A 107,787-nucleotide genomic window follows, 5' to 3' on the forward strand; every position below is an offset into this window, starting at 1 on the left:
AATTTCAGGAACCATCCAATCCCCGACCAACTTACTGACCAAACATTTAGTTATCAGGACAATTTCAACTCATCTGTTCATAAGGACATTTGGCCTACGGCATCTATAGTGGTCATCGATATACAAATTTAGTTTAACATTTCTAAGCATACAGTGCTCAAGATACTGCAGTAAATTCTTCTTCTTCTTCTTCTTCTTCTTCTTCTTCTTCTTCTTCTTCTTTCTTCTTCTTCTTCTTCTTCTTCTTCTTCTTCTTCTTCTTCTTCTTCTTCTTCTTCTTCTTCTTCTTCTTCTTCTTCTTCTTCTTCTTTAGTTTCTTACCCAATGTGTGATGGACATGGCACATGGAGGGGGGTGTTGGGTTTGAATAAAAATTAAACCAACATTTTGACAGTCCCTGGCAGAAACAATGGGCCAGGCCTTAGCTAATCAAAAGCGGCTCCGGAAACACCCCCCCACACCCGAGTTTTGTATGCTGCAATTAATGTGTTACTCTTTGCAGTGTGGTTTCTCTTCCAACTTCACCAGGGGGTCTTTCTCCTTCTTGGTTAATTAGAATCAACATAGTCAATATGGAAATGGATTTAATTTGAGATACAAACAGGCATTCTCATTCACCCAACCCCAGAGGCAGGAGTCCAATTAACACCTCTCCTCTCTCCTGCAGAAAACTTAGAGGAAAAACAGAGTTTGGAACAAATGCCAGTTTAATGGGACATCTTGATCATTTGCTGAGCAATTCAATTGGGGGGGGGGGAGATAGATTTGTTTACCCTGGAGAAGGGAAGGGAAACTGCCCGTTTCTAATCTTTCAGGAATCCACAGATTCGGGAAGTGTTGAGAGGGCTGGCTTATTTTCTCTCCAAGAAAATAAGGCTAGAGGTCCTTTGAGTGACACAGTAGAAAATTAAAGTGTCTGTCTTACTTTTTGTCCTTCAAAATCCACAGATGCAAAATTCAAAGACCCCCGGTGAAACGTAATTTGCACAAATTTTTTTTTGTTTTGCTTTTTAAAGAAACCCCCTCAAATACTCTATAAACTCTTCAAAAAAAGTCTAAAATCTGAAACAGAATTTCTTCAGGCCTAAAAACATATATGGAACCGTCCTTGAACTGAGCCAGTTGATCACTCAGAACCGTTTTCCTGTTTGATATGTATTTTTTTAAATCATGATCTTTAAAAAAAAATGGAGAACTTTGGATAAAATTTGAAAACCCCTGAAATTGGAAACATATGCAACCGCGGAATTATTCTCTCTTCACAAAACTTGTGGAAGATTGCATGCATCTGTGTCTTAAACTAAAAACCCAGTTTTTCACATAGGTGCCACTGTGCCAGTGAATCGCAGTTCAAATTTTCTTACCCGGAACCATACATTTTACTGAACAAGCAACCATTGATGGTTTATGATGGTTGCCCTGTCCCATGGTCGTGTGATCAACTCTGTGGATCTCCTGAAAAGCCAAGCCAGGCGGGAAGCCAGATTCCCTTAACAACGGTGATAAGAAAGATCATAAAACGGGGCCAAACTGTATCGCTTAGCAACCTAAATTTTGGGCTCCCTTGTGGTCATAAGTCGAGGACTACATGTAAAGCAATCTGCCTGGTGTGAGTGGCCTCTTTATTGTTACAGCAACTGAAGTTTTTTTTTTCCCCCAAAGTGATTGGCCAACCTATCATTTATGGCTTAGGGCAGGGTTCTGCAACCTTGACAACTTTAAGACTTGTGGACTTCAGTTCCCAGAATTCCTCAGCAGGCTTAGCTGAAGCTTTTTCAAAAAGCCTGGCTCCATCTAATTCCCTGATCAGAGTTTGGTTGGAGAACAAAACAATCACATTGCGCTCACCGAATTTCACAACGAAATGGCTAATCTGGAAGCACTTTTGCAAGGCCAGCCGAGTCTTCTCAATTCCCCTCCAAAAGATGTCTTATCTTTTGGAGACTGATCGAATAATTAAGATACTAATTTGGCTCCCTCTTCAAAACTCTTCTGTCAAGTTTTGTCCCTAAACCTTCATGATAGCCCCAGCCTTATCCTGTTCCCATTTCTGAGAGATAGCTGGGGAATTCTGGGAGTTGAAATTTGCATATCTTCGCAGCGCCAAGGTTGAGATATATACCCTCAGGACCCTGGAAGGACAAAGAAATAAAAATAGGGGAAAAGGCATTGCTTTCATTCAATCATCATATCTTTCTTTAAATTTCTTTCTTTAAATTCTCCCATGAATTTTAGAGACTGGCGCTTTTACATATTCGCATTTGGGCCCCAACAAATCTGCACGTGGCGAAACAATTTTGCATGCAAAAAATGAACACATTTGCATGCGGGAGTTGTGCATTTGATAAGAGGGGGAAAACTGTGAAGGAAGAATCACATTGCCTTGATGTATTCCTCCCCCCTCCTCAAATTATACAGGTGACTCTTTATGTTGGGAGGGAAAGAAAGAAAACCTGTCCTAAGATAGCATGTAAAGCTTAAGGCTCATTCGAAAAGTATTTGCGTTGGGACAAATTATCTTTCTTCCTAACTACCTAACTTCCTGCCAATGAGATTGTTTTGCTCCGTTTTCATTGCAAAAGTTTGCTTATTAAAGTTTTGGTCCTGCTGGTTATTTACATAAGCGACCTAAACATACATACATACATACATACATACATACATACATACATACACACACATATATATAGTAACCTTTTTTGTATTTGCAAAAGTTGACAATAATCCATAACATTTCTATATTTTGTTAAGAGAGAAAAATGCCGAGGCTTGATAGTTCTTATGAATGACCTGTTTATTCTCTCCAGATTTAGGGGTCTGGGCGTTGTTGTTTCCTTCATAAGATTACAATCATCAATTGCTAAACCATCATTCTTTGAGATATGAAGAAATACGAGGCACACCAACAAATCTCAGGTTTGCCGTTCTTCCTTTGTTCATTGTATCCCTTAATCTGAGACTGTCATTTAGAAAAACTGGTTCAGGGCAAACCAACCCAATTCATAACTGTAATTGCCAAGGCTGAGAATTAAACTCACTGTTCTTAACTTTAACCACTGTTTTGAGTTACCGTGAACTATTCTAGAGGGCAAAACAAGTGGCTGGTTAATCATAATTTGCAAGGTTGAGGCTTTTTATGATTTGCAGAAGTTAGGGTTTTTAAAGCAGGGCTGCCTGGGACGCTACACCACCTCCTCATGACCTGTTTTTCTTGTTACCTTCCGGGAGGGGGCTTCGTGGTATCCAAAGAAGAAGAACATCTAGATTCAATCACGGTTTTGTTCCATATAGAATCAACCTTGTGAACTCTCAAGCTTCCTCTTTCTGCTTTGTATTCAGATTAGAAAGTGGTTAAAATTTATATGCTTATATGATGATGATGATGATGATGATAATAATAATAATAATAATAATAATAATAATAATAATAATAATAATAATAATAATAGTTGGAAGGGACCTTGGAGGTCATCTAGTCCAACCCCTACTCAGGCAGGAAACCGTATACCCCTTCAGACAAATGGCTGTCCAGTCTCTTCTTAAAAACTTCCAGTGTTGGAGCATTCATAGCTTCTGGAGGCAGGTTGTTCCACTGGTTAATCAATCAATCAATCAATCAGTCTGTCTACCTACCTACCTATGGATGTGTGTATGTGTGTGCACATATATACATATATACATATATATATACACACACACACATATGTATATGTGTGTTATATAGCATATGTATATGTGTGTTATATATGTGTATGGGTAGATATATACTTTCTTTTGAGAGCAAACAACAGAATTTCATTCTTAATGTGGACTAGTGTGCTTACAGTAAAAAATGACAATAAAAATTATTTTGTCTGAATAAGCTAAAAGATCTAACTCACACACCAGTGTTTCTCAACCCTGGTGACCTTAAGATATGTGGACTTCAAGTCCCAGAATTCCCCAGCCAGCCACCTGAACTACACCTGTGAGGCCACCTTTGGAGGATTGTGTTCAGTTTCAGCTGCCATGATACAAAAAAGACGCCGAGATCCTAGAAAGAGTGCAGAGAAGAGCAAGAAAGATGATAAAGGGTCTGGGGGCTAAACCTTAGGATAAATGATTGGTGGAACCAGGTGTGTTAGCCTCTTGAAGAGAAGGCTTAGGGGAGACATGATGGCATCTTCCAATACTCGAGGGGTTGCCACATAGTAGAGGGGGGCAACCTATTCTCCAAATCACCTCAGTACAGGACAAGAAGTAATGGCTGGAAGCCTATCAAAGAGAGATCTGAAACGAAGGAGAAATTTCCTGAGCGGGAGAACAATTAACCAGGGGAACAATTTGCCTCCAGAGGTTGCGGCTGCTCCATCACTGGAGGCTTTTGAACATAGACTGGACAGCCACTTGATCAGAATGGTTATAAGGTCTTCCTGCCTTGAGCAGGGGTTGGACTAGAAGACCTTTGAGGTCCCTTCCAGCTCTAGGATTCTAGGAGTGCATAGTTGACCCCTTCAGTAAGGCCACTGTCCAACCCCCCCCAGCCCCAAGGCTCAAGGGTGGGGGGAAATCACAGCCAGAACAAAACTACCCGTGTGTGCAAATCCCTCCGGGAATTCCAAGCTCTTGTTAATGCCTTGAGAAATGTGCCAGGGAGGGGGACAAAGGCTGCCAGCAGTTCCAGGGCAGAATTGTCAGGATGGTGGTGGGGTGGTGGAGGAAACAGGAACAGGCTGGAGTCACATGTACAGGTAGTCTTCGACATACGACTACAATTGTGGCCAAAATTTCCGTTGCTAAGAACGATCTTTGTTGAGTTTTGTCCCGTTCTATAACCCTTTTGCCACAGTTGTTAAGCGAGTCACTTAAGTTGTTAAGCAAATCTGCCTTCTCCCACTGACTTTGCTTTGCAGAAGCCGGCTGGGAAGGTTGCCAATGGCGATTCCTTGATCCCAGGACACTGCAACTGTCATAAATGCTACTGGGGGGGGGGAGGTGCCAAGTGCCCAAATTTTGACCACGTGAAGCGGTAAAAGTCGCTAAGTGTGAAAATCGATTCTCACTTTTTTCAGTGAGGATGCAATTTCCAATGGTCACTAAACGGATGGTGGGAAGTTGAGGATTACCTATACACCAGGAGTCCCCAACCTTGGCAATTTTAAGACTTGTGGACTTCAACTCCCAGAATTCCTCAGACAGCTGAATCCCTGATCTCCTGGTTCATTTAAGCCTTCCTTGCCTCCTGTGGATATCCCGAGCTCTCTTGATGAACACCTTTCTCCCCTCCCACAACCAGGTCTGATTTATAAATAAATAATATTTTTAAGCGTATAAATAACAGCGTAAGGGAGATTCTACGAAACTCTTGAGCGATTTAAGAACAAAATCAAGAATGGGGGAAAAAATGCTCACATATCCTGTCCTGTCCACTACGTCTAGCTAAGCGAAAATCAAACAAACCACGTTTGAGCCAAATCTGCCATGTAAACCACAGGCTTGCCATGTATGGCTTGAGTTTATTGCATTTTTTGTGTCTGCATGCATTTTTCCCTTGGTAGTTTTTGAATGACTCTACTGCCCCCTGCTGACCAGAAGGCGTTTTACAGGAAGTTCAACCTTTGCCAATTTTATCTCGATACTGAACTGCTCTGAAACTCATCAAACTTCTTATAATAGAATAGAGCTGGAAGGGACCTCGGAGGTCTTCTAGTCCAGCCCCCTGCTCAAGCAGGAGAACCTGTACCATTTCAGACAAGTGACTGTCCAGTCTCTTCTTAAAAACCTCCAGTGATGGAGTGCCCACGTTTTCTGGAGGCCAGCTGTTCCACTGGTTGATTGTCCTCACCTTTAGGAACTTTCTCCTTAATTCCAGGTTGCGTCTCTCTTTGGTCAGTTTCCAACCATTGTTTCTCATCCTGCCCTCTGGTGCTTTGGAGAATAGTTTGATCCCTTCTTCATGGTGGCAGCCCCTCAAATACTGGAATGCTGCTATCTTGTCACCTGTTTCTTTATACCAGCCAAACCCAAGTCCTGCAGCTGTTCTTCGTATGTTTTAGTCTCCAGGCCTTGCATCATCCTAGTTTGCTCTTAATTTTTTTCCCAAGGTCTCAGCATCTTTTTTGTAGTATGGTGACCAAAATTGGTTGCAGTTTTCCAGGTGTGGTCTCACTAGGGATTTATACAGCGGTACTAATACTTAGTATTCGATGCATTTTGCCGCAAACATTTTGTCCCGGTACTTGTTTGGTACTCAACGCACAAGTTAGAACCTGTGTCGGTTGCCTTGTGATACACAATCTTGTTCCTTATGGGAAACAATTGCTTCTTTCATCGCATCTCCCAGAACTAATTAACCACGAGTACTGAGGTTCCACTGTATAAGGTAAAGGTTCCCCCGCACATGCGTGCTAGTCGTTTCCGACTCTAGGGGCCGGTGCTCATCTCCGTTTCGAAGCCGAAGAGCCAGCGCTTGTCCGAGGACGTCTCCGTGGTCATGTGGCCGGCATGACTAGACGCCAAAGGCGCATGGAACGCTGTTACCTTCCCACCGGAGTGGTCCCTATTTTTCTACTTGCATTTTTACCTGCTTTCGAACTGCTAGGTTGGCAGAAGATGGGACAAGTAACAGGCGCTCACTCTGCTACGCGGCACTCGGGATTCAACCCGCCAAACTGCCGACCATCTGATCGACAAGCTCAGCGTCCTAACCCACTGAGCCACCACGTCCCTTTCCCACTGTACACACACACACACACACACACACACACACACATATAAACTATTTTTCTGCTTAGGGATAAGGATAATACAGAGATGTGCAGGAGTGCCGAACAAACTGCCAAAGTTTCTATTCAAGAGTGCTTTATGAATCCCATGTATATCATTTGTTTCCCATTCTGGCGTATCTGTTTGAAGAGCTTCACAAACACAAGAGCTTTTGGTCTGTCCATCGAAGAAAAAGTATTCGCTCCCTTGAAGCCAAAAGGAAAGAAGCCTGATTGTTTTCATTTAACATTTATTTGTTTCCTTACTGCCTCAAGGTGGTTCCCTATTGATACAAAGGTTAGAGTCACAGACACAAGACAAATGGAAAATAGGAAATTAAAGAAAGCACTCCTTGCCTAAATACAAAGAAAAGGGGAAAAAAACACCCCCGCACAGTAAACAGAAGTGCGCAGTGTTTGTGCAAACACTTTACAAACTCAAGACCAAAAACTCTATTGCTGAAATGTCTACAACTATATTTAAGTTCTGTATATAAAACCGGATTATTTCAAAAATGTCCTTGCGTTGGGTTTGGATTTTTTTTATTTTTTTTGCGATTCTGGGGGGAAAAAAAGTTTTCCAAAAAAACATTATCCAGAAGTCTTGCAGATTTCAAAGGTTTCGTTCTAATTTTTTTTTGTTTTGCTTGTACATGATGAATAGCAATCAGGTCTCTTGATCTGGGAGAGCTACTATGATAGATTACCTAAGGTTTCCTCACATGTCCTAGCGACTACAAACAGGAGGAGTAGGAGTAGGAGAGAAAGAAAGAAGGAAAACCTGGAGTGTATTTTAATACACGAACAGGGTGGGGCTGCCAAGAAAGGGGTTTTTTTAAGTGTGGGAAAGGGAGTGGAACTTAAGCTCGTTCACCACGGATGCGACGGGCCAGCTGTATGTCTTTTGGCATGATAGTGACCCGCTTGGCATGGATGGCACACAAGTTGGTATCCTCGAACAGACCCACGAGGTACGCCTCGCTGGCTTCCTAAAAGGCAGAGAAAAGCACAATGAGAAAAGGGACGGATAACAACGCACAATTGGATGGGCCGAATAAACGTACACAGGCGCAATCCTCCACCTGCAGCCAGAGTTTCCATTGCTAAGCAAGGCAGTTGTTAAACGGGTTGTGCCCGACTTTGTGACCTGGTTTGCCACAGCTGTTAAGCGAATCACCACCAGTGTTAGGCGAATCACATGGTGGATAAGGGAATCTGGCTTCCCCCATTAAAACTGGCTTAGCTGGGAAGGTCACAGACGGCAATTGTTGTGAATACGTGAATACGGCACAGTTGCCAAGTGCCCAAATTTCAATCACGTGATCGTGCGGCTGCTGTGATAGTTTTAGGTCTGAAGAGAGCTTGCAAGTCACTTTTTTCGGTGCCGCTGTAACTTTGAACAGTCACTAAACAAATGGCCGTAAGTCGAGGACTACACACAGACACACACGAGGGAACTGTTAATACATCGTATTTCAAACTCAGCCTAGTTGGCGGTATATAAATTCAATAAACTTAAACTTGTACTTATCAAATTCTTTCCTTTTGAGATAAACAACCTAATGCAAAATGCAGATCAAGGGTAAAAATAATAAAAAGCCACAGGAACACAAAATAGCAATTCCGAGAAATTAAAGACTTAACTTAGGAAAAAGACCATATAACCAATGTTGATTTTTTTGGGGGGGGGGCATCAGAGTGGCCTAAAAAGACTGTCAGTTTACACCAGGGGTCCCCAATCCCCACCTGGGCTGCAGAAACAGCAGGCTGGTGCGTAGGTGCGCATCTCAACTAATTGAGCTGTGTGTGCATGTGTGTCAAGCACACACATAGGCCCGGTTACCCTCTCCCCCACAAAAGCTGGGCCAACATGCAAAGTTTGGGGACCGCTGATTTACTCCATCTTTACCATAACTGTCCGATCTTTCCTTGCTCCCATCACATCCATAGTGTCTATTCTATTTTGGAAACTGTTACTTTCTTGAGACTGCCAACGTCAAAAAAAAAGAAAGAAAAACAAAAGGGGAAAAAAGAAGGAAAGAAGAGGATATTTCAGTTCTTTCCCGCCCCCCCCCAAGCCTTATTAGTTTATCCAATAGAGAGCTTTCCAGCCTCTGGACTTCCCCAGTCTTAGCAGGGCAGAGAACTCTGCGACCTCTCATTCCAGAAGAAAGGGCACTACATAACAGAAACTTATAGTACTGGCAGTTTTAGGGGACAGAGTTTTACAGGCCTTTGGAACAACCCTTTTGAGATACATTTGGCTGTCAGCGGAAGAGTTGTCTAACTGCACCTTAAAACCGGGAAAGAGAGATTTTGAGGAAACATCGACCTGCAAAGCCCCGATGGCAGCACTCTGGAACCGCAGGTCTGTCTTGAAATCCTGAGCAATTTCGCGGACCAGGCGCTGGAACGGCAGCTTGCGGATCAGCAACTCTGTGGATTTTTGATACCGCCGGATTTCTCGCAGGGCCACAGTGCCAGGCCTAGATGGGATGATGTGAAAAATAGGTTTACGCGGCTCGCCTCCCGGAAGCAATCCCCAGGATTCCATAAGGATCAGAAAGGTTCTTTTCCACGGAGAAGTTGTTAATAGTGGCAATCAAACACAATGGACACGCACGCTTCCCTAGTGGACAGATAATTCTGGAGGCGAGAAGGGGGGCTGGCAGAAACCACTCCCCCAAGTCCACCAAATACCTGTAACGGTGAGGTTTCTTCACTCCACCAGTCGACGGTGCACTTTTTCGAGCGGCTTTTGTGGCCAGCTGCTTTCGTGGCGCCTTCCCACCAGTGGATTTACGAGCAGTCTGCTTGGTACGGGCCATTCTGGAAGTTTCTTAGGATGCAAGACCTCTGCTAACAAAAAGACAGGATCCTTCATTAAAAAGACGTTAACGCTCTTCCAACATGTTTGTTTATTTATTTACTTAAATTTATATGCCGCCCTTCTCCCTGAGGACTCAGAGTGGCTCACAATAAAAATAAAAAACATAGGATGAAATTTGAATTAAACAACAAATACAATAATTACATGACTATTTAAAAACCCAATAAAACCTAATTAAAAAACCGTAGTCTTAAAACAAAACACTTAAGAAGCCCGAGATAAATTTTCAAATATTTAACTCGGTGTACAAAATCAACTTGCTTTCTTGGAAAACAGTCTGCTTACAAAGAATATATTTATAAATAAAATGAGAGAAAGAAAAATAAAAACCACAACCTTCCTATTTTTCAAAAAAATAATTCTTCCTATTTTGGCAGCCAAAATGTTGTGTGGACATGTGTGTCTCTTGAAACAGCCTCTTTCTTCCAACATACTTGTGTTATTTCAGGAGTTTCTTCTGTAAACTAATATAAAAGAACCCTTTTTTTTCTATTTACAAATCACTCAGCTTGAGAAAAAGTGATATTCTGAGTTCTGGGCAATGCTTACCTCTCTTATTCTAAAATAACTCATAAGGCTAAGTGGTCCTTGATTTAGGATTGTAAACCATAAATGACAGTAACTGAGTCCAGAACTACAGTTGCAAGTTATTGGGGTCATTAAGTCAAGTCATTGTGTGACCGGAAGCAGCAGTTGCTAAGCAAATGCACCAGTTGTTAAATGGATCTATTTTATCCAATGAGTGGTGTTTTTTTTTTTGCTGGAAATCAGAAGCAAGAGAAACCACCCAAAAATTTTGAAAATCAAAGTTATGTGACCGCAGGATGCTGCAAAGAGCTGTAAAGATGAACCGGTTGCCAAGTGCCCAAAACATGATTCTGTGATTGCAAGGGGGATACTGTCACTTCAAAACTGGGGTGCTAAGTAGCTTTTGCAAGTCCATCATAATGGCCACTAAGCAACTGGTTGTAAGTTGAGAACTTTGGTATTATAAAACTGCCAGAAATGCCTACAGTCCTTAGCTCCAAGTAAAATCCACTGGACCCCCTGGACCACATTTTTTTTTAAAAAAACTGGATGCTTCAAAGCAGTTTTGGAGGAGAATGATCTTACTGAGGCTGTGTTTAATCCCCCGAGATTAAAAAATGGTGCTGGATCTGTTCAGATTAGAAACGTCTGGTGACAGTTTTTTGCATTGTGTCCGGGTACACAGATTTGTTAAGTGAGTTTTGCCCCATTTTACGACTTTTCTTGCCACAGTTGTCAAGTGAATCATCGCAGTTGTGAAATTAGTCACACGATTGTTAAGTGAATCTGCCTTCCCCATTGACGTTGCTTGTCAGAAGGTCACAAAAGGGGATCACGTGACGCTGCAACCGTCGTAAGTACACGCCAGTTGCCAAGCATCGGAATTTTGATCATGTGACCACGGGGATGCCACAAAGGCCTTAACTGTGAAAAACAGTCATAAGTCAATTTTTCCCCAGTGCCGTTGAAACTTTGAGCGGTCAATAAATGAATCGTCATAAGTCGAGGACTGCCTGCAGTTTCTCCGATGTTGTCAAGCCACTTGCTCCGATTGAAGCAGCACAGAAGTTGCAATAAATAAAACAAGGATTAATGTGCTGGCAGGCAATTACTTCGCAGCACAAGCAAAATGTTAAATATTTGCAAAACCTACACATAAAAAAAATCCAGCTCTGGATTCTGTTTTCTCGTCAGGCTGCAGCTTTTAACGAAAAGGCAGCAAAAGGACGTTTTTTTTAAAAAAAAATTGACTAAAACGGAGTAAGAGTTCCTTGTCATAAATGAAACAGCTATTAAGGTAGGATCAGCGCCCAGGAACAAAAAAGAGGAAGGGAGAAAGGAAAAGCTCGGCAGCCTCGAAATTCACATTCCAGAGATAATTAAGAGATGCAACTTCAGCCCCCAGAATTCCTACTTAGAGCGTCCTTCCCAAATAAACAGCTCGGAATCCTGGGAGTTGAAGTGGCACCTATACTGAGGCGGCTGGGTTGCGCGAGACTACAGAAGACTCCACACCCCAGAAGCCTTTGCGGAAACCGTTTCCTCCCATTGGCTGTTGGGAACCTTAGGGACACCCACCAGACTCTCCCCCGCCCCCACCGAACGCACGTACGCCGCGGAGCTTTTCGTTCCGACAGGCCCGCGCGCGGCCACCCAATCGCCTTTTAGCCCGGGCTCGCTAAAGAGCAGAGGGAGGGCGGGATGGCTCGAAGGCTCCAAGGCAGACTGACACCGACTCGGCGCCAATCAGCCTCCACCTTTCCAGCCTATCACGAAAGCGACCGTAATCGTCGCCCTTTCCACCAATCGCCGGGGTAGGCACACGGAAGGCGGGATTTAAGCTTCCACGGGTGTGTGGTTTGGGGGGGGGGCAGGAGATGAAACGTATCGCCTCAAACGACCTCAGTTTTCAATTCGCCCCCTTTTTTCGTCTCCCCCCCACTCCCCGCCGTCGAAAGGGGGGGCGAGGCGGGGGCCCTCCCCGGTGCTGGGCTTACCTGAGCTCGTCCGCCTCGCGCTTCTACGGCCGTGGGTCGTGTCGCGGCCGCGCTCGCGCTGCCTCCTCGCCGACTTCCCGCCTTTCCCGCCTGCCCCCACAGAAAATGGCGGGTCCCAGGGCCAGGCTTTTTAACCATCATGCACCGGGGCTGGAGAAGGAGGAGGGAGCGGAGGAGGGAGGGGGAGGGTCAGCTGAGGTGAACCCGGCGCGCAGGCCGCCATCTTGGCCCCGAGGCCTCCGAGCCCGGTTTTTTCCGAGCCCCGGTGGGCTTGGCGGCGTCGCCAGCCGTGACTCTCGGCTCCGGAGCGGCTGGGATGAGGCTACCCGGGGATAAATGGAGGATTTATAAAGCTGGCTTCGCGGGACCCTCAGCGAAGGGGCTGCAGAAGGATGCCGGTCGTGGATCCGTTGCCATCCTGAGGGGATTTTCTACCGCTTTTTATCATCTCATCTATCTCTGTCGTCTGCCTCATAATATGAGTCCTTCGGGAGAAGGGCGGTATACAAATATAATAAAATAAAATAAATAAAAATAAATATGTATTTTATATCTGATTCGTCTTTTGTCTTTTATGTTAAATATCTACAGTCCGTTGACTTCATGAGAACTTCTCCCTTTTATCATCCCATCTATCTCGTCATCTCTCGTCTATCTCTTGAGTGTCTTCTGTCTTTTATGTCATTGTTAGATATCCACAGTCCGTTGCCTTCATGAGGGAATTTCTACCTCTCATCATCCATCTAATCTATATCTTCTCTCGTGTCTTCTATGCCTTTATATTAGATGTCTACAGTATCTAGGTGCACTCACTCACTATAAAGGGCTAGGATGGGTGTATATACAGGTCCCTGACTTACAAACAATTCATTTAGTGACCGTCCAACATTACAACAGCACTGAAAAAAGGGACTTGGGACCATTAGGACTGTCGCGGCATCCCCAGGATTGCATTATTAAAATTTACACGCTTGGCAACTGACTCATACCTATGACAATTGCAGTGGGGTCACGTGATCCCCTTTTGCGATCTTCTGACAAGCGGAGGAAGCCAGATTCCCTTAACAACACTGTTACTAACTTAACTACTGCAGTGATTCGCCAAACTGTGGCAAGAAAATTCGTAAAACGGGGCAAAACACAACTGTCTCGCTTAGCAACTCCACTATAGGGCATTGCATGCCAAAACAACTACAAAGAGAATTTTTTTCCTGTGCCATCACTGCTGAACACCTAATTCCCACAGCACTGTCATAGGCCTAAGAAATTTACCCATGTAGTAGGCTGTATTGCCATTATCTTTCTCATCTTTCCTTCTTATCTTTCCTACAATCTTCTCCTATTGGTATCTTAAGATTCATCACTTGTTTTTTTGTATCTGATTAATAATTATAACTATGATTTATGACCTATAACCTATCACTTTGTTCTGGTGTTTACACTGAGAGCTTCTGTACAGAGACAAATTCCTTTTGTGTCCAATCACACTTGTTCTATTCAGAGAATAGGTGGGATATAAAAGTAAATAATGTATCAATCTGCAACAGAATCTAAAGTGTTACTGTGCCATAGGGGCAGATTGAATGTTGTGCACAATGTTTTCACACAGGTTGCGACCTCTTGGAAGTAACATTTTATTAAATGTTCAGTGCATTTGACAATGTTTCAGCAAATAAATCAGTAGTGGGTATAAAGCACACAATCCTGCAATAGGGAAGTTAGGAGCGCTGGGAAAGAAAGAAGACTGCACATTTTCAAGTTAAGATGTTCTAGGATTCTAAAATTATAGTTCAAAAGGTTTTTTTGCATCTGGTTCCATCATATATTGGAAGCGTTTATGTACGATGAAAGCAAAAATTGGATGAATCTTCCACTCTTCCTATTTTAGTAAATCCTTTCTCACAATTCCCACAAATGCAAGTATTTAAAAAACCAAAGCCATAATTGCATGCAGCACACACTGAAAACAGAAGACAGATGTGTTAGGAGTTGCCGGCTTAATTTTTAATTTTCACCCAAACACTGAATTAGAGCACAAGTTCTTCCATCTGGCCTTGATCAAGTTGGCATCCAGCGCAGAGTTTTCAGGGAACTGCCAGGTGTCACACAACATTTCAGCAGCTCCCGTCATCGAGCGATTTGCCAAGATGAGCAAAACAGATTTTTCTTGAGCTACCAAATAAAGAAGAAATTTCTTTTTAAAAACCTGCAAGTACAAGGAAAAGTTAGCCATTGTAGAGCACCATGTCTTTCCAGATGAAAAGGCTTTGAGTTTCCTGCAGATGTGAACATGTTTTCATAGGATGGCTGCCAAGACTGTGTGCCCTACTTTTAGATATGGACTATCTTATGATTAAGATTATAGGGATGCGGTGGCTCAGTGGGTTAGGACGCTGAGCTTGTCGATCAGAAGGTCGGCAGTTTGGTGGGTCGAATCCCGAGTGCCGCGTAGCAGAGCGAGCGCCTGTTACTCGTCCCAGCTTCTGCCAACCTAGCAGTTCGAAAGCACGTAAAAATGACCACGGAGACGTCCTTGGACAAGCGCTGGCTCTTCGGCTTTGAAACGGAGATGAGTACCTTTACCTTTATGATTAGATTGATGGGGGGAGGAGAGCCCCACTCAGATAATGGCTTAAAAATATTTCACGTAAGCCTCAATGTTTTATGAACTGAGGAATCATAAACCCCGGATTACGGGTTTAAACTTCATAACTACTACCAAGAACAAAACATTCTTTAGAATGAAGGATTGCTAATATTTATAGCTCTTTTTGGAAACAGCATTAAAAGTCATCACATTTCATTCTTTGCAAGGAGGCAGGATAGAAGCTATTTTTAAAATACATGCTAGCCCTTTTAGGCCTCAGATGTGCACTACACGGACAAAGCCATCTGTAGAAATTATCCAAGCCAACATTAATAAAAGGTCACCGCCAGATCAGTCTTTAGAGCAGAGTGTTTTCTGTATCAAATCTTTTTTTTTTTGTCTATTAAAAAAAGGGCTTATGCATTTCAGTTTGGGGAAAAGCGACATTTTAGTGGGACCCTTTGAGAAGTAAAAGGGCAATGCCATCCCTATACGGGCCCCAGACCCAGCATATAGCTGATACTTTGTTAGACAGAGGTCTTTTAAGAATACAACTGGAATAAAATGAGCTTCAAAACAAGTCTGATTTTTACCTCTGTTGCATGCTTAAAGTCGTCCTCATGCCAAAGCTGCTTTAATGGCCTTAATTATTTCGTTGAGTTTGGCATCGTCGTCCACAAAGCCATCTCCGTTCTAGAGAAAAGAAGGATTCAATTCTGCTGTATAAGCAACACAAAAGTTGCTGCAGTACTAAGAGAGAACGGCAAAGACTCTTTCAGGCCAGCGCACGCCCAAGCCCTTGCCTCCAGGCACATCTGTTACACTTCCTGGAAAAACATCTGCCCTTCACTGTAAGTAGATTTTTCTCTCTTAATGAGAGAAAACATTGTTCTCAACAGAAATTAGCATTTATAAAAGTGGGGAAAGAAGGAAGAAAGTTCAACTATATTCAAAGGCACAGGAAACTGTGCCTTTGAATTCTCCCCCAACGAGAGACTTCCTATGCATTAAATACTAGTTACAGAAGGGTTACAGCCCAGCTCCTTCCACACCCATGTGTTTGTACACACAAAGTAGCCATGGTTCCCTTTCCGTGGTGGACTTTACACGAACTCCCCAGAGATCAAAGAGCGGCAAACAAAACCCAACTGTCTTCCAGACAGCCCCTTCTCTTGTAGCTTAATAACCCTGAATCCAAATACCCTGCTAGGCCATACTGTGGTTTATTTAGTTTCAGGCTTGACCATCACAATTTGCACAGCTGAGCTCCCAACAATGGCGTTCTTCGTGGTCTGTGGTTTCAGTGTAAGGGTTTTTTTGTTGAGCTGCTTACCTTTTTGGAATGCACCACTTTCCCGGCTATCATCACTTCAAACCATCCCGTGACCTGTGGCGTGCCTTCTCCGCTCTAGATGGAACCAAGACGCCATTACTCCTTAACAATCACAGGCGGAAACACAAACGCGGGCCCCACTTCTCCGTCGAGGGTTTCCCAACCATCTTCTCCTAGAACCCAGATCCCTCTCCCGCACGCTTCTCTATGCACCGAATCAAACCTGATGGCGCCTGTTTTCTTCCTGCATGGGCAGCCCAACACAGCATGCTCGCTGGGGAATTCTGGGAGTTGCTTTCAAGGTTACCTTTGAGTTACCTTCAAAGTTGCTGAAGCTGAGAAACATTGGCATAGATCAGGGGTAGGCAACCTTGGCTCTTTTATGACTCGTGGACTTCAACTCCCAGAATTCCTGAGCCAGCGGAACAACGGTCGTTATAAGTCCAGGACTCCCTGCAGAAATCTCAGTTCTCAGCCTCAGCAACTTTCACTACGTTACATGCAAGGGTTCTGTAAAAGATCAGATGTACTAAAGCAACTTTTTCGGTTTACATCACGTCCTCATAGAGAGAAGACCTTTGATTATAGTGCAGTTGATAAACGACTTAAAATGACCAGCCAAATGACAAAATCTTTCTCCTTGCCCCAAATTTACTTTTATTTAGGAACCCCAGGAGATGACCGGAAGAAAAGGAAGCCAAAATCAGGAATGGCTCAAAAGACTCACAATTTCCAGCTTGCCCGGAAACTCTTTTTCGAGTTCCTTTCTGAGCTGTTGAAACTACAAGGGGAAAAAAAGGAGAAAGTTATAAAGTTCAGAAAAATCCATGCTCAATGTTTTTTTTCAGAGAAATTAAATCTCAGTGAAGAGAAGCATATAAAAAAAATGCAGTTAAAAGTCAGATTTCCCACATCTGGCAAGCTGCTTATCTGAGCTCTTCAATTAGGCTCCAAGTATCTTTGCTAAGGGACTAAATTTATTTTTACTTCATACATGCACGTGGATACCCATTTCATACATAGGGGAGGGCGGCTCACAATTAAAAATAATTGACATACCTTGGGTTTGTAGCCTCAGGCTCCACTAGAATGAAAACAAAAGGAAAAATTAACATTACTTTCTGTTTGTCAGCACAAAAAGCTGTCTCATCATCATCATCATAATTCTCTATTATGCTTAATCAGATCCCTGGGTTGGCAAATCCAGAAACAAGCATTCAAATGCGGATACATTTTCCTGGACCTCCCAAAACCTCAAGATACCTTTTTTGGGGGGGGAAGTCCTGGATTTACCGCTGCTGTTCAGCCTAGCAAGGCAGTGCCAAAAATGCCAGCCAATGGGAAACCCTAAGAGCCACATGTAGGAAGCTTTTAGCCAGAGAAACTGAGTCACGGATGCTGTTTTGCAGCACGAAAAGGCACCAAAGAACATTTCAATGTAGCTTTTTAGGGATAGGTATGAGCCAGCCGTGTGCTGCAGCTGCCAAAAAAGCCAACACCGTGCTAGGCTGCATTAACAGAGGGACAGAATCAAGACCATGTGAAGTGTTAATACCGCTTTACAAGGCCTTGGTAAGGCCACACTTGGAATACGGCATCCAGTTTTGGTCGCCACGATGTAAAAAAAGAGGTCGAGACTCTAGAAAGAGTGCAGAGAAGAGCAACAAAGATGATTGGGGGACTGGAGGCTGAAACATACGAGGAACGGTTGCTGGAATTGGGTATGTCTAGTGAAAAGGACTAACGGTGACATGATAGCAGCATTCCAGTATTTGAGGGGCTGCCACAAAGAAGAGGGGGTCAACTTACTTTCCAAAGCACCTGAGGGCGGGACAAGAAGCAATGAATGGAAGCTAATCAAGGAGAGAAGCAACCTGGAACTAAGGAGAAATTTCCTGACAGAATAATTAATCAGTGGAACCACTTGCCTCCAGAAGTTGTGGGTTGTGCTGCATCACTGGAGGCTTTCAAGAAAAGGTTGGACAACCGTTTGTCTGAAATGGTAGATAGGCTGTCCTGCCTGAACAGGGGGTTGGACTAGAAGACCTCTAAGGTCCCTTCCAGCTCTCTTACTCTGATGTATATGGTTATAGGTGCTGGAGAGATGGAGCCCTGTGTGGAAGGCTGAGTTTGGTCTGCTAGCAAGCCGCAGTTGCACCCTCATTGACAGTGCAGAACCCAAAGCGAGAATCCTCTAGGAGTCTTTCCTCCAAATGGGATGGTCAGGTGGGGCCACAGGAATTTTGGAGCTTATCTAGTTGCCTCATTCCTTCTGTGGCAAAGTTTTATTAAAAGTGTGTGGGGGGGAGCCATTGCCTGTACACTTAGGCCAGGGGTGGGGAACCTGGGCTCTTTTATGACTGGTGGACATCAACTCCCAGAATTCCTGAGCCAGCATGGCTGGCTCAGGAATTCTGAGAGTTGAAATCCTGAGTCGTAAAAGAGCCAAGGTTGCCCACCCCAGGCCTAAATGCACATATAGGCCTTTTTAATTTTATTGATACATCAAAGTCACAGGCCACCCATCTCATTCACAGAGCGACTCTTAATGCATTTCCATCCCAAAGAAGCCAGCATCAATGCCCCATTGTTTAAACATTTTACTCAACAGCCAGCGCAAGCCAACTTTTGCAAATCTCACATTCAAGGAAATGTTTTTTTGAGGCTTTCACATCTTCTCCCCAGCTCTAAACACAAGGCTTAGCCCAAACTCCCAGATTATTGTATTATTATTATTATTATTATTATTATTATTATTATTATTATTATTATTATTATTAAAGTCTGGGGTGCTCCACGATGCCAGGCATAGGATCCAACACCCCCCCCTCCCCGCTTCTCCAAATATAATTCGGTAAGCCATGTTTTAAGTTACTCAGCCCCAAACACAGCCACCGTCCCTGGCTTCCGACGCCATTAACTTCCCTTTTTGCCTGCCATGTGACTGAAGGGCGCAGCTGGTTTACCTGCCTTTGGGCTCCAGAAGGACTTGCCCTATTAATCTCCCTGCAAACTGGAACCATTCCATTTATTTTAAAAAAATTGTTACGAGCCCATGCACGGGGGGGGGAAATGGCAAGATTCCGACGGCTATAAAATGCTGCGTCTTGCCACCGATAAACCTGCAACACCTAGGCCAGGGATAGGTAACCTTGGCTCTTTTATGACTCGTGGACTTCAACTCCCAGAATTCCTGAGCCAGCACGGCTGGCTCAGGAATTCTGGGAGTTGAAGTCCACGAGTCATAAAAGAGCCAAGGTCGCCTACCCCTGGCCTAGGAAACCCAAAAAGCGCGCACACAAACACACACACACAAACACACACACACACACACGGGTGGGGGAAAGAAAAACCCCCCAAGGACCCCGCTGCAGGGCGAGGGGAGCAACGGCGAAGCCGGGCGAGGTCTCCAGGAGGGGCCCGCCTGCCACGAAGCCCCTTCCCGGCTGCCGACCACCGGCGCGGGAAGCGGGAATTCCCCGGGCGGCGCTTCCTTACCAGTAAACCACTTTGATCTTGACCGCCATGGCTGCGCGCGCCGCCTCCGAGGTTGCGGGGGGGGGGGGGGCAAGCAGAACCTTCGGGCCTCCAACGTTCTGATTTGGAGCGTTGCGTTGCCCGAGGTTTTAACCCGACGTTCGGACGATACCACCGCCTGGGGAAAGAAAGGGGAGGTCAGAACGAAACCAAACCCCCAAAAAATACCAGAAATCTTTCCGTTCCCGCTTGCTTATCAGTGTTGGTTATTTTATTTTATTTTATTTTATTTTATTTTATTTTATTTTATTTTATTATTTTATTTTATTTTATTTTATTTTATTTTATTATTTTATTTTATTATTTTATTTTATTTTATTATTTTTTATTATTTTATTTTATTTTATTATTTTATTTTATTATTTTATTTCATTTCATTTTATTTTATTTTATTTTATTATTTTATTTAATTATTTTTTATTATTTTATTTTATTATTTTATTTTATTATTTTATTTTATTTTATTATTTTTTATTTTTTTATTTTATTTTATTTTATTATTTTATTTTATTTTATTTTATTTTATTATTTTATTATTTTATTTTATTTTATTTTATTTTTTTTATTTTATTTTATTTTATTTTATTTAAAAAAACACGTATCAGAGCAGCATTGCAGCCTACTCGGGGTCGGCGCTTCCCCCCCCCCCGCCTTCTTGACACGCTATTCCAGCGGTGGCTAGAGTCACGTGACAGCTACGGATGTGGGGTTTTTTTAATTTTTTATTTTTTTTAATCCCTTTATTTCTCAGCCCGGGATAAGCGTGGCGAACGTGCAAAAGCGCCGTTAAAGCTAATAAAAACAGTGAATGGCATGCGTGCGTGAAATTTAGCAAGGGAGGAAAAAGAAAGCTCGTAATAAAACTTAAAATACCGAAACATTGGTCGAGACCGTTCTGCAATTCTGAAATGAGGGGAAATACTCCAAGTGTAAATAAATGTCATTTTAAACTGTTTTTTGGGAAACATTTTGATTCAAATAAGCGTTGAGCCCAGGGAGTCACACAGTTGCATTTCCCCTTTGCGCAGAAACTACGTATGGTGTTAAACCATGTTTGGCCCTGACCGTGGTTTGTTGGCTGAGTCACCACCACGGTATTTACGAAGTCCAGGAAACTTTGTATGATACTTGAGCTGAATCAATGAAGTCCTCAACTGAAGAACCACAGATGGCACCAGAATTTCCACCGCTAAGCAAGATGGCTTGTTGTTTTTTTTCAGTGAAGCGTGTCCAATTTTAGCCAGGATTGTCAAGTGAATCGCTACAGTTGTTAAGTGAACCGTGCGGCCTTTAAGTGGATCCCCCTCCCCCCTCCATCGACTATGCTTGTTGAAGGTCGCAAATGTTGCCCAGGTGACCCTGGGACGGTGCAACCGTCGTAAATACATGCCAGTTGCCAAGCATCCAGAGTTGGATCCCGTAATGCCATTGTAACTTTGGTCACTAAATGAACAGTTGTAAGCCGAGGTCTACCTGTGCGGAAATGCTGGCTGTATGGCAAGTGATGGAAAGTTATCAGACATTATAATGAGTCATTAACTAGAACTCATTTTCTCGGGGAAATGAGTTTAATGGGAAAGGTTTCATGGCTATCCCGTAATTAGTTGTGGTTTGATTTATCAGAAAACCCCTAATAAAAGGCTGGCTTATATGGAGCGATAATTTATTTCATTTATTTTTTATTTATTGACCAGAGGGTGAATAAAAATCCCTTCACGAGGGACCATCTGGTCTCTTCCACATATGACTCCGTTGATCGGAGAAATCATTCAAGGGAAAATATTCTCTTGAATGCCGTTCCCAGCATGTAATTCGTATCTGGCAACTGGACAGCGTAAATGGAATATTATTATTATTAAATCTAGCAGGCCGGCAGGGATAATTACAGTAAAATATGGGACTGATTTACATATTGCACTTAGAATACAGCCAGTCCTCAACTTACAACAGTTCATTTAATGACCAAGGTTACAACGGCACTGGGAAAAGTGACTTATGGCCGTTTTTCACACTTATGACAATTGCAGCATCGACGTCACGTGATCAAAATTCGCTTGGCAACTGACTCATACTTACGACCGTTGCTGTGTCCCGGGGGGGTCACGTGATCCTCTTTTGCGACCTTCTGACAAGCAAAGTCAAGGGAGAAACCAGATTCACTTAACAACTGTGTGACTGATTTAACAACTGCAGCGATTCACTTACCAATTGCTGCAAGAAACTCACTTAACAAAGGTCTCACTTAACAACAGAAATGTTGGGCTCGAGGACCACCTGTACTGCATCCAGGTCTGGCCACCAGGATATCAAAAGGATGCTGAGTCCCTAGAAAATACAGTCCTCGCCTTAAAACAGTCAGATTAGTGACCATTCAAAGTTACAGCGGCACTGAAAAATGTGACTTACGAACATTTTGCACAATTACGACCTTTGCAGTGTCCCCATGATCACGTGATTAAAATTCAGATGTTTGGTCACTGGTTCATATTTATGACCGCTGCGGTGTCCCAAGGTCATGTCATCATCTTTTGGGACCTTCTCTCTGGCAGCTTCACGCATTATGCCGGTTTGGCTATTTTATGGGTCAATATATTTCGAGGACCTAAAACAGGGGCCTTCAAACTTGGCCCTTTTATGACTTGTGGACTTCAACTCCCAGAATTCCTCAGCCAGGAATTCTGGGAGTTGAAGTCCACAAGACATAAAAGGGCCAAGTTTGAAGACCCCTGACCTAAAAAAAAAAGGTCAATTCTATAACCAGGATGACCCTCTTATTTGGATGATGCCAAACATCACATTCAATATTGTTCCAGGGTCAGATGTCTTTGAATGGAACCGTCTTGTTTAAAACTGATCATCAGATATTGCCTGTAAAAATGTCAAAGTTTTCATGGTTATTACCCAGTTGGTTGTGGTTTAACATAACCAATTTAGCGATAACTGTGAAACCATTCTTTCCAAAGATACCAGAATTAGAACGGTTGTCTCCTAACACAAGGCCAGCTTGTCTGGAGCGAAGATTTACATTTCTAAAGTAGGAACAAAACAGTCATAGGACCCTGTCATTTTCCTGGAAAAAGACATCATGAGACCAGCAAGCCTAGTCTGAATATGCTTTCTATACAGACAGAGATCAAAAGAACATTCCAAAGGATGGCCATTCTTTGCCAATCCAAATTAAAAACTAGGCTTTCGTAGCCCTAAGTAAGCGGGTTAAGATCTCTGAATCCATACGGATAGTTCTCAGCATATAACCATTTGTAGTTACAGTGATGATACAGGATGGAGATCCCCAACCTTCTGGACAGCAGGGACCTGTTCCGTGGAAAGAGGGTTTTTTTTGCGTACCGGAGGGGGCCTGTTTTTGTGTGCTGCCTGCATCCTGCAGAAGGGGGGGGTTGCTTCTTTGCGCAGCCCAGTTCCCAGCATGCCACGGACCGGTGCCAATCCACGGACCAGGGTTTGGGGAACCTCTGATGTAGGAGGAGGACTGGCAGTGCCTAGAGGCGGAGTCAAGAGAGGAATTAGCCTGCAGTCTTTATGTTCTCACAAGCGATCCGTGTCCTGCTTGAATTCTGCTAACTCTTAAGCTAAAGATAAAAGTTTCCCTGTCCAATTGTGTCCGACTCTGGAGATGGTGCTCATCTCTGTTTCTTAGCCGAGGGAGCCAGCATTGTCCAAAAATGTTTCCATGGCCACGTGGCCAGCACAGCTACACACCAAGGCACATGGAGTAGGCTGTTAGCTTCCCACCGAAGTGGTACCTATTTATCTACTCGCATTTGCATGCTTTCAAACTGCTAGGTGGGCAGGAGCTGAGGCAAGGAACAGGAGCTCACCCCATCATATGGCACTCGTGCCCGGGCTGTCAGCTTTCCAGCTGATGAGATAATAGAAGATGAGATGGGATAAGACAACCTTTATTAGTCATTTTTCCCCTGTAAACACACTGGCGCACACACGTTAGAAATGAAATTCTGTTGCCTGCTCTCAAAAGGAAATACACAGAAACCCCTGTGGAGCGATCCGCCCGATAATCAAAGTGAAGTTAATGAAAAGGTGGGGGGAGGCTGGGTACAATAAAGTCCTTGATCAGCCTTTCAAAATATTTCATAATGATGGATGTAAGCTCAACCAGATGGTAATCATTGAAGACTTTTTTTTAGCACTGGCAAAATAGTGGCAGTCTTATAACACAAAGGGACAACTGCCTGCTGCGATGAAAGTTTGAAAATATCCATAAGAACACAAGCCAACTCGCTCGCAAAAAACTCGCCCGGGGATGTTGAGACCCTAGAAATAGTGCAGAGAAGAGCAACAAAGATGATAAAAGGTCTGGGGGGTGGGGGCTAAACCTTATGATGAACGGTTACAGCAACTAGGTATGTCAAGTCTAACAAAGAGAAGAACTAGAAGTGACATGATGGCGGTCTTCCAGCATTTGAGGGGCTGCCGCAAAAAAGAGGGGGGGGACAATCTGTTCTCCAAAGCCCCTGAAGGCAGGACAAGAAGCAACAGATGGAAACTAATCAAGGAGAAAAGCAGCCTAGAACTGAGGAGAAACTTCCTGACAGTTAGAACAATTAACCAGTGGAACAACTTGCCACCAGAAGCTGTGAATGCTCCAACACTGGAAGTTTTTAAGAAGAGACTGGACAGCCATTTGCCTGAAATGGTATAGGATTTCCTGCCTGAGCAGGGGGTTGGACTAGATGACCTCTGAGGTCCCTTCTGATTCTGTTATTCTGTCAGCTGGGGCGGCAGAGCGCAGGGCGGTGAAGGACAGGATGGCACGGGTGACTCTGGCTGGGGCAGCTGCAACTTCCTGTCATGGCAAGAAACCCCATGTTGCTGAGCTGGGCTTTCTGTTCCCAAGGTCTCTCTCAGAGGCTCTTGCAGCCACAGAGCCCACATCAATGTGTTATCTTATTTCTCCAGCCTTCCTGAGCTTTGGCCATCCTGCAGCCCCCCTCCCCCCACCAATTGCCCTGAGCCCTGCGCTAGAGTTCCCAGGTATTCCCCCCACCACCACCCACCCATCCCGGGTCATCTGCATGCACCTTATCTGGGATTCCCTCTGCTTCCCACTAGATGAGCCATGTGTCTGGAGTTACGACAGTCACCAGGGCTGTGGGGGATTGGGGAACTGGAGGCTAAAACATATAGGGAACGGTTGCTGGAATTGGGTATGTGAAGTTTAATGAAGGGAAGGGTGAGGGGTGACATGATAGCAGTGTTCCAATATCTCAGGGGCTGCCCCAAAGAAGAGGGAGTCAAGCTATTCTCCAAAGCACCTGAAAGCAGGACAAGAAGCAACTAGAAACTAGTCAAGGAGAGAAGCAACTTGGAACTAAGGAGAAACTTCCTGACAGTCAGAACAACTAACCAGTGGAACCACCTGCCTCCAGAAGCTGTGAATGCTCCAACACTGGAGGTTTTTAAGAAGAGACTAGACAGCCATTTGTCTGAAATGGTATAGGGTTTCCTGCCTTAGCAGGGAGTTGGACTAGATGACCTCCAAGGTTCCTTCCAACTTCTTCTTCTTCTTCTTCTTCTTCTTCTTCTTCTTCTTCTTCTTCTTCTTCTTCTTCTTCTTCTTCTTCTTCTTCTTCTTCTTCTTCTTCTTCTTATTATTATTATTATTATTATTATTATTATTATTATTATTATTATTATTATTATTATTATTATTATTATTATTATTATTATTATTACTCCAGGATTGCTGTGGCTAAGCGATGCAATCGGAGGACGTTTCGGTTTATGACCACATGACATAGTAAGGGAAATTACGGTCCAGTTGTGATTGTAAATCAAGCACTACCTGCGCTGCCTACGGACGGGAGGCAATGTTAATTTCTACGCCCCCTAGTGGGCAGAAAAAGATGCAGTGTACCCATCTCTTGTAACTAGGATTGTCAAACTGTGATTTGTGATTGACTTGGTCTACTACGTACAATCTTCCGGCTTACTCACTTCTTCAGCCTTTACCTTCTCTGCCAACCAGCCTACTAGCTGCAAAAAATGGATCCGTGGTGAAAATAGAGTAATTGAACCACGCAAGCCGCAGGTTGATACAATGTTCAGAAAACTCACAATCCTGAGCAGGTTTCAAGTGCCACTACACACTGTAAGCCTGCATGAATTGTGCTCTCTTGCGGTTTATGCTAACCGTGGCTATCATATGGCACTGGGTATATCAATACTTCAAGTGGTAAATAAATATTTAATTTGAGATTAAAGTGTTCTGGCACCAGATTTAATTTGAAAAGCCTTTAGAAGCGGGGCTGCACTCTGCGTGGCAGTGTTTCTCAACCTTGGCGACTTGAAGCTGGGTGGAATTCAACTCCCAGAATTCCCCAGCCACCACAGCATAGCATAGCTGGGGAATTCTGGGAGTTGAAGTCCACCCAGCTTCAAGTCACCAAGGTTGAGAAACCCTGCCGTATGGTATTTAAATGCAGCTGTAATGATTATATTTACCAAACTCTCCCCTGCTCTTAAAGGTGAACCCTTTAAATGGCTTGTGACTTCTTCACAGCCCTGATCTGCAGTTTGAAATCCGCAGAAATTCCATTTTTGAATATGAACAACATGAATTGCAGGCTTGACAAAGCCAAAATCAAAGAGTGCCCTGTAATTCTTTCTAGCTGAAAGCGTTGTGACTTAAGACCACAACGGAGCCCAAAATTTCCGTTGCTAAGCGAGAGACAGCTGTTAAGCGAATTTTGCCCCGGGTTTGCGACCTTTCTTGCCGCAGTTGTTAAGCGAATCTCTGCGGCTGTTTGGTTAGTCACACGGTTGTTAAGTGAAGCTGGCTTCCCCCGTTGACTTTGCTTGTCCGATGGTCGCAAAAGGGGACCCCGGGCGGCTGCAAAGGTCGTAACTATGAGTCAGCTGCCAAGCGTCTGGATTTTGATCATGCGACCCTGGGGAGGCGGCAACGGTCGTTAAGTGCGAAAAATGGTTCCAAGTGCCGCTGCTTTTTCCAGTGCCACCGCAACTTTGAACGGTCGTTAAGTGAGCGGTTGGTAAGTTGAGGATTCTCTCTACAGAATGCCTCCCAATCAAGAACGCGATCTCGGCTGGCAAAGATGGGCCGCTTTTGGGCATCTGACCGGCTAGGTGGCTTCCATTAACCTGGCTGGGCTGCTGTTGTTTGATTAAGCTTTGCCAAAAGAAGGGGAGGCTCCTTCTTCCTCCCCCCCCCTCACCTTACCCCACCCCCAGGGTGGGAGGTGGAGTCCTTAATCTTTGATAAGGTGCAGACTTAAGATAAAACAGCAAGATTGTGGGCAGGGAACTCTGCCTGCCTTTGGTGGGAAGCCAGGAGAGAAAGCAGCTCATTTGGCCAGCTGTGAATCTGCTGCTGGTCCCTTCCATGGAGGACTTCAAGGCCTTTGCGATGGAGAGCATGGAAGACTTTGCCCAGGTGATGCCAGGGACCCAGCAGCCCGCCTTGGTGGGGTCTCGCTTCTCCCTGGCCCATCGCCTCTCCCAAAACACCATGCTGGGATGTTACCCAGGATCGGTCCCCAGCCCAGCCGAGCTGCCTGCCTACCCCCAGGAGAGCTTCCGGAATGGGGAGTGGTACGCCCCCAGCCCACCAGAAGCGCCCTACTCTTCAAGTAAGTGCACGACTCGCCCTTGGCACTTTTTAGAGGGAAAACTGCATCGGTCCAACATCCCAAAGGTTTTTCTTCTTGTCCCCCCCCCCCAAAAAAGGCAACTGAACTTTCTTGGTTGTTGTTGTTTTTTTTCTTTCTTTCTTTGAAAATGTTTCGCTTCTCATCCCAAAAGCTTCCTCGGTTCTGTTCAGAGCTTTTTCAGTTCAGAAGAAGGGAAGCGAAGAAGCTTCTTGGAGGACAAGCGAAAAAGCAAATAAATAAATAAATAAATAAATAAATAAATAAATAAATAAATACCAAGGGAATCGAGTTGCCGTTTGGGAGGAAATAAATAAATAAATAAATAAATAAATAAATAAATAAATAAATAAATAAATAAATAAATACCAAGGGAATCGAGTTGCCTTTTGGGGGAGGAAAAATGTATTTATTGATCAATTTATTTATCAAATTTATTTGCCGCTCGTCTCGCCCTTCAAGGCAACTCTGAGCAGAGGGGGGAAAAAATCAGGAGGAACCTGGCCACTCAATTTTAGACTAACCCAGCTTGTTTAAAAGCACCGGCTTTCGAACTGTGGCCTAACCCCAACACACCTATCATTTCTTTTAGCCAGACAGGACCCAGGATTCCCAATGTAAAAAATGGGGCAAAATTCTTTGATTTTTTTTTTATTGTGTGTGCTGTGTAAATTGCACCCAAGATGGATTGTAAGGCATAGTTTTGGGTGTAGCGTGGGGTGGAGGAGGAGGAGGAGGAGGAATAATTTTGTCTTCTGCAAATCAAAAGTGGCAAAATGGCACCCAGTTTCCCCAGGTCTTGCAACCTCGGTCTGATCATGGTGAGTTGGGCCGTAAACAAATTAAATAAATGAATGAATAAATAAATAAATAACTTCCCAACACAACCAGCAATATGTTTAGGAATGGTTTCCTTGGTTGGAACCCTTGTTTGCCACCTGCCCCTGTATCTCTTTCCCCTGTGAAGGCTGCTTTTCCCAAGTCCTCCAGCCAAGGGTGTCCCAGGCTGGGCAGGCCCAGACTCCCCTGGATCTAGCGCCCGACCTGCGTGTTTATAGAGGGGAAAGCTGGTTTGCAGCCTGTACTTGTGAAATAGGCCAGAGAGGGCTGTTGCGAGGTGTCCCCCCCAGCCCCCGTTTCACAAGAGGTCACTTTCTCTGGTCCCTTCCCAGCTTTTCCCAGTTGGGCCCCCTGCAATCTGATTGGGATTACGAACCTTCATTTCTCCTGGCCAGTTTGGCATCAGATACGGTCTTCTTTGCACCTGTAAGAGATGCAATACAGGCAGCAGTCATTTTACTACATCATTATAACAACAACAATAATAATAGAGTTGGAAGGGACCTTGGAGGTCATCTAGTCCAACCCCCTGTCCTCGACTTACAACCATGGTTCATATTAATGGCCGGTTGCCATGTCCCAGGGTCACATTTGACACCTTTGACACGCAGAGTTAACAGCCGGGTGACTAATGTAAGACCCTGCGGTGCAGTAAAACGGGGCAAAACTCACAGCCACTCTCTGTCTGGCTTAGCAGCAGAAATGTTGGGCTCAATTGCGGTCATAAGCCGAGGACTATCTACATTCCTTTAGTGATTGTGCGAAATTACAGTGACACTGAAAAAAGTCAGCTAGGGCTGGTTTTCACACTTGCGACCGCACCCCTAACAAGGTCACGTGATCAGAATTCAGGCACTTGGCAACTGGCATGGACTTACGACAGCTGCAGCTGTCCTGAGGTCATGTGATCACCATTTCTCCCCCCCCCCGCCCCCCGCTTTCCCAGCTGGCTTCCGAGCACCAATGGGGGGAGCCAAATTCCCTTAATGGCTGCATGATTTCACTTCAGAACTGCAGCGACTCGCTGAACGACTCTGACAAGAAAGGTCGTAAAATGGGACCAAGCTCCCCACCCGTCTTGCTTAGCAACAGCAATACGATTTTCTTTGCATCTTAGGAGAGACGCAACCCAGGCGGCAGTCCTCGTCTTAACAACCATTCCTTTAGGGACCGGTTCATACTTACGACCGATTGCCCTGTCCCGTGTGTGTGTGTGTGTGTGTGTGTGTGTGTGTGTGTTACATCATCATCTCTTGGACCCTCTGACAAGCAGAGTCAACGGGGAAGCCGGCTTCACATAACAGCCGGGGTGACTAATTGAAGACACTGCGGTGTTTCCCTTAACCGCCGTGGCAAGGAGGGTCGTAAAATGGGGCGGTTAAGTCAAAAACCCGCTGCTGCGTTGCCAGGTAATCCAGAGCCGGATAAACCTCTTGCTCTCCCCTCCTTTTCTCCACAGTCTGCAGGTTGATGGGCACTCCCGGCTTCGGCATGCCCGGAGCGGATTGCGTGGGCTACTTTGGGGAGATGGTCAAGATGCCCCCCTTCTCCGGGGGAAACTCCTCCAAGCGCAAACGCCGAGTGCTTTTCTCCCGCGCTCAGGTCCAGGAGCTGGAGAAGAGGTTCGAGGTGCAGAAGTACCTGACGGCCCCCGAAAGGGAACACCTGGCCACCGTGACCCGCCTCACCCCCAACCAGGTGAAGATCTGGTTCCAAAACCATCGCTACAAGCTGAAGAAGCTGAGCGGGCAGGCGGCGGAGGCAGCCAAGGCCGGATTGCAGCAGGAGAGCCCCCTGCCCTGCGACAGTAGCAGCAGCTGCACCACCAGCACCGTGGCCCACTCCAGTGGCTACCCGTTCCACAGGACCTCCCTGGACGAGAAGCTTCTCCTGCAGCACCTGTCTCCTAGCCCCAGCTCCGGCGCCGACCCCCAAGCTGGCCTCAAAACCTCCGAAAGCGGCTTTCTCTTTGGCAAGCCCTGGTAGTCCATCCGGGTTACTACGCGCAAGGGTTGGGCTAGATGACCTGCTCCATCCAGGGAGCGCGAGGGAGCTCAGCCGCTCCGGAAGGAGGGTTTTGTTATATTTTATTTCATTTTATTTATATAGCCGCCCCGTCTTTTGACACAGGCTGGGCGGCTCCCGGTGGGAAAAACTAAAAGACACGTCGAATCGTATGAAAACGATCAGCTGGCTTCAAATCAGACTTCTGGCAGAGTTTCCGGGGGAAAGCTAGGGCTCTGAAGCGTTACGGAAAGCTAAAACGGGGGAGGCCGCTCGAACTTCATGTGGCAGAGAGTTCCCTAGGGCATTTCTGGGGCACTGCACGGGGCATCTAAAGCGTTCTGTCCATCCAATGGCAGCTGAGCTTTTTGAGCCTTTACAAAGTCTTGAAAGTCTTCCAGCTTTGGGACGGAGGCAAAGGGCGGCGGGTCAAATTCCCTGACCCACTCTCTTCTTTAGCAACAGAAATTTTGGGCTCCAGTGTGGTCGTAAATCAAGGACCGCCTGTATCTCATGAAACCACACGTCAGGCCACTGATTTAATCCTGCTTCTGCCAATGCAAAGAGACCCCCCAGAAACGGGGGGGGGGCAATCAGAGAGGTGTTAAGACAAAGGGGCTCTAAACTGTTCACCCCTTTTTTTCCCCAGAAGAGGCTTCTTTTGCAAAGGAGGCGTAATGTAAGGTAGAGAAGCAAGGATGCTGGTTTGTGCCCTGAGGCAGGAGAACTGTCATTATTTGCATCAGAAAAAGGGAGGAACTGAAGAGCTTTTTCTGAAGGGAGGCCTTGTGCAAAGCCAGAGGCTCTGGGCTCTTCAGCGCTCACTCTGATCCACACTGCAGCCCACTTGCAAGGAACTGGCTGTCCCAAGGCGTGTCCACCCCACGTAGGACAATCAGGGTGTGGGGGGGAGAAACCAGAAAGAGAGCCCATTCAGCTCAGGGTCAAGTATTTCCAAATTGGGAAAGCAGGAATCAAATTTCTCCGCTGCCACCCGGGCGGGGGGGGGGGGGCATGATCTTGCAAGCAACTGGCCTTGGTTTAGAGCTCAGCCAAAGAAGGTTTGCGGGGAATTTGTGGGAGATGAAATCCAGAATTCAATCCCAGGAGCTTGAGCATCGCTGCCCCAGAGGAAGGAACAGGTTGCCATTCAAATTTGCAGCATTTTGCCTGAGCTGAGCTGAGCTGGAGGCTAACCCACTCGGCCAAGGGGAACCCTGACCCTCAGGCCTCGGGGTGTGGAAATGGCCTAAGTCTCAACCAGTGGAACCACTTGCCTCCAGAAGTTGTGGGCGCTCCATCACTGGAGGGTTTTAAGAAGAGATTGAAATGACATAGGGCTTCTTGCCTGAGCAGGGGGTTGGGCTAGAAGACCTCCAAGGTCCCTTCCAACTTCTGTTATTCTACTCTATTCTTTTCAACTTTCAAGTGCCAGTTTGTACAATGGGGAAAAAGGCTAGGGGGGGCCCTTTGCAAAGTTGTCGCATAACAAAAGCACCATCTGCTTTGCTTTAAAATCTGCATGCTAAAAGAATTGCTTAGTGTTAAAGCCAGGGATTCCTCCTTTGCTTCCCCCTTATCAGAAAGGCTTTCATACCCAAAAATGTAGATAGAACATAGGATAATAGAGCTGGAAGGGACATTAGAGGTCTTATAGTCCAACCCCCTGCTCAACTAAGAGATCTCATAGCATTCAGGACAACTGGCTATTCAATCTCTGGAAAGCCTCCACTGATGGGATCAATTGAAATGTCCCTTTTGTGACTGAGTAATGGGTTTAAGCTCAAAGAAAAACCACTTTTATCCCATCTGGGGTAATTTAGTCAGATTTGGGGCAGCGCTGCCTTAAAGCATTGCTTTCACAGGTACTGTAGCATCGAGTGAAATCTACAAAAAAAAGTCTGTAGCCTGATATGTCAAAATAAGACAGTGTGTTTAAAATTTCTCAATACATTTGTTTGCAGCTTTGTCCTCTCCAAAGAAACATTCAGTAAAGTTTCTTTCCCCCCCTCCACAATGATTTTTAATATCTTGTGTTAAAAACCATTGGTTGATCAGAATTTTTCCAGCAGCCGTAAAGCAATGCTCTTTTCTCTGTTCTCTGCTTTGCTGTTGTCAATAAACTTGTTCAGATCACCTTTTTGCATCAGAGGGATTTGAATATCCACTTATTTAACTCAGATAAGTTTCCCTGCTTCCTTGCAAGAATTCTATCTGTGAATCTACCCGATCGTGACTTTTCAAATCGTGGTTAATTTGGTTGCAGACAGACTAAAATAGTTTCTGGGTGTCAAAGCTGATTAAACATGTGCACCCACACCCCAAATCAAATATTAATAAAAGATGCAAATGTATTCAGAAGGGTCCTGAAAGGAAATCTCCTCTAATAAGTGTTAAAAGGTAAAAATAATATATTTTTCCAGACAGGCCCGTTTCCATGGCTGAGTTCACACAAAAACGTGTTGAGCTTTCTTACTGAATTCACACGTATTCTCAGTTTGCAAAATGTAGCTAACTATGTAGTACATTAAAGACCTGCCTCCCTGAATAATGACATAAATTAACAGATTTAAAACTTAATGAAGTGTGGTGTGTTGGGGAAATGGGGCCTTTAGGTCTTGATTTGGTTAAGCAATCCAGCCAATAAAGTACCTGTTTTATAGAGATCAAAACCAACGGCTCTTACATATGCAGTAATGACTTATCGGAGAGGATGGTGAAAGCTGCCTTTTAAAAGCCTGTTGCAATTACCTTTTTGAAAGAGGCAGTTTTCCACTTTCAATCGTTTGTTTATTGACTGAAAAAAGTGACTTACGACCAGTTTCCATGCTTAGGACCGTTGCAGGGTGTTCATGTGATCAAAATTTGGACGCTTAGAAACTGGCATGTATGTATGACTCTTGCAGTGTCACGTTTTGTGACCTCCTGACCAGCAAAGCCAAATGGGGGAAGGCAGATTCCCTGATCAACCACCGTTACTAACTTAACATACGGAGCGATTCGCTTAACAACTGTGGGAAGAAAGGCCGCAAAGTGGGGTGAAATTCACTTAGCAACCGCCTTGCTTTGCAATGGAAGTTTTGGGGTCAATTGTGGTCATAGGTAAAGGACTACCCTGTACTTGAGGGGCTGTCACAGAGAAGATGGGGTCAAGCTCTTCTCCAAAGCACTTGGAAGGCAGGACGAGAAGCAACGGATGGAAACTAACCAAGGAGAGAAGCAACCTGGAACTCAGGAGGAACTTCCTGACAGTGAGGACAATTAAACAGTGGAACGGCTTGCCACAAGAAGTTGTGGGTGCTCCAAGACTGGAAGCTTTAAGAAAAGATTGTACAGCCTTTCTATACCATGGGATGGTATAGAAGCAGAAGAGTTGGAAGGGGCCTCTTCTTAAAAATCTCTAGTGTTGGAGGACCCACAACTTCTGGAGGCAAGTCGTTCCTTGGAGGTAGAATAGAATAGAATGGAATGGAATGGAATGGAATAGAATGGAATAGAATAGAATGGAATGGAATGGAATAGAATAGAATAGAATAGAATAGAATAGAATAGAATAGAATAGAATAGAATAGAATCTTTATTGAGAATAGAATAGAATAGAATAGAATCTTTATTGAGAATAGAATAGAGTAGAATCTTTATTGACAATAGAATAGAATAGTTGGAAGGGACCTTGGAGGTCATCTAGTCCAACTCCCTGCTCAGGCAGGAAACCCTATACCATTTCAGGCAAATGGCTGTCCAGTCTCTTCTTAAAAACTTCCAGTGATGGAGCATTCACCACCTCTGGAGGCAAGGAGTTCCACTGGTTAATTGTTCTCACTGTCAGGAAGTTTCTCCTTAATTCCAGGTTGCTTCTCTCCTTGATTAGTTCTCACCTGTTACTTCTTGTCTTGCTTTCAGGTGCTTTGGACAACAGGTTGTTCCCCCCTCCCCCTTCTTCTTTATGGCAGCCCCTCGGAAATTGGAAGACTTGCTATCATGTCTCCCCTGATCTTTCTCGTCATTAAAGATTCTCTTGGTCTCCTCTTAATAGGGTCTCCTGCATGAGTAGGGGGCTGGACTGGGAGACCCCCCAAGGTCCCTTCCAACTGTGTTATTCCTGTTCTCCGAAGTGTGCAAGATATCCCGTCCTGGTCTAACCCCGGGAACCTTCCACTCTTCCAAGAATGTGGTGAGCTCACGCAGTTGAGCAACTCAAGAGCTTCCTCCAATATTGACTGTCCTTTTCACCCAGCCCTCCTCCTCCTCCTCCTCCTCCTCCCCCAAGTTTCCCCCCCCCCCGCCTCCAATGCACCTTTTTTGCTGGCTTGCTAGAAAGCACTTGGGCCGAAGCAGGTTCCCGGATGGCGCCAGCACGAACACAACCTTGTTGACTTTCCCCCTCTTAACTGAAGATTAAAGGCGCCAATTGTTTGAAGGTGGGTCACTCTGAACAGGAAATGACCCCCTGGCAGGTCTTACAAAGAGATTTGTTGTTTCCCCCCCCTCCCTCCTGCCCTTCAGGCCTGGAAAAACATCAGCGAAGGGCTGTTGGGCCTGTTGGTGCTGGGTTCAATTCCTGCCTTTGCACCAAACGGGACTGTATCATGCTCAGGCTTCCTTCTCGGTGCCTTGTCTGCAAAATTCAACCTTCCTAACTTGTTGGAATTAGTGACCGAATAACAGAGTTGGAAGGGACCTTGGAGGTCATCTAGTCCAACCCCCTGCTCAGGAAGGAATCCCTATCCCATTTCAGACAAATGGCTGTCCAGTCTCTCCCTTTAAAAACTTCCAGTGTTGGAGCACCCACAACGTCTGGAGGCAGGTTGTTCCACTGGTTAATTGTTCTAACTGTTGGAAAATTCCTCCTTAGTTCCAGGTTGCTTGTCTCTCCTTGGTTAGTTTCCATCCGTTGCTTCTTGTCCTGCCTTTGGGCGCTTTGGAGAATAGCTTGACCCCTTAACCCCTTTGTGGCTGCGTCTTAGAACCTCTTAGTCCTTCATTCAATGACCCCCCCCCCATGTCTGAATTCTACCATATACTGAATACTGCCTGAATAGAATAGAATAACAGAATTGGAAGGGGCCTTGGAGATCATCTAGTCAAACTCCCTGCTCAGGCAGGAGACCCTATACCATTTCAGACAAAGGGCTGTCCAATCTTTTCTTGAAAACCTCCAGTGTTGGAGCATTCACAGCTTCTGGAGGCAAGGAGTTCCCCTGGTTAATTGTTCTAACTGTCAGGAAATTCCTCCTTATTTCTAGGTTGCTTCTCTCCTTGATTAGTTTCCCTCCGTTGCTTCTTGTCCGGCCTTCAGGTGCTTTGGAGAACAGCTTGACTCCCTCTTCTTTGGGGCAGCCCCTGAGATGTTGGAAGACTGCTATCATGTCACCCCTAGTCTTTCTTTCCATTAAACTAGACCAGGGGTAGGCAACCTTCATTCCGCCGGGACCTGAAGACCTGGCTCTTCGAGCTCTCTGGCCCGGGCTGAGGATTAATTTTATTTTAACTGGGGTTTTATTTATACAGGGATGAATTTATTTTTTTTTAAACTGGTTTTTTTAACTTTTGTATTTTGGTTTTTAATTACCCTGTAAACCGCCCTGAGTCCTCTGGGAAAGGGCGGTATATAAGTGTAATAAAATAAAATAAAAATAAAATAAACCTTGGCTCTTTTATGACTCGTGGACTTCAACTCCCAGAATTCCTGAGCCAGCATGAACCAAATGGATGGGAAACAATCAAGGGGAGAAGCAACCTAGAACTAAGGAGAAACTTCCTGACAGTGAGAATAATTAACCAGCGGAACGACTTGCCTCCAGAAGTTGTGGGTGCTCCATCCCTGGAGGTTTTTAAGAAGACACTGGGCAGCCATTTGTCTGAAATGAAATAGGGTCTCAAGACCTCCAACCCGGCTCTTGTGTTCTGGGTCTGAGTGAATACACGACAGAACGTGGTAAAACAAACCCACCTCTAAGAGAGACCGATCACGTTCAAGAGATTCTCTTCCAAAGGCTAGGTGCCTAGCAAACATGGCTGACTCAGCCCGCTTGCCACAGCCAGCTGGCAGAGGCTGAGGAACGCCATGCCAAGTGCTGGGCAAACAACCCTCTTGTGGGGCAGGCACCCGGGACGCCGTATTCCAGAAGGATGACTCAAGCCACTTGAGGTTGACATCCCAGGGTCTCGAAATGGACTAAAGCATCTCCCTCCACGCCTTGGATCAGACTGGCGTCTCCCGACGGTAAACCATGGTTGTCCTCAAGACTCTCGAGTTTAGCCAAGACAGGCTTGGGGAATGAAGGTGTGCTGCTGGCCCTTAGCCAACCCCCTCACTTCACCTGGGCTGGCCCAATGGTACACAGCCCAGCCTTTTGTTCTCCCCAAACTTTCTTCTAAAGTTTTTTTCCCCCTTAGTTTTGTTTCCATGGAAGCTTGACAGGCTGGGTGAAAACAAATGAATTGACTTTCCTGCACCCTCCCATCATCCTGACTTCATCAATCCCTGCTCGGCAGTCAGAAACATAACAGCTAATAATGTATATATCTATCTACTGTATCTATCTATTCATTCGTCACTCCATTCATCCATGGATTCATCTGTCACTCTGACACATATCTATCTATCTATCTATCTATCTATCTATCTATCTATCTATCTATCTATTCTCTTCTGTCATCTATCTCTAACTACTACAGTATTTATCTATTATCTATCATCTATCTACTATCTATCATTCCTTCCTTCCTTCCTTCCTTCCTTCCTTCCTTCCTTCCTTCCTTCTTCCCTCGCTCCTTGGTTCTTACTTATGATGGTCACAATATCGTGGGGTCCCGTCATCCCCTTTTGTGGCCTCCTGCCAAGCAAAGTCCATGGGGAAGCCAGATTCACTTAACAACCAGGTTGCTAACTCAGCAACTGCAGTGATTCACTTAACAACTGTGGCAAGAAAGGTCGCAATAATGGGGCAAAACCCACTTAACAAATGTCTCATTTATCAACAGAAATTTGAGGGTGAATTGTGGTCGTGGGACTACCTGTATAGAAACGCAACAAAGAAAGAAATAGTAAGTATTGCTGCTTCAAAAGCATCACACAAGAGCCCGGGTGGTGCCAATGGTTAGAAGGCAGCGTTGCAGGCTGACTCTGCCCACTGCCTGCAGTTCGATCCTGACCGGCTCAAGGTTGACTCGTCCTTCCGTCCTTCCGAGGTGGGTAAAATGAGGACCCGGATTGTTGGGGGCAAGATGCTGAGTCTGTAAACTGCTTAGAGAGGGCTGTAAAGGACTGTGAAGCGGTATATAAGTCTAAGAGGGCTACAGCTATCCCCAGTTCTTCCCTGAATGCCACAGCTCTGCTGCCAAAGCAAATGGTGCAGAATCTCTGCTTCCCGCCCCCCACCCCCCTTGTCGAAATGCAGCAGCAATGCCAACTGTGCTTTCGTTCCAGCAGCAGATCAAGACCAGATTAATTACACAACATTTAAGACTTTACGGGATGTAATTTACCTATATGTTGCATTCTCATTTGTTAATAGCAATGAGCAGAAATGGCAAGGGCATAAGGAGGGCATTTGTCCCACTAAAAGTCTTTGGACTGTATCCTTTTGGTGCGCTCAGCCTGGCCCAAGATCCCTTGCAGAGCTTGGGGACATTTGCAAAAAACGAAGCGGAGAGCTGCGGCGATGATGGGACTGAAGCTTTACCTGCTCAGCCCAGCCTTAATCACACACCCTGCTAGAGGCGCATCGAAAAACCTGTGGGAAATTCACTTTGTGCTGTGTTGATCTGGGAACTGTGTTCAAAGCATGGTTTTGCTTTACTCACAGGAAACGCTAATTAGGCCACCACTTTAAGCCATAATACGCTTCATTTGAAAGAGCGATATGTCTTCTAGAAGCACAGTAAGTGTGCTTCCTTAATCTGGTTCAGACTTAAATATCTAGCACAGGAATCCAATTAACGGGCTTAATCAAGTTAGTTACAAATCAAACGGCTGCCTTCACATGGCCTACGTGATTTGTTTTTGGTGGTGGTTTTTTTGTTTCAGCTGGGGTCTGGGTGGGCTTGTTGCCGTGGTCAAATCATTTGGTTAGGCTGCTGTAGTGAAGAAGGGGCTAGATGAGAAGGCAGCGGGTCACGAGTTCAAATCCTCCTTTTTGGTGTGAAAAGCAGCTGGTTGACATTGGGCCAGTTCCTCTCTCACACAGTGCAAGGAAAAAACTGCTAGTAAACCACTTCCAACGTTTTTCCCCAAGGAAACTGCAGGGAGGGAGGGAGGGAACGAGGGAGGGGAAGGGAGAGGAGAGGAGAGGGAAAGAGAGAGAGAGAGAGAGGGAGGGAGGGAGGAAGGAAGGAAGGAAGGAAGGAAGAAAAAAGGGAAGGAAGGAAGGAAGGAAGGAAGGAAGGAAGGAAGGAAGGAAGGAAGGAAGGAAAGAAAGAAAGAAAGAAAGAAAGAAAGAAAGAAAGAAAGAAAGAAAGAAAGAAAAAAGAAGAAGGGAAGGGAAGGGAAGGGAAGAAAGAAAGAAGAAAGAAAGAAAGAAAGAAAGAAAGAAAGAAAGAAAGAAAGAAAGAAAGAAAGAAAGACCCAACACCAGAAAGAGGTTGTGTGAATTATGTGAACACAGAGAAGGAAGGAAGGAAGGAAGGAAGGAAGGAAGGAAGGAAGGAAGGAAGGAAGGAAGGAAGGAAGGAAGGAAGGAAGGAGCAAACAAGCAAGACCCAACACCAGAAAACTATTACGCGGGTTGTGTGAACAGGATCACTAAGCACCATCATCCAAGTCTCATTTCCCAGAAGGCTTTGCAGTTGGGGTTGACCTGAAAAGGGAGGCACTGGGGTGCCACTTGGGGTCCCTCCCTCCCAACGGCTGTGGATCGGTTCAAAACTGGAGCTGGCGCCAGATTTCGCCTGGCCCAGGGCTACGGAGGCTAGGTTATCTGATTAGCAAAGAAAGCCTGGCTAGTTTAAAAGGAAGAAGAACATCCATCTGTATCCCTTGCTGATAACCTCAAGCCTCTTTCCAGCCACCTGTGTTGGCCTCGGATCCCACTTTCATCCAGGACAGGGTTCAGGCCACGGGTGAGGCCGCCAACAGGGCAACTAACCGGCTGGCCAAAAAGTCAGGACTGCCCCCCCCACCCCACAGAATAAAAAGGAAGCCAGCAACTGGGGTCACGGAAGGCCTCGGCAACCCGCCTCCTCGCTGTCTCCATGGCAACGGTCGCTCAGGAACACCAAAACTGTAGCATCTCCCCCAGATGTGTGCGTGTGTGTGTGGGGGGGCTTGAGTGGTCCCTCCTCAAAGGAAAGAGACTTTAGCTCTGCCCAGCTTCGTTGAGCCCCCCAAGCCGAGCCCGCCAGCCACCAGTTCATGGCTCCCTTGTCGCGATCCCAAAGAGGCCACACAAGGGGCAGGAAGCAAGTTGCGAGTCTCTTCCCCACCGGCATTGTTGCAAATTGCAGGGAACCCCAGTCTTTCTGAACTGCTGCAGTTCACAAACTACGATTTATGGCTTGGCACCTTCCGCAAGCCGTTCTATCCCCTCTAACCAATAAGCCATGATTCAGCCAACTATGAGTTTAGTTGGATGCATCCTGGGTTAGTGTTTCTCGATCTCAGGAAACGTGCGGACGTCAACTCCCAGAACTCCCCAACCACAGCTTTCAAGTTCTGTGGACTTCAACTCCCAGAATTCCCCGGGCTGGGTGGAGACTTCTAGGAGTTGAAGTCCACTCTTCTTCAAGTTGGCAAGGTGGAAAAACCCGGCCTAGGTATTATAATTTCATTTAAACTCGGCTCCCCCTTGTCGCCAGAGAGGGTGGGCTTATCTATCTTGTACTTTTGCTTTCAGTTCCTAGCCGGTTAGGCAGAAATTCAACAGGTGAAGCTCTTCTAGAGGAAAGAATGCAAATAATCCGGCCACAGGCTCGACCTTACGCATGAGCCCAGCGGCTCACAATTTTGACAACTTGTCAGTTGTCGCAGAATTCCGCAGCCAGCTATGCGTCGTGGGAACTTGCCACCATCCCGAGTCTCCGTCCCTGTCCCCGTTTCATTCCCAGGGTTCCACGACAAAGACCGGATTCACACGACCCTCTTCAATCCGCCGGCTCAAGGCTTGGCTTTCCGGCTTCACCCAGCCCACCGCACCGTCCGCTAAGCGCACCCCGAGGACCCCCCCTCCCCCTCCTCGCGCTTGGCAGGTCGTGGGAAGCGAGCTCCTCGCTGCACCTTCCTCGCCTGACACGGGAACCCGCTCACTTTCGGTGCCCGGGACGGGGTGTGCGTGATACTCGCCGCTTGGCCCTCCCCGCCCGGAGGGGACGCGCGGTCCTCCCGCGAGGAAACCCTGCGGGGCTCCCGGGGGAACCGAAGGGAGGGAGAGGCCATCGCGGGCTTTTGCAAGGCTGCGCCCGCGAGCGCCTGCCCCGACATCTCCTTCCGCGGCGCGGTCCCCTTCTGGCGGGGGGGGGGGGAAGAGCGGGATTGCAAGGCAGTCTCTCTCTCTCTCTCTCTCTCTCTTTCATTCTCTCTCTCTCTCTTTCACTCTCTCATTCTCTCTCTCTCTCTCTCTCTCTCTCTTTCTCTCTCGAGGCGCTTCCCCCCCGCCCGACCCGAACTAGCAGCCTTGCGCGCTCACGGACCGCCGCCGCCTTCCTCCTCCTCCTCCTCCTCCTCCTCCTCCAGCGTCTGCAGGTGCGGAGAAAGGCAGCAACGCCCCGGCGGCCCACGCGTGTCCGCGACCTCCTGCGCGGTCGCCGCAGTGCCCCCCTGGGCAGCGGTGGGGGGGAGGGGAGGGCAGGGGAGGGGGTGCTTGATCCGCGCCCGCGGTGCCCTTGAGCGGCGGCGGGCGGCGAGGCGAGGCGAGGCGAGGCGAGCGGGCGCCCGCGGGCACCCCCTCCCGCGGCGGCGATGGCGAGCCGGGGCCCCGGGTGGCGGCGGCGGCGGCGGCGGCGGCTCTGAGCGGCATCGGCCCGGGCGGCCCGCAGCGTCCCTTCTCGGAGGAGCCCTCGGGTGCGGGCGGACCGTCCAGCCTGGAGCGATGGGAGAGTGGACCATTTTGGAACGGCTGCTGGAGGCTGCGGTGCAACAGCACTCCACCATGATCGGGAGGTGGGTTTCCCCCACCCCCAAGAGGACTAGCGCCTTGGCCCCGCTTCGCCCCGGGGCCCGGAGATGCCCGACGGGTGTGTGTGTGTGTGTGTGCTGGTGGAGAGTGGGAGGGAAGCGCCGGACGCCCCGCTCGGTCCCCCCCCTCCGACGACCGCGGGACTGGCTTGGGTAGGGGGCAGAGAAGAGGGGATGATCCGCAGCCCCCCCCCTTCCCCCCAACTCTGCTGTCGCACCGGGAGAGAGGCCAGCCTCGGCGCCCCGCAGCCCCCGTTCTTCCACCCTCCTGGCTGGTCCCCAGGAAGTTTCCAACCTTGCTCCGAGCAGCGTGATGCGAGGTGCTGGGGTGTTAGACTACAACTCCCATGACTCCCAACCGGGCCACCGGGAGCTGTAGTCCTCCCGCAGAACTGAGACCGTGTATCCAGCTCTTTAAGCCGCCCTCCTTTTCTCTGAAATCCCTCCTTTAGGATTCGGACAACTGCACCCGGACTTGGGGGGTGGGTGGGGGAGGTTGTGGGGAAAGGCAGACTGTCAGGGGTGGGGGGGTGAAGAGAGAAGTCGGAAGCCTGGGGAGATCCAGGTGGGCTGGAGCCAGACCGCTGATATCTGTCAGACAAAAGCTGGGCTGAAAGGAATGTCAAAAAGAGGCTAGTGTTGACTGCTCTGCTTCTCCAGAGAAGTGGTCCATCCATTCCTGTATCTTTTTGAGATGCTGCGGAGATGCTGCTGCTGCTGCTGCATTTGGCCAGAATTACCCGCGGAGCTGCCAGTCTTTCCTCTCTTGTCCCCTTCCTAAACCACAGAGCAAGCCCGTGTTCTCAACCCTGACATCCCGAAGGAGATGCCTTAAGCTTTATCCTTAATTGGCAACTTTTATGTCAGTTTCCAGAAGTGCAGAAAAACATGGGATATATTTTTTTAAAAGACGGGGGAAGACTGGAAATGTATATCCTGTGAGATGGATGGATGGAGAAAAGGAGGGAGAGAGAGATTAGATAGATAGATAGATAGATAGATAGATAGATAGATAGATAGATAGATAGATAGATAGATAGATAGATCATTTGTGTGTGTGTGTGTGTGTGTGTGTGTGTGTGTGTAGAGAGAGATATTTTTTTTTTGCTGGATTGACTAAAGACCCTGTATTGCAAAAGAAAACTTTTAAGTCCTAAATTCATGTGACCGTATTTGCAGTGCCTTCTAGTTGTGAATAGTGTGTCTTTTTGAAGTCTTTTGATTCTGAGTGGTGAATTACAATCTGGAGGATGGAAGGGTTTCCAAAAGGGGGTATTAAGTATTAAAATATTAATTAAATTAGATTAAAATATTAAAAAATGTTTAGGGCTTGCCTTTTCTCCTTCCCTCATCAAAGTGGCAGGCAGTTCCATAGAGAGGAGGAGGAGGAGGAGGAGGAGGAGGAGGAGGAGGAGGAGGAGGAGGAGGAGGAGGAGGAGGAGGAGGCGGCAGCTTCATCTAGGCTCTGTTGTGGGTTGTAAAGGAAGGGGACACAGTGCCAGCCTATATTAAATCCAGAAGAAAGGTTCATAGTTAGTCCCATGTTCTAATAATTACAGAAACAATATTCTCATCTCCATCTTTGTCCGGGATAATTTTCTTTTTGTTCCTATCCCTTCCCGTTTTCTCTGTACAATAAGCAAATTAGAAGTAGGTAATTTCAAAGGATGCAGGATTTAACCTCAGCTGCAACTTTCTCTTTGCCCCACCCCCAATTTAGACCCAGAGATGCTTTGATCCAAACCCATCTGTTACCTTACAAGATCTAGCAGGGGCACACCGACCCTCACACACACAGAGAGAGACGCTCACACAACGTCTGTCTCAGCACCAGCCCACACAATATTTTCTGAAAGCTTGAAATAGAAAGAGGAAAGAAAGAAAGAAAGAAAGAAAGAAAGAAAGAAAAAAAAAGAGGCAGAATCCTGCGTCCCAAGATACTCCCTCAGCTGGTGCCGCTGTCTTCATCGACTCCCATTGATTCACTTTGTGGCTGTGCTCCTCGGCCACCTCCCTCCGATTTATTCCTTTCCTCTTCCTGGAATGATGAGAGGAAAAGAGAGACTCATTGCCCAAACTAGGACAGGCGTTTTCTACTGAGGATGCAGGCTGTAAAACGTAGGAGGTGGAAATGGCTGCGACCACCACAATATCCAAAATTCAAAAGATGTTTGCTAAAGCATTAAAGAAATCCTCAAGCATCACTTTCTAGAAGACCTCCAAGGTTCTGTTCCGTTCTGTTCTTCTGTTCTGTTCTTCTGTTCTGTTCTATTCTATTTTCTATTCTACTCTATTTTATTTTCTATTCTATTCTGTTTTCTATTCTATTCTATTTTGTTCTTCTGTTCTGTTCTGTTCTGTTCTATTTTCTATTCTATTCTATTCTATTCTATTCTATTCTATTCTATTCTATTCTATTCTATTCTATTCTATTCTATTCTATTCTATTCTATTCCATTCCATTCCATTCTATTCCTCCATTCCATTATTCTATTCTATTCTATTCTATTCTATTCTATTCTATTCTATTCTATTCTATTCTATTCCCATTATTCTATTCTATTCTATTCTATTCTATTCTATTCTATTCTATTCTATTCTATTCTATTCTATTCTATTCTATTCTATTCTATTCTATTCTCTACTCTGCTCTACTCTGTTCTTCTATTCTGTTCTGTTCTATTTTCTATTCTACTCTATTTTATTTTCTATTCTATTCTGTTTTCTATTCTATTCTATTTTGTTCTTCTGTTCTGTTCTGTTCTATTTTCTATTCTTTACTCTATTCTATTCTATTCTATTCTATTCTATTCTCTGCTCTACTCTACTCTGTTCTTCTATTCTGTTCTGTTCTATTTTCTGTTCTTTATTCTATTCTACTCTACTCTACTCCACTCCACTCCACTCCACTCCACTCTACTCTGTTCTTCTGTTCTGTTCTAGTGCAGTTGGACTGGGTATGGTTGAAAGTTCCTGTTACCCTGTTTAAATTTATGGTGGAGAGTCTAAAGTGGTTGGGTGCGACTCAGGAGACAACTGGCTTGGTTAGCAATAGAAATTCTGATCCCTGTTGTGGCTGTAAGTCAAGACGATGTATAATGCAAAGCTTTTTTTTTTTTAGAAAAGGGGGGGGCTGTCATGATTTATAAATTATGTACAAATGATTTGCCCTCCCCCAGCAGGAAAAAAAGTGACATAATGACTTTTGAGTGTGTGATCCACACCTCACATGCCAACCACCTGCAAACTGCCTTCAAATTGTATCCATTCCAGATTTAGAACAATCGGTTGTCCTGAACTGAGAATATATTTTGAAAATTGCAAATTTTGGGTCTGGTGATGAAGGCGCCAGGCTAGAAAGCAGAAGACGGTGAGTTCTAGTCCAACCTTAGGCATGTAAACCAGCTGGGTGACTTTGGGCCAAGCACTAGGAGACAATGAGTTCTAGTCCTGCCTTAGGCATAAAGTCTGGCTGGGTGATTTTGAGCCAATCACTAGGAGACTGGGAGTTGTAGTCTTGCTTTAGCCCAGAAAGTTAGCTGGGTGATTTGGGGCCAATCACTTCTCTCAGCCTAGCCTACCTCATAGGGTTGTTGAGGGGGAAAAGAGGAGGAAGAAGGAGCATTAATGCGTGTTCGCCGCTTTTGAGTTGTTTATAAAAATAATAAAAGACGATACAAGTCAGTAAATAAGTGCCAGAATAACAACTTTTTCACCCCTCATTTCGACATCAGCCCAAAACCTAGCCTGCCTGTCTTGCGAAGACAATGGAGGGAATTGCCGTGACTCTTCCCCTAGGGCACCCTCCCACTAGGATGGACTACAGCTCCCATCCTCCCTAGTCCCACCCGCTCAGGCATACCAGGGGCAGGGTCCCCTCCCGCCCTTTGGGGAGGGGGCTGTTCCTCACCCGCCGCTCTCCCAACCCAGGATCCTGCTGACGGTGGTGGTGATTTTCCGCATCCTGATCGTGGCCATCGTGGGCGAGACGGTGTACGAGGACGAGCAGACCATGTTCATGTGTAACACGCTGCAACCCGGCTGCAACCAGGCCTGCTACGACAAGGCCTTCCCCATCTCCCACATCCGCTACTGGGTCTTCCAGATCATCCTGGTTTGCACGCCCAGCCTCTGCTTCATCACCTACTCCGTCCACCAGTCGGCCAAGCAGCGCGACCGGCGCTACTCCTTCCTCTACCCCTTGCTGGAGAAGGAGGCGCTCTGCGAAGGCAAGAAGGTGAGGAACGTCAACGGCATCCTGGTGCCCAACCCGGACGGCTCCAACAAGGAGCCCGACTGCCTGGAGGTGAAGGAGATCCCCAGCACCCCACTCAGGCCCCCCAAGAGCGCCAAGGTCAAGCGGCAGGAAGGCATCTCGCGCTTCTACATCATCCAGGTGGGTTGGGGCAGGGGAGGGGGCGCCCCCTCAAGTGGAGGGCCTTCCGGCCAGGCAGGATCTGGGCCTCCACCTGGAAGGGCCGGCGCAAGCAAAGGAGCAGGGGCCCGGGGTGGCTTGGAGGTTCAGCAGTGGGGTCTAAGCGGTGGGGGGATCACGGCCAAGGAAAGCAGATGTTCTTGTAATGGTCTGTGCGAAGGTCCTTGGAGGCGGGAGGAGGAAGAACTGCAGGCTGGACAGAGAAGAGACAACTCAGTCCAGAGAAGGGAAGCTTCTCAGAAGGGATTCTTCCTAGTCCAAAGGGGACGGGAGGGGAGGGGAGGAGAGGAGAGGAGAGGGGGAGAAAAGGAAGGGAGGGAGGGAGGAAAGGAGGAAGGAAAAGACAGGATCCACTCAATTCCGTTCAGGTCTGTGCAGCTGCAGAAGAGGAGAGAGCTAGTCTGGTGCAGAGGTTAAGGTGCTGATCTAGAAACTAGGAGACGGTGAGTTCTAGTCCCGCCTTAGGCATGAAAGCCGGCTGGGCGACTTTGGGCCAATCACCAGGCGACGGGGGAGTTCTAGTTCTGCCCTAGGCATGAGAGCTGGGTGGGTGACACTGGGTAAGTCCCTCCCTCTCCGCCCAACCCACATTACAAGGCTGTTGTGGAAAAATAGGAGGAGGGCGGAACATCAGGCACGCTTGTTGGGTTGACTGACTTATAAAGTAATAAAGGCAGGATAGGAGAAATAAATCTCATCCAAAGTAGACAGAAGGCGACGGACTGTAAACCCTGAACGTCTCTCCTGGTCCCAGGTGGTTTTTCGCAACGCCTTGGAGATCGGCTTCCTGGCTGGGCAGTACTTCCTGTACGGGTTCAACGTGCCGGCCATTTTCGAATGCGACCGCTACCCTTGCGTGAAGGAAGTGGAGTGCTACGTGTCGCGGCCCACCGAGAAGACCGTCTTCCTGGTGTTCATGTTCGCCGTCAGCGGCATCTGCGTCGTCCTCAACCTGGCCGAGCTCAACCACCTGGGCTGGCGCAAGATCAAGACGGCCATCCGGGGGGTGCAGGCCAGGCGGAAATCCATCTGCGAGGTGCGGAAGAAGGACTTGTCCTCTCTGGCCCAAGTGCCTACCCTGGGCCGGACTCAGTCCAGCGAGTCCGCTTACGTCTGAGCATGCCGGGCGCTGCGCCAGGCAGGCCCTCGGCCGAGTGGACACCGGCAACGCAAAAAACCACACACCCCAAAAAAAACCTGACTGTTGTACCTCCCAGGTTAACCATGCAATATTCAGCGGGTGCTTTTCGGCCCCTTCCTCCATCGCAGGGGGGGAGGAGGAGGGGGCCTCCAAATCGCTTTAAGGGCCGGTGGGAGATCAGTTGAGAAAGGGGGTCCGTCCCTTTTCCCCCCTCCCACTGGCTTCCGATGAATCTCCTCTCCACACCAACACACACACACACACACAAACAATCATGGTGCAAGCCGTCGTGGTCAGATGCATGCAAACTTGTGCCTACGGACCGGGGTGGGGTGAGGGCTTTTGAACTGGAAGGCAGACAACTCGCTTGCTTGCTTGCTGGCTTGCTGGAGGTAGTTTGTTTATTTACATATTCTTTTTTATTTTATTTTTTGGCAAGAGAATGAAAAAAGGGAGGCAGAAAAAGATATTTCTGCCCCCTTCCCGCCCCCCCCCCCCCCCCATCCCCGGTCTCCAGCTCGGGAACTGCTTTCTCTCAGGCTGCAGCGGTGTAAATATTATGCAGTGTGATGAACAAGGAAATGTCATTTTTATATATATATATATATAGAGAGAGAGAGAGAGAAAAGAAGAAACCAAACCCAGTAAAGAATGCAATAAAAATGAGTGTCTTCTTCTTCTGCTTTCTTCTTTTTTTGGCTGATGATCTAACTCGGGCTTGGAGTGGCGGGAGGGAAGGCTAGGTCGATTGTCAGAACAGAGGAAATGAAATGAAATGGAGGGCTCACAGGGCTGACAAGCGGCAACAAGGCTGTGGAGGGATATCATCTTCCTCCGTACAGGATCAGCCTAATGTCCACTGAAATCTTTACTACTGGTGGGAAGAAATATTTGCAACTCAAGAGTTGAGCTCTGAGGGTCTCTGAGCTTGGTAGTTTTCTTGCAGACGTTTCGTGACCTAGCTAGGTAACATCATCAACATTAGAAGAGAGCGGGATTGGAGGAGGAGGAGGAGGAGGAGGAGGAGGAGGAGGAGGAGGCATCTGTTTCTGAAGGGCAGGCTAGATTGCTGTAAAAGGCCTAAGGCAGAATCTTTGGAACTCACCCGTAATCAATAAAAAATAATCCATCATTATAAACAACATACAAAAAAAAAAACACGGCTAAACCACTTTCTGCATCCCTCAGACAAATCTTAATCGCAAGCCTCCCCATCGGGGCATTTTCCTTTGTGAAACATACGATTTCCTCCTTTACAGCTCATTTTTCCAATTTCAGCCAGGCTGTGTGTAGGGGGAGGGGTGTTTCCCCAGCCCTTTTCTGCTTTCTGCACATGCTCAGAGATGCTTCCTGCCGTTCTCCCTTCTTTGGTCCTCGGATCTTCCTTCATCATTGAAAGATCCACATTCCTCCTTTGAGACTCCTTTTTTTCCCTCTTTTCAATCTCAGCCAGGCTGCCAAGGAAAAGGGGCTATTTCCCCAGGCTTTTTTGGGGGCACTCTGCACATGCTCAGAGGTGTTTCCCGCCATGCTCCTTTCTTCGGTACTCTAATTTTCCTTCCTTCCTAACGGAAATGTCCAGATTCCACCTTGGTGACTCACTTTTGCAATTCCAGCCAGGCTGTGTCCAGGGAGAGGGTATCTCCCCGGCCTTTTTGTGCGCTCTGCACATGCTCAGAGAGGCTTCCAGCCCTTCTTCTCTCCTGGGATGGGTGGGAGGGAGAACAGGGGATTTAGCCAAGCCCATCCGTTTGGCCACCTAATGAGAAGGAAGGACTCACTGGAGAAGAGCCTCATGCTGGGAAAGATCGAGGGCAAGAGAAGAAGGGGACGACAGAGAAGGAGGTGGCTGGATGGAGTCCCTGAAGCAGGAGGCGTGAGCTTAGATGGACTCCAGAAGATGGTAGAGGACAGGAAGGCCTGGAGGAACGTTGTCCATGGGGTCGCGATGGGTCGGACACGACTTCACAACTAACAACAGCAACATCCGTCTGCTTTGTAGAACCGGCAGTGCAGGGCTCAACCTGCCTGACCTGGCAAAGGGAGACAGATTCCCCCTTGCACAGGGGAAGGCCCAGATTTACTGAGTGCTCTGACCCCCCCTCCTTCCTCCCCCCCCAAGTCGCTCTTCCACCCACATCGCCGCATTTCGTGCTTCACCTCCTAAGCTGCTTTGCTGTCCCAACCAGGAAAGCAAAAGATCAGAAGCTCAGCGGAGTAAGCTCAGGCAAAGGGCAGCAGGCTGACAGTGTCCTTTGTGTGTGTGTGTGTGTTTTTGTGTTTTTGCCTGGACATGTTTCCAGGCTGTGCTTGCATTATCTTCCTGCGGGGGCTAATGGGTGCCCCCCTCCAGCCCCCCCCAAGACAGGAACCCTTCAGAGTCACTTTTAAAGAGGCACATGTAGGGCAGACTTGTCTATCAAGAGAAGTGAGTATTTGAGGCTCAGGGTTGACCGGTGGGGTCCTTGGTGCTCTCTGGGCTGGGTGGTTTTCCTGCAGACGTTTCGTGACCCAACTAGGTAACGTGATCAGTGCTGGAAGGGAGGGGGGTTTGTGGAGGAGGAGGAGGAGGAAGAGATATTTCCTCAACCAAGTAGGCAACACATCAGTGCCAAGGTCCAATGCTGGACTTCTAGGACTGAGCAGGGACCTTGTGGGACAGAGTGGGGCGTGGGGTGGGCCAACAGCATCTTCCCAACCGTCTGTCTCCCCCCCCCCCAAGCTGACTCATTTTGCACCGGGAAGGGAGGCTGATCTTATTTATGGACAGAGGTTTTCATTGCAGTTATCGCAGACTTTGCCAACGTGGCACCGTTCCCTCAGTGAGAGGCGGAGGGAAACGCGGGCTTTGGGGCTGCAAGGAGGGGAACGATGCAAAATGCAGAAGACTGCGGTTCTTATTTTTTTTGGGGGGGGGAAACCCCAACCAGCCCAGTTTCTGGACTCATAAATAATCATAATCTTATGACAGGACTTCCAGCGTTGGGGAAGTCACGCCTGAAGCAGCCGGTTCAAGTTGCCGCCTGTTAAAAGGTGGCTGAAGCACAAGAGCCGGATCTGGGAGAAAGTTGGCATCCGACTTTGAGCAGGGCGGCACCTTTTGATGGCCACACGTGCAACACAGGTGGTCCTCGACTTACGGCAGTTCATCTAGTGACCGTTCAACGTTACAAGAGCACTGAAAAAAAGCGACTTGGTGGTTCTCTGGCAGGCGTCTCATGACCCAACTAAGTAACATCATCAGTGCCAGAAAGGAGGGAGGGGGGTTGTGAAGGAGAAGGGAGGAGGAGGAGGACTGTGGGGTCCTTGGCGCTCTCTTGAGCTTGCTGGTTTTCTTGCAGACGTTTCATTACCAAGCTAGGTAACATCCTCAGGGTCAAAATGGTCAAGGACCCCACATTTGGGGTGCTCCCCACACGAAGTTCTGGGTTGCACCTGCCTTGTTGCATCTCCAATTTTGATCTTCTTCTCTTCTACCTCTCTGGAATTCACTCCGGAGGCTTAGGACAGGGCCCCCATCGCCCCTCTCACCGCCCAGCCCCAGCCCCGGTTCAGCAGCCAGGGCAGCAACAACACCTTCGGGACTCTGGTGGGGGGGCTTGCTATTTTTTTACACACACACACACACCGATTAGAGGCGCTTTGGCACATGACAACCAGAGTGTTATCCGGTGTGAATTATGCATAGTTCCTGTGAGAGCTGAACCAGTAACCGACTGGGGTGGCGGGTTGGGGGGAGAAGCAGAGAAAGAGAACAGCCTGGTTGTGGAAGGGTGGCTGGGATAAAACGCTCCCCTTGACACCCACGTCCGTCCGCCAGCCAGATGAAAAGTGAGCGATGGGCAAGAAGGGGGAAGAGATGGCATCGCTACTTGGGAGACAGATGTTCCAGAGACCCGCTACTTGGGAGACAGATGTTCCAGAGACCCGGAGAAGGGATGGTTGCTTGCTTGCTTCCTCCCTCTTTTCCTCCTTCCTTCCCTCCCGAAGTTTCCTCCTCTCCCATCAATTTCTCCAGCCTAAAGCCTCAGCTGCACGACGTAAACCAGGAAAAAGCCACCATTGCTGCAACCATCCCAAGTGAGAAAAAGGGGCCACAAATCCCCATTTTTTTTGAGTGCCCTTGTCACTTGGGTCACTGAACGAACTGTTGCGGAGGACTTACCTGCCTGCGTGTTGTCAGAAAAGCCCATCAGTCCAAGAAAAGGGGAAGCCAACATACCAGTAGCTCCAGGGCAGTAGGTCGGTCTGCGCCTGGGCCAAACGCAGCCACAGAGGCACTCAGAACAGGGAGGGAAGGGAGCTGGGTAGGCCTGGTTTAACGAAGGACATGGGCTGACGGGGTAGCGGTCTTCCAAAATTTGAAGAGGGGCTCAACTTATTTCCCAAAGCCCCTGAAAGCAGGACCAGAAGCAACGAAGGGAAACTCATCCAGGAGAGAAGCAACCTGGAACGAAGGAGAAATTCCGAGACAGATAGAACAATTAACCAGTGGAAAGACTTGCCACCAGAAGTTGTGGGTGCTCCATCCCTGGAAGTTTTTAAGAAGAGACTGGACGGTCACGTAGGGTCTCCTGCTTGGGCAGGGGGCTGGATTAGATGACCTCCACGGTCCCTTCCAAGTCTCTTATTCTGTTAAGTCTTTACTCGTGAGGTTCAAAGGCTTTTTGAAGGAACTGGCGGGAGGCAGGAAGGGTCCCGAGGCAGCTGCGACCCGAACAATGCCGGAGATAAACCAAAACCCTGCCAGCTTCCAATCCCCCGCAGAGATCTAGTTGGCGAGCCATAATTTCCAGCACGCTGGTGGCGCGGAAGGCTCATGCCAGAGCGCTAAAATATGAAGGCAAAGCTATTCCTAGCCCATCACGTCCTGCCCAGGGCAGGAAAACCCGCCAGCTGGGAGCAAAATCAGAGACGATGGGGGCCGGGAGTATAAATCCTGGAGTATTGGAAGCGGGGGATGTTTTAATCCTCGGCTCTGGCCTGCCCGGGGGGGAGGGAAGAATCTACACCCCTTTTAATATCAGAGAGGCCGTTCTGAAGAAGGGAAGCGACGGTGAGACAAAAGGAAGGAGGAAGATTTAGACCTTAACGAGAAAGTAAAGGATCCTGGCTCTTAAAAGCCAAGGCGCCCGGAAGGAACCGCCAGGATGAGCCTCCCATTCGGCAGCGGCAGATTGTCCGCATAGGAATGACCCACATTGCATCAAGTTGAAGATCCCTCTTAATCCAGGGCGTTAATCCAGAGAGGAGACACAACAAGGTACTCTCGCTTTTAGGACAATTGCAGCGTCCCTCTAGCCCCTCCCCCCCAATCACGGCACACCCCGAAAAAGGGGGCGGAAGACCACCAAGCAGGTTTCAAAGCCGCCGTGAAGCTCCCTCCCCTACATGCTGGTGGCCTCCCCCCCCAGGCGCATTATCTAAATGTAATCAAATGGAGGCTAATCTCCCCGATTAAGGCGGGGGCTGAGCCTGCCCAGCTGCACATTTAAAGGTCCAACTGGATCTCTTCGTGCTGAGGGGGGGGGGGGAGAGAGAGACAAGAGGGAGGGAACTCCGTCCTTTTGGTCACCAGCCTCCTCAGAGCCCCCCCCCCTTTCCAACCTGGAGTCCTCCTTAGACTGGGGGCTACAATTCCCATCCTCCCCTAGCCAGGCCCACTGAGGCCCGGGTTAAAGAAAAGGAGAATGGGGGGGTGACCTTCTCGTTGGGGAAAGTGGTGGGAATAACCCAGAGAAGAGGAACAAGAATCAAGCAAGAGACTCGAGGTTGTTTCGTGGAGTTTTAATGAAACACGAGGCCTCCGTGTGCGATCCCGGCCCGCTAATTTTCACGCTTTTATAATCTGCAGAGGGGGGGGGAGAGAAAAGAGGGGTGAGCGAGGTGTGTCATAATTAAAAAGAACAAAAAAAACCAGAAAGAGCTGGAAGCTTGCTTGCATTTCACCACTCTCTCCACCCTCGAAGTGCCGGAGAGAAAGGGGGAAAGAGCTGAGCGTTTCTACCCCATCCAGGCTTGGTGTTATATATATCTATATGGGTTAGGCTGAAACAGGAAATAAGATTTGTCCCATGTTTGGGGCCTAGCAAGGTAATCTAAATACTTAACATTTTACATACATACACACACACACATACAGTAAGGTAAAGGTTCCCCCGCACATGCGTGCTAGTCGTTTCCGACTCTAGGGGCCGGTGCTCATCTCCGTTTCAAAGCCGAAGAGCCAGCGCTTATCCGAGGACGTCTCCGTGGTCATGTGGCCGGCATGACTACACGCCAAAGGCGCACGGAACGCTGATACCTTCCCACCGGAGTGGTCCCTATTTTTCTACTTGCATTTTTACGTTCTTTCGAACTGCTAGGTTGGCAGAAGCTGGGACCAGTAACAGGCGCTCACTCTGTTACGCAGCACTTGGGATTCGACCCGCCAAAGTGCCGACCTTCTGATCGACAAGCTCAGCGTCCTAATGTTTGTTAAGTATTTAGATTACCTTGCTAGGTCCCAAACATGGGACAAATCTTATTTCATGTTTCAGCCTAACCCAAGGCCATCCACAGGCAGTGGTCGCAGTAGTGACAGCTCATATTTGTGTAATTTTTTTTTTTTTGATTGCTAACCAAGAATTAAAGGGAGACTGATATGCATTTCAAACTTATTTGTTCTCATCAGTCAGCCACGCCCTTCTGAGATTCGAACCTGGGCTGATTGCACATTAGGCAATTGTTTTAACCCCTAGGCCACAGGCTCTCTCTCTCACTTTGTTAGCTGAGAAGCAAGGGAGGTATGTGTTAAATGTTTGTTAAGTATTTAGATTACCTTGCTAGGCCCCAAACATGGGACAAATATATATATAATTATCAGGTCATCACTGAATCACCAAGCCTGGATGGGGTAGAAACGCTCGGCTCTTGGGGGGCGTAAGAGAAGGGGCAAACTGCCCCAACTGCATTTCAACCACGTGCCAAGAAATCCTAGCCTCATTTTTGGAGGGGGGGGGGAAGCTTCTCTTGATCTCTTTTCCCCCTGAGATGAAACCTCCCTTTTTAAGACGCCCCAAAGCTGCATATTTTTTTTCTTTTCTTTTCCCAAAAGGCAACTGGCCTTTCTTGGCTCTTCCTGCGGCCGCTTGGAAATCGTTGAGCCCTCCTCCACCCTTCCATCAGAACTGAAGAAGCTTCTTGGATGAGAATCGAAAACGTTTCCAAGGAAAAAGCCGAGCAATCTCAGTTGCCTTTTGAAAAAAAGAAAAGTGAAAAAAAAGCAGCTTTGGGACATCTAAGGAGGCCCGTTTCATCCCACTGGGGAAAGACACGGAGAGAAGCGGACCTGGATGACTTGAGAATCTCCGTAGACATCCCTTCTTAAGATTGAAAACTGGAGGGTCCGGGACCACAACCAGCTTCAGATTTCGGGGTCAGGCCTCCCCCCAAAGAGAGAAACCAAAACGTGGGTTTCTCAACTTCAAACAAGGGGAGGTTTCCCCGGATCAACAGCTTGGAAAGCCAGTGGCACGCGACGGTGGGAGTTGCAAGCCCTCCCAAAAGCACCAGGCCCGGAAGGGCAGCCTTGGAGCACCTCCTGCCCCAGCCTGGACCGGTCAACCGGTCTGGCCAGAGGAGCAGGGAAATCTGCCAGCTCTTCTCCGCCCCAAGGAAGGCCGCTACTTACGCGATCTCTCGGAAAGCTCGCTTTTCAACGTATTTTAGTCGGTATTTCCTTTTGAACCTGGCAGGGAAGAAACCGCATGATTAGAGTCGTGTACAGCTGGGACACATCCTTTCATGGAGGAAGGCAACTAAAGTGGCTTGTTTCCACCCAGAGTTGTGTGAAAAGCCTGCCTCAGCAAACAGGATCCATCTTTAAAAGGTCGCTAGCGCTTAAGCTAAGTGAAGCTTACACCGCGGCTCTCTCTGTCTAAAATCTTTAAAATAATAATAATGATAAGTGGTTCCCTCGACAGCTTAACTGATGCCACGGATCTAACGTGAGAATTAAGTTCCAGGGGCAAAATTCTCCAATCTCGTTAAAATGGTTTGCGGAGGCACTGCTTCACCCAAGCGCTCGGCAACCCTTGACACAAAACCCATAAGCGACGAAGCAGTTGGGAGGGAAAGCTAAGGCTCTGGGGACCGGGTTCCTCCTTCCACCCTACCCCAGTTACTACTCACTTGGCCCGCTCTCGGGGTTCGATAATGTTGCGTTTCTGTAAGCTCTTGAACCGGTCCTTCAGGATGCTGCCTTCTGGCTGAGACGGGGGGAGAAAAGGCAAACATGAATTCAGGATGGTCAACGGCAGGGGTCCTCAACCTCGGCCACTTTTAAGACTTGTGGACTTCCAACTGCCAGAATTCCCCAGCCAGCCATGCTGGCTGGGGAATTCTGGGAGTTGAAGTCCACAAGTCTTAAAAGTGGCCGAGGTTGAGGACCCCTGGCTCAACAGGAGAGACACCGACGGGCGAAGGAGCCGCACGAGGGAAGACCCAGCTTGTCTTCTGCTTTCAAGAGATCAGGTACAATTCAGGAAGTCCTTGACGTGCTACTGCCATTGAGCCCCAAAGGCCTGTTGCTAAGCGGGGCGGTTGTTAAGCGGGTTTTGCCCTCTTTCACCAACTTTTTTTCCGCCGCAAGCGAATCACTGCAGCCGTTAAATGAGTCACACGGTTGTTAAAAGTCAATCTGGCTTCCCCGGAGGAGTTTGCTTGTTGGAAGGTTGCAAAAAAAGGGGATCACGTGACCCGCCGGGACATTGCGACCGTCATAAATGTGAGTCGGTTGTCAAGCGTCCGGAATGTAAGTCACGGGAGCCTGGCGGATGCGGCGAAGGCCGTTACGGGTGAAAAAGAACGGTCCCACGCCACTTTTTTCAGCGCCGTTGTAACTTGCGAACGGTCACTAAAGCGGACGACCTGTATTCCCGTCTCCAGCAGCATCTTTGGCCACAACTGCCCAAACCAGGTGTGGCTTCCTGCCTTTCTGGAAAAGGACACGCACTGGACGCTTTCATGCAATGCCTACAAAGACCGTTTTTGAAAAAAAGAGAGCTGAGAAACTCCGCCCTCGCTCGTCTCCTCACTCAGTCACACCTCCGGGAGAGACTCGGCGGGTGACAAAAGTAAAGCTTTTCGCGCTATCTCGGGTCCTCACGTACATTCAGCCAGGTGGTTCCTGCTGCGTGGGGCAGAAGTGATTTTTCTGGATCTGCCGGGTGGGAGGTTAGGAAGCTGGGAGGGGAGTGGGCAACGGACAGCCCAGGCGCAAGCGGAGGGTCTGGTAGGGGGTCTCTGCTGCTCTCTGAGCTGGGCTGTTTTTTGTGCAGACGTTTCGTTACTCAAACGAGGTAACACCGTCAGGGCTGGTAGAGTGGAGTTTGCGAGGAGGAGGAGGAGGAGGAGGACTGCGGGGTCCTTGGTGCTTTCTGAGCTTGGTGCTTTTCTTGGAGATGTTTCATGACCCAACTAAGTAACATCATTAATGCTAGAAGGGAGGGGGTTTATGGAGAGGAGGAGGAGGAGGAAGGCTATAGGGACCTTGGTGTTCTCTGAGTTAATGGTCTCCTTGCAGACATTTCATTACCCATCTAGGCAACGTCATCAGTGCTAGAAGGAAGTGGGGCTTGGAGCATGGAGGAGGAGGAGGAGGAGGAGAGGATAATGACTGTGGAGTCCCTGCTGCTCTCTGAGCTGGGCTGTTGTTTATGCAGACGTTTCGTTACTCAAACTAGAGAACACCGTCGGTGCCAGCTAGCACTGAGGGGAGAAGGAAAGGGGAGGCTTCACAAAAGCACCTCCCACTCCCAGAATTAAAAGCTGCAATTCCCCAAGCGGCTAATCTAGCGTTTCCCTCTCCTTGGAATGTCTGGTCCGTGGTTGAAGGGGACCCTCCGTGCTTCTCTTTCGGAGAAAAACCTTTGCGCGCGTAATCAGGCCAGCCCTAGACTCGCTGTATGCGACTCCCTCGTGTGCTGAGACTAGCTCAAGCGTCTCCTTTTGAACCTGTAAGTAGAGGATTTGTAGTTGCTCAGTGAGAACGTTAAGCGTTCGCTGAGTGAGTAAATACCCTCCAGGCTGAAAAGGAAGGAGGGGGTGTCGGAGGGTGCCTCAGTTCCCTGATCCTTACCCACTCGGTAGGACCAGGGGGTCCCCTGGGGTCCTTCACATTCCCAGCAACGGCGGCTGCAAATTCTCCGAGCGCAAGGATGGGTCTCATCATCGGACACCAAAGGGAGGAGGGAACCACGGAGGGCTCCCTCGTTCTCTTCCACCCCTAACAGAACCTCAGAAGCTGCTTTTCCCTTGTCCGTTACTCTCCCTCCATTACTGGGGAGGGACATTCCCCCCCTCCCCCAGTGCCAGGCAGGCTCTACAGGCAGTCCTTCACTCACAACCACAGAGCCCAAAATTTCCGTTGATAAGTGAGACATCTGTTCAGGAAGCTTTGCCCCATCTTACAGCCTTTCTTGCCTCCGTCCTTAAGTGAACCGCTGCGGTTGATAAGCTAGTCGCCCGGTTGTTAAGCGAATCCGGCTCCCCCCCACTGACTCTGCTTGTCAGAAGGTCGCAAGGGGGCACCACGTGACCCCTGGGACACAGCAACGGTCACAAGTACACGCCAGTTGCCAAGCATTGGGATTTTGACCGTGTGACCCTGCCCCGCCCGGGAGGCTGCAAAGGTCGTAAGTGTGAAAAAGGATCACCGGCCACTTTTTTCCCCCAGTGCCGCTGTAACTTTGAACGGTCATTAAATGAACCGTTGTTAAGTCGAGGGCCACCTGTACTACTACTTTTGAATCCCCCCCTCCCCCGAGAGGCTTCTCAGATAAAAGGCAACGTGGTTGTGCTGTTCCTCTTCCCAGCAAGCCACAGACAACCGAACAGAAGCCTTTTGCAAACTGGCACCCATTCACGTGTGTGTGTGTATGTGTCACCATCCCCGTTCAGAGGGGGGGGGAATGGCGGTTCCAACCCCCCCGAGGACACCCGGCTGGAGAGAGGCGGATGGGGAAAGGCCGACGTAATTCAAGCACCGGCTAACAGAGGAGTCGTCCAGAGCCTCCTCCCAAAAGCGGCACCGAATTCACCGGAGGGAGATCGACCAGGGGGAAGGCAGGCGGCCTGAAGCAGAAGGGAAGATGGCAGTGGCAGTCAGGCACACACACGCACGGGCAGACCCCTCTGTCAGGCCGGTTTGCCAAAAAGCCGGAGAAGCGCTCACCCTCAGCGTCCTCAAGGACTCCGCCAGTTCATTGCTCAGCTGCACGTCCACGTCGGGTTCTTCGTACCTGCCGGGAAGAAATGGTGGCCTTGCTGAGAACAGACCAGACCGGCTGGCATGCTTGCTTCCTGCCAGCCCTTTCCCAGCCCAGCCCCTTCCTGCTCTTAGAGGCTGCCCATCTCACCCCAGGGCAACTCCAGGCGGCCTACGATCTTAAGAAGACCACACCGGTACAAAAGCTAAAAGACGTAAACGAAACACTGTGAAACAGTGCAGCCCAATAAAAACGTTAGGGTTTTTTTTTTTTTAATTTTTTTTTTTTATTAAATTTATTATTTAAAAACATTGGACACAGTACCAGCGAGCTGACAAACCTTTTTGTCTACAATGTTTAAATATATATATATATACATGTATATATGTACATCAAAAATACACTTAAATACACTTAGATTACAAATCGGTGAAATACCACAATATTTAAAACAGTGAGCTAGTCTGTAAAACCTAATAGAGACCTTTCTTTTTATCCATCCAAAGATACAATTTGTTCCAAATTCTATAATAGTCTGATTGATCTTTATTCTTTAATTCCAAAGTTAATCTGTCCATTTCAGCGCAATCCCAAATTTTCCTAATAACCTCTTTTTGTCCTGGGATCTCATTCTTTTTCCATTTTTGCGCAAATGATATTCTAGCTGCTGTGATAATATGGATCGTTAAGTATAGCACGTCTTTAGGATATTTCTCTTTCGTGATTCCCAACAAGAAAAGTTCTGGACTAAACTCCAGATCTTGTTTCAATATTTCTTTCAGCCAAACGTTAGGGTTTTTAATGGGTTTTTATACTGTTACTGTTTTTATTTGGGCAATTGTTTAATTCTCTTTTAATTTTTGTATTTTCTATTTATATATGCCCTGTTCACCGCCCTGAGTCCTTCGGGAGAAGGGCGGTATACAAATTTAATAAAATACAAATACAAAAAGATGGAGGGAGTGTCTGCTGTTAATCGATCCGCTGCCTCTACCCTGATGCTCCCCCACTGGAGCCCCCAGCTAGGTCGGGAGGGTGGGGGCCGATCTCGCCCTGAGCGGGAAGATCTTCCAAAGAGCAGGAGGCTCTTCTCCTGGGAACCACCAGCAGGAACGCTGAAGAGTAACAAGAGTTGGAGCAGGAGACCTTAGACCATTTCAGACAGGTGGCTGTCCAGTCTCTTCTTTAAAAACTTCCAGCGTTGGAGCATTCACCGCTTCTGGAGGCAGGCTGTTCCACTGGTAAATTGTCCTCACTGTTAGGAAATTCCTCCTTAATTCCAGGTTGCTTCTCTCCTTGACTAGTTTCCACCCCTTGCTTCTTGTCCTGCCTTCAGGTCTTCTGGAGAATGGCTTGACTCCCTCTTTTTTGGGGCAGTCCCTCAAATACTGGAAGACCGCCATCGTGTCGCCCCTAGTCCTTCTCTCCATTAAAAGCAGACCTACCCAATTCCAGCGACCGTTCTCCCTATGTTTTTGCCTCCAGCCCCCCTCACCATCTTTGCTGCTCCCCCCACTTACTTGAGCCTGCCCAGCCGTTTGGGCTTGATGGCCTCCAATTCCCGCTTGGCTTGGCGTCTCTGCTTCCGCCGTTGCAGCTCGGCCTCCCGCTCTTTCAGCTGAAGCCGGATGGATTTCAGCTGGAAGAGCTCCTGTTTCCTGAGCCGGGCAGCCTTCTCGGAGAGCTCGCGAGCTTTCTGTGCCGGAAAAAGCAGGCGGGAAAGGGAAGGTGAGGCCGGGGCGCGGCCATGGCGCCCGTTTGGGTTTCCCTTTGGGGACTGCAGCAAGGGCCCGGCTGTTCCCACCCCCTGCTGGCGTGCTGGGTGGGTCCCAGTGGGTCCAGCCGCCGTCCTCAGGCTGGCATCTCCCCGGCTTCTGCAGAGCTCACGCAGGGAGCAGATGGCAGCGCGAGGCAAGGCCAGATGGCGGGTGCGCTTGTCAGCCACATCATCAGCAGAGAGGCGAAATAAGCGCCGGTTGGCACGCGGCCCAGAAGGCAGCCCCGAGGGGTGGCATTGTTGCTTCAAGGACAGCGCAGAGAGTTGGGAGAGGGATCCCTGCCGTGCCCGTCACACGGCACAGACACAGGCAGACCCAAAGGAAACAGCGCCGTATTTCTCTTTTCTGCCTACCCCAAAGGAATAGAATCCACTGCCCAGATCGCTCGTTTACAGGAAACACAGCAACCAAAGCCTGAACTATTACAAGGGCCAGACATTTCCTCCCTCCCTCCCTCCTGCAGGCTTTGTCTGCTGTCATGGAAACCTGCTTTTGAGCCACTCGGTTAGACAGAGCTGCTACTTTCGCCGGCAAGCCTGAGTAGGCTGGGAACCAGGGGGAGTGTAGTCTATCCCTTCTGGAAAGCGAGGCTGCGCAAGGTGGAGTTCCTTCCCAGAGTACTCCGCGGGCTAGCCCAACTCACCGACTGCTTGTCGGCTTTTTCCTTCTTGCGCTGCCGTTCCGTTTTCTTCTCTCCGGCCGCCGTTGTTGCGAAGAGAGGGGAGGCCTGGTCGGAGGCTGCCTGCAGGTCTTCTTCCAGGGGCCTGTCCTGCCCTTCCTCGCCCTCTGATTCCTCTTCCATGAGGCCCTCGCATTGCTCCTGGAACACCGACTCCTGTGAAGAGGTCAGAAGGGAAGAGGCTGAAAGGGGAAGAAGCATCGGAGGCGAGGCTGGCCTCTGGGATTCGCTGCTCCCAACAGACTCTCCACTCCCGTCGGACACTCGGTTGTAAAAAGCAGGAATCGGACCCTTTGCAAGGCTGCCCAGGGTTCTAAGGCCAGGGACCGGCAGGCGCATCGCGACGCCCATAGCCGGACTTGCTTTGGCAAAGGGGGAAGGAGAAGCGTCCCGCAGATTCCTTCCGCGCTCTGGGGATTTCCACCTTGGGATGTCTTTTATTTAATTGCATACTTTGCCTTCATTGTTTTTATGTACAACTCAAGTCTCTACAAAACTGAGAGGCAGTTTGGTCCGGCGGTGGAGGCACCGGGCTAGAAATTGGGCATGAAAGCCGGCTGAGTGACTTTAGGCCAATCTCCGGGAGACTGGGAGTTCTAGTCCCGCCTTAGCCGTAAAAGCTGGCTGTCTTTGGGCCAATCACCAGGAGATGGCAAATTCTAGCCCCGCCTTAAGCTTGAAAGCCACCTGGGTCAGACTTTGGGCCAGTCTCTCTCAGCCCGGCCAACCTCACAGGATTATTGTTGTGGGAAAAATAGGTAGAACGAGCGAATTGGGACCCCACCCTTGGGGAAGTCCTTCCTCCAATCATGGTAATGTCCTCTATGAATAGTTCTGTTGCTGTTTCTCCCAAGAAGAATTCAAGACGGATTTCAGCCCTTGTTCGGGACTGGGCCTCCTTGCATTTGGGCCTCAGCACTCACCTGGGTGGGGGCCTCCGCGGCAGTGGGGAAATTCAACTGACGCTGCAGCCTCTCCTCTGCCTTCTGCCTCACCAGCTCAGCTTCAAAGGCCTGGAGGAGCAATGCCTTGGGGGTGGGGGACAGGGAGTGGAGCAAGAGAAGAAGACAAACCCAGTGAGCTCTTTATGCAGACCGTGGCAGACTTCCCACCTGGGATCCCGCATGAAGTCCACCCCGATGGGTCGCTCAGGATTGTCAAGTGCCAGAGGGGAGGGAAATAAACCCGCCTACCTGGTGAGACTGGAAGCTGGGGTTGTAAGATCCACCCGGGGAGATGATCTCCACGGCCGGCAACTCGGATGGGGTCTTCTTCAGCCTGTCTGGACGCTGGAGGAAACATCCCAGGAAGTGAGACTCAGAGCCTGCAGGCCACTTCCCACCTCCGCCACGGAAGAGGCCCGGCGCTTACCTGCACAGGCTGCTTCTTGGTTTGTTCCAGGAAAAAGGCGTCCTGCCCAGCTAGAGCTTTATCAAGAGGGTCTGATGGGAAGAAAACGAGAGCCGGTTCGGTCTAGCGCTTAAGGCACCAGGCTAGAAAGTGGAAGATGATGAGTTCTAGTCCCGCCTTAAGACAGAAAAGCCGCCTGGGTGACCTTGGGCCAATCACCAGGAGACGGTGAGTTCTAGTCCCGCCTTAAGACAGAAAAGCCGCCTGGGTGACCTTGGGCCAATCACCAGGAGACGGTGAGTTCTAGTCCCGCCTTAAGACAGAAAAGCCGCCTGGGTGACCTTGGGCCAATCACCAGGAGACGGTGAGTTCTACTCCCGCCTTAGGCATGAAAGCTGGCTGGGCAACTCTGGGCCATTTCACTCCGACTTCAACAGACTTGAACTTGGCCCATCAACTGAATACACAAAGGCTTACTCGAATCTGCCCAAATGTCGTAGAACTGCCTGGAGGGATCGGTCCCACTGTCTGCTCCGGCTGTCTTGGCTTTAGGAGGGTTTTGTAACCTCTGCTGAAGGAGCCGTTCCTTCCGGGGCACCACCCCCTTTTCTGACAGCTTCTCCCAGAGTCGCTGCTTCCGTTTCAACTTCCGGCCATTGGGGACCTGATATGAAAGGATGCTGAGGAGGAGGAGGAGGAGGAAGACAAGTTTTAGGTCTGAGCCACAGCTTGGATAAATACACTCTGTCCAGGTGTGGTTCAAGTCAAGTTAGAATGGCACAGTTCGCACCCAGCGCTAAGCCATCAATCGCAGGAAACAAACTGAAGTGGCTTCAAGGTGCTGGATAACAATCTTTTCCCTGCACGCCAAAGGGTTCGAATGCTTGTCGCTACATCTTCTGTCTGAAGAAGACGGCCACAGTGGGGCCGTTTCTTCAGATACCATTTCCAGAAGAATCTCCATTTTTGGAAGCAGGGCTATGAGGAGCACCGTAAGTCCTCGACTTACAACAGTTCATTAAGTGATCGAAGTTACAAACTGCACTGAAAAAAGGGGGTTATGACCGTCGCAGCATTCCCCCGCGGACACCGGAACAAAATTCGGACCCTTGGCAACTGGTTCATAGTTATGACGGTCGCAGTGTCCCGGGGTCACGTTGATCCCCTTTTGCGACTGTCTGATGAGCAAAGTCAACGGGGAAATCCAGATTCACTTAACCACCGTCTTACTTACCTAACAACTGCGGTGATTCATTTAACAACTGTGGCAGGAAAGCTCGTAAAATGGGGCAAAACTCAAGTTAGCAACACCTCACTTAGCAAGAAAAAATTTGGGCTCAAGTGTGGTCGTTAAGTTGAGGACTATCTATAACAGGACAGCATTTCAAAGACGACACCAGGCAATCAAAATGGATTCCCTGAAGAGTCAGTTATGCTGGAGAAATTCCGGGATCCGGGCAGCCCACAAGGGAGAGAGGGAAGAATGACGGGGAATCTTCTAACCTAGCAAAAACTCAGAAATGGAATCCGAATATTTTACCAGATGACAAACAAAAGGAACCAGGTGACTGGTTGTTTTCTTCAGTTTGTCACTTTTTCAGCTGCCCTGGATCACACTCAAGTTGCAAGGTGAAGAGGCAAACAAATCCAATTAAAAAAAGACTCCTGTATCTGCCCTATGCTGTCCTTCCCCGAATCAAACATCCTTGGCCCAAAAACGTGACAGACAGAAGACCTGGCTTCCCCACACCCATCTCACAATGAAAGAAGGGGCAGAAAACTCAACTCTTTGGGCGGAGGGACCTTGGAATCCGGCTGTAGGATCAAGTCAATCTTCAGAGGCTTCTCTTTGGCTGGTTTCTCTTTCTGACCTGGAACGAGAAGATAGGCAGGAAATGAACCCAGGAGCATAAATCAACACCAGGGGTGGTAACAGCAAAGGTGAGGACTGGGACTCTTGCAGTGGATCCACCTGATTAGATCTCTTTCCCTTACTGTGCTCTGCCTCCAAAGTCTCTCGTCAAAAACTCCATTTGCCAGTGGCACCGAAGCCGGGCCACAAAGGGAGTGGAAGCCAAGGAAAGCATCGTCATGCTTTCGTTAAGAATATCACGACCGTGGTTAAAAACGTTATTTTGAATTGCTTTAAAATGTTTTGTTGTTTGAATTGCAAGATATTTTTGAACTGTAAGCTGCCCAGAGTCATTGCTTGAGATAGGCGGCTGTGGAAATTGAATAAAAAAAATCCTGCACACCTCCACTTCCAGGGTGCCAGCTAAGGGAAGAAGCAGTAAACACGACTGAGGGGAAGCGATCAGAATGGATCAGTGATGATTTCAAGGAAAGAGATCGCAGGAACACCGTAACCCACCAAAATGACTACTAGTCTTTCCCTCAAGTCTAACTGACTGGTTCCCTCAATTGAGTCCTACGTTCTCGTTTTTTAGGTTTTGTTGGACCTTAAAAAAAAAGAAAAGAAGGGAAGGTTTCCTGCCTGAGCATGGGGTTGGACTAGAAGACCTCCAAGGTCCCTGCCAACTCTTCCAATTGGGTCTTAAACTAGTCACACGGCCGTTAAGTAAATCTGGCTTCCCCCATTGACTCTGCTCGTCAAAGGTGATCCTGGGACATGGCAACCAGCCATAAATATGAACCGGTCATTAAATGAATGGTTGTAAGTCGAGGACAGGGGGCTGGACTAGATGACCTCCAAGGTCCCTGCAAATTATTATTATATAAAACTTTTATTCATAAAACATGAAACTGTCAACTGAACACTCAAACTGACTGGCACTAATGGTTGACACGGGTTGCTGCCAGCATCCTAGGTATCAACCAGGTATCTCCTATTATCATCATCATCATCGTCATCATCACTGCGTTGCAACCTCCCACCTTGCTGTTCGTTGCTGGTATCTACGAAGAAGAGGCTTTCATCTGGCTTTTCCGACACAGGTCCTCTAGGGAGAAAAATATAAACATAAAAAAATATATAAATATATAGTTCATGGTCATTCATCAAGAGCCAATGCATTCCTGGGTTCTCAATAACGGAAGGCAGCCAGTCTCCTTCTCCCCAACTGTAACGCTGGGGGATCTTCTTCGTGAAATGCCCTCAGGACTTTCACAACCACGAACCCCTCCGTTACAAGTAGTCTGCGACTTACAACAGACCCGTTTAGTGACTGTTCAAAAAAAAAAAAGTGACTTAGGGCTGTTTCTCACACACAACCCTCACAGCATCCCCATCAAAATTCAGACGCGTGGCAACTGACTCATATTTATGATGGTCGGGGGTCACGTGACCCCCTTTGGCGGCCTTCTGACAAGCCAGGTCCATGAGGGAAGCCAGGCTCCCTTAACAACCAGGTTACTCATTGAAGCACTGCGGCGATCCGCTTAACCGCCGTGGCAAGAAAGGTCGAAAAGTGGGGCAAAATTCACCCCAAATGTCTCGCTTAGCAACAGGGCTCAACTGCGGCCGTAAGCCCAGGACTGGGGTTAGGCAACCTTGGCTCCTGTATGACTCGTGGACTTCAACTCCCAGAATTCCTCAGCCAGCACGGCTCAGCTTGGAAACCTCTTTCCAGGAATTCTGGGAATTGAAGTCCACGAGTCATAAGCAGGCATATACATAGAATGAAGGCTACTGCTAAGCTTGTAAGCCGCCCTGAGTCTTCGGAGAAGGGCGGGATATAAATGGAATTAAAATAAAATAAATAAAAAATAAAAGAGCCAAGGTGGCCTAACCCTTAGCTACCGGGGCCGCCTGCGCATGCTCAGAAACACCTCCTCGCGGCTGCCTTCCCCTCTGCCGGCTCTCAGGGGTAGACTGCCTCCGAACCCGGAGGCTCTATTTCTCCCCCACGCACCCCACGGGCTCCGGGGGGCTTTTCCAGTGGCCTCCCTCGGCCCCGCCGCGCCTCACCCCAAGTGCCGCAGCTCCGAGGCCCGCTCCTCCAGCCAGTCCCCGAGCTCCCGGCCCAGCTTGGCCTCGGGGCCCCGCCAGCGCTTCCAGCCCTTCTTGCGGTTGCGGGCTCCCCGGCCGCCCACCCGCCGCGAGGGGAGCAGGCTGGGGTCCCGCGAGCCGGCGCTGAAGCCCAGGAAAGAGGCGGAAGAAGCGGCCGCCGCCTCAGGAGCAGCGCCCGGCGCCGCCATCTTGCGCCACGAGAAAGCGAGAGAGGGGATGAGAGAGAACCGGAAGAGCGGGGGAAAGAGCGCCGCCCTCCCGAAGGAGGAAGAGGGAAGCGGGCTTCCGGCGGCGCCATTTGCGTGGAGGGGATGGGCGGTCGGCCCCACATTAAACCACAAGAGAAGAGGGGCGAGGGGTGGGTGGAAAATGCATAAAGCTTAAACTTCCGGCACTGCGTCCTCGGTGCCTTCCAGTTGTCTCTTGGCCTATACTCCAGGATGATGGGCCATGTAGTCCAGCTGGCTGGGGAATTCTGGGAGTCCACGTCCACCCGTCTGAAAGTGGCTAAGGCCGAGAGAAGGATAGGCTCAACGGGAATACTGAAGAGAAGAGCATCACAGGATGAGAATTAGACGGGATGGGTGTCCCAAAGGTGCTTTTTCAGGAGGCAACTGGACTTTTTCCTTGAAGACGTTTCGCTTCTCGTCCAAGAAGCTTCTTCAGCTCTGACTAGATGAGGGGAATGGAGAGGATTTGTATTCCTGGCAGACAGCTGGTCGTTGGCAGTCTTTTAGAGCAGCGTTTCCCAACCTTAGGAACTTGAAGATGCGTGGACTTCAACTCCCAGAATTCCCCAGCCAGCTATGCTGGCTGGGGAATTCTGGGAGTTGAAGTCCACGCATCTTCAAGTTCCTAAGGTTGGGAAACGCTGTTTTAGAGAGTAGTTGAGGCCACTTGGAGGTTTGTCTGTGTCCGCTGGTTTGAAAGGGGGGGGGTCCAAGAGGCCATCTGTGTCCAAGTGGAACAGGCCTCTCTCAACAGAGAGGGCCGGGTGCGACATCCTCTAACTCCAGCCTACAACACAGTCCTTTCAGCAGCTCCAAGAAGGCTCCACACCCATTTGCGCCACTCAGATGATCCTGAATACCCAGACAAACCTCCAAGTGGCCTCAACGACTCTCTAAAAAAAAAAAAAGGCAAATGACCGGCTGTCTGCGAGGAGTATAAATCTTTCCGTTCCCCACCACCCAGTCAGAGCTGAAGAAGCTTCTTGGACGAGAAGCGAAACGTCTTCAAAGAAAAACAAGAAAGTCCAGTTGCCTCTTGAAAAAAGCACCTTTGGGACAACCAGGACGTGGAGGACTGAGCGTCTCCATAGACGGGGTGGGAGAGACTTTCCGAATCTAATCCTTGACACAGAAAGCTGGATTATTTAAAAGCCCCCAAGGAGATGTCTGTCCTCCTTGGTCTGGAAACTTGGGTGCAGAGGACAGCCAAACGGGGGGGGGGGGGGGGGATAATTAGTTCTGTGTACAGCCACTAGGGGGCAGGCCGATCCCAGCGCTTTGGAGCTGCGGTGGGACGGGAGCTGGGTGTGGCTGGGGAAGGCAAGGAAAATATTTGTCTGTTTTTCTAGCTTTGGAGGCAAAGGAGGACTACTGGGGTGGGGGAATGTTTCCTATGAGTCATTTGGTCCCACTTGGTTAAGTCAAAAGTCATCTTAGCAGCATCCAAAATGATGATGATGATGATGATGCGTGCCCTGGCTTTTAATAGGTCTTAAAAGCTGAAGGAGCGTGGCGGCGCCTTTCCCAACAAACGTTTATGAAAGAGCCGAGGCTTTTGTCGACTGCAGCTGACTTCCCCTGTTGCTTGGAGGGATAGACTGAGGTGGGATTGAAGTTGGGGTGAGCCGGAGGGGGGGGGGAAAGGTGGAGAAGATGGGCTGTGGGTTACACGAGAGCCAGATTGCAGGCAAGAGTTTCACATTGTGCAGCTGATGGCTGGGGAATTTGGGAAGTTGAGGTCCAAATATCTGAAAGTTGTCAAGATTGAGAAACACTGGCCTAGACCAATCCTTCCTTCCTTGCTTCTCCTCGTTCCCATATCTTTCTTTCCTTTCCCCATTCCTATCTTCCTTCTTTCCTTCCTTCTCATTACCATCTTCCTTTCCTCCTTCCTTCCTTTCTTTCCTTCCTTCTCATTCCCGTCTCCTTCCTTCCTTGTTTCCTCCCCTCCATCTCTTCCTCCATTCCTTCCTTCCCTCCTCCTCCTTCCTCCCTCCCTCCCGTTTCCTTCCTTCCTTCTTTTCTTTCTCTTTCTTTCTTTCTTTCTTTCTTTCTTTCTTTCTTTCTTTCTTTCTTTCTTTCCTTCCTTCCTTCCTTCCTTCCTTCCTTCCTTCCTTCCTTCCTTCTTTCTTGTCAAGGGAAATCAAAAAGACACAAGGGGAACAGGAAAGCACCAAATGTTTCATGTTTTTCCCCATCCCTGCTCCGTCCCGTCGTGCGCATATGGGGCAAAGCTGCAGGAAAGAGGTTGGCACGCTCTGACTCTGTTCCTAACCCCAAACGTGCCTTTGGGCATTGTAGCCCCATCAGGAAGGAACGGCAGAAACACGCACAGCAAAGGGATTTCCTGCGTTCAGTTGGAGAGATTGATGTACTGCAAACAACCTCTTTTATTTTCCAGGCATCCGTGGGGAAACTCACCCAACAACGCTTTCCAAAGGAGGAAGCAAATCTAAGATGCCGGAGTAATTTTCTGTCAAACTCTCCACGTACAGATCGGCTCTTCCTTCGCCCATTGTATGCAATATTCTCATTCCTCGCAACATCCTCAACATCCTGAAGACCAGGTTGAGCTTATATATATATGTATGTGTATGTGTATATGTATATGCTGTATATATATATATATATTCACAAGGCTGCAGCTTTTAAAAATGCTGGGAATTCTGGGCTTTCTTCCTGCCCGTTTCAGACCTTGAACAGCTCAAACCCTGCCAAGGCCAGGCCTTGAAATCAGCTGAAAATCATGCCCAAAGGCTTTCCACAGCAACTGGAAAGGTGTGTGGGGGGAAAAATCTAAGTATTGTCCTATTATTTCCCCCCCTCCCCTTCCCAGGCCTGAGTTTTGCCCCCATGCCCGTGATTGGAACAGCCAAGGAACGCCTGTTTTTTTCCAGCTGAGAAAAGAATGCAACATTTTTTCTTTGGCCGGCCTGGGAGAGGCTGGCAGCAGCTCAGGCCCTGCTGACTCACAGGCTGGGGCTCCGGGCTGCACCCAGCCGGGCTGAGTCCAACATATGCAACCCAACATTCCTCCTGTAACCTGTCAGGCGGGGTATAATACACTACAGCACAGGTAGTCCTCGGCTTACCACAGTTCATTTAGTGACCATTCCAAGGGACTGTGGCCCTTAAAAAAGTGACCCTTATGACCGTTGCAGCATCACGGGGGGTCACAGGATCAGACTTCGGACGCTTGACTCATATTTATGACAGTGGTCGTAAATAGTGGCTCAACTGTGGTCGTAAATCGAGGACTACCTGTATAAGGCCTTGGATGGAAGGGGTTGGACTAGAAGACCTCCAAGGCCCCTTCCAGCCTCGGATTCTATGAAAAACAGCCTGGGAAAAAGTCCAGGTTATGATGTCACAGGAGTCTCCATTGGCCTCCCCTGGCAGAGTGTGGTCTGTGCTGCCATCTAGTGGTCGTCTGGATTCTTGAAGGCCATACTGTACAGCAGGGGTCCTCAACCTTGGCAACTTTAAGACTTGTGGACTTCAACTCCCAGAATTCCTCAGCCATCTCATTGTTAGAGCCACTTTGGATATGGGGCAGGGGGGAGGGGGCAGCCTTTGGGGAAACCTCAGGAGGAAAGGCACATGGTTTTTCCCAAGGCAAATTAGGGCCCTAGATCTCCTGACCTAGATGGTGGTGTGGTTTTTTTTTCAGCCAGAGCTGGGATATTATTTGTGCAAAGCATGGCTTGGGTGCTACCTTAGGTGCCTTTGCTAAGATCGGTGGGCAGTGGGTAACTCCTAGACCGGGGTTTCTCAACTTTAAGACAGGTGGACTTCGACTCCCAGAATCCCCCAGCCTTTTTCTGTGAAGCCTCTTTTCCTGACGGCGAGAACAATATAGCCGTGGAATGGCTTGCCTCCAGAAGTTGGAGGTCATTAAGGAGAGATTGGACCGCCATGTGTCTGAAATGGTCTAGGTCTTCTGCTGGAGCAGAGGGGTTGGACTAGAAGACCTCCACGGTCCCTTCCAGCTCCCTTCTTCTCTTCTGTTAAGACAGCCACCCCATGTCTGTGCAAAGCAATCCACAGTGAACAGCCAGGCATGGTTCAGATCGGTAAATACGATATTTATTCCAACGGAAGTCTTGTCACAATAACAGAGCCGTGTCGTGGGAACCGCGCGGGAGGCCCTGACTGCGCTCCTGAGTGCCAGACGCTCAGCCAAAGGTGGTTGTTGAGCCAGAGACCCTGACTGTCCCCATTCCGTCCCCCCCCCAAACACAACGGGATGAAGTCTTCCCAGCATCCAGAGGGGAACTGCCCTCTCCTTCCTCACAGTGGTGTGATTCAGCCGGTTTGCACCACTTTGGCAGAACCGGTAGCTGATTTGTTGTTGCCCGGGCCCAGAACGGATTTCTGGAAGCGGCATCCACACAGAGAACTGGTTGTTCACCTATTTGAATCCCGCCATTCCTTCCTCAGCACCCCAGTGGGTGGGTCAACTCTGTGCAAATGAAGGAGGTGTGGATTGCACCCTCCCCCCCCCTTTGGAAGTGGGAGGGATGCGCTCTGCAGGAACCAAACGGGAAATCTGGGCTTTTGGGGAGAGCAGAAGGACCCAGCCAAGCTAAACAAGCAAACAACAACAACAAAATACAGGTAGTTTTCAAAATATAACCGTTTGTTTTGCAATCATTTAGAAATGGCCCTGGGGAAAAAAAGACTTACGACTGGTCCTTGCAGTTACGACGGTTGCAGTATCTCTACGGTCAGGGGGTTAATCTTTGGGGGCTGGGCAGCCTTCCAGGATCCTGGAAACTTCCCCAGCCAGCTTGCCACAAGCGCAATCAACGGGGGAAGCCCGATTCGCTTAATGAAATATATGATTCGCTTAAGGACGGGAAGAATCCTCTTAATAACTGTGGCAAAAAGGTGGCAAAATCAGGCGTGAGTCACACTTAACGACTGCCTTGCTTTTTGCCGTGGAAACTCTGTTCCCAATTGGGGCCGTCAGCTGAAGGCTACCTGTATTTATGTTTTAAATTTGCATCGTTGTTCTGGTTGCGTACTTGGGGGGCGGTGTCTTGGCTTCAAGAGACAAAATTTTACCTGCCAGGGCGGAAAATAGGAACCAACTCTGGTGATAAGACGGGACCCGGGCTTGTGCAGCGGATTAAGGGAGATTACAGGAATTTTAAAAAACAACAACCCAGGCTCCGTTTTTGTTCCTGTTTCTTTAGTTCTGCTCTGGGAGGAAATGTCTCCAGACTCTCCCCAACACCCTTAAGTCATCCCTAGGACAACTTCCAAGCGAGATGGGTAGATTAAAACAAAAATGTGTTACAGGTAACAAAATAATAATAACATGCATGCCGTTTTTTTTTTTGTTTTTTTTTTGCTGTAGCAATACATTATAGAAATGGACGGGTGAACGGGGAAAGGAGGCGGATCAAATGTGAGATTTGGCTACAGGGGGGAAAAAGTTTCAAAAAAACCCCACAACTCTGGATGGAATAAAAGGAGGTTTGGCTGCTGCCTTATCTTCATGGCAGCTGGAAGCTAAATCAAACAATAAAGCTAACGGGGGCTGCATACCTTTGTGTGCCTCTGTTAAGGTTAGGTTTTGCAAGCTGCATGAGGATCTGAGCGCTTATTTTCACTTCTCTTAAAGCAAGTGGCTAGATCTCAACACTGGAGAGAAACGGTTGGAAAGGTGCTTAAGTCTTTTCACTTCCAGCCTTTTAACTTTTTTTGTCCCCTTGATCAGAACAGCTAAAAAGCTATTATGGGAGGGGAAGAAAATGCATACAAATATCTGTAACTGAGACTGCCCCTAAATCTTGTTCCAACATCCTTTAGCCTATATGTGTGTGTATGTGTGTGTGTATGTAAATGTATATGTGTGTGTGTGTAAATATATATGGATATGGTGTAACTTTATATATATATATGGATTTTTTTCTTAGCCTCTTTTTTAAAAATAGAAATCTTGTGTTTGGTAATATTTCTCTCTATTCAGTCCTAATTCTAAATAGGTTATTTGTACACACTGCAATATATCCCAATGGCTCAACGGATTACTTCAAAAGGCCCCCAAACAATATTTAGACCATCGGGACGATCAATCTGTCAAGGCCAGAAGTGAGTCTAAAGCGAGTGGCCGTGAAAAATCCCACGTTATTTCAAGAGTCTAAGGTTGAAAGCTCATCCATCCCACAATTTAAGGGTCTTCTGCAGGGTAAGATTCCCAGATGGGATTCCTCAAAATGCACAGTCCTGCAAGGAATCCCAGGCTGTTGCCATCAACTTCAGAAAGAGACACCAAGAACACGCTGGCTTCTTCCTTTGCTCCAGTTTTTTTTTTAACTATTAGACACATTTGTGATTGAGACGTCTTTTTGCAGAGAGAGAATTCCCAGGATTCTTTGAGTGAAGCCAGAATGGTTATGCTGGTAAATTAAGCTAGATGTCCTAGTTTGGCACAATCCTCACCCAGGTCTGAAGAAGCAGCTTGGGTAACACGAGGGCAAGATATTCATCGTCCTCCTGCATGGTCCCAAGAAGAGTTCGGCAAAGGATGCGGGAGGGCAAAACGAAGAGAGTTATCCTCAACACCAAATGGATCTCTCCAGTTGGGTCAAGCACCAAAGGATAGCTCCTTTCCATGGTCCTTCAGAAGAGATTAGTGCAGGGCTGTCAAACTCGCAACGTCATGTGACGTGTCGCGACGTATCGTGACTTTTTTTTTTGCCATTGCTGGCAATGGGGTTGGCGCGGTTTGGCTATGATGCATCCGGCCCGTGGGCTGGTGGTTTGACACCCCTGGATTAGTGCTTTTCTTTGATGAGTGAGACAGCTGAATGGCATCCCTCTTGCAAGAGCGGATGCCGTGGTTTCATCTCTGAATGTTGAAAGCCGCTTGGCTTTTTGGAAGGGAAGTCCAACTTGGTGTGAGATTAAGAGCGTGGATGCAAAGGCAGCCCAGTGTCCTGGTTTTGTTCTAGGCAGCTTTGAGCTGCTCAGGCTTCCCATGGCGTTAAAGAAAAATCTACACATTATTTGCGTTCAGGTTTAAATGCCCTGGTGTGTGGTTGAGAGGCAGCTGTTCTCTTGTGACCTGCCCCAAAAGTTGGCTTCTAGCCAGTACTGAGAAATGTCAGGATCTACTGCTGATTGTATCCTGCAAGTGAAGTTCAGACTTCACATTAGGGGCTTCCTCGCTGGATAAAGATCCTGCTACTAGATTCCCTGGGAAGTATGCCATTCCTGCTTTTCCTTCCAACCAAGGACCTGGCTCTCGTTTTCTTCCTGCCCCCTTTTCCCCCCCACCTCTTCGAAAACTACTGCTGATTTTTTGAGATGGACCTTCCTTCAACTCCTTCGGCCCCAGCAATGCGCTAGTTTATCCCCTGCAACTTAGTTGGATTGTCCTGGATCCCCAAGGGCCGTGTCTTCTCCTCGGCCGCCTCCTAAGGAAAAAAGGGGGAAAGATCACTCGATCTCCAGAATAGGTCCCTACGGTCCCATCCCCTGAATGCTGCAACGTAGCAGCATAGCATTTTAGGAGTTGGAAAAGAAGCTACGCTTAGATGTGCAAGCTAAGGGCTGGAGTGACAGGCAGGAAAGAATTTGGATGAAATTCTCACCAACCACTCATTCTGCGGGCCTCCGTGGAAAAGGATGCCCTCCCAGATCTGATGTGTGAACTCGTCTGATGGTAGGCCTGGGTCTGGCTCAATCTCCACAGCGTCCTGTGATGGTAGTCTTCTCATCCATCACCTCTTCTCGCTTTGGGAAAGGTCTCCTCCAAGTTGTCTCTTCTGACAGAAGAAAGAGTGGACAGCGTGGAGCATCCCTGCTTCCATCTCATTCCATTGCGTCTGCTCCAGAAAGAAAGCAACTCAAAGACGGACCTACGATCATTTCAGATGACACCTTCAACCATGGCTTTTTGGGGGTCGACGCTGCTTGTGGCAACCAAGGGGCTGCTTCCAGACACCTGTCTTTGATCTCCCTTGCTCCTTCTTCCTTCAACTGACTGAAGGGAGTCCATCAAGAAGCAGCCGTGGGAGGAGCAGTCAACTAAGGGGGTGGTGGTAAACAAACGGTGGTCAAAAGGCAAGATGGAATGGAGAAGAGATGTTGACCATTGCTAGTGAGACTGGAGATAAAAAAAGCTAGAAGATCGAGACCATCTGAAGCCTCGGTCGATAGCAGATCTGGCCATGGACTATGAAAGGGAAGTAAAGCCCGAGATGGGTCCAGTGCGGGCCAAACTGTGACCTGAATGGACAGTTGGAACTAGGCATGGAGGAAGTAACATTTTTAGGTAGTTCGGGAAGCAAATGAAGCTGCGTTTGGATTCTAGGAAGAAAGACCTTGTGAGAAGCCTAACGCTGGAGATACTTAGGCTTGTAGACATTGTGAGATCGCCTGGCTTGATTCCGCATGAGGAAACGAGGTTCTTTAAAGTGGACTGGAATTGCTTAAAGACCGGAAGGGAGGGAGAAGTTTCAGCTGGAAGCCTGGCTTGGGGAGGAAAAGAGCAGAAAGCAGATTTCCAATGCTGTGCTCAGCTGCTAGGTGAGGCCTTCATAAGGAATTCAAGCCAGAAAGTTTGCTTCGAGGATACATTGGAGAAGACCCAGCACCTACTGAAGCAATTCAAGTCTGGTGTTAGGACGGGGGGGAGGCAAACTCAGGAAGCTTGCTTACTCAGCCGAGCCCTTCTGGCGACGCTTGGAAGGGGGAACAAGATGGCGGGGCAGGTCAGAGGGCAGACCATGGCCCTCGAGTTTGACCTCAATGAGGTGGCTGGCCAGAGCAAACTCCTCATCATCCAGCATGCCATCCCGGTCAACATCGCTCAACTTCCAAATCTTCCCGAGGACCGAGTTGGGCAGCTTGGTGGTGACCATCCAATTCTTGGCCTTGGTGCCGCTCAGCTTGCCATCCATTGGGGAGAGGTTGTAGAAGATCTCATCATACTTGGGCTTGTCTTTGGTCACGATCCACTCGTCATCATCCATGCCCTCGTAGGCGCCTTCGGTCGCTCCCTCGATGAAGGGGCCGTTGCGCGTGCCATCAAAGGCTCCCCCTTGGACAATCTGCTCCGGGAGCTCCACCTCCTCCTGGCGCAAGAGGGGCATCAGCTTGGCAATGTCGAGGGTCAGCAGTTCATCCAGGTTATCCACCATGCGGGGCTTCAGCCCGTGGAACTTGGTGAAGTCGTGCACCATCAGCATCTCCTGCAAGAGAACCGGCGAAGAAGAGAGAGGAGAGCTTCAGTCATCCATCCACCCCTGTGCAACTCAGAAGCTTCGATGTTAGAGAACTGTTGGACAACCTGGAGCTAAGGAGAAATTTCCTGACAGTGAGAAGAATTCTTCGGTGGAACAGCTTCCCTCCGGAAATTGTGGGTGCTCCATCACTGGAGGCTTTTAAGAAGAGACTGGATAGCCATTTGTACACAACCTTGGCTCTTTCATGACTCGTGGACTTCAACTCCCAGAATTCCTGAGCCAGCCATGCTGAGGGGACAGGGAGAGGTTTCCATGCTGAGCCATGCTGGCTCAGGAATTCTGGGAGTTGAAGTCCACAAGTCATGAGGGGGCCATAGTTCCGCCATGCTGGCTCAGGAATTCTGGGAGTTGAAGTTCACGAGTCATAAAAGAGCCAAGGTTGCCTACCCTTGGCCTATCCCCTAGGCCGCTCTATGACTCATGGACTTCAACTCCCAGAATTCCTGAGCCAGCCATGCTGAGGGAAAAGGGAGAGGTTTCCAAGCTGAGCCAGGCTGGCTCAGGAATTCTGGGAGTTGAAGTCCACCAGTCATAAAAGAGCCAAGGTTGCCTACCCCTGGCATAGGCTTTCCTGCTTGAGTAGGGATTTGGACTAGAAGACCTCTAAGGTCCCTAACAGCTCTGCTAGTCTGTTATTAATTAGACGCCCCTTGTCCTCCTCACCTGCATTTTGTTGCAGTCAGGGAAATCGCCCGGGGAAATATGATGCTCCAGCTGGATCTTGGCAAAGATGACCGGCAGCTTGTTGATGAGTTGTTTCTTCTTGTTGTCCTTGCCGAAGACAGACGGCATCTCCCGCTTGAGATGGCTAATGATGTGGGCATGGACCTAGGAGGGAAGAGAATTGGAGGAGAAAGAAGCTGTTTGGCCATTAAAATTAAGTCGAAAGAGGAGGAAATGGCTCCTGAAGAGCAGTTGATGAAGACCAACCCCATCCTTTCAGGTTGACAGGAAAAGATAAGTCTGGGAAGAAAAAGAAAGCAAAATGGGTGGGTGGGGAGCAGGGGGGGGCAAACACCCTGGCTCAAAGCACCTTCCTCTCGTAAATAAATACAGGCATCCCTCCGTTTTTAAGAAGATAGGGGGATGTTTAAACGTTTTGTTCTATGAAAAGATCATTGCCATTTCTCCAAATCCTCCTTCCCTACTCCAGCTGGAGGCAGTTCCCTGGGCCTTGTGATTGTCCAGTTTCAGTCCCAAAATAAAAAGTGTGGGATCATTACCACGGTTAAACTAATGCTGGCCCTGCCCACGGATAATATATGTGACAGGCTGGCCTAAATTGCAAATGTCCAGCACCCATTTAAGGCCAATCCACACTTTTGAGATTGCTCTTTGACGAATCTTTTCATTTGAGGTCCAGCTTTTTTATTTTTAATTAATTAATTTATTTATTTATTTATTTATTTATTTATTTATTTATTTATTTATTTATTTAAAAAAACGTGGGGGGAGGACACAGGTGGTACGGGAGCTTTGCATTAGAAAGAACCCTTCCATTTTAAATGCAAAGTTATATCAAAGATAATGAGGGGAGTCGAGGCTAAAACTTAGGAAGAATGATGCAGCAATTGGACGTGTCTGGTTTAATGAAAAGGGATAGCGGGAACCTGAAAGCAGTCTTCCAATATTTGGGGGGCTGCCATAAAGAAAAGGGGGGGTCAAGCTATATTCTCCAAAGCGCCTGAAGGCAGGACAAGAAGCAACGGATGGAAACTCATCAAGGAACTAAGCTAGAACTAAGGAGATATTTCCTGACAGTGAGTGGAATTAACAAGTAAAACAGATTGCCTCCAGAAGCTGTGAAGGCTCCAACACTGGAGGTTTTTAAGAAGAGACTGGGCAACCATTTGTCTGATATAGGGTTTCCTGCCCGAGCAGGGAGTTGGACTAGAAGACCTCCAAGGTCCCTTTCAATGCTGTTATTCTGTTAAATACAAAGTTACACCAAGTAGGGTGACTTGGAGATTTCTTTGCCAAATATCCCCAATCCTTTGATGTGAGTTTCTGCTGAAATATCCCCTCTCCCCAGGAAGAGTGTTAAAATTGGATCTGCCCCTTTTCAAAATTAATGGCTGGGATGGAAGGGGTCCAGTCCAGTCAATTCCACTTCACAGTTAAAGAATGTTTAATTAAGTAAGCATCTGCATGCTGAGCACAATTAGTCTGTGGCTGATTTTAAACATGCCTGCAAAATTGGTATTGAATGTTGTCATTGTTACGAACAAAACATGCCTGCAATTCAGCAAACAAGATGAACCAGTTCTGGTTTGGTTCACTTGCTAGGAACAAGCCTCTCTCACAGAGAGAAAGGCCCTGAAAGCTGGAGAATGGCAGGGGAAGATGGGTCTATTGCAGTTTTTTCAAATTTGACAACTTTAAGAGGTGTGGACTTCAACGCCCAGAATTCCCCAACCAGCGTGAAAATTGATTCCACGATTTGAAATGCAGACATCTTTAAATTGCCCGATTTGAAAAAAGGTGACGTAGCGCCTTCAGATCAGGTTGAAATCCTGAAGATCAGCCCTCAATCAATATACATGGTTCTCAGCTAGATGAGCCGAGACGCTGACTCAGTCGGGAAAAGTTTTCTGTGATTCTGCCACAGAGAACCAGGTTGAGCGATCTTTTCTGAACTGGCTCTGATTCATAGTTGGCTGGCCCAAGGGCACAATACGTCCCTTGGTGGGGACAAAAAGGATGGATGATTCTCTTCGAGAGAAAGGCAGATGTTACAGCTAGGAAATGATGTGACCTTAAGGACCAATACATTTGTGCGTACGTTTTTTCCCCTCTGTTCCTCCCTGACTTCCAGGAATGACCAAACAACAGCCATTCCTTTAATCAAGGCCATGGAAGGTGCAGCCTCGTTGGAAACACTTAATTGGAAAACCAGAGCAGAAGGAGGGAGGGAGGGGGAGAGGAAAGGGGAGAGAGAGAGAGGGAGAGGGAGAGAGGGAGAGGGAGAGAGGGAGAGAGAGAGAGAGGAAAGGGGCCCATAAACAGATTGTACTCTGCAGCACAATGCAGACTTCCTTTGTTGGGATGTGGCCATTGTGGACAACAGGAAAAGCCGCAATAAATGCTGGGACCCCAGCAACAGCCTTCTCCAATGGGAAGGAGGGAGGCCCCTGTCCAAACAGGGGAGAGATTTAAAGGAAGGAGCCCTGGTGGCGCAATGTAGTATTGCAGGGTAATTCTGCCCACAGCCTGAAGTTTGATCCTGATCGTCTGTCTCTCTCTCCCTCTCCCTCTCCCTTTCTTCCTCTCTGTCTCTCGTTCTTTCCCTCCTTTTTGCTTTCCCTGTCCCATTACAATCGGATTTTGGGGGGCTGGGGTGAACCCCTTCCCTTCACTCATGAATCCTTGCTAGGAGGCGCCTGCCTTTCCTTGAGCCAGGCTGCTAAAACTGGGGCGTCCCTTGGGCCATCGACTGATTCGCCTCCTTGCTCCTCCACAGGTGGTGAAGCAACTCTGCTTTTGGCTTTGGCCCCGGAGAATTCCGTTGCAAAAGAGGATCTGTTGTGCCATTCTTTCACAACAGACACACGCTGGACTTTTGCAGCCTAACCTATCTCTTTGCCAGCTCCGTCTGGGTGCAGTTGCATCCTTCGGGCCGTGGCTTAGAGCCAGGGCATTTCCATTGGCACCATCTATCCACTTTCTCCATCGCAGAGGAACGTTTATCCTACTTCTTTCTCCTCAACTGAATCGCGTGGTTCTCCTGGCTCTGTGATGGCCTTGTCTTTCTTCATCTATCTTCTTCTGCATGCTGGGGAAGGTCCACCCCAAGGATAACCCCACCCCCCACCCCCCCACACACAAACTGAGCAATGTGCCATGTGCAGTGGGGAAACAAAACAACCGCTTCACAAACGCATGGCACAACCTAGGAGAACAAACCCATCAGGACCAGATTCAGCAGTCCACCTGCGGTTGAAAGGCGAAGGCCGCTCTTTCAAAGACTGCAAAGGCCGCATTTGGGACAGAGAGGACCGCTGGTTTGAAAGAGGGGTCAAAGAGGCCATCTGAGTCAAAATTGAACAGCCCCCCCCCCTCAACCAAAGGGGAGGGATACGACATCGTCTATCTCCAGTCTGCAAGACGGTCCTTTCGGCAGTTCCAAGAAGGCTCCACACCCATTTGCACCACTCAGGTGACCCCAAGGACACAGGTAAGCCTTCAAGTGGCCTCAACGACCCTCTAAAAGAATGCAAACGACCAGCGGTCTGCAAGGAGTATAAATCCTTCCATTCTCCACCATCCAGTCAGAGCTGAAGAAGCTTCTTGGATGAGAGGAAAAACAAAGCCCAGTTGTCTTTTGAGAAAGCACCTGTGCTAACCTGGATGGCTGAGAATCTCCCTAGACATGCTGAAGAAAAGTTTTCTTAATGCCCACGGGGAGCATTTCACACACACACCCCCAGTTCCATTGGAATGTAAATCTTCCACCAGTGGTCATGAAGAATTCAGTAGAAGATTTGTCACCAGAATGGAAGCCTTAATGGGCAAATGCGGATATATATTTTTCCTTCTTTCAGTAGGACTGAGTTCAGGTAGGCCTCAACTCACAACCATGTGTTTAGCGATTGCTCCAAGTTACGATTGGAACAATTAGCCAGCGGAACAGCTTGCCACCAGAAGTTGTGGACTCTCCAACACTGGAGGTTGTTAAGAAGAGACCGGACAGCCACTTGTCTGGAATAGTATAGGCAGGGGTAGGCAACCTTGGCTCTTTTATGACTCGTGGACTTCAACTCCCAGAATTCCTGAGCCAGCGCCCTCTTGACCAGGAATTCTGGGAGTTGAAGTCCACGAGTCATAAAAGAGCCAAGGTTGCTTACCCCTGGTATCGGGTTTCCTGTCTGAGCAGGCGGTTGGACTAGAAGACCTCTAAGGTCAACTCTATTATTCTGTTATTCTGTTACAAGGATTGTGGCATCCTGGGTTTAGGTGACTGCCATTTGTGATCCAGCCAGCTTCCAACAAGCGAAGGCGGATTTGTTTAATGTCTGTAGGATTAATCAACAAAAGCTGTGATTCGCTGAACAGCTGTGGTAGCGCAGTGGTTAGAATGCAGTATTGCAGGCAAACTCTGCCCACTGCCATCAGTTCAATCCTGACTATCTCAAGGTTGACGCAGCCTTCCATCCTTCTGAGGTCATTCAAATGAGGACCCAGATTGTTGGGGGCAAATGTGCTGACTCTGCAAGCCGCTTAGAGAGGGCTGTCAGGCACCGCAAAGCAGTATATAAGTCTGCTCTTGCTAAAAAAAAAAAGTCATAAAATTCGGCGCAGCTCACCGAACAACCTACTTGCTGAGCAACAGAGATTCTGCTCCTAATTGTGGTTGTAAGTTGAGGACCACCTCCATGTCCTTGATGAGGTTGGTCTGCGTCAATAACTATCTGGCTGATTTCTTGACTTGTCTTCTTCCTGCCTTTCTCCTCCCCCCCCCCACTTTTCCGCTTCTTCAGCTTCCCAGGACTTACCCGGACCAAGCGAGCCCTCTTGACCAGGTCATTGAGCTTCCTCAGGGCAGAATTCCGGGGCAGGTTCTGGATGTCCGTGAACAAGTCCTGCTCCTCAAGCTCAAAGAGCCGTCGGTTGTCAGAGATCATCAGGGGCTCCGACCAGAAGGACCCGATGTAGACACGCAGCACTTCGGGTGTGTTGAACACTTTGCCCAGCGACCACATCAGGGCGCCGTAGACCCGCATCAGCTGCTGTGTCTCCACCATGTCAGCCTTGTTCAGGACCACCCGGATCTTGTCCTCGTTGCCCTTGAGGGCGCGGATGGCCTCGGAGAACTCGTCGGAGATCTCCAGCTTATGGGCGTCAAAGAGGAGGATGATGAGGTCCACACGCTCGGCAAACCATTGGAGCACGGCTGGGAAGTCGTAGCCTGTGGGGGAAAAGAGAGCCTTGGGGAATGAAGAGGTCGTTTTCTGCACCCGTGCCAGGCGCGTTCCTCACTCGTTTCCCATCAATGTGCGACCACGAAGGGGCCCGGAATTTATGTGGCGAAGTGAGAAAATAGGCTAAGGGAGTTTCTTGCCCCGTTTTACCACTTTTCTTGCCACGTTTGTTAAGCGAATCACCGGAGTTGTTAAATTAGTAACACGGTTGTTAAGCAGATCTGGCTCCCAGGACCAAGGCAGTGGGGGCCGTTCCCTCACCGTTTCCAGGATGGCTTCGTGGGCCACATGAAACCACTTCGCGGGCCGGATCCAGCCCCCAGGCCTTGTGTTTGACATGTCTGCTCTACTCTATTCATTTTCATTCTCTTCTCTTCTCTTCTCTTCTTTATTTCTATTTTTATTCTGTTCCATTATTTATTTCTATTCTATTCTATTCTATTCTATTCTATTCTATTCTATTCTATTCTATTCTATTCTATTCTATTCTATTCTATTCTATTCTATTCTATTCTATTCTATTCTATTCTATTCTATTCTATTCTTGCCCAGTGCAGAGTTAACCAGCTGTGAGCAAAAGAGAATTAATTTAATTTAATTTAATTTATTAATATTTCTATACCGCCCTTCTCCCGAATTAGATGTAGCCTCAACTTGATGGAGCAACGCATGTTCCTCCACCGGTCTCCCCATCTTTTCAAAACCAGAGCCGACTTTTGTTTAGAAAGGGAAAAGCACAGCCAGCAAGACGTGTTCTGGTACAGTTCCTTCCCCTCACACCAACCTGGACACCCCCTTCCCGTCCCATGAAGCAGATTTTCCATGGACTGGACTCTGCTCCCTCCCTCCCTCCCTCCGTCAAATCTAAACAAGCTTTGGGCTGGAGCCGAGCCACCAGCCCCAGCCGTTCCTGCCTGCCTCTTGGCAGCTGAAGTTCACAAGGGCTGTTTCACAGCACCAAAAAAGGAAATCGACTCTTCCATAGGAAAGTTTGAGCCAGGGGCCTCATTGTTCTGACCGATTAAAGAAAACTCATAAAGATGGAAGATCTAAATGCGAAGGGGGAAGGGCTGGCCGGGCAAGCCTTATCTCAGTCCACCAAAAGGACTCTCAGGCCTCAAAGGGAAGTCGAGGTTGGCAAAGGTCACCTAAATCATGGTGTATGTTTGGCTCCGAATCTGGAGTCTTCTGCTCTTGCAACATTGAGAAGATCTCTGCAATTAAGGAGAAACTTCCTAACAGTGAGGACAGCTTTGCTTGCTTCAGAAGTTGTGGGCGCTCCATCCCTGGAGGCTTTTATGAAGAGACCGGACAGTCACTTGCCAGAAATGGTATAGGGTCTCCTGCTTGAGCAGGGGGTTAGACTAGAAGACCTCCAAGGTCCCTTCCAGCTCTATGTTTGTTTGTTTGTTTGTTTGTTTGTTTGTTTGATTGATTGATTGAGAAGTGGGTGTCTGCAGTTTGTTCTCCACTTACTACTCAAAAGATTTTGGTCATCAGACTACAAAAAAGATGTTGGGACTTTGGAAAAAGTTCAGGGAAGAGCAACTGAGATTATGAAAGGTCTGGAGATGAAAACCTATGAAGAAGGGCTGCTGGACTTGAGTTTGGCCAGTCTAAAGAAAAGGAAGAAACAGGGGTGACATGATAGCAATGTTCCAGTATTTGAGGGGCTGACCCAAAGAAGAGGGGGTCAAACTATTCTCCAAAGCTCCAGAGGGCAGGACGAGAAGCAACGGTTGGAAACTGACCAAAGAGACGCAACCTGGAATTAAGGAGAAACTTCCTGACAGTGAGGACAATTGACCAGTGGAACAGCTGGCCACCAGACGTTGTGGGCGCCCCATCACTGGAGATTTTTAAAGAAGAGACTAGACAGTCACTTGTCTGAAATGGTACAGGTTCTCCTGCTTGAGCAGGGGGCTGGACTAGAAGACCTCCGAGGTCCCTTCCAGCTCTCTTCTATTCATCAAGGAAAACAGGAAAATATAAATCCAGGTTGACTCAGGCCCTTGGGACTCAGGAGAGGAGACAAGGGAGCCTAAGGATGAAAATCATCATTTCCAAGAAGGCTGGAGCTGGTCTTTTAGCAAATCTGGGACCAGGAGCCTCTGCAGGAAATGGGGTCACTTCTGCCTTTGCCGTCAGCCACGGGGTTTCCGGTGAACTTTTAAAATGGCAGGTTTTTACGTACGCAAATCTCTAGGCAGGCTAGGACAGAAGGATATTGTTTTAACATTCCTTGCAGATGGCAAATTTCCAAAGGAAAGCACTAAAATATAATATTTTCCTTTCTTCAACTTCTGGCTTGTTTGGCAGCAGAATTCGCACTGTGGCCATCCCCCCCCCCGAGAGCCCACACTGCAGGGGGCTGACTCACCCCAAGGCCAGTCCTTTGGGGGCAGAAAGAGTTTGGACTCCAGAGAGTTCGGCTGCGTGAACGATTCGGCCTCAGGAAGGGCCGCTGAGAAGTCACCAAACGCTGGGAAATATTTTGACTTTTTCTTCACGTGTAATCGGAACAGGAGGGGGAAATACAGGTAGTTCTCGGCTTAGGACCAGCACGGAGCCCCAGATTTCTGTTGCTAAGCGAGACAGCTGTTAAGTGAAATTTGACCCCTTTTACGACCTTTCTTGCTACCGTTGTTAAGTGAAACACTGCCGTTGTTAAGACAGGAACAGAGTTGTTAAGTGAATCTGGCTCCCCCATTCACCCCGCTTGTCAGAAGGTCGCAAGAGGGGAGCGCGTGACCCCGGGTCGCTGCCACCGTCGTAAATATGAGCCAGTTGCCAAGTGCCTGGATTTTGATCATGTGACCGCGGGGAGGCTGCGACGGTCGTAAGTGTGAAAAACGGTCACCTGTCACTTTTTCCGGTGACATGACTTCAAATGGTCACTAAATGGAAAGTTGTAAGTTGAGGGATGCCTGCAAGGCTTCCAAATGGAGCGTATGGAAATTTATCAAAGAAAAATAAAAAAGAAAAAAAGAAAAACCCCTAAATGGTTTTGAGCCCTCCCACAAGGTAAAAATATTAGGGTCGAAAAAGAAAATCAGAACGTACAATAATTATATGTAACAGTAGAACTTTGTGCAGAAATTCATCAACAACTCCTTGCCGAGCGCATCAGGGCTGGCTGAAACCAGTTGCAAAGTCTGTAACGGGACACAGCTGGTTTATAAAAGACAGAGGTTAAATTTTAAAATAAAAAAATGGAAAGGCCAACTATTAAGAAATGACTGAACTTGGCCAGACAGATTTGGTTTGATTTCTGCAATCCTGCTATTTGGGCTTCAGTTTCTGCAAAGTTGAAATTTGTGCACAATTTGACTAGCACGTGGGACTATACAACACACTAGTGATTGGCCCAAAGTCACCCAGTCAAGTTCCATGCCTCTAAGGTGGGACTAGAACTCACCGTCTCCTGGTGATTGGCCCAAAGTCACCCAGTCAAGTTCCATGCCTCTAAGGTGGGACTAGAACTCACCGTCTCCTGGTGATTGGCCCAAAGTCACCCAGTCAAGTTCCATGCCTCTAAGGTGGGACTAGAACTCACCGTCTCCTGGTGATTGGCCCAAAGTCACCCAGTCAAGTTCCATGCCTCTAAGGTGGGACTAGAACTCACCGTCTCCTGGTGATTGGCCCAAAGTCACCCAGTCAAGTTCCATGCCTCTAAGGTGGGACTAGAACTCACCGTCTCCTGGTGATTGGCCCAAAGTCACCCAGTCAAGTTCCATGCCTCTAAGGTGGGACTAGAACTCACCGTCTCCTGGTGATTGGCCCAAAGTCACCCAGTCAACTTCCATGCCTCTAAGGTGGGACTAGAACTCACCGTCTCCTGGTGATTGGCTCAAAGTCACCCAGTCAACTTCCATGCCTCTAAGGTGGGACTAGAACTCACCGTCTCCTGGTGATTGGCCCAAAGTCACCCAGTCAACTTCCATGCCTCTAAGGTGGGACTAGAACTCACCGTCTCCTGGTGATTGGCCCAAAGTCACCCAGTCAACTTCCATGCCTCTAAGGTGGGACTAGAACTCACCGTCTCCTGGTGATTGGCTCAAAGTCACCCAGCAGGCTTCCATGCCTCTAAGGTGGGACTAGAACTCACCGTCTCCTGCTTTCTAGCCAGGTGCCAGGTGCCTAGACCAATGTAAAATTATGGGTCTGGATCAAGCAGCAGTATTGGGGGGGCTGTTTTTTCCTGCATGGGCCTGTTCTCTCCACTGGCTGAACTTTTCCGAAATTCTACCTTTCCTATTTGTTTTAGGAAGGAAACACTCGAAGCCGAAAGATAAAGAAGTCAAGTTCCAGGGTCCAGGGTGTGTTCAGGCGATACCCTGAGCAAGGTTGGGAAAGACAGGAGTCAGAATGGAAGTGTGCAAAAGGTGAAAGAGGTCTCATCTTGTTTGGGAGAGGTGCCACCTGATGAATTCCTTTGCGACAGAAAACTTAAAAGGAAAAGAAAAAAGAAAAAAAGAACGAGGCTGTCCTTTGCCAAGAAGCAAAAAACAACAACAATTTAATAGGATATAATGGTTTGGCCGTTGCCCTGCAGAGGCACAGAAGCGAAGGATGGGCGAGCACCAAGCTAACACAAAAACAGGCTCGCGTCTGGGGACATCCTGCCTCTCTCGGGCTTTACCTGTTGAATTTGGGCTGACCATGCGGCTGTTAACAATCTACGGCGTGTCCTCGAGTGGCATTTTGAGGAGCGCTTGGAAGGATCAAGGCAGCAAGGCTTCAGGGTGGGCAGAGGCGGGTCTAGCAAGTGTCAACTCGCAACGGGGGTTTGTTCTTGACTTAGGGAGCCTGTGCCCGGTTGTGTACCTGTACAGGTGAAGGAGCCAACGAGCAGGGCGGTTCCAGGCAGGCTCAGGCTGGCAAACCTGTGGCGGGCCTTTCCTACTACCTTGGTAGACAATAATATTATAATCCATAGTAGGAGATGGATATGTGGCTGGGTGAGCGGGGAGGAATTCATCCTGTTCTATATAGACCACAGACTGTGTGGTTCAGGGAAATTGTAGGGTAAAAATACCAGAGGGTTACTTTCTTTGTATAAAGTATTGTATAGAACAGGGGGAGGCCACCTTGGCTCTTTTATGACTCGTGGACTTCAACTCCCAGAATTCCTGAGCCAGCCTGGCTCAGCATGGAAACTTCTCCCATTCCCCTCAGCATGGCTGGCTCAGGAATTCTGGGAGTTGAAGTCCACGAGTCATAAAAGAGCCAAGGTTGCCTATCTCTGCCCTAGAGTTTGGCAGTGCTCTCTCTAGATCACTGTTTCTCAATCCTGGTGACTAAAAGAGGTGGACTTCCAATTCCCAGAACTGCTGGCTGGGGAATTCTGGGAGTTGAAGTCCATGAGTCATGAGGGGGCCATAGTTCCCCCATGCTGGCTCAGGAATTCTGGGAGTTGAAGTCAACGAGTCATAAAAGAGCCAAGGTTTCCTACCCCTGGTATAGAAGGAGAGAGAGAGAGAGACAGATAGAGAGAGATAATTTTACCAAGTCCAATTCAGGTCAAGCTATTCCTTTTTTTATTACAAGTAACTCAAGGCAGCAAACATACGAAATACTTCTTCCTCCTTCTATGTTTCTCACAACAACAACCCTGTAAGGTTGGGTTGGGCAGAGTGTGTGTTACTTGCCCAAAGTCACCCAGCTGACTTTTGTGCCCAAGGCAGGACTAGAACTCACTGTCTCCTGGTGATTGGCCCAAAGTCACCCAGCTGGCTTTCATGGCTAAGGTGGGACTAGAACTCACTGTCTCCTGGTGATTGGCACAAAGTCACCCAGCTGGCTTTCATGGCTAAGGTGGGACTAGAACTTACTGTCTCCTGGTGATTGGCACAAAGTCACCCAGCTGGCTTTCATGGCTAAGGAGGGACTAGAACTCACTGTCTCCTGGTGATTGGCACAAAGTCACCCAGCTGGCTTTCATGGCTAAGGTGGGACTAGAACTCACTGTCTCCTGGTGATTGGCACAAAGTCACCCAGCTGGCTTTCATGGCTAAGGTGGGACTAGAACTCACTGTCTCCTGGTGATTGGCACAAAGTCACCCAGCTGGCTTTCATGGCTAAGGTGGGACTAGAACTCACTGTCTCCTGGTGATTGGCACAAAGTCACCCAGCTGGCTTTCATGGCTAAGGTGGGACTAGAACTCACTGTCTCCTGGTGATTGGCCCAAACTCACCCAGCTGGCTTTCATGCCTAATGTGGGACTAGAACTCACTGTCTCCTGGTGATTGGCACAAACTCATCCAGGCAGCTTTCATGCCCAAGGTGGGAGTAGAACTCACCGTCTCCTGGCCCACAACAATGCAGCTGACCTTTCACGCCTAAGGTGGGACTAGAACTCCCAGCCTCCTGGTTTTTAACCTAATGCCTTACCACTGGACTAAACCGGTTCCCTGACTCCCTCCATTTGACAACCTTCGGTGGGGCTGCCCGATTTTTTTCCCCTTTCCCCCCCCCCAATCTTATTTTGCGGAAGCTAACGAAAGGGAAGAATGGGATAGCGGAGAGGCAGGCGGGAAACGGCTCAGAACGGGAACACCCCTTATTTATTTACAGTATTTTATTGATGCAAGCCCTGAGCGTGGGGCCATGTCTCACCCACCCTCGTTTCCTAGATACTAACTTTGCAGCTATGCACCACCAGGCGTTCTGCCCTGAGAAAAACCTTTTCCTCCTCAGATTTGGCATGCAAGGGACATTCTCTCGGCATGGAGTTGGCAGGCCAGGAGGCCGGCGTTTTCCCAAGGACCTTTGGAAGACTTGGCTCCCCACCTCTGCATTTTGCAACGTACTTTCTCTGCCCACTCTGGAGCAAGAATGGTCCAAACGAGGGAACCGCTTTGCATCTCCAGACGGCATTTCTGGCACCTCTGAGTAAGCCTATTTGCGATGTAGGAAATTACACGGGGTTTGGATGGCAACTCTAGCCACCTAGAGTCGCCCCCAAACATCAAGATGGGTGGGATACATGGTAATCCTCGACTTACGACGATTCCTTTAGTGGCCGAAGGTACGGTGGCACTGGGAAAAAAAGCGGCCGTTTTTCACACTCACGACCGCTGCAGCGTCATGGAATCAAAATTCAGCCGCTTGGCAACTGACTCGTATTTATGATGGTCGCGGCGTTCATCCCCGGGGTCACGTGATTCCCTTTTGCGACCGTCTGTCCGGCAAAGTCGATGGAGGAAGCCTGGTTCACTTAACAACCGTGTTACGGTACTAACTTCACAGCTGCCGGGAGTCGCTTATATAGCCACCGCGGCAAGGAAGCTCGTACAGTGTGTGTGGGGGGGGGGGGGGGAGGAAAAAAAACTCACTTAACAAATGTCTCACTTAGCAACAGAAAGGTTGGGCTCTGTTGTGGTCCTAAGACGAGGAATACCTGTGTAAATTTAATCAATGAATGGAAGTGATCACGCAGCAGTTAGGAGCCCTCGGTTGGCAAAACAGCCTGCTTAGAAAGATTGCTTTTTTTTTTCCTTTTTTTCCCCCGTCCCGGGACGCTGCCTGTTTGATGGAGGAGATCGCTCTTGAATAGCAGAGAGGCTAGAACAGGGGTAGGCAACCTTGGCTCTTTTATGACGCATGGACTTCAACTCCCAGAATTCCTGAGCCAGCTATGCTGGCTCAGGAATTCTGGGAGTTGAAGTCCACGCGTCATAAAAGAGCCAAGGTTGCCTACCCCTGGGCTAGAATGACAGAACTGACCTCCTCTTGCTGAGAAAGCAAGGGAAAACTCTCCTCCGTGAGGATGCAAATTCCTGGCCCATAGTTGCCATAAACAAGACCAAAACTGACCAGCCAGCCGTCCTTCTCTGCTTCGGCAGCCTGAGGTGGGGCACATCCAGATTCTCGGCATACTTCAGCCTGAAATCTGGAGATAAGCGTCTCTGTGGGCATCCTAGGCGAGGGAAGAGGCCAGCGGGGAACACTCAGACCCAACCCAACCCTGCCAGAGAGAGAACTCGTGGTTCCAAGGGGAGGCGAGAGTCCAGGAATGTGAACATCCAAGGGAGGGTCAAAAATATCCCATTTTCTCCTCGTGGGGGAAGTAGGGTGGAACTTGTTCGCTTCGCCGGGCCGGAGAGCCCCCACCCTGGAATCCCCTTGCAGGAAGGCAAGGCAAGAAACAACGGAGGGAAACTAATCAAGGAGAGAAGCAACCTGGAATTAAGGAGAAACCTCCTAACTGGGAGGACGATTAACCGGTGGGACAGCTTGCCACCAGATGTTGGGGGTGGGTGTGCTCCAACACTGGAGGTTTTTAAGAGGAGACTGGACAATCCTTTCTAGAAATGATATAGGTTCTCCTGCCTGAGCAGGGGGCTGGACTAGAAGACCTCCAAGGTCCCTCCCAGCTCTATTCTGATTGATTGATTGGTTGATTGGTTGGTTGAAAGAGCTTTCCAGGCCCTACCAGCTTATAACTCTTTTTGGGGTGTTTTTTTTTTAAATTTCGAGGGCGCAGAGTGTTCAGCCTTGGTTGTGCTTAAAGCCGCAGGAAAAAACAGTGAACTGGCCGGCGATCCAGAAATTTCCTTCTAAACGGCAGAAAGTCTAGTTAGGGCAGCAATGAAAATAGTAGGGTTTGAGGGTGATGGGACCGCACCCCGCTTTTCTTAAACTTAGCTCGCCGCAAGCTGGGCACACCAGAAACACTAGGAGAAGTCACGGAGCTCAGAGTGAGCACCCAGCCCCGAGGCTGGCCCCGTCTCCGGGGAACGGGCATTATTTCCACAGCCTGTTCCAGCAAACCACTTTTCTTTTTTTGGCAGCTTTCCGCTTTTATCCTTCCACCTCCAGGGAACTAGATGGCTGAGGATGATGGGAAGAGCCTCTAATATATACACCCGCTAGTTCCAATCGGCTGTCTTTCAGATTTGTTAAGCTACAGTTCCCACCAGTTCCAGCCAGTGGGATCTTTGCTCAGCAATGAATGGCTGGAGCAGAGGCGATGGGATGGAAGTGGAACATGCAGAATAGAATAGAATAGAATAGAATAGAATAGAATAGAATAGAATAGAATAGAATAGAATAGAATAGAATAGAATAGAATAGAATAGAATAGAATAGAATAGAATAGAATAGAATAGAATAGAATAGAAAATAGTGTAGTGTAGTGTAGAGTAGTGTAGTGTAGAGTAGAGTAGAGTAGAAAAACGAATAGAATAGAACAGAATTAGAGTAGAGCAGAGTAAGTAGAATAGAATAAGAAATAGTATAGTGTAGGGTAGAGTAGAGTAGAGTAGAGTAGAGTAGAGTAGAGTAGAGTAGAGTAGAATAGAAGAATAGAATAGAATAGAATAGAATAGAATAGAATAGAATAGAATAGAATAGAATAGAATAGAATAGAATAGAATAGAATAGAACCTGGAAGGGACCTTGGAGGTCTTCTAGTCCAGCCCCCTGCTCAAGCAGGAGAACCTATATACCATGCACACGTGAAAATCAGACACAAAGGCACTGGTAACAGTCAGGTCTGCCCTTTGCTTCTTTTCATCAGCCATTCCAGGTATCAATCTGCAGTTTGTCCCATCCATTGATTAAGCCTCCTTCTGTCACCTATATTTTTATTCATTTATTTCCTGCCTTTATTATTTTGAGAAATAATTCAAGGTGACAAACACACACCATACTCCTTCCTCCTTCTATTTTCCCACCACCACCAACAACAACAACCCTGTGAGGTGAGCTGGGCTGAGAGAAAGTGACTGGCTCAAAGTCGCCCAGCCAGCTTTCACGCCCAAGGCAGGATTAGAACTCATTGTCTCCTGGTGATTGGCCCAAAGTCTCCCCTCTGCATTACGTGCCTAAGGCAGAACTAGGACTCACTGTCTCCTGGTGATTGGCTCAAGGTCACCCAGCCAGCTTTCATGCCTAAGGTGGAACTAGAACTCACTGTCTCCTGGCTTCTAGCCTGGTGCCTTAACCACTAGACTTAGTACCTTTCAATATTCTCCTTGCAGTCCTTGGCATACAACTGGTGTAAAACAAGTGTAACATCACAATACAGTCACAGCACCGTATGATATTTCTCTAAAAAAGGTCACTTTAGTCCTTCTCAGAAGCTTAAGTTAAAAACAAAGAAATGGACAATTGAAACAGCAGCTGGTGTAAAGATTACACTGAATGTTCACTCAGCTCTGATTCGTGCACGGTGACGGTTTCCTTTCCCCGTGCGAACACGAAATACATGAAAAGCAAAGCAAGCGAGAGAGAGGACGGTCCCAGCGCTCAATGGGTTGCATTGATGCAGTAAATGAAGACGTGCAAATCATTACAGACTTCAACAAGTAAAACATTTCAATTCTGAGCTTATTTTCTCTTCCTTCCATGATTTTTTATTTTTTATTTTTTTCCAGACGGGATGACCCCACCCGTAACTCTTGGCAGGCTAACATTTTGAAGCGGCCAGGGCCAGAACATAGGTGTGCTTGTCCCTTCTACTTCGAAGCCATTCCCCTTGGAAGAAAGGAGGGAGGGAGGAAGGACAAGAGGGAGGGCCTTCTACACCCATGCAGAACCCACGGCTGAAAATGGTTGGACTTTCTCTGGCAGAAACCAAAGCAGAGTACAAACGCCGGAGAACTCCAGATGAGATTGAAGGAACCCCCCAGTCTGCCACCAGTGAACAGGCCTCGGCTGGCCCACAATAAATTCTCACCCAGGAGCTATCTCGCTTAGAAGTAGTCCTTGACTTACAACTTTTCATCTGGTCATAGAATCATAGAAGCCTAAGGCTGGGAGGAACCTCAGAGGTCTTCTAGTCTAACTTCCTGCCCATCCCGGTCAAATTGTTTTGTTTAGCAACCAAAATTCTGGGCCCGGTTATTATGAACCATATTTACATCCACATGTCTATCTCCTTTCATCTGCCCATCGTGTTGGCATTGGCCATCGTGGCCTTTCGATGTTACTGGGAAAAAGTGACTTACGACCAATTTTCAGACTTACGGGCCGTCGGATTCAGCTTTTTCTAGCACTTCCTTGCCATTTCTAGAAACTTCTACCGATGCTAAACAGATCAATAGCCTCCGGGTCATCAGTGGCTCCTGAAAGCTTTCCCAAATTGGAAAGCGCATGCATGCTACCTCTGCTTCCGTGGTGTAAAAAAAAATCACACAGGGTAAGGAAATATTTAAAATGAAGGCAGGAACTAGGCGGCTTCAAAAGGCAGCGATTGAGTGGGAACGGAATGTGCAAGGGAGAAGAAGGAGAGAATCCACAGCCCTGCGTTGGGCTATTCACATTCCAGGAGTTTGTCAAGAACACTCTAGATAGGGGTGAGATAGTGGAGAAGGAGAGAAGGTCGGACATATTTGCAGGGTGGATGGATTGTCAAGCTGCTGAGGCCTATGAATTTGGTTCAAGAACCGAGGAGCATCCAGATGCAGCTTGGTGTTGGCCAGACTGCTGGCTATGGAAGTTCTAAAAGGTTCCTGCTTCCTCACTCTGAAAGTGAAGAGGAGAAGGAGAAAGGAAAAAGGGAGGAGGAGGGAGGGGAGAAGAATGAAGGGAGAAGGAAGAAGAAGGAGGAGGAGGAAGAGAAGAAGAAGCAGAGGAGGAGGAGGAGGGAGGGAGGGAAGAAGAAAGAAGGAAGAAGGAAGGAGAAAAGGAAGAGAAGAGGAGGAGGAGGAGGAGGAAGAAGAGGAGGAGGAGAAGGAGGGAGAGGAGGGAGAAGAGGAAGAGGAGGAAGGAGGAGGATATACTGTATATGCAGAAAATCAGATGTACAATCAGCTATAATTCTGCTTCTGGCTCCTAGTGGAAGGACTATGGCTTACATAGCCTGGGAAATCTGGGTCTACATCAGGGGTCTTCAAACTTGGCCCTTTTATGACTTGTGGACTTCAACTCCCAGAATTCCTCAGCCAGGCTTGCCTGGCTGAGGAATTCTGGGAGTTGAAGTCCACAAGTCATAAAAGGGCCAAGTTTGAAGACCCCTGGTCTACATCATGCGTGCCTTAGCACGTCCAGCCTTGGGAATTACAGGAGCGGCCATTCTAGGTCACCTTGAGAGCCACCGATGTTCCACCCCTTGAACTGGGTGGCCCCGGGCAGGCTTTGGAGTGTGAGACTCGGAAGGCGAGGAGGAAAGCGCAGGTTCTCCAGCCAGACGGGGGGAACGTGAGCAGCTTCCCACCCCCTGCCTCTGCCTTACCTCGGCTCACCCGCTGCTTAGCCCCTGACAGAATGCCGGGAGTGTCTATAAGGCTGATGCTTTCCAGAACCTGGTTCGGCAAGTGCGCGCACATAAACCTGGAGAGAAAGAAAACAGCGGAGTAAAAGTCACGCCGGCCAGGGCCTGCCCGCCAATCTGCTCAGTTTTATTCGTAGGCCTCTGAAGACGCCTGGAGTCGCCTCGGACAGGAAGGGCGGCTCGCAAGTTTGATAAATAAATAATTATACAAACAAACTCACCCTGGTGGCGATAAGATTGCTCCCCCCCAGACACACACACACACTTTGACACTCTTTTGGCAAAGTCCTGAAGACGTGGTTCTGCCAAAGGGCCTGGGGTCCCCAGAGTGAGACAGACACCCCCCCCCATCAAGTGGTTGGTCTGACTCTTGTCTCCAGGGTGGTGGGGAGGGGTTTATTGGTTTTGTAGTGGAATTTTATCGTTGAAAGCAGCTTAGACTCCTTGTGAGCGAGTTTTCGGGGTGGAGATATAAACTTTCTTAATAAACAAACAAACAAATGCATAAATATGCTTTTAAGGATTCTATTTTTAAAGGGAGCATGGATGTTTTTAGCCATCTGTGTATTGCTGTGAAACGGTCGAGAGTCCCCTTGGGATTGTGGCAGGGTGTACGCGTAACAAATATACCGACAAACATCGTTATAATGGCAATAACATATGGAGCTATTTTGCAGGCTGGGATAAAAAGAGGCGGACGCATAATCAAGGTAGACCAAAGCCAGTCTGGAAACGGTTTTTTTGCATGCTCAGCTATAGGGACTCCTTGACTGATGGCCGTAACTGAAACGAGAATTTGTTAAATTTTTGTGCTGCCCTGCGAGATGATTCTGGGCGGCGTGTTAAGCAAGGCAGTTATTAAGAGAGTCACGCTCATTTTTATGACCTATTTTGCCACAGTTGGGTCACAGCGGTCGTTAAGTGAATCGAGCCATTGTTAAGCAAATCCTGCTCCCACCCACCCCCGCCATTGATTTTGTTTGCTGGAAGACAACTGGGCAGGCTGCAAATGGCGATTACATGACCCTGGGATCCTTTGTAAATGCGTATCAGTTGTTTGAGTGCCCGGAACTGGATCATGTTACTGTGGAATTAATGTGCAGGTTGTGAGGACCAGTTGCAGGTCACTTTTTTCAGGGCTGTTGTAACTTTGAACAGCCACTACATGAACGGTTGTAAGTCAAGGACTATGTGTATTACTGAAACGGTGCACGCTAAAACATACGAAGAACGGTTGCTGGACTTGGGTATGTCTGGTCTAATGTAGAGAAGGACTAGGCAGGGGTGTGTGTGACATGATCACAGTGTCCCAATATTTGAGGGGCTGCCCCAAAGAAGAGGGAGTCAAGCTATTCTCCAAAGCACCAGAAGGCAGGACAAGAAGCAACGGGTGGGAACTAACCAAGGAGAGAAGCAAGCTAAGAACTAAGGAGAAATTCCCTGACAGTGAGAACAATTAACCAGTGGAACGACTTGACTCCAGAAGTTCTGGCTGCTCCATCGCTGGAGGTTTTTAAGAGGAGATTGGACAACCATTCGTCTGAAATGGTAGAGGGTTTCCTGTTTGAGCAGGGAATTGGACTAGAAGACCTCCAAGATCCCTTCCAGCTGTTATTTCTCATTTGCAGCATCTGCTAGCTTTTGCTTTCCTATCCTTTGACAGTGTTACCCCGGCAGCTGAGATGGATCTCAGTTCTGCATTTTGGAAAGGAGCCACCACGCTCCTCCTCCTCCTCCTCCTCCTCCGTTACCCCACAAGCAGCTGCTCTTTCTTTATTTGCATGGCTGAAACTTCCCAGGAATTTTGGCACCAGCAGCGAGTCTCTGTGGTGGGGCCTGCAGTTCCTGGAGCCCAGCAGTAGCAAACTAACAATTCCGATTTTTCTTTCTCATTGTTTCGGAAGCCACGAGAAGATGTTGTAGACGAAACGCCCAATCACCGGCCAAAACCCCATTTTTTTTTAAAATTGAAAGCTATGAAGAGCCGGCCTGCCCCTTTCTTGATCAGAGGGAGAAGTTAATCAGGAAAGCCTCTCGCGCATCCGTGTGATGGACCTGCACGTTGTTAATTCATCTGCTTTTTTTAAAAGGGTGTAACTCTAGCAAGATCTTGGAATGCCATGCCAATCTCTACTTCATGATGGCTGCGGGGGGGGGGGTTGTGTGTGTGTGTGTAAGAGAAAAAACAACAACTTTGGGTAGAACTTCATTTCGTTTAGATTGGATTGAAATTCAATTAATTCAAGAGGGTTAATGTCATCACTCCCGGTGAATTTAATTCAGCTTTCTGTCTTATTAAAAGTGACGTTTGGGTAGGAACTTTCAGAGCTAAACCCAACATTTGTGGAGAGCTCCATATTCTAGCCCTTATACTTCAGATTGGGCTGGTTTAAACCAATTAAAATTCACCACTCTGTTCAAACTACTGGAAGATCCGCAACCCCATTCGGTACGGGTGGTCCTCGGCTTACGAGCACAATTGACCCCAACATATCTGAGGCTAAGCGAGACAGCCGTTAAACGGGTTTGGCCCCAGTTTATGAGCTCTCCCGCCACGGTTGTTAAGTGAAGCACTGCAGCTGTTAAGTTAGTAACACTTTTGTTGGGTGAACCTGGCTTCCCTCTTGACTTTGCTCGTCAGAAGGCCACAAAAAGGGACAGTGCAGCCGTCGTAAATAGGAGCCAGTTGCCAAGTGTCCGAATTTTGATCCCATGACCACGGGGATGCTGCAACGGTTGTGAGTCGCTTTTTCCAGTGCTGTTGTAACCTTGAATGGTCACTAAATGAACTGTTGTAAGTTGAGGACTGCCTGTTTTCTAGAGGGGCTGGGAAGCCTTGTCCAGAATCTGACACCCAAGCGATTTGCAGCATTGGTGATTTACAACTATATTGAGGACATGCTGGTGATTTTTTGTCTGTTTCCACCTTCAATCCTATCCATCAGCCCGTTACGTATGCTCTTTCCTTCTTCAAAATTCATCTCCTCTACTGCGTCAACGCTGCTAACCTCAGATGTTTTTGCCTTGACAACATATGGAGAGACAACCATTTTCCTTCTTATGTTTTACTTTTAGAATCAGAGTTAGAATTAGAGGATCCTGGGGAGGGGGGAGGAGGAGGAATGTGCAGAGGAATTTAGCTAGACATAATAACACTGCACCTAGTGTGAGAACCAAGGTTATTGAAATAAGAGACGATAAGAATTGGCAGGTTGGAGAACTGGAGGGAAAGCCTGCATTTCAAACTAATTGAGGAATGTGATTTATGACTGTTAATTGGAGGAGGGAATTGCACTAGATACTATGTGTTCAGTGGAGGGGAATTCAGATTTTGGCTTCGACTATGTAAGTGCCGATGCTACTATGCTACTCAAATAAAGATTCCTTAAGGTAAACAATGCCTCGAAGTTCTTTGAAGAGTTTCATCTGTCGGAACCATGACAGATTAAGTCTAAATCCAATTCTGGAGTCCCAGCTGAGAGTCCCTTTAGTGGGGGAAGAGGTAAAGCCAGTAAGAATGGCGGCAACAGCTGCCAAATTTGAGCAGTCCCCAGGGTGGAGTTGAAGTTTTACAAATGACTTGACAGAGGAAGAAGCACGGCCCACCCTTTGTAAACAAATATGCTAAAAATGGAGCTCTCTTGAAAATAACCGGAGGCATCGGATCCCAGAGTTTTCTGTTCTCTGGAGGTCCCAAAAGGTGCTTTTTCCAAAGGCATCTGACTTTTGTTTTTCCTTGAAGACATCTCGCCCTCTCCTCCAAGAAGCTTCTTCAGTTCCGACTGAATGGTGGAGGATGGAAGGATTTATATTCCTTGCAGACAGCTGGTGGTTAGCCTGCAAGGGATATAAATCCTTCCAACCTCCACTATTTGGTCAGAGCTGAAGAAGCTTCTTGGATGAGAAGCGAGACGTCTTCAAGGAAAAACACAGGATGTCCAGTTGTCTTTGGAAAAAGCATCTTTGGGGCAACCATGACTTGGGTGTCTGAGAACCCCCATAAGACCTTCTCTGGAGGCAAACGGCAGTCAAGAGTGATTTTGCTGAAGTTCTTCATCAGTTGGCGAGATACATTGTGGGGGAAAAAAACAAAAATAAGTTTTTGGAGCCAGCCTTGACTGGATTTGCACCACATGCCAAACCCTGATCACATAACCAGCTAAGCTGGAGCTAGATAAATTAACTAGGGATTAGTGCAACGTGTGAATTGACTCACTGCTGGCGGCCAGTGTTTCTCCCTTCTCCTAGCATACATTCTAATATACGTTGATAGCAGAGATTGTTATTTATTGGACTTCAGAATCCAGACAGCAGCTTGATTTAATCTGATTAGTGCATACCCGATGAAGGAGATCAATAATCAAGAATGTCCCAAAAGTGTTTTTTCAAAAGGCAACTAGACTTGCTTTGTTTGTTCCTTGAAAACATTTCACTTTTCGTCCAAGAAGCTTCTTTGCTTCTACAACCAAGGATGTAGGGCTTAGTGTGTATGAACCCGATACATGGGTTATTCCACAGACCATGATTTAAACCAGCGTTTCCCAACCTTAGGAACTTGAAGATGCGTGGACTTCAACTCCCAGAATTCCCCAGCCAGCATAGCTGGCTGGGGAATTCTGGGAGTTGAAGTCCACGCATCTTCAAGTTCCTAAGGTTGGGAAACGCTGATTTAAACAATGTGTTGTATAATCTAGACTGAATCTACAGAGGGTAAAGGATGGAAAAAGAAATCGTGAGGGCCTGGCCGTGTCTTTTTCTCAGACAGAGAGCCTTTGAAGAACAGAGCTAACCCTACTTTACAATCTCAAGGTTCACATTTAATTCAGACTCTCCCTTCCCCCCTCCCCCCCCCCCGTGCCTCTCAAGATTGGGCCTTCAGTGGGTGGATTTGGGTTTTTTTCCAATCAAATTTATAGAATAATATTTATTTATTTTTTTTACGCCAAGGAGAAAGATGCCAAAAGATGAAACGAGTAGCAAAGTCCTGGGGACTGCAATCTCAACTGGCAATAAAGGGCTTTCTTTTTATTTATTTTTTTATTTTCCCAACCTAGATAGGGTAAAGTTGCTAAAAATTCCCTCTTCCGACCCACGTTACGTACTTTTCAGAACTTTCATGAAAAGCTATAAAAAGTACAGGGAAAGATTAACCAGGTTCAATATCTTTTCCAATCTGGCACTTTTCATAGACTCCTAAAGCCCTGCTCAAGGCAGAAGTCCTTGGTTGTCCAGTCTGCTCTTGAAAATCTCCAACCGTGGAGCATCCCCAACTCCCGAAGGCCAGCAGTTCCACTGATTAATCGTTCCCACTGTCAGGAAATTCCTCTTTATTTCCAGGTAGGGTCTCCATCTGACCAGCTTCCACCCCATTGCTTCTTGTCCTGCCCTCAGGGCGTACGGTGCCGTTCAGATGTGTTGGACTCCAAATCCGATGATCCCCAACCACTGCATTCCACTGCAACACATCAGTGATGTAGTACTGATCCCGGGAATCTGCCCACTCTTTGTGCCCCATTTGCCACTCTGATGCCTTCTAGCTTTATAGGGCTAACAGTTCCTGCTGTGCTCCTTGAACAGCAGCTGACAGAGAGGCTGACTTAGGGTGTGGCACCTGTGGTGGAGACCGGAGGTTTCAAAGCCCACTCAGCCGGAAAGCTAAATTACAGGACTGTCAACATCTCCCTGCCTAATCTGTTTCACAGGGCGGTTGTGATGTTTAAAAGTACCGCTTTACAAGGCCTTTGTAAGACCACACTTGGAAGGCTGCATCCAGTTTTGGTCATCACAATATAAAAAAGATATTCAGACTCTGGAAAGAGTGCAGAGAAGAGCGACAAAGATGATTAGGGGGCGGGAGGTGAAAACATATGAAGAACGCTGGCAGGAATTGGGTATGTCTAGTCGATTGAAAAGAAGGAGCAGGGGGGACAGGATAGCAGTCTTCCAGTATTTGAGGGGCTGCCCCAAAGAAGAGGGCGTCAATCTATTCTCCAAAGCCCCTGAAAGGCAGGACAAGAAGCAACGGGTGGAAACTAATCAAGGAGAGAAGCGACCTGGAACTAAGGAGAAATTTCACGACAGTGAGAACAACTCACCACCGGAATGACTTGCCTCCAGAAGTTGTGGGAGCCCCAACACTGGAAGTGTTTAAGAAGAGCCTGGACAGCCAGTGGTCTGGAATGGCATACGGTCTTCTGCTTGAGCAAGGGGTTGGACTAGAAGATCTCCAAGGTCCCTTCCAAATGTGTTATTATTCTATTTCTAGACTGCTGGAGGCAATCATATCTAACTTATTAAAAGCAGGAAGGAAAAGAGAAACACTGTACATGCCATCATGGCAACCTGGAAGGTAAGTGCAGTGAGGTAAGCAGTTCTGCATGTGGATCATTTGTCCATATGTGGTCAGTACGTGCATGCACACACACACACACAATTTTTTCCAAGTTCAGTGCCACGTGGCATACTGCAATTAATAAACGCCCTGTTCTGGAATGATGGGTGCCCACTGCCCTACTTCTCTTTCATTCAAAGCTATACCTTCAAAACTACAGGCCAATGGAAAGGAACTGGTAACGATTTGGGATACTCACCGGTTGAGAAATGTGTTTCCAAAAGGGTTGAGTTTTCGGAAGGGCTTTTTGGGGTCGACAATCAGAGCATTGCCTGGTATGATCCCCTCCGTTTCGCCGTGCATGACAGCAATGAAAGAGTCTGTGGTAGGTTCGGGTCCAATTCGGCTGCCGGGGATATCTTGCTCCAGCAAGTACTTGATAAAAGTGGTCTTGCCGGTGGAGTACTGGCCCACCACCAGCACCATGGGCTTGTTGTCAAAGTCGGCATCCTCCAGAGCTGGCGAGTGGAAATCGTGGAAGCGGTAAAACTCTTCCACAGGAAGGAGCTTCCTCTTGTAGAGGTCCTTCAGGCCCTCCGTAACTGTGCGGATGACCTCTGGGATCTTCTTCTCGTTCTTTTTCATCCAGCTGAACATACTGGCTGCCCTGAGAACACGGCGCTCGGTCTGCTTCCTTGGCAATAAAATTCTAAACGCAGGTGAGGGTACAACTAAAGAGAAGAGAAGCTTTGGCAGAGAACCGTAGACCTTAAAGAGAACTCGATCTGGAATGTCAACAGTGGGCAAGGCCCAACGATCAAATCCAGGGACTTGGATCCAGCTTAATAAAAAATAGAAAAAAATCTGAGCTACTAATGAGTATCCAGCACGCTCATAGATTCTTCAGCCTTTTAGGAATGCAAGGTCTCCAAAGTCTATGAACTTTTAGTAGTGAGCTGGTGGTAGGAAGTCCAGAAGTTACACTCGATTTCCTGGAGAGAGAGGGAGAGAATCTCCTTCGCAGAAGCCGATGGTCCTTGGGTGTTGTTCCTCCAGTTCTCAAACTTGCTTCCTCCCAAGTGTCAGGTGAAAGAAACCAGGCTTCACCGTGGGGTAGGATTCACGAAAAACCGAGCAGACAGGGATCCTCCTAGATGAGGAATCACTGGGCTTCTTCAGCCTTTGAATAAGATACGTCTCTTGGTTTTCGGAAAGGCTGTGGGAAGAGGCAAACAGCCAGCAGAAAATATGTTGCAGCACGAGGGCAGGCTGGGACACACAGATCCACGCTCCAATATCACTCACTTTCAGATGGAAAATCCCTCTTGGGCTGGTTGTTTGTAGAAATCTTGATTTCTTTCCCCCCCCTTCCCCCTCTCCACTTCTGGGGTCCCAAAGAATATCTCAAGAGTTCTCTGGCATGAAAAGAAGCTGGCTGTCAAGAGGGAGAAGAATACATTAGCATAAATTATCCAGGAAGGGAGGAGAACGTCGGGATGGCCAAGAACTGGAGAATAAGCAATGTGCAAAAAATGATGCACACTAACACAACACCAACACCACCCCCCAAGTTAAAGGAATGTGGGTTTGGCAGTTAAAGGTCTCTGATGCCACCATGTGGTTCGCAGAGGGAAAAAAGTAAAAGCAAGAGTTAGAAGTGGCGGGGGGGGGGAAGAGGAAGAAGAAGGATGGAAGCCCCATTTTTGCGAAGAACTGTAGCTCAAATGGGTCTCACAGAACCAGCCACAGAATCCTAGGGCTGGATGGGGGACCTTGGAAGCCTTCTAATCCAGCCCCTTGCTCTAGATAAAAGAGTCCTTATACCACCCCGGTTTGTCCGAGTCAAGAAAGCATCTCTTTGTTCTCAAACAAGAACATCGAAGCCTTCGCAGCAATTTGTCAACTAGAGAGCCCCCCCCTCCCGTTTAGAAAACAACGGGAGGGAAAGTTTGCTGAATGTTCCCATCTGGGAATGTCAAGGCGAGGTCAATGGTGAGATACCAACCTGCCTCCGGAAACAAGATCCCAAGGATCGCAACTTGCGGTCAGTGCAGGAGTGCCAAGTGAGGGTAACGGTAAAAGATTTCCCTGTATTTGGAGATGCTCAGTCCTCCAGGTCCCTGGTTGTCCAACAGGTGCTATTTCAAAAGGCAACTAGAGCCTTGGTGGAGCAGTGGGTTGATGCCTCCTTAAGTAACCCCAGCTGCCTGAAATTAGTGCAGGTTCGAGTCCCACCAGGCTCAAGGTTGACTCAGCCTTCCATCCTTCCCAGGTAGGTAAAATGAGGACCCAGATTGTTGGGGGCAATAAGCTGACTTTGTAATAATGCCGCTTGGTGTGTGTGTGAAAGCCCTAACAAGCAGGCCTATACATAGAATGAAGGCTACTGCTAAGCTTGTAAGCCGCCCTGAGTCTTCGGAGAAGGGCGGGATATAAATGGAATTAAAATATAAATAAATAAATAAATAAATAAACTGGGCTTTCTTTGCTTTTCCTTGAAGACATTTCACTTCTCATCCAAGAGGCTTCATCAGTTCTGGCTGGATGGCAGGGAACGGAAGGATTTATACTCCTTGCAGAGAGCTGGTCATTCGCATCCTTTGAGAGCCGCTGAGGCTGCGTCCTCAGGGTCAGCCGAGGGGTGCCAATGGGCGTGGAGCCTTCTTGGAGCTGCCGAAAGGACTGCGCTGTGGAGCTGCGGTTTCTGCAGGCGGTTGTTTCTGCCCCTCCGTCCCTTTCCCGCATGAACACGGGCGCAGGCCGAAAACGTGCCGCAGAAAGCACAGCTCCACAGCCTAGCTCATTTAGTGACCGTTCCAAATTACGACGGCAGTGAAAAAAGCGACTTCACACTCGCGACCCTTGCAGCAGCCCCCCACCATCCTGTGATCAAAATTCAGAGGCTTGGCAATTGATTCATGCTTATGACCACTGCTGTGTCCCAAGGTCACGTGATCCCCTTTTGCAACCTTCCGACAAGCAAAGGGGGAAGCCAGATTCACTTAACAAGCGTTACTAACTCATCAACTGCAGTGATCCGCTTAACAACGGCAGCAAGAAAGCTCGTAACATGGAGCAAAGCTCACTTAACAAATGCCTCACTTAACAACAGAAATTTTGGGCTCAGTTGTGATCGTTAAGACGAGGACTGCCTGTAGTAGTAGTAGTAGTAGTAGTAGGTGAAGGTGTCAACCACAGAATTTTTGAAAATTGTAGCAGTTCAGCATAGGTTAGAGGCTGTTAAATTTAGAGTTACACTTGCCATTAAAACTGGTATTTATATTCCTTTTTTTTGCTTTAGAGTACCTATGTTTTCCTGCAAAGCACATCCAAATATGCTCACCTGGTTTTGCCTTTCAGTGGGTGGGACTTGCCCTCTCCTTGATTTCAGAAGTACTGATCCAGCCGTTTCTACTATAACGATCACCGAATGATTGTCAGGGTGATTGCCTAGCCCATCAGTAGCCATTTCCAAATTAAACAAGCCTCAAAGTTTGCATCAGAAATCTGAATTCTGCCATCAGAATAAACACAATGCTGTAGAAAACAACCGCCAACTTTGATTCTGACATACGGTGTGCAGATAAAAACCTATTCGGTTGTTTGCAGCAAAGTCAGGCCCGCTGCCATTTGCTCTTTGCATAAGACCCAAGCAGGAGTCCTTCTCCGTGGACTTTTGGTTATTTCCAAAGCAGTTTTCCTTTCATTCAAGAAAAGCCAAGCCGATTTCTATACCATTTTTAAAAAGAGCAATTTAATTTACACAGAAGTACTAAATGTACATAATTCTTTTAAAAAATCGTTATACACAATAAATACAGTACAAAATTATTTTATAGTACTATATTTTGCTTTTGAACAATGTTCAAAAACTGGTACCAGCAGGAGGAAAGAAAGAAAAATGTGTTTATTTCTTTCTGTCTACGGAGATTCTTTCTGTGATTTCTTTCAAATATTAAAACAAGTGGGGTATTACTTTTGGCTTCCTGTTATATGGAAACTCTTCCTGTTGTTTGTTTGTATTGGGTAGGAAAGTAGAAAGAGCTGGAAGAATGTAAATGTATGTTCTTGATTTTTAAATGTCCTTTTAGAACTATCCTCTCAAAGCCACTTAAGATCAAACTTGGTGATTAGTTGAAATTAGGCAGGTGGAACCTTTCCCAAAGTTGTAATCAATATATCTCTTTTTCCCCATAACCCTCTCTCTCTCTCTCTCTCATAGCAACATCTGGCTGGCTGTACAACCAACCATAATAATAATAATAACAATAATAATAATAATAATAAAATAATCACAATCATAATGAAAATTTTAAGCGCAAAGAGATGGGAATTTCTCTTCCGGTTTTGTGCCTATGAAAATTAAGGGGGGAAAAAAAATCCCCTTAACACTTTGTTCAAGCGATTGTTTTTGTTCCAAAAAAACAACAACCCTAAAAAACAACAACAATCACTTTGTCCAAAATACTGGAAAAGGTGTAAGACATAACAGTGCACATTCTTCATAACAGTGCACATTAATTATTAGGTTTTAATTGAAAGGGAAGAACTTTCCCACTTAACCATATTGCAGTAAGGGAAAAAAAACAACAATGGCAACCAAATCTTTGGATGAAATGGGCGGCTATACAAATTTGATTAATAAATAGATAAAAACCAAATGAGCTAACATCCCAAATCTACACTTTTTAAAAGGAGGGGGGGGGAAAAGGACGCTAAACGAAAAGCCAAACAATTTCATATACATTTCTCTCTCTATATTTATAGATATAAAAAAGAAGACCCATCAACATCCCTTTTATTGCTTCCTAACCTTTTGTTCCCCTCCCCCCCCCCCTCCCGGCTTAGGAATAAGGTCGAGAAATCACGGTTGCGCTGTAACTTTAGCAAATGCGGCTTTTCACAAACACCAAATCTGATTTGCTTTGGGATGCTCTTTTGACGACTGTTTTATTACATGAGCATCCAAAGCGCCTAGTAGGTGCTACGGCTCTCTTTGAATTCAGTGAAGAAAGGCCTGTGTGCTCTCCATTGTACATGTGCTGGTAAAGCCTACGTGCGCAGGCATGCTCTACCTGGAGGGGACTGGATCACAAACTGCACGAACGTATTGCTAAGAGCAACTTCCTTCCAGAAGGCGGTGGCAAATGTCCTGTAACGGAGAGCCATTTTAAGAAGAGCGGGGAGGAGGATGGAAAAGGATCAACCGCTGGACAAAATGCTTTGAGAACAGACGAAAAGCGTCCTCGCCTTAATAAGAAAGGTACATCGCAACGCATGTCACCTTACAAAAAAGAAAAGGAAAAAAAAGCCAAAAATTAAAACAGGAGCTATACTATTTAATTGCACGCTGCTATGAAGCATAAAGAGACAAGAGACACGGTAGCTTTTCGGACATAATCCCTCGGGACAGTTTTCAGATTGGGAATTCAAGAGAACTGCCCTGTGGAATGCTATCTTTTCAAGATGATCTGGAGCCCGATCCTGCGATCCTTCCTGCAAATTCTGATGCAAGTACAATTTCGTATGCACAAGGCACTCTTCGAATGGAATACACAAAGCTGGGAAGCTGCTGGGGCCTACCACTTCTTAAGCAAGTCGGAACCCTTTGCAAAAAGATGGCGAAGAGACCGAAATACAAAACTGTAGACCTCTTAACTCCCCCCCCCTTTTTTTTGGTTCCGCTTTTTTCCTAATGCCTTCTTTTCCAGTAAACTTCATTTTTAAAGTCCAAAATATTCCCTCCGCCTCCCCAGCTTCACGAGACAAACAGTTAAGTTTAAAGGAGGTGGAACTGATGCGAACAAATAGTCTTGGATCCACCACAATTTCTTTTAGCATTTTCACATTGTATATTTTAGGTTAGAGGGACTGCCGATATTGCTCTTAGCTTTGGAAGTTAGTGCGTGGTAAGGAATTTAGTCTGGCAAGGGGCAAAATCCAGATGTCAGAAAAATGAATGCAGATGTATCTTTTATATCGCATAACGAATAGAAGAGGATCTGGAAAAAGAAATGAAGTGCAAGATGATACTAACGGGGTTATGTATCCTGATCTCTCGAGGGGAAAAATATATATAACTTAAATAGGTCTAAGTTCAGTCACTTTTTTATTTAGTTAAAATACACACAGATTGGTCCTCTACCTTTGAATTTTAATTTAATTTAATTTTAGAACTGACTGTGTAGGTATCTTATCAAATATGCTTTGAAGCCGAGTAGCTATATTTAAAATATTTGCGTGATAATAAATGTATATTCAAGTAGGCTTGTGGGCACCAATTAATAAAGGAGAGTGAGACAATAATAAAAATAACAATAAAGCAACGACACCATATGTGTGCAACACACACCTATCAGGGAACAAGGATGAGGCCAAATTGCTCAGATCACTTCTGTTCACACAAGTGGAATTGCTTTCTCCTCTTCTTCTTTCAGACCAAGTTGCCTTTGAATAGTGTTTCTCAATCTTGGCAATGTTAAGGTCTCTGGACTTCAATTCCCAGAATTCCCTAGCATAGCTGGCTGGGGAATTGTGGGAGTCCAGACATCTTAACACTGCCAAGGTTCAGAAACATTGTCTTAAAAGTAGTAGTCTTCTTGAAAGCACCAAAACCAGAGTATTACACGAATGTATGTATGTAACTCTGTGTTTAAACAAACTGATTATTTTTTTAAAACGGATGTATCAAATGAAGACATGGATGATATTAAGGCTTTATTTGTGCTTGTCGTTTGGAGGAGAAAAATTAGCAAACGGAAGATGCGCAAGAGCCTTAGGTTTTCTGCACCTAAAAGATCTAAATTTATTCACTGTTCCAACTGCCAAATCATTTTGATGAGTTGACTTTAAGAACACGTGTTTATCCATTTTTGAAGTTTAGGTTGTCTTTTAAAAAGAAGATGCCCAATTTCACAAAAGGACCCCTGAAAATAGGTGTTTGCTTTGTTATTTTGATGTGAAAAATTTAGACTGTCTACAGATTTCCCATTTTTGTACCCTCCTCCTCGAAAAGTGGAAGAATAAGCTTTTTAAATGAAGTTCAACATTTCTCAGGACATTTATCTACATTTGGGCAGGCAAGAATGGGACAAGCAGAAGAAAAATATCAAAGATACACTGTTTTATAGCTGCCTGCAAAACGAAACTCCACCAAACATAAAAAGAAGAGTGAAGGAATCCAGAAAATATCTGCAACAGATTTGGATGTGGAAATTAAGCTTTAAAAGTATTTTTTTTTTCTTGGAAAGAAATGACGTCGGAGAGTAAACCAGAGGTTTACAGCAATGGCTAAATACAGTTCCTTTGGCACATTTCCAAAAGGACAACTTATCCCTAAGTTGAACATTTTGGATCTTGCTTCTTGGTCTATTTGAAATTTGAAACCTGATGTCAAGAAAGGTATCTCTTCCTTTTTCACCCAGGTAGTGGGGGAAGGCAATGTCACAAATCCAGTTTTGCAGCCTGCTACCATACTAGGCAGTTCTGACAGGGAAGGTTGGCAAAGAGAGAACAGCATCAGCTGCTTTCTGAATTGCACGGAAGGTGGCATGTAAGTCAATTTTAGGTAATATACAAATTTGGGGGAAAAGCAAATGCAAACTGAAGGTTAATGGTAGCTAAAAGGGGCACATATACTACAATTAAATATCACTGGTGCTCACAACTGGATCAGTCCCAACAAAAATACAGAAGGTACTTTTGGCAGTTTGATGAACTAGATAAAAACAATGTATCGCCCTCTTATGTAGGAGTTTTCAACTGCATACTGAAAGAAAAATAAGAGAATCTTCCTCTTTGTTTACAGATGACTACTACAGTTAAAGGTGCTGGTTAAGAACCTGCTGTTTAAGAAGAAAGGAACAATTATTGTCCAGTCTGACATGTTTATCTACCTGCTTCTGTGTTTGCTAAAACTTCATACATCAACTAGAGAGAGCTTGGTACAATAAACCAAGCTTGTGCTCTGACGTTATGAAAAAAAGACCCATTACCCCCGTCGTTTTG

At 47.6% G+C, this 107,787-nt stretch overlaps 6 protein-coding genes across 9 annotated transcripts; 2 read left to right on the forward strand and 4 right to left on the reverse strand.

The window, feature by feature from the left end:
• Nucleotides 1-6,977: 6,977 nt before the first annotated feature.
• LOC310644566 (histone H3.3A) lies at nucleotides 6,978-12,301 on the reverse strand. 3 transcript variants are annotated; one of them, XM_083369703.1, is made up of 4 exons: nucleotides 12,159-12,301; nucleotides 9,444-9,599; nucleotides 9,037-9,229; nucleotides 6,978-7,732 (listed from the first exon to the last, which is right to left on the reverse strand). In XM_083369703.1, exons 2-4 carry the CDS (start codon nucleotides 9,569-9,571, stop codon nucleotides 7,604-7,606), a joined length of 450 nt encoding a protein of 149 aa, XP_083225829.1. In that variant the 5' UTR covers nucleotides 9,572-9,599; nucleotides 12,159-12,301; the 3' UTR covers nucleotides 6,978-7,603. The 3 variants fall into 3 exon arrangements, with proteins under 3 accessions (XP_083225829.1, XP_083225830.1, XP_083225828.1); XM_083369704.1 differs by having other exon boundaries at nucleotides 9,076-9,229; nucleotides 9,444-9,602; XM_083369702.1 differs by having other exon boundaries at nucleotides 9,444-9,602.
• A 1,839-nt stretch (nucleotides 12,302-14,140) lies between these two features.
• SELENOW (selenoprotein W) lies at nucleotides 14,141-19,737 on the reverse strand. 2 transcript variants are annotated; one of them, XM_083369126.1, is made up of 6 exons: nucleotides 19,577-19,737; nucleotides 17,138-17,162; nucleotides 16,806-16,859; nucleotides 16,079-16,153; nucleotides 15,339-15,438; nucleotides 14,141-14,330 (listed from the first exon to the last, which is right to left on the reverse strand). In XM_083369126.1, the coding sequence occupies exons 1-5, from the start codon at nucleotides 19,603-19,605 to the stop codon at nucleotides 15,364-15,366; spliced, it is 258 nt and encodes an 85-aa protein (XP_083225252.1). In that variant the 5' UTR covers nucleotides 19,606-19,737; the 3' UTR covers nucleotides 14,141-14,330; nucleotides 15,339-15,363. The 2 variants fall into 2 exon arrangements, with proteins under 2 accessions (XP_083225252.1, XP_083225253.1); XM_083369127.1 differs by having other exon boundaries at nucleotides 14,141-14,364.
• A 7,209-nt stretch (nucleotides 19,738-26,946) lies between these two features.
• LOC310644782 (uncharacterized protein) lies at nucleotides 26,947-30,087 on the forward strand (the record flags this gene model as incomplete). The annotated part of the gene is made up of 3 exons (XM_083370090.1): nucleotides 26,947-27,308; nucleotides 28,252-28,342; nucleotides 29,561-30,087. The coding sequence occupies exons 1-3, from the start codon at nucleotides 26,997-26,999 to the stop codon at nucleotides 30,085-30,087; spliced, it is 930 nt and encodes a 309-aa protein (XP_083226216.1). The 5' UTR covers nucleotides 26,947-26,996.
• An 11,045-nt stretch (nucleotides 30,088-41,132) lies between these two features.
• On the forward strand, nucleotides 41,133-46,770 carry LOC310644161 (gap junction delta-2 protein-like; the record flags this gene model as incomplete). Its single annotated transcript, XM_083368941.1, has 3 exons — nucleotides 41,133-41,203; nucleotides 45,149-45,614; nucleotides 46,408-46,770. 3 exons carry the CDS (start codon nucleotides 41,133-41,135, stop codon nucleotides 46,768-46,770), a joined length of 900 nt encoding a protein of 299 aa, XP_083225067.1.
• A 5,793-nt stretch (nucleotides 46,771-52,563) lies between these two features.
• On the reverse strand, nucleotides 52,564-66,022 carry NOP53 (NOP53 ribosome biogenesis factor). Its single transcript, XM_083369680.1, has 13 exons — nucleotides 65,779-66,022; nucleotides 64,746-64,810; nucleotides 63,637-63,721; nucleotides 62,328-62,530; nucleotides 61,872-61,942; nucleotides 61,694-61,789; nucleotides 61,424-61,528; nucleotides 60,465-60,656; nucleotides 59,564-59,739; nucleotides 58,010-58,076; nucleotides 54,967-55,043; nucleotides 54,467-54,523; nucleotides 52,564-52,642 (listed from the first exon to the last, which is right to left on the reverse strand). The coding sequence occupies exons 1-13, from the start codon at nucleotides 66,006-66,008 to the stop codon at nucleotides 52,636-52,638; spliced, it is 1,431 nt and encodes a 476-aa protein (XP_083225806.1). The 5' UTR covers nucleotides 66,009-66,022; the 3' UTR covers nucleotides 52,564-52,635.
• A 4,104-nt stretch (nucleotides 66,023-70,126) lies between these two features.
• Nucleotides 70,127-101,294, reverse strand: EHD2 (EH domain containing 2). Its single transcript, XM_083369120.1, has 5 exons — nucleotides 100,040-101,294; nucleotides 93,411-93,508; nucleotides 80,803-81,215; nucleotides 75,974-76,138; nucleotides 70,127-75,256 (listed from the first exon to the last, which is right to left on the reverse strand). The coding sequence occupies exons 1-5, from the start codon at nucleotides 100,435-100,437 to the stop codon at nucleotides 74,720-74,722; spliced, it is 1,611 nt and encodes a 536-aa protein (XP_083225246.1). The 5' UTR covers nucleotides 100,438-101,294; the 3' UTR covers nucleotides 70,127-74,719.
• Nucleotides 101,295-107,787: the final 6,493 nt, after the last annotated feature.

The sequence above is a fragment of the Vipera ursinii genome (assembly GCF_947247035.1).
Source record: "Vipera ursinii genome assembly, chromosome: 9".
In the NCBI taxonomy this organism is placed as follows: Eukaryota; Metazoa; Chordata; class Lepidosauria; order Squamata; family Viperidae; genus Vipera; species Vipera ursinii.

Coding starts and splice junctions, on each gene's coding strand:
- NOP53 (XM_083369680.1), bottom strand. CDS start 66,008: ATGGCGGCGCCGGGCGCTGCTCCTGAGGCGGCGGCCGCTTCTTCCGCC. Junction 63,722..64,745: donor TACCAGCAACGAACAGCAAG/GTGGGAGGTTGC, acceptor TTCTCGTTCCAG/GTCAGAAAGAGAAACCAGCC. Junction 61,529..61,693: donor CCAGCTTCCAGTCTCACCAG/GTAGGCGGGTTT, acceptor CCCACCCCCAAG/GCATTGCTCCTCCAGGCCTT.
- LOC310644566 (XM_083369703.1), bottom strand. CDS start 9,571: ATGGCCCGTACCAAGCAGACTGCTCGTAAATCCACTGGTGGGAAGGCG. Junction 9,230..9,443: donor AAGAAACCTCACCGTTACAG/GTATTTGGTGGA, acceptor CATCCCATCTAG/GCCTGGCACTGTGGCCCTGC. Junction 7,733..9,036: donor CTCTCTTTCCCGGTTTTAAG/GTGCAGTTAGAC, acceptor TCTGCCTTTTAG/GAAGCCAGCGAGGCGTACCT.
- EHD2 (XM_083369120.1), bottom strand. CDS start 100,437: ATGTTCAGCTGGATGAAAAAGAACGAGAAGAAGATCCCAGAGGTCATC. Junction 81,216..93,410: donor TAAGCAGCGGGTGAGCCGAG/GTAAGGCAGAGG, acceptor TTTCCCCCACAG/GCTACGACTTCCCAGCCGTG. Junction 76,139..80,802: donor AGAGGGCTCGCTTGGTCCGG/GTAAGTCCTGGG, acceptor CTTCCCTCCTAG/GTCCATGCCCACATCATTAG.